A 119,282-nucleotide genomic window follows, 5' to 3' on the forward strand; every position below is an offset into this window, starting at 1 on the left:
TAAAACCAGTCACATAACTTTTGTTTAGCAAGGTATGGATAAATCAAGTCATTCCACCCTAACTGGATTATAGTATAAAAAATAATACATTTTATTTATTGTATACTTTTTAAAGAAGGGTGGGTCCCACCTTCTATCAGTGTAAAATTCTAAAGTACAGATATAGTTTGTATTTCAGTGATAGAAATTCTAGGCTTTTATCAAGTCATATTTTCTTGCTTCATCATGGGAATAATCAGGCAGGCAAACAATGCTAGCCTTCAAACAATCTTGTTTTTACAACTGGACTCTAGCTGAAAAAAATAACCAGGAATAATTTATAGAGGACAAATGTACTTAGTTAACTATTAAAATGCAAATTATACAAATTCAAAAGGGCTCCTTTTTTGTATATTTTAAACTGTCCTTTTTTTTAACCATGTACATTTGCAATTTGCAATATGTAATAAATTCAAATGCATAAAAAACTCTATTTACAAGGACACTATCATCCACAATCAGGATGTTTTGTTTGATTAATGCCATAGTATTTTTCTTGCTATATGGTAATGTTGTGGAAATACTAGACATGTAGCTAATAATCTATGAAAACATTTTATCGTGTTATTAATTAGAATGTTGGTTTTGGAAAGATAAGTTAATAAATTTTCATTCATTTTTTGGTAGCTAGCCTTAGACTCACTGTGTCTAGCTGTATTTTCTCCCCAAAACTAATTCTGGCAGAGCATTAAATCCAATATACTATACATATCATGAGAGTTGACTTGTCACAAATTATATCTAAAATTCCAACTAGTAAATATTGTTTCTCATCACCATTAAAATACAGGGAAAGGAAAAGTCTTGGTGGGTAGGGTATGAGTTATTGGGCCTTGTGTTGTTTGGTTTCCTGAAACTAATGCTCTGTCATTTTTTTAGCTGATCACAACACCCAAAGCTGACAACAACATGTATGCGCAACAGAGGGATGAATATTTGGAGAGCTTTTGCAAAATGGCGACTAGAAAAATTTCAGTTATCACCATCTTTGGCACAATGAACAACAGTCATATGAAGATCGATCATTTCCAGCTAGGTTGGTTTAATTTTATTACATAGAATGCTCAAGGAAATTAGCAACCATGAAATATATAAATATATGTATGCATTTAAAAGGACAGGGTGGGTGTGGAAAGTCACCTAGAATCACAAATGTGAGATGGACAGCTGTATAGATAGATAGATAGATAGACAGACAGACAGACAGACAGACAGACAGACAGACAGACTGACTGACTGACTGTCTGTCTGTCTGTCTGTCTGTCTGTCATGGTTCCGATAGATGAGACCAGTAAAAGCAGAACTCCAAGGCAAGAGGTTTCCTTAAATAACATATTTATTGCCTACAAAGTATCGGCACAGTCAGAAGTGAAACCAAGTCTGGAATTCCCTCCCAAGTGTTACAATGTTACAAAGTTGAACTTCCGACCCCAGTACTGTGTAATTACCCACGTTCCCCAATAGAATATTTTGGCTGACATTCTAACAGAAAGCTCAGCCCACTAAAAGTCAGGCAGCAATGACCTTGGGTTCCCACGGGACAATTTATTCTTTAGTCTAACCTTAAAACCACTCATTCCCCCTCCCAGTACTGTGGCACCAAAAACGAAGCAAAAATTGCTTCAGCCAAGATCGTTGCAGTGTTGACATAGACAGACAGACAGACCTCTGGTTGGGAAGAATATGAAAACCCTTTTTCAGATAATATGTATTTGTATTCCCTTTTTGTATGTATACAGGTAGCTCTAGTATTTCCTTTGGATATTTCTTTTCCTAAGCATCATATTCAGATTTATTGAGTATCTTTCTAATAGCTTACAAACTAGTAAAACAACTGAAAGTTCAAAAGTGTGATTAGATCACAAAATAGACTCAAAATCTTTTAACTCATAAAATATGTGATTAGCCACATATTTTATATCTAATTCTTTTATGTAATTGAAGTTTACTTAATTTTTACCTGTATGAAAGGCCAGACAACAGTGAAAGGGAGTAGGGGGCAATCATCCCATTTGTCCTGTCCTCAAAATTAAACTAACTTCTACTGGCGGTGCCTTCATTGTCCATTCACCAGCATGAATATTTAGGGCAAGAAAGCCTTTCTTCAAAGACTTCTACTAGGAGAAGTCAAATCCTGAAACTCCCTGGGCTTGTGAGACTGTTCACACACAAAGGGGAGTGCATGCTTATACTGCCAAGACTAGTATATCCTTATTTTATAGAGTCAAGTAAAACAGTTTCTGACAATTAATTGAAAAGGCAGGAGAAAGTCTGTCTCTAAACAAGCTTTGTGATTCTAAGAAAGGTTTGCCTTACCTTTTGTTAGTTTTCTTTTTTACTAAAGTAAAAGTAGATGAAATGTATTTTTCTGTACATCTTTCCTCTTGTCAATTAAAGTATTATGATCTCTGATATTATATACCTTCGGGCTACAAACATTTACATTTTAGAAAGTTCATGCTGTATAGACATAATAAAAATAAAAATATTCCATTGCTTTTTTTGTAATGTTGCAAAATTGTTAGTTGCTTCTGATGGGTTGATCAATTTAAAAATATCAGGATGGATCCAAAGAAGCCATTTTGTGAATTTGAAGAGCGTACACTGATATTCCATCAGAGGAAAGGAGAAGATTTTTTTTCTCTTTCCCCTCCTGTGGCTGTCCCTCCCAGTTATGTCCTGATGTGCTTTTGTGCTTCACTAATTTTGTTATCTTTTAGTCCAATAAAAGAGAATAAAGAACTGGACATATTTGGATGCTGGGCTTGTGTTGTAAAGATCAGCTGGCAACCCAGACAAGTTCAGACATTCATGGTCCATTGGCTAAATATAGAATCAAGAACTTTACAGGAGAGTGATGTACCCTCCATCATATAGGACACAGAGAAGTATCCCAACCTCTCTCTGGGCTACAGATAGCTTTAAAAACAAAGGCAGAACTCCTAGGAGAACCAAAGAAAAAGGTCTGGATTTGGGCAGGAAAAATGAATGCTCTAGAAGTGGCCTTCCTCAGCTTTTAATTAAAGTGACTTTTCCAGGAAAAAAAGTAATAAAAAGAACAACTGTTGCAAGGGTCTTTTATTTTTTATTAAACTTGATAGTTGTCTGGCTGGAAGGTAAGCTTGGATTCTTTTATTTCTTTTTTAATGTGTGACACTAAGCGTCCTTGGTTATTGAATGCTATTGAGCCATACTTCAGACTAAATGTGAGGTCGTTAACTTTATAGACAGCTCTTTTTAATCTATACTATGAAATTAAAACATCTCTTCTTTCTCAAAGGAAATTAAACTAATTGTAGCAAGTCAGCATGATCCAAAAGTCTGCCTTGCATGTTGACTGTATTTGTGTTCATTTCAGTAAAAGGGGGATTTTATATTGGATCTATTTTATACCTCCATCTTTTTATAAGGCTTGCTTAACTTTTGTGAAATTGGTCCATATCCCAAGGAAGTGTTGAAACCTCTAAGCTATGGTTAAGAGGATTCATTATAGACATTTTCCTTTGTACTTTTTCCATTGCCAATATGACAGATTGTTGTATACATACAAGATTGTAAGAGCTCTCATTGTCTCATCTTGGGGTTGTGGGAATATACTAGTTGAGGTATCCTATAGAAGATAGGCAATGGCATCAGTAACTGCCAAGGTATTATTTCAAAAGGCAACAGAGTGAAGCCAGCTTTTTTTCTGGCTAATTGAATAAACAATGAAGGGAAAAGCTGAGTCTATACATTACATAAACCATGTAACTTGGTTAGAAGTGGATTAACATTTTGTATGAATCATGACTGAGTGCAGTATGTGAACGTGGCCAATTGTGGCACGTAAACAAATTTTCATACACAAAACCAAAAGATTTGTATATGAGAACCTTTAATTTGTTTAGGTTAAAAAAACAACACAGCTTACAGCTACTGGTATTATGGCATGGAAATACATTCATTTTGTAGCATGTCTGTGTTTTTCTTTGAGAGTTAAAGACAGGAGAATAATATACTTGAATTATTTTCTATTTAGGAAACTGTTTAGGAATGAATGTAATTGAATAATGAGAACATTTTATTAGAATAATCTCTTGAAATCCCTTTCATGAGAACAAATTTTATTGCTATTTAAGAATGAACAAAACCACATACCATGACATGATTAATTTATAAAGGCATGAATACGGAAAGTGGTTTAAACAGATCTTGGAATTTAGCACATTTCCCCATGGATGTGGTGATCTCTCCGGTCTTCTGAAACTCCATTTCTGGGTAGATTTTTGGATTGCTCATTCTTGGTTTTTAAGTTGTGCTGCATATACAAAAATACTTAAAATGATTCACTGATATCTAAAGAGAATGAAAATTATGCCATTGGATGATACATCTCAGTTAATTTTAATGTTACATCACCAGAAAGCCAAACCTACTTTCTTGGGAGGGCATAACATGGCTAAAAGACATGCAGACCTTCTCCTTTATTGGTGGAGAGGAAGATCTGCCTAATTTGCACAACAGAGATAGTTTTAATATATATATTTTTAAAAAGTAAAGAGACAGAGACAGTCTGTATTCCACCATATTTATTTTTTTCTTTCCCTAGATAAGCTCATAGATTCTTTACCCTATGACTCATAAGTTGCTTTGTCTATATCAGACCATCTGCCTATTAGTAGTATCTAAGGAATAATCTTCTCATGTTTGACAAGAAGGTAGCAAGCGTTCACCATCATTGCTTGCATTAGTGGAAATTAATGTGATATCTGATAGGTATCTTTGAAGAAGAGAACAGAGACATTTGCTCATCCCCATTTCGTTCCTTTTTAAGATAATGAGAATCCTATGAAGGTGATAGAGGACGAAGACCTGGTGGATCAGAATCTCATCAATGAGCTGAGAAGAGAATATGGAATGACCTATGATGACTTCTTTATGGTGTTAACAGATTCTGATATGAAGGCCAAGGTAGGAAGAAGTATATTAGCAAAATTAATGAATAGACCAGATGTCCTGTGGATGGTTTGTATTACAATTACTATGATATTTGACTAGTGTGACCAACTAAGAATAGAGATGAGAAGGGCAGAAAGGAGAGTTGGTCATATGAGAGATATGATTCAGGGTACAAACATAAAAGAGGAAAGTGGAGTTGCAGAATTAATTTAAAAATTGGCTCATTTCATTTGAAAAGACTGTACTCGGCTGGATGTCTATGGAGATTCTCAGTCATCCAGGTCACAGTTATCCCAAAGGTGCTTTTTAAAAGGTCACTAGATGTTATTTTTCCTTGAAGACATTTCCCTTCTCATCCAAGAAGCTTCTTCAGTTCAGTTCAGAACTGAGGAAACCTCTTGGATGAAAAGCAAAATGTCTTCAAGGAAAAACAAAGTCTAGTGACCTTTTAAAAAGCACCTTTGGGTGTACCAGGCTGACCCAGGATATGCAATTCTTTTAAAAAATATATATTTTATTGATTTTTTAAAAAATAACAATCTTTAGTGCTTGGTAAACAACGTGTTGTCTGGGTTCATATATTTAACAACAATTAATAATGGTTTATTTCTATGATTTCATAATCAACATACTAACTAGAAATACCTTTCCTTGATCTTCTTCCAATAATATTCTCCTTTTACCAACATTGAGAAAATAAAGTTCTTAGTACTTTCAATACATACAAAGTTGAATATAGACATTTTTCTAGTATTTATACAAATAACAATAACATCAGTAAGTAGCATCTTTTCTAATCAACTTATTTTACAGCTGCATTTGCAAAAAATCATCTTATGTAAATCGCTATGGGTCCTGTTTTCAGAATTCTTATTTAAGCTTAATTTCTCCTCAGTATTCAAAACATTTCTTGTCAGTTATAATTTTCTCAAAATTGATTACATTTAAATATCCAAAACATTTCATACATTTAAATCATCCCAATATTTTTACATTTCCCATATCATAAAAAATACTATATTACTTATAAATCACATCTCTCTTACTATAAAAGCCATTCATATTCAAGATTTAACTATTCCTTTAACCATATGCAAACAAATGTTTAGTCATGTAGTACTCTATCTGGTAGGTCAAATCATCTTTCTTGAGTCTGGCTCTCGCCTTCTTCTTTTGCCAAGCAGCTTTCCAAGTCAGTGTGTTCAGCTTGCCAGGGGATTCTTCCTGTATTTTTAATAAGTGTTGTTAAGAATGGGAAAGACAAGTTGAGTGAGGCACTTCTGAGGGAGAGTTTCATCCATTTATATTTGTTAAGAAGCTTCTACTTTCCTTCTCCCTCGATTTCTCTTTTCATTTTTTGTCTCCCAAACTCTAGTGGTTCTCCTGACAGTTCTATAATCCATTTTATCAAACCTTCTTTCTTATCTTCAGGTGTGTTTTGAAGTCCTGAAAAATAAAATGTCTTTTCCATTTCCAATATTTTAGTAGAATCTTGCAGATTTTTCTTTGTCTGTGTTAAGCTGTGATTTTCTTCATCTGTAGCCTCCATCTTTGAGTCACTTTCCTCTGATTTTTGTTCTATTGTCTGATTTATTTGTTCATTCTTTGACATCATTTTCTGAGTTTTTTAAGTGTGAGCTTAAGTCAAGAATGTGCTCATTTATATCATCAAAATTATTTTTAATCTTATAATGATTTGAAACAATTGTCATTTGGATTAGTTGCAACGTAGCATGCATTTCCTCCTGGAAGATATTTGTCTTGTCTTGAAGTATTACTCCTGCAGATCTCTGATATACCAGACTGGGGATTTTAGAAAAGAATATTGAGTGTGGTTTCCTACCACTTTTAATTGTGTATGCAACCTCCATTTTCATCAAACCAACCAGTCTTAAGTTCCAAACACCATAGATTTATATAGTTCTTATGTTTATGAACAGTCCAAAATGTTCAACCACTTAAAAACAATACAATAATTTCCCCCCTGGAACAATAGCCAGAAAGTCAAAGTTTTTCTTTCCCTGCAAATGATTCTTGAAGTTAAATATCAAGCTTAGTGTTTATAATTCAAGAAGGTCAGCAGTTTTTATAACAATTGTATTTCTCATTCTACAATAGATAGCCCAGTGTATTTTCTTTCCTCTATTCCTAGCTGTTCTCTATTTAGCTAGAGTCACTGAGGATCAAAGGAACAAGTTGTGCTCTGTTTTGGGGCATCTTGCCAATTTCTGAGGCAGGGCAGCTATAATTCTATACTCTGATCCACCACTAGATGTCAGTAGCTGTTTATTTTCCAACTTTTAAAATGAAAAAAAATATTTTCTTATAATTTCATCAATATTCTTTCAAATGGAAAATCTTAACAATTTCCATAGTTTTCAGTTTTATCCAGATTATAGCTTTACATTAATCCATTTCAATGTATTTTTGTCCCCCATAAAAATTAAATTGCTGCTTCCATCTATGGAAGGGTGGAGTTATAATCCCCTTCCTTCTCACTTTTGGAGGACTTTTTGCTTCTTAGGGATCTTTTCCAGGAAATCAGTTTCCAAATAGAGAAGAGAAGATTGATATTCTCAGCTAGTTCCAAACACTCTGTTCACAGTTGTTCTTAGTTGGTGCTTTTGGACTTCAGATGCCAGTAGCTTGGGCTAGTCACTGGAGTGCAGCTAGCCTTTCTCCTGTCGAGTTGAAGGGCTTCCCCCAGATCAAACGGATTGACCTCTGTCTTTCCATGATCAATGGGGGGGGCTTCCTTCGTCACCTCTGCAGGCTGACCTTTGACCCATTTAGGGTCCCCAGGCAGGGCAAAACTGACCGGAGGGTGCGGAGCCCTGCAATCCCTTGGCAGAAGTCCAGGACATACAATTCTAAAGACCTTACGATGTCATTGAAGTTTTCACTATGTCGCCTTTAGCAAAACAAATATGGGTATGTGTATATACCTTTCCTTCCTGATGGAATTCAAGATGGCATGCAAAAAGCTCCCAGTTAAACTACATCTGACCAGTTTAGGAACAGCTAAATTTATTACTATATCAGCTTTTGGATCATGATAATATTAAACTGCTTGTATCCATAAGTCATGTGAGTTGGGAGATGCCAAGAGATTTGTTTTCAATTAAAGCTCTTCTTAATTCTTTGTTTTATAGCAATACTATGAAGTGCCTATTGCCATGAAGTCTGTATTACTAGACTATCTATGAAAGGTCAGCGCATAGTTTCTTTACCTTTTCGTCTTTGCCCTTCCGTAACAAACGTTTCTTTTATTCTTTGTTAGAGACCTTTTGAAAAACAGGTCCATAAAGGATTTCGATGGAGTGTCTAGAATAAAAGAAAATTATTATATTTTACTCCTTCTACAATCTTACGTTAACGGTAGTCGACTATAGTTTGAGTTTTTTTTCTTTTAAAAAAGCCTATATATTCAGAAATAAATACCTAATAAGAACATTACTTAAGCTGATTTCCTTCCAGCCCCAGTGAGTCATTTTGTGAATGAAAGCAAATATAGGATAATGTTGCAGGATCCAATCTGAGTCAGTCACCTGGACCAAAGATTTATTCTTCCAAGGTTTTGGACTCATGCTGGAGCGCATCCTCAGGGATCTTCTCACTTTCCAGAATGAGTCAGATTTTTGGAAATAAAAGTCTTCACCCCAAATGTGTTGACATAAGGTATATCAAGCTTGTATGATGTATTTTGCTTGTTAGAAGAATTCTGAAAGTCCTACAAAAGCTGAGCAATGCAGAATAACACTTCAGGAGGACGAACCTAAGGAGTAAATTTTGGGGTGTTTCAACGGGGATTTGTAGCAATGATCACTGATTTCAAATTGTTGGGTACAAACAGCTGATTAAAAATTTTGTCATCTTTTTAATATGTCTTATGTGCATTGCTTGTACATAAACAGCAGCAGGACTTCAATTGTCCAATCTTGCTAGCCTTTTTGATGCCAGCCAGTGACTATGGCTATCAACCCAGGTATTTGAGAACAAGTACAACTGTATTCCCAGCAGAACTAATTAACTGAAGAAAGTTGTTTTGGACTTTTGATAAATAAGACTTTGCTCATATTTCTGTGGGGAAGCTCTTTTATGGACAGTTATGGTTCTTTCCAAACTACCTTTTTATCCATAATCCTCCAGATCCTGCCAATTTTCATGTAGTCTTTTAATTTTTTTTCCAGGGGAATGAAGAGTCTGACTATAAATTAATAAAACAGAGCTGCAACCAATAGGAGAGTTTCTTAACAACATATCAAGGTCAGCTGAACCAAAAGTGTAGATTATTTTCCCTTCCCTTAAATAGACTTCATCCTCTACTAGATAGGAGTGGATAAACTATAGTTTCCAGATGTCTGGTGAGATTCTCAGCCATCCAGGTCTCAAAGGTGCTTTTTTTCTTCAAAAGGTAACTGGATTTGTTTTTTCCTTGAGGACAAAGAAGAAAACATTTAGCTTCTCATCTAAGAAGCTTCATCAGTTCGTCACCCCACATCATCAGGTGGGGTGATAAGGCTTCTTGGATGAGAAGAGAAACATCTTTTTCTTCAAGGAAGAAACAGTCCAGTTGCCTTTTGAAGAAAAAAAAGGACTTTTGAGACTGTAGTTTCCAGCTGTTGCTGAATAACTTCCAGTCTCCCTCAACATTGACCATTGTGGCTAAGGCTACAGATGTTGAATTAATATCTGGAGAGCTATTGATTGCTTTACAATGTCTGTCATAAATAGGCAGAAGCTACACAGAAAGCTGTAATGACTAATTGATGGATTCTACCCAGTAACATGGGGATTTTTTTTAGTATGTCCTCTTTTTCATTCCAGATTCCGTTGGAGAAGGAGACTGTTGGTAATATCCACTCCCAATGAAGAAGACTGGGCCTATTCACAGCAGCTTACAGCCCTGAATGGGCAAGCATGCAATTTTGGTAAGTAATAATTTTGGTAAATAATAAGAACCAATTTGATCTAGTAGTTAAGGCACCAGGCTAGAAACCAGGAGACTGTGAGTTCTAGTCCTGCCTTAGACATGAAAGCCGGATGGGTGACTTTGGGCCAGTCATTATTTCTCAGCCCAACTCATCTTAAAGGGTTGCTACTGTGGGGAAAATATGAGTAGGAAAGACTATTAATAAAAATAAATAAAGTTGGGATAATAATTGTCTCCTTTCTTTCTTTTTTTGTGGCTTTACATCTATGCCTGTTAAAAATAATTCCATTACAGTGAGGTTTCTTAAACTTCTGAATCATTTTAAGATTCTTCCAAATGGAGGGATCATAGTGCAATCAGTCAAAAGGCCATGTGGTCAATTTCATATTTTCTTCCTTTTTTGAAATAAGCCAATTGATAAATTACAATCCTCCTTTTTCTTAGGTCTTAGTGAACAATCATGATCAAATGATGGTTTCTTAAACGGCAATCCTGTCCTGGAACATATAAGAATTGATTACTGAGTAGGCATCTATAGGATTGCACTGTAAATGTTTAATATTAGATTCTTACAAATCTCCAAAATTAATCTTAGTGTCTGAATTATGAAGAGAAAAAAATGACTGATCATGAATATAGATTTTCCTACTATCCTTTCTCACAAAAGTTTAGTCAAATTATGGTATTCTTGTAAACTACTAAAATAGTACAATGGACTAGCTCCCCTTTGTATTTTTTGATAGTGATTTGAGCAATTCTGATACAGAGTTTCAAAAAAAAATAACGTATCAATATGAATTGTACTTACGGTATCTAGCTCTATTAGACTCCAGGATTGGGGAACTGCCTGAAGTAATTCTAGATATATTCAGTGGGCTATACACATGGGAAGTATAAAAATTATGATTATATAACTGAAGTAAAAATATTTTGCAAAATGTTGCATTTAATTCTATAATTAAATAGAATATAAACTGACAGCAAACAGCACTCCTTACTAATATTGATGATGTTACCTAGTTAGGGTAATGAAATGTCTGTAAGAAAACAAGCAAGAGCACCAAGGACCCCCTCAATTCTATAATTGTTGTATATTTTGCATTATAAAAATTATTGCCATCAAGATGTTATTCAGTAATTGATACCTTTCTTCTATAGGTCTGCGGCATATAATTATCCTTAAGTTATTAGGCATGGGAGAGGAGATTGGTGGAGTCCTAGAACTATATCCAATCAATGGTAAGAAATCCTTTTCAGATTTTGACTGTCCTAAATTTCCAAACACGAACATGATGTGTATTATTCTTTATACTGAACCATTATTTATTTTGTTTATATTTAGAAATAGTGAATTATTCTTGAGACTAGGCAGTACAATGTTATTAGTAACCTCATATAAGTACATTGTAGTGTCATCCTTCTCTAGCTCTTTGAGATGTGATATGCTGGAGCCCCAATTGGAGAACAGTGTTATTGCTGTTTGACTTTTTTTTTTCTATTACTTTTTGTAGATACATGTATTATTGTTTTATATAGTTTTCATTAGATTTTGTTGGATTTTTGTTTGTTTCCAAATCCAAACAGCAGGTAGTACTTCACTAAACCCATTTTGGAAAGCAGATTTAATTTCTTCCATACGCATCAAATCAACTTCTATCATGTCTTGTTACTATATCTATTATTGTGAACTCTGGAACTTTTCATAGTCCTATACCACATGCTCTTTAAATACTGTCAGCATCACCACTTCTACATGAGAACCATAGACAATCTTGCAGATCCATATGTTATGCTCCATTTCCCAAAGGGATATGGCTCCTGCCCACAAGAGGACAACCCAGAGAGTATTATATTCTCTGAGTCCACAGGCCAGAAGATAGTAAGATGCTGTCCCAGTCATAACATCATGCTCTGCCCGTGAAAATAAAGAGTTAAATGAATCTGAGTAACATGCTGTGCAGGGTGGTCATAACAATCAGAATTAACTTTTCATCTTTCTCTACCATTGCTCTAGGCATCTTTTCTGATGTTCAGCATTTTGGTAAATATGCTTTAAATTTAAGTTTATTCAACAGAGAGATGCTACTCAAACAATCATGTTGACTGCTTAGGTCACTTCCTATTGCCAGAGCTGCACTGGGCATTTAACTGGGGTGTTCTAACGACCCTTTTGGGACAACTTTAGTAAACTTAGACATCAAACGATTAAAACAAGAAGTCTCTTATACATAAACACGTAGGTCCTTGTCCAAGAGTTTGGAAAATTTAATGTTTCCTATAATCATTCTTTTTATATACCATAATCCTTTTAAACGTAAATTTTTTTGGATACCGTAATAACAAAATATGATAATTTACTTATCAATAGGGATTCTGTAGGAAATTAGACACACTAAAGAGAAATTTCTCCCATTGCACTGGACTTGCTACTGGAAAAATGTCTTAATGCAGCTTCAAAACACAAAAAAGGAGGGATTTTTCTCTTAGATATGATTATCAAAGATTCTTTCTAGCATCAAAAAGCATTTCTACTACAACTAATTTAATTCCAGGTCAATTTCAGCAATAGCAGTTATCTTAAATAGTAAAAATATATTCAATTAAATATGCTATGCTTTCAAGACCAACTTATCTGCTGATCTGAAAATGTTAACATTTCCCCCTAATTCTGACCTTTTCTAGGGAGCTCCAGTGTGGACAGAGAAGATGTCCCTGTTCATTTGGTGAAAGACATTCGCAATTATTTCCAGATCAGTCCTGAATATTTTTCCATGCTTTTGGTTGGCAAAGATGGGAATGTCAAATCTTGGTATCCTTCCCCAATGTGGTCCATGGTGATTGTATATGATTTAATTGACTCTATGCAACTTCGACGACAGGAGATGGCCATTCAGCAGTCACTAGGCATGCGATGCCCAGAAGATGAATATGCAGAGTATGGCTACCATGGTTATCACCAAGGTTATCAGGAAGGTTACCAAGATGATTATCATCATCATGGAAGTTACCACCATGGATACCCCTACAGAAAGTAGCAATTTAGCCTTCGACTGCTTGCATCCTACTAGTCATTCAAGTCACAAAAGGCCACATGCGGAAATTGCTTTATGATTGCGTGAACATTTTCTATTGCCTTAGTGTTCAGTCAAGGGAGCGTATAAAATTTGGCCTTCTCTGTAACACACATTTTCATGAACTGAAAGAGGTGAAATTAATTTCACTGATGCCTTATGAAATAAAGACTCCTTTATATTTTAGAGCTCTTCTAACTTGAGGTATTTCCTTGTGTTGTGTGTATATAGAATAAGAAACTCTTTCCTAATGGTGATTATTGTATGGTGGATAGGATATAACATATACAATGGACTTCAGTTTTTGTCAAACTGCATCCCCACTCCCTCAGGAAATATATATTTGAGAGCTGTGAAGCTTTATTGAAGAGGAAGAATAGTGAATTGTGTTGCAGAATACAATCTTCACACTGCAGTTTTTTAGGAGGGTTTATGATAGTTAAGAAAATGATTTCTAGAGGTGTTTTAAAAATGCTTTGACTAAAATAACTTTGTTCATAGTATGCGATCTCTATATGATTCTGTCAATTACCAATCTGAAGAGTTTCTAGAACTAACAATTTAAGAATAGTCTGATTTTGAGTGAAAATACAAGAGAACAAAGATTTCAGCTTTAGCAATAGCAGCAGCACTTAGACTTACCGTATATACCGCTTCATAATGCTTTTCCAGCACTCTCTAAGCACTTTACAAAATCTGGGTCCTCATTTTACCAACCTCAGAAGGATGGAATGCTGAGTTCAACCCTGAGCCCATCAGGATCGAACTATTTCAGCTTTTTAGCCAGCAATATATTACGCAAAGCCACAGGGCAGAACCTTAATGCAATAACCCCTCTTTATTTTGTCTAACATCTTTGGGCCAGTCACTCAGCCCAACCCATCTCATAGGGTTGTTCTTATATGGAAAATAGGAGGAGGAAGTTGTGTTAGATATGTTTGCCGCCTTGAGTTATTTGTAAAAATAATAAAGGCGTGATAGAAATATCTATACTTTGTATGTATCAATTCAAACTGCAGATGGAAACAAGTATAACATTCCTCTATACAGGTACAATATACTCTTAATTAGATAAAAATCTTAGCATGTCAGAAAAACCTTTTCTTAATATATCATAGCAATTGCTGCAACTTACATGAGGCCTAAAAGCCAGCAGTAAAACAACAATACTGTCCCAATTCCTATGCAGAAAAGAAGAAAAGGAAATAATTTCTCTGGTTTTGGAATTCAAGAGATTCTCAATCTATAGTATCCTATACTTTTGAGGAAACCTCAAAAGCAGCTTCACAAACATCACCACCACCATTACCAATACCAATCTGAATGGATCACCAGAGAACATTTGTGTAAATTGCCAAAGAAGGCATATTGAGCTAAACCTAAATAGTGAGATGGGTTTTAATTGATGTTCATATATAATCTGTAAGACAGGATGTAATCCATATGTGATCTCAAAATTTCACTAAACTTGATTAAAGTTAACTTGCAAAACATGCTAGGGAGATTTATCAAATGTTTTGTGAGGATTTTTTCCAGAAATGTGTTTTATATCTTTAAGTGCAATGTAATCTAAAATGAGTGATTTCACAACTTCCTGAAAACATCATGTTAGGAATAACTGTAATGTTAAAATAAGTAAGACCAAACCAATCAAAAGACACAACTGAAAACAATGTTGTTCAACATTAGCTTTAAATTTGACAGTCTTGGTTTTTATTTATTTTTGTTTCGTTATTAGATATTTGAAAAAAAGCTACATACCACTAATGAAAAAAACTTTCAGAATTTTCTTTTAAGAAATTTCTTGTTAAATTCCACATAAGCCAAACAAAGCATATTTCTTTCTCAAACACAGACAAAACACATATTTAGTGGACAAATATATGTTCCCTATATGAGTCTGCCAGGCCACATGAATGCAAAAGGACAATCTTTTGAAGAAGACGTGCTAACAGATGGATATTTAACCTTTTCCAGTATAGGAAAATTATTAAAGTACTCCATATTCAATCCAAAGCCATGTAGGCCCTTGCAAAAACAAAATAAAAAACTTATATACCGTATATATATTAGGTCAGGAATGCTTAATCAGCTACTTCTAGGGTATCAAAGGTCTTGAACATACCTAGTTTGGGCAACAGTTTGATGTACCTTAAAAGACTCTTAATTTGTTCATTACTGAAAGCATAATTATGTGTGATTACCAACTTTTAAAAATATGTATTTGAATATTGGTTTTCTAACTGTTCTGAAAAGTCCATATTGGTCACTAAAATATTAATTTTTATGTTTCTAATTCTATTGGTATGCATACAACCAACATCCATTTACCTAGCTTTTTCTGGTCTGGAAAACAATTGAAACTCAACTCCCCCTCCCAAATTTTAATTTATTCCAGGCACAAGTTAGGCAAAGTTCATCTTGCAACTGTATTTAAACAACTGCTGTTAAAGAATATGCATTCTGTTATGTTAGAACTACTTCTTCAGAAACTATCAAGGCTTCCAAAAAATAAAAGCACAATGGATACTTGCGTCAACGAAGATGGTAAAAGAAATCCTTACTTCAAACAGTATTTCTGAATAAATGCTACAAACATGAAATAAAGCAGGGTCAAAAGGATGCTTCATTATACCAGGTACCAGTGTGGTAGCAACATTACAGAAAAATATAAATTAACTTATATAAGCAAATAAGAGAACCACCTTCTATCAACACAATAACCCTGATTGGAATATTTGCCTAGCATTTTCATACATTCCTCTTCCAATAATTTTGCAATATTAACTCTTGCCCCTGCAGGCATTTTTACAAATGAATCTTAAACTTGAAGTATAAAACTGAACTGAAACTTCACATCATAATTTAAGCATTATTTTACACAATATAATTTAGAAATTTCTATGTCACAGTTGCTAAATGTCTTGAATCGTACTATTTTCTTTATACATTTCCATTCCAAAACTGAATCACCAGTGCTAGAAAAACATATACTTCTTTATCATATCCACAGAAAAATTTGCATGCATTGTTACAGCTTTAAATATACGTCAGCACAAACTCTTATGTTGCACTGCATTTTATGCCTGTATTTCTTTTGTCTTTTATGGAATTTAACACAAACATTAATGTGTACAAAAGACTGAACCAAGACAACCCAAGGATTGGGAAGCACTCCAATTTGCTGGTTCCAAGCTGAAAGCTAAGGAAATATTTATAGGGTAGGTAACATTTCTTTAAGGGATTAACATTCCTTAAAGTACATAACCTAGATATGAAAGATGGCCTATATTTAAAATTTCTATTAAAGATTAGAAATACTGGATTACAAATTTTCCTGAAATGAAAGATGGCCTATATTTAAAATTTCTATTAAAGATTAGAAATACTGGATTATAAATTTTCCTGGCTGACATGCCTTAAAAGATTCTTCTTCAAACATTTGACTTCCAGATATTGTTGGATTGCAATTCACCATCAAGGATAGTCGCTGGATAAATTAGTCAGAAAAGATGGAATATCTGTATAGCACCAATCTGAGATAGTTGCACATCAATTATTCACCAGGGAAAGTAACAATTCACTTGAAACGCATAGCTTGTGAACATGATCATATGGCATGTAAAAGGTTAAGTGCAGCGTTATCCAGTATTACATGGTTTATACTAGGGGTAGAAACCTTTATCACTCAACCCCAGATGTTAAGAGTGCAATTCATTCCTTTAGCTCATAGGTGTCAAACTTGCCACGTCACGTGACGCGTCACAACATATTGCCGGAAGTGGGGTGGGCACGGCCTCCATATGATGCAACTGGCCCACGGGCCAGCAGTTTGACACCCCTGCTTTAGCTACACCAGCTAAGAATGAACAAATATTTGGAATACCATAACTTTCTGGATCCCGTTTTGCATTATCCTGGAAGGATGATCCTGTTGGTATATTTTGAAAGAAGTAATCTTAAATTTTATGCTTAAATAAATAATTCATCTATTTTCATGCAGCAAAACTAAAAATAGTAGCCAAATTGTATGGAAATATGCAAAATGGCTAGAAAGCCATGTTATTAATTTCCTATTCATTTAAGGGATCCATCAGCGGGATAACTCATCTGATTTGTGATGATAAAGGCATTCAGAAGAAATGCTCAAATATTGGTTTTCATATTCAAATGATATCCTAATTACTGTAATTATGAGGCTCAAGCATACGCAGATTTTAACACTGGGTATCACAGGGATAGTCATATAAAAATAAATGGTTTATATGATACTCCAGGCATACAACACATGATGGCAACAATATTTTCCAAAGCTTAAAGGATAAAGCACATCTTACACATAAAAAAATGTTACCATGTAATCTCTGTATTTGTGGTATACAATAATATTTTGAGGACTGTGCTTCTGGATTTCCATAAAGTGATAGCTTTCATAATTCCATCAATAAATTCTTCTCTCACATCATCTTTGAACTGAGATATCTTGGTTAGCATTAGCACTCCAGTCTCTTTATTTTAAGGTGAAAAAAAATCAACTGTCTCAAAATACATGGTTCAAAATGATGCTTTCCTTCTGCATCCAAATCTTCTGAATTCCAATTGCTGCAAAAATAAATCTTCATTTTAGAAGATTAAATACACAGAAACATGAGCAGTTCTGCTGGATCACATAAAAACTCAATTTACTCCAGTATCTTATTTTCAACAATGACCAACTAGTTGCCTATGGGAAGTCTACTAGAAGAAAAGGACAGTGATTGCCCCTCAATAATTCCCAGCAATTAATATATTGATAGCATTCTAGTAAATGTGCTTTATGACTGATTATGTGAATAGTAATTTGTAAATAGGCAAACCCTCCTGCCATTTGGCAAAAATATCTAGATCTCAAAATTCTAATCGCATTTAATACTCAAAGGCGTATGGTTTTCAACACCATTAGTAGTGCATAGTCATGAGGACTAGGAGAAATTACAACCTTCACTGATTTTTCTAATCCCACCTTAATATCCTGTTTGGTTAGTAGTTAAAATATCATCTAGCAGAACTTGACTTTAAAAAAAATATCCCACTTTAGTGAAAACATTTAAGAGATTTCCACCATTTCCACTGTGAAAAAGTTTCCTCTCCTCACATGCTATGCTGGGAAAGAGCCTTACAACTAGAGTTGGAACAGAAATATGCCTGATTATCTTACTCATAGGAGATATTTTGTGAATTTGCAAAGCCCTCCTCCCATTATCTACTTGGCATGAATGTCCAGGCGATCTCCCCCAAATTTTAGTTGTGACCACCATTTGCTATAAGGCCTCCTCATCTGAATCATGATCACTGCCTGGTTTGGTGAGTCTCTCAAGTTCTTCTCCATCCTATAGAAAATAAAGGGAAGATAGTGAAAAATTAATAAACAAGTTCATAAAATGAATAGATTATGTCATTTGTCTAATGTTTACCATAATTTGAAGTAAAGCTACTTTTGGTATTGGCTATATAGCAATTGCGGTAGTAGAACTTCACTAGTCCTTGTCCTATAATAGTGTTTCTTTCATTGAAACTGGATTACAATTTAAGTTACCTTTGTTAATTATATCACAGAGATAGAAGCTATAACTTTTATTGACCAGAAGCTCTACCATGCTTTATACAACAAGCTGAAGATAACAATCCCAAAGTGGACAGAGCCAGGATCCTAACTGGGAGAGTTCTTAAGTATGAAATGGATGCTTTCTCCCTCCAAATTACCCCTAGATAGTTCTGCCAATTCTAGTATAGGATCTGCGGCTTTCAAAAAAGTTGTTGGTAAGCCATACAAGACCCATGGGCTGCAATTTTTACAGTATATCCTTGTCATACAACCATTCCATAACTAACAAATACAATTTAGTGGACACTGAGGCCAGATCCTACAATATATACGATCTGCACAATATTAAATCCTTCCTAATCAGTCACTTTGAGATGCATTGTCAAGACTGCCTATTCCTCTTTCATAACAATTGTTATGTATTTTATATGCCATGCAAAATATTTGCCCATGTAGAAAGAGTAGGAATTTGACCTTGTCAAATGTTCGTTAAATACATTTATTAAATCTGTATTACATAATTTTTGCAATGGCACCTGGCAAAATTTGGAAAAAAGGGAACCAAATAAGTCCAATTCTGTACTGTATCTTTTCAAGAGAAGCCCTAAAAAAGTTAGTAAAAAGTGTGTTGCTTTTTTTTTTTAGGCTTAATGTAGTTACAAATTCACATGAAAATTATATGTATTTACTTTCACAGATACATACACATTAATATATTACCTTTTGCATACAATCTACATATTTATTCAAATGATGCTTGAAGCATACCCAGGAACACATTGTAAGTGCACCTCGTTTGTCAATTGTGCCCTCTGGTGTTCAATCTTCAAAAAAAATCACTTTAATTCAATAGAAAGCTAAGCAAATAGCCACAAATGCATTTTTTAAAAAGAATTTTATACATTCAAAGCTATTCTAAAAATACACTTTAATGTTCATACGGAATGTATCTGAAAAATACAAACTATTCTTTTAAGATGTCCCCAAAAAAACCACACTATACTATTGTAAACTTCTTGGGACACTAGGATTCTAAGTTGAAAACCTGAAACAAAATGGAATGTCTCAAAATGCTCTTTTTGATTTATGATGTCAAATATTTCTGGAATCTAGAGAGCTGCACATCCCAAATATAGTGTGATGTGATTAGGGAACACAAATATATTTCGGAAATGCAAAGGAAAAAAATGGCTCATAGTGGGATACCACATAAGACTAAGCAGCTTCCAGCAAGGGCACAACTACCATTCTAGTTTTCTGAATGAACCACATCCTTTATTACAAAGAGCAATAGCTCCTTGTGGGTCAGCACACAGAAGTACTTCTCTGCTGTCCTCCCCCTCCCACAACAGAGGCATTTTCTACTACATTCTGAGAGCGCTGGAATGGCTTCACCAGGACTGCCCAACAACATGTTTCAACATAGCATGACTTTCCTTTATAGTTTGTTGTTAAGTGTGTCCAGTTATATGTATAGATTTCTCCAACAGGGCCATAACTAACTTAACTGGATGCATTCATAACAAATTGTAAATGTTAGTATATCATTTGGACACACTCGGTTAAGCAAACAATTATAAGGAAAACAGAAGCCCACATTTATAGGTAATCCTCACTTAATCACTACAGATGGGTCCGGCTAGTCCATTGCTAAGTGACACAGTTATTAAGTGAAACATCACATGACCACAGCCAATTTACATCAGCTCCACTGCAGTCATTGAATGAATCACCTGCAGCCATTAAGTGTGATGTCGTGTAAACTCAACTTGAGAGTTATTGCCAGCTTCTTCATTGGCTTTGCTTGTTGAAAGCCAGCTGTGAAGGTCGCAAATGGCAATTGTGTGACTACAGGACTCTGCAACCACTGTAAAAGTGCCCCAGTTGTCAAATGCTAGAATCATGTTTATATGACAGTTGGGGCGCTGCGACCATTGTTAAGTTCAAAAATAGTCAAACTATTTTGTTCAGCATTGTTATAAGTTTGAGCGGTCACTCGACAGGCAGTCATAACCAAGGACTCCCTTCTAGCAGCATAATGCTATTTTGACAATGATGGCAAACATTGATATTCACATCACAATCAGAGGTGTGCACTGAAATCAATTGGCCCAAAGAATATCTAGAAAGGTAACCTTTCAAACCTTACCCCACTAGAGCGCTCCCATGCACCTCCATTATGTTTGCCCCTCTCCCACTGAACAGTGTGTTCGGTACAACGAGGGCTGCTGGAGTGATAGATAAATATAGACAAAAGAACTACAGGTGCTTCCAAGAAGAACTCCATGGAAGGCTTAAAGTCAAATACAAAAACTGACACTGTGGTGATGATCACAGTTGTAACTTGTGCAGTCAAAACATGAAACATGTTGTCTCGGAACTTCAGAATGAAGGCCACGGAGAGCCCAAGGAAGGCAGTGACAAAAATAAGGGCCACCGAGAATACGTTGTGACCATAGAAAAAACCACAATACTCTATCTGGCGCCTGTTTTCAGGGCGCAGGCTTAGCATCAGTGCATTGAACATAGCTCCAAAGAGGTACAGTTTGGTATTCTGCACAAAGATGTTTTCACTGAATTGGCCTCCTTCTTTCAGTATTTTTTCATTGTAGATGTTGGCTAAGGCTGAAATAAAACATTGTACTAGTATGAGCAGATGTCCCAGTCCAAGACGAACTGTTTTCATGGGTCCTGCAGTAGTTGTGACATTCCAGCTAAAGCCAGGAAAGGACCATCTAAGAGTGCAGTTCTCTTTCCCCCAACATTCTTCTTCTGACTTGGTATACTGCAGGCAACTGTTTGAATGGCTGAGAAAAATGTCATGATGAAATCCATGCACAGCCAAGCTATGCTTATTGCTTCCTGTCCCTGCAGTCAGAGCTACAATCGATAGGAACAGAATCAGCAAAGAAGCCCATTGCACCCAGGAGACCTGTCGCCTGCATGGAGAAGAAAAAATAAAGTAAGTTGATTCAAAGAAGCGCAAATAATAGGTAAGGGGTGTAAAAAAGAGTTAACTACTTTAGTAAGGCAGCAGTGTGACTTCTGTCCTAGTATCATACCAGGAAAAATTCTTTGGACAATAATGCTGAAATTCAAATGCTTACAATACCTCTCATACCTAACAGGATGATTCACTCTGCACACTGAATTATTTTGTATCTACTGAAGCTGTGCCCATGTTCCAGACAACTCTGGACAGCTACTGTTCTTTTAACAATATCCTACACTATGAAAGTAAATATTAGTAGATTATGTCTGACTTTGAAAACAACCATTGGGGGGGAGCAAGTACAAGTATGACCCAGTTTGATAAGATTAACATATATTTAGGACTGCCTTCTGAGTCATTAACAAAAAAAAAACATAGAAAGTATACCAAATTCAATAGCTATGTATTCATTATCAAATAAATGACAATAGTAGTAATATTATAATCATTTTGGATGTGCTTTTAATTTTCATTACCTTTAGAGCCTTGTTTAAAATTGCTTCAGAAGAGAACTTTGAGGAAACAAAGAAATGATAAAAGATAACATGTTTCCATAATTACTCACTTCAGCACTATTCTGAACAGAAGAGCTGTTGTTATAATAACAAAATTTGAGAACAGAACAGCTATGGCCTAGAAGAAGAAAAGATATTATGTTACAAATCAAATGCAGCCTAGAAATAGGATACCTATTAGAGCAAGGCTTTTCAACCTTTTCACCCATTGTACCACTTTTAGGATATGGCAATATCCGAGTACCACCAGTCGCCTAGCAAGGTGTCAAAAAATTGACCAAAAAAAAAGGAAAAAAGTGATAAAGTACAGGTAGTCCTCGATTTACAACAGTTCACTTAGTGACTGTTCGAAGTTACAATGGCACTGAAAAAAGTGCCCCCCAAGCCACAGCCGAGCAAGATACCTGCCTGCCCACCCGGACGCGCTCTTCCTCCTGTCCGAGGTTTTCATTGTTGTGAGCATTTCTGTTGAGGATTGGCAGTGGGGGTGGGGGGGGTGTTTGGTTTTTATTCCCCCCATCTACTTGGTGGTTGCAGCAAGTTTTGGTCACTTCACATGACCCTGGGACACTGTGACCGTCATAAATATGAATCAGTTGCCAAGCATCTGAATGTAAATCACAAGACCCTGGAGATGCTGCAGCATTCCAGCTGATCGGCGCTTCTGGGCTCAGCAGAAGCACCAGGATCAGTGCCGAGCTCCAGCTGGAGCCTGGCGCTAATCCTGGTGCTTCCACTGAGCCCTGACATCCCTGCAGCTCCAGCCGTCTCTCGCTCAGGCTTGTGCGGTGCTGCCACCGGTTCAGCTCATTCCCCTCCCCTGCTACCACTTTTCTAGGATGGTTGCGTACCACCTGCCAGGTGCCAATGTACCATAGGTGGTACCCGTACCATTGGTTGAAAAGCCCTGTATTAGAGTACAACCACCTTAAAATGTGTTGGTTGTGGAACCAAATTTTATTGAGCTAAATAGCACTTGTTAAAAAAATGAATTGGCTTTCTAGAAAAGTCCTGAAAGCAACCATTCCTACATTTCACGGAAACAAGCAGAAAAACAAAGCCTTAACACTTATTCCCCAAATTATTGATTCCGATTTGAGGTAGGGCAGGAAAAGCATGAGATCCTGGCCTAACAATGGCACAGTCCTGGCCTAACAACTGCAACCAGGTCTACTGGAACTTCCATCACTAAACAATGCAGTCATGTGATGGTTAATCTAACAATCACTTCACTTAGCAATGGAAATTCCAGTCCTAATGATCATAACCCAAGGACTACCTGTTCTCATTCTAAACCAATGTTCAATGGATTCTGGTAAGCTAAGGTTTTTATACCCTGGCTCTAATTAAAAAGTTTACTTTAATTTCCTTGTCTTTACTTATAGTTATGCTTCTTACGCAAACTTATGTTCAAACAATGAAAACACCCTTTACGATACAGAGTTCTTGTCTGAAAGATTTATGAAACATAAATGACAAAACATAAGAATTGAATACAGTCATTTGGCCAATTAAATTTGTGTTCTGCTTATATTATAGCACATACCAAACATAACATCTCTAAAATATCAACTCAAGTACTGAAATACTATTCAGGGAGGAAGCAATCTTATCTATAATCTCCGAAAATGACTGAAATTTGATATAAGCACTTAAGATGATAAAAATATATTCTCTTTTCATTAGAACATATAGAGACCATTCTACATTTCTGAAGTGATACTTACTGGTTCAAGATAGGACAACACATAGAAGACAATCAAATTATCTAAAAAATAAAGAAAAGCTGGAATTGACCACTTTATGTAGCTATACAATTGCCTCCAAGAGCTGCAGCCAAATCCACTATGGGAATATCCTCCTAAAAAAGAAAAAGAAGTAACAAGAAAAATTATTCAATGCATTTAATTATCAATACATATCTACACTGTCCTCAGCACATATGATTATTGATTTCAAAAAGAACATATCACTAAAGACAGACTCCTTAAAAAATCCATAATTGGAAGCTTCCTTATTAAATACAGATATGAAACTTTACCAGGCTTTCTTAAAGATTTTGAATGATATTCAAATTGAAATTTTGATCTCTGATCTCTATCATTTTCTTTTTTCTCTGTAAATTAAACATATTTACATATAATTTGTTTGTTAAATCATCCTGTGTGGTAAAATGGAAGGCTGTTTTAAACACTCTCTATTCCAATTACCTTTTTAAAAAATTCTTTAAATTATTTTTCTTGATAATTTGAATATTTAATTATCTTAATATTTTATATAATACTTTAAAAATCAACAACTATGAATAAATACATTAAGCACCAAAATAAATTTATATTCACATACCTATACCAGACATTTTTAAGCAACAATGTAATTTAGTATTTGAAATTCTATAAAGGTTATCTCAACCATCTGCAGAATTTGGGATTTATATTACTTCTGTTAAGTAAATTCATTAATGTGATTCTGTTATAATAAAATACAATACAATATTCAAAATATCCTTTTTAATTTCTCCAACTTAATTATTGTTCCTATTCTTCATTTCATTTTTCCAGGGATAATTCATGTTATATTTTACCCCCCCCCACTTCTATTTTTTGTTGATTTCCAGCCTCCTCCAAGAAAATATCCTTCCTAGAAATTACATGTATTTTATCCTTCAAATATAGATTATTATTATTATTATTATTATTATTATTATTATTATTATTATTATTATTCCAATTTGTATCCCGCCCTTCTCCCGAAGGATGGAGTTGTAATGCTGAGGTCTTTTTAAATTTTTATTTCATTACCTTGCTAAATTTATTGATCGATATCACTGAATTCCCCCAACACAATGAGCTCAATGATAAATAAAATCAAACCCTCGTAAGGAAATCACAATTTAACCAGAGATATTGTAGGGCAGTGGTGGCGAACCTATGCCACGGGTGCCAGAGGCAGCACTCAGAGCCCTCTCTGTGGGCACACGGGTCGTTGCCCCAGCCTCGCCTCCCCCCGCGACCCCCTCCTCTCCAGCAGCCCCCCTGAAGGAGACTCGCCCTCGAGCGTGACCCACATGAAGCAGCGCAGCTAAGGACATGGCAGCCAGGCAGCATAGACAAGACTCTGCCCTCACACCCCATCATGCAGTTGATGCTGCAGGGCGTGGGCAGAGGGTGTGGCCGCCATAGCGCTGCTTGGATGCCTGGGCAATCTGCGGTGGGCCCTGGAGGCGGTGAGTGGTCCTGTGGGCAGGCGGGGTGGGGGAATGGAGTGGGGCGGGGCCAGTTTTTGGGCACTCGGTCTCTAAAAGGTTCGCCATCACTGGTATAGAAGATAGTTACTACTTTTTATATAGCCAAATCTCTGAATTTGTGCAGTTTTGCAAAATATAAATCATTTTTAAATCCTGCAAGAACTCTTTTCTATAGACGAGGAGATAAAGACAAATATTACAATAATTACAGTTAATTGCTAAGATGTCTCAGACTTTACAGATTTTTTTTTGAAGTTCAAGAGAAGTATTTGCCTGATTTCAATTTTCAGTACAATAACACTAACAATGGTATGGGATCTCTGTTGATGTAAAGACACATAATATGACTGAAAGACACATAATGTGACTTAAAGGCACATGACTAAAGACACATGATATGACTGAAATATGAGTATATGACATATAGTCCTCAGTTAACTATGGTATTTGGGACTGGACTTTCCATCATTAAATGATGGAGTCATAAGCGTAACATCATGTGACTGTGCCATTTAGCAACAGCACTTCCAGCTGCTGTCATTAAGCAAATCCCACCATCATTAAATGCAATTTCATATGGTTGCCATTTGCAAATTCCTACTAACTTCCTGCTTGTTGGAAGCTAGCAGTGAAGATTGCAATATGGTAATTGTGAGCCAGTCGTCAACTGTCCAGATTGCAATCACATGACTGTGAGAACGTTGTAATGGCAGGAACCTTGTCGACTGGTTGTACGTACTCATTCAATGAGGATCACCTGTACATTAACACATACTAAGCAACAAGAGAAGATATAACCATTCCTAAATATCATAACAATTTAGCTCTAACGGCTTACCTCTTCTGATTACCCAGAGAGCCATTATCAAACAAAGTACAAGCTTAACTAATTCTGAGCACACATTCACAGTTGCAGGAAGATAATCATACTTATTATCTGAAAAATATTTAGAGAAATCACATGAATACTGCATACATTGACTTTAAATAAAGTAAAAATACTACAACAGGCAGCCAATGCAGAAATGTACATTCAACAAGATGTATTTGAGAAAACCTCCACTTCTATTTCCAGATAATAATTTTTCATACAAAAGAATTAAAATATATTTTCTTCTTTTGAAAAATAGTTGATATTTTTAATATTTAATATTAAACATATTTTAATATTTCTGTTAGAAGAAACTTCCTAACAGTGAGGACACTTAACCAGTAGAACAGTTTACCTTTAGAAGTTGTGGGTGCTTCATCACTGGAGGTTTTTAAGAAAAGATTAGATAGCCACCTGTCTTAAATGGTATAGGGTCTCCCACTTGAGCAGGGGGTTGGACTAGAAGGCTCCAAGGTCCCTTCCAGCTCTATTCTGATTGATTGGTAAATAAGGGGTTTCAGGGAGTGAGATTCAAAGTTGGGGCTTCTTTGTACTATAAATTAGTGTTCTGATCCTAACTGTGTAGTATGCTTTTTCACTTTTGACCAGATCGTTAACAGAAAGTGCTGTATTTGATGTCACAAAAGAGTTTCTGACTATATGAAAGATGTATTCTTTTCTAAAACGGCTCTGGGAACCAAACTCATATTGAAAAGCAATTCTGAAAAGCAATCAAGGCTCTACAAAACCTAATTATTTTAACTTCATGCCAACAAATTCTGGTAGTATCTATACAGAAATAAATATTCCAACATACCTTCATTGGCAGAGTATTTCATCAAAAGAATACGACTTGAACCCAGTGTAACAAAGGTACCTCCTAGGAGCAGTGTATAAACAGCTGACTTGGACCATCGAGCAGACTGACTGCAACATTTGGAATCCATGCTGTTGCTATGTTGTCAGTGCCCTATGAACCACAAAGCAAAACACTGTATCAGGTATGTCCATTAAAATAACATTTATTACTTTTAGACTACTCAGAAAGCTGTTTAGTGCTTGATTCTTCACAAACTGCATAAATGCAAGTTTTGTAATGCACATTTTTCTGAGGCATTGAACATAAATTTAGTGACCTTTATGTTAACCTTGTTTTTAGTATTTTAATAAACCCTTTAAATATAGTACTAGCAACATAAAATTAATAAAAATGTTCCCTGATCTTGGAAACTAATCAAAGAGAGAAGCAACCTAGAACTAAGGAGAAATTTCCTGACAGTTAGAACAATTAATCAGTGGAACAACCGGCCTCCAGAAGTTGTGAATGCTCCAACACTGGAAGTTTTAAAGAAGAGATTGGACAGCCATTTGTCTGAAATGGTATAGGGTTTCCTGCCTGAGCAGGGGGTTGGACTAGATGACTTCCAAGGTCCCTTCCAACATTATATTATATCATCATCATGCATCTTATATTTAACCTATACTGAATAAAGCATTTCAACTGAAGCAACTGACCACATCACAATACTCTCCTGAACTTTATTATTAATTGTAGGTATTACCTTCCACCATAGTGGAATAGAAATATTAGTAAAAAGAAAAAGAAAATTAAGTATTAGTTTCACCATTCATCATATTTAAATATGCTATAATAATCTCAGGGAAAAAAATCCTTTTTCAGTTACATCTCTTTGTTTGTTTCATTCTAAAGTAAATGATACAACTGCTCAACTATTCATTGTTTGGAGAAACTAACTTTTCTATCAGGATTTTGAGACAGAGCTCAGAAATCTTATTTATACCTTAAATAACTTGAATGACAATAACAGGTCTTGTTCTGCTTTTGGGGAGGAGTTTATCAATGCAATAGGCAGAAGGAATAACTTCAACCAAGACAAGAGTCAGGTAAAAGAAAAGTTAAGTCCATGCCAGATCTGCAATCTAAGTAAGTGTTTTAGACAAGACCCTTTTTAGTTCTCACAAAGATAAAGGGACAGAGGGAGGGGAGACATGCATTCAGACTTGCAAAATTCTGTTATTACAACCTCATAAAAAATACAGATAGTCCTCGACTTACGACCACAATTCAGCCCAAAAGTTCTGATGCTAAGCTAGACATTTGTTAAATGAGTTTTGCCCCATTTTATTTTATGACCTGTCTTGCCACAATTGTTAAGTGAATCACAGCAGTTGTTAAGTTAGTAACATGGATGTTATGTGAATGTGGCTTCCCCATTGACTTTGCTTGTCAGAAGGTTGCAAAAAGTGATCACATGACCCTAGGACACTGCAACTGTCATAAATATGAGTCAGTTGCCAAACAGCTGAATTTTCATCACCTGACCATGGAGATGCTGCAATGGTCATAAGTATGAAAAATGCTCATAAGTCACTTTTTTCAGTGCTGTTGTAACTTTGAACGGTCACTAAATGAACTGGTTGTAAGTCAAGAACTTCCTATAGTATTAGCATGTTTGACTTTGGTGACAACATGCATGCCTTTTTTCATTCTATAAGTTATTTTAAATGACAGTGCAAAAAAAAGCATAAGCTTCCATTTTTGCTTCCATGTAAGCACAGGATCTCTAAGAAATGAGAATTGCAAGCCATACTGTTCAATTAATACACGTTTCACTTGTATGTGTTGCCAAGCATATAATGAAGGGAGGTCAAGCTCAAAAGGCAATTTCTCAACATCTTTATAACAACTGTTAAAAATCAACTGAAATAAAGTATTAATCTCTTCTTTAACACAGGGGTTCCAATATAATTACTTCTGCACTATTTTCAAATTTATGCTATACCACTGCATCAATTTTTAATCTGATTTTGGATGAAAATATAACTGCTCACTATTTAATAACCAAATAATCTAGCAGTTTTCAAAGGAGGAAATAAAGATCCCAGTTTAGTATACCTGGACCCTAAAACCTACCCAGATTTCAAAAGTATTACATGCTTGCTCTTCAAGTGAGTCCAAACAGGAAAGTAACTGTAACAGAAAATAGTCCAATGATATAAGATGAAAATCTTTTAGGTTAAACAACCTTCATATCCAATCCTAAAGTCGTAGATCAGATTGGAAGCCAAAATAAAAACATAAAGATCAGCTGCGAATAATTTACAGAACATGAAAGAACAAAAATCAAAGAATGTAAGGAACAAAACAAGCCAATATTGTCTTGGCTTGACGTCAGAAAAATTGAAGCAGCTTTGGAAATCTGTGCACAGCCCAGAGATGTTTGGTGTCAAAATTTGATAAATAAAATCAAACCCTCGTAAGGAAGTCACAATTTAACCAGAGATATTTGTAGGGCAGTGGTGACGAACCTATGGCACGGGTGCCAGAGGCGGCACTCGGAGCCCTCTCTGTGGGCACGCACGCCGTCGCCCCAGTCCTAGGCCTTCAGCTGGGTTTTATAAAACCTTTTCGCTTTAGACCTCCGCCGCCGTGTACAAAAAAAAAAGGTTCAATCAATCAGTCAATTTCAACTTCTCGTGGGGGAAAAAAAAGATCTTGCAAAGTTGGAATTGATTGATTGAACTTTTTAGTCCCACCCAGTCTGCTGTTACCACCGCAGCCATGCCCACCCAATGGGCCACACCCACCCAATGGGCCACACCCACCTAATGGGCCACACGCACCCGACAATGCATAAGTGGGTTTTGGGTTGCAGTTGGGCACTCGGTCTTTAAAAGGTTCGCCATCACTGTTGTAGGGGCTTTAGCCTGCCATATAAATCTCTTTGTTAACTCATCTGTGTGAAACATCTAATAGGAATTAACACTGGAATTTGTCTTTTCCTTCCTTTCTTCCTTCTTTCCTTCCTTCCTTCCCTCTTTCTCCGATTTTTATCCCACCTTTATCACTCCACAAGTCAATCAAGGCACTGAAAATACGCAACACTCCTTCTACCTCCTATTAAGGAGCGTTGTGTGGCTCACGTTCAAGACCTCAGTGCTGCTGTGTGACAGGGCAAACTCCTATCATTCTCTCCAGCTTCTGCCAACCTAGCAGTTCGAAAGCGAGTAATTGCTAGTAAATAGGTACCACTTTGGTGGGCACATTGAGATATGAAAGAAACCCCCAACAGCGCATTGCCTGGGCATAGGCGATGTCAACAGCTAATCCTTTCAACCTGAAGGGCCTCAGTGCTTCTAACATGAATGCACGCAAGCCTCTTATTTTCCTCAAAACAACAACTCTGAGAGGTGGATTGGGTTGAGAGTGACTGACACAGACAGACAGAGTCAGACAAGCAGATAGCCAAGGGAGAGGGACAGTTAAGAAATATGAAATATAAAATCTTGATGTAATATTCCTTTTAATAACATTAACCTTACCCCAAGCATTAAATGGAAAATCTAGCTACTTTGTTAAGGCTATGTGAAAATTCACCTTTACATTTGGAAATATTAAATTCAACATATTGTAATATACTTCAAGAAAAATGCAAACCGAAATATTTTAATATTGGTTTAATACGTGTGAACCAAGCCTTAGCCACTGTAAAACATCCTGCACCAATTCTTCGCCTTCCAGATGTACAGCTGTCTACCCCAACTGGAAGAGCAACAAAGATGATCAGGGGACTGGAGGCTAAAGCATATAAGGAACGGCTGCAGGAATTGGGTATGTCTAGTTTAATGAAGAGAAGGACGAGGGGGGACATGATAGCAGTGTTCCAATATCTCAGGGGCTGCCACAAAGAAGAGGGAGTCAAGCTATTTTCCAAAGCGCCTGGAGGCAGGACAAGAAGCAACGGGTGGAAACTGATCAAGGAGAGAAGCAACCTAGAACTAAGGAGAAACTTCCTGACAGTGAGAACAATTAACCAGTGGAACAACCTGCCTCCAGAAGCGGTGAATGCTCCAACACTGGAAGTTTTTAAGAAGAGAATGGACAGCCATTTGTCCGAAATGGTATAGGGTTTCCTGCCTGAGCAGGGGGTTGGACTAGATGACCTTCAAGGTCCCTTCCAACTTTACTATTATTATTATTATTATTATTATTATTATTATTATTATTATTATTATTATTATTATTATTATTATTATTATTATTATTATTANTAATTTTTAATGATTTTAAAGTTTCAGGGGATTTTTAAGGATAATTTTAATTGATCGGCCTGTTTAAATATTTCTTTTTAATTCGGCTTTTAATTATTGTATTTGTATTGTAGTTTTTATGAGGCTGTTAGCCGCCCTGAGTCCCATGAGGAGAAGGGCGGGGTATAAATTAAATTATAAATAAATAAATAAATAAATTTTGATGTATGTTTGAATTATTTTCTTTTTTGGTTATGGAGGCTTTTATCTTATGATTAAATTTTTAGCAGCTTAGAGCTTTTAGGATGCAAATGAAATACATAAATTTGCATTTGATTAGCAAAGAGATATTACATATAAAGCACGGGTGTCAAACTCGCTGTGTCACGTGACACGTCACATGACGTATCGCAACTTTTTTTCGCATTGCCAGAGCTGGGGTAGGCATGGCCTCCGCATGATGCAACCGGCCCACGGGCTGGCAGTTTGACACCCCTGATATAAAGATAAGTCAAGATAATAGCCATTTGTCCATACAGTCAAAAAGAATAAGTCTATGTTGGTGGCACTGGATGAATGGATGGATGGATGATAAAAATGTTTGGTGCAAACATAGAACGCTTCAAGTCACTGCACTCAGGGCTGTGGAGTCGGTAGATAAATGTTCCGACTCCGACTCCTCAGTTTTTTGTACTTCCGACTCCGACTCCGACTCCCCGACTCCGACTCCTCTGTATTAATATGCAAATGTATTTTATACATTCCATGCACATGAAAAGCATGCTTCTTCACGGTCACTTAACGTGTTCGTTTTACGGTTACGTGAGGCACTGCATGCATTGGTCTTTATTCTTACAGTAGAGAAGTCATTAATTATAACTTTTTGTGAATTGGGACATTTAAACTTGCTTTTTTTTTTAATTCCAATCTAAATTTAGTAGGAGTCGGAGTCGGTGCATTGTTTGCCGACTCCAACTCCAGGTACCCAAAATTTCCTCCGACTCCTCGACTCCGACTCCGACTCCACAGCCCTGACTGCACTTCAAAAAAGGTATTGTCATGCTGAAGAAAGTTGGATTTAAAAAAAAGAGGAAGACAATTAACAGAATGGGGTAGCTTATCCCAAGAAAAAATGTAGGAGCAACATTTTAATTTGGTCAAGGGTGTGACACAGCAGGACATGATGTTCTCCCTCATATATAGTTCCAGAATCCAAGGCCCCTCCAGTGTGGTTAAATGATGGGCTATTCTAGACACAAATAAGAAAATACTTCTTCAACCCACTTAATTCCCAGCATTTGCTAATACATATAGAGGCATGCAGGCCATTCCTCAATGGGATGGGAAGAGAAATTGGTTTTGAATTTTTTTTCAAAGGACAGAAGAATTTGATTGAATTTGTGATGAGTGGGGAGTGATGCTCTTCCATTTATTTAGTAAAGATGTGGGAATCTGTATGTGTCTATGTCAGTGATGGCGAACCTTTTAGAGACTGAGTGCCCAAACTGCAACCCAAAACCCACTTATGCATCCTCGAGTGCCAGGTGGGTGTGGCCAATTGGGTGGGCGTGGCCCATTGGGTGGGCATGGCTGTGGTGGTAACGGCAGACTGGGTGGGACTAAAAAGTTCAATCAATCAATTCCAACTTTGCAAGATCGTTTTTTTTCCCCCGCAAGAAGTTAAAATTGATTGATTGAACCTTTTTTTTTTTTTTTTTTTTTGCACATGGCTGCGGAGGCCTTAAACAAAAAGGTTTTATAAAACCCAGCTAAAGGCCTAGGACTGGGGCGATGGCGCGTGTGCCCATAGAGAGGGCTCTGAGTGCCGCCTCTGGCACCCGTGCCATAGGTTCGCCACCACTGGTCTATGTGGTGCATACAAATCCTTGTCTTTTATTATACAGTCTCTCCAATAGCCTGCAGCCTACCATGACACCCTCTGTTAACACCAAAGGGAGACATCCTGAAGAAATTCCTCCCATTGTTTTGTTTTCAAAACCGGAAAAATGTGGGCAGCCACAGAGTGAAGCATTATATGCATTACAAAATGTATTCTGTTTTGTTTTCGCTCTTTTTGTTTCTTCCTTTTTATTGTTGTAAGCCGCCTAGAGCAGCCCTATGGTGAGATAGGTGGCAAATTTAACAAATAAAAATAAATCGGTACAAATTTTCAAGTTCTCTGAAGTACAAAAACAGGATTACCTGGTGCAGGAAAGAACTTTTTTAAGCATTTGCAGGACAGATTTCAATACAGCGTTAAGTTTACGTTGTAGTAACCACTGTCACCTTGGACATCTTTTAATAGGAAATTGAACAAATTCATGGACTATAACCAGGGCTTTTTTTCTCGGAGAAAAGGTGGCCGAACTCAAACCTGGCCACGCCCTCATCAAACCCTAGGACCGCCCCTTTAGAGAACAGGAATGCAAGTAAAATTTGGGAGGGGCTATTTCCGGTGTGGGAGGGGCTATTTCCGGTGCGGCCGGCCCGGAAAAAGGTGCCGGAACGCGGTTCCGCCGCGTTCCGGCTGAANAAGCCCTCAGCCAAAGGCTCCGTTACCTGACAGTTGCGGCTTCTCTCCCGGCATCGCCCCAGCCTTAGTCTACCTGTCACTCAGGCACGCACGCGCAGAGTTGAGAAGGCGAGCCGGCACTTCCCAGCCGCCTCCTTTGTTCCCATGATGCACCGGGCGGAGAAGCATGCGCAATGACTCGGATGAAAACGGCCTCCATAGAGCTAAGAAACGTCTCACCTACGTAAATACTTTCGCAAAGTCACAAGGAGTGCCGTAGAGAGCTGTTCCGATATCCGTTTAAGCGTTCGCTTACAGCAGTGTTTCTCAACCTTGACCATTTTAAGGCAGGTGGACTTCAACTCCCAGAATTCCACCGCCAGCAATGCTGGCGGTGGAATTCTGGGAGTTGAAGTCCACCTGCCTTAAAACGGTCAAGGTTGAGAAACACTGGCTTACAGTTTTACAAACGGAACCCGTGGAACGATCTAGAATTACGACTCTGGGGACGTAAGAGGCACCAAGCCAAGTAAACAAAGTACAAATGTTGTAGATCTACGGATGACGCGATTCAGCCACGAACTCCACTCTCTATTTCCACGCAGGCGCAGCTTCTGCGATTGACGCCGGGCAGAAAGGAAGGGCGGGGCGGGACCCTAAAAAGTCATGTGTCAAGAGAATTCACGTGACTCCCTGCTTTCCCCCCCCCATTGAAAGTAGTGGGCGGGGAGCGCTCGGTAGCTCTCAGCTCCCGGAAGGAAAGGCTGAAGAAGGGAAGAGCGACGGCGCAGTTGAATTTGCGGGTCGGCTGTCGGTGACAGGCGCTTTTCCCTCTGTCCCCCTTAACAGAGCGAGGCACCATGCAGAGCGTCATCAACACGGTGAAGGGAAAGGCGCTGGAGGTGGCCGAATATCTCACGCCGGTGTTAAAGGTGAGGCCCCGCCCACCGAGCACAAAATGGGGAGGGGAGGAGCTACAGGCAGGGACAATTTTTTTTATTACCTGGTCGCCCTCTTCGACTTGGACTAACGATCCCATAATCCCTGGGCCGATTGTGGGAATTGTAGTCCGATAGACTTGGACGGCAGTAGTTGTGAAGATTTTTGCAAAGTGGGGGGAAAAAGGAATGGTCGCTTCACTGTTCCCCAAACTTTTGGTCTCTAACGCAGGGGTAGTCAACCTTGGCTCTTTTATGACTCGTGGACTTCAACTCCCAGAATTCCTGAGCCAGCTAAGCTGGCTCAGGAATTCTGGGAGTTGAAGTCCACGAGTCATAAAAGAGCCAAGGTTGACTAGCCCTGCTCTAACGTATCGTCCCTTTGCAGGCTGGAAAGGGGTCAGAAATATAATGTGTAGGTCTGAAGAATGCTAGGTTTTGGAAAGACGTTTCTTCAGTCCGCAGGGAGAGCTCTCAAACTTTTTAACTTAAGGCTGAATCTGTGATCTTGATGGACGGCAGTTTTCAGAATTTAAGGCAATTAAAAATATGAAATTAAAAAAAATATATGGGAATTCTAATTTAGCCACTTTGGAGGAACATGAGTTTCCCAACTAGACTTAAGAGTCCAGGAGCCGGTGGCCTTTGGCCCAAGAGAACTAGTTCCTTCTGTCTTGAGTATTTCTCTCACTCTTGGGAGACCATTTTGCCCAATTATCCTTTATAACAGTGGCAAGAGTCTTGCTACTTTTCCAAACTGAACAGGTGTCCAAAGATCAGTGATAAGGCAGTAGTTACATCTTATGAAAAAGAAAAGTGAGTCTGATAGGCAAATGCATAGGCAAAGCAAAATTAAAATTGCCATTTTCTGCTGAAAAATAAAGGATCTGAAAATTCTTTGGTTCAGAGGATTGCTGGCATTGCAGGATTTTGTCACAACATACCATAGTGGAGAAAGATGCATATTTCTGGAGTGAGCATATGGCATGAATGTGTGATGAGTATGTGCAATGTTATCTACTGGTTCTTGTATCAAACTCCTTATTAACATAATTTATGCTTTCATCTTATGTTTGTTAAATGTGGACTAAAATTTAAAAAATGTTTTGATTCTTGTACAGTGGGCAGATAAGTGGAGAGAAAAAAAAGGCTTATTAAGGTAGCAAGGTACAATATTTCAATATTTTAACAATAAAGATATAGAAAAAAACAAAGTAAAGTGGAACTTAAAGGTGAAAATATTTCCAGCCAAATTCAATCTGCCTGGCATTTGTGTCTCAGAAGAAATCTTTAATGCCCCCGCCCCCCATACACACTATTAGTGTGAAAAGCAGGCTGTCTTTATTTTGGTGGCTATACTCACACTGTGGAAGTTTCTTGCTGGTATCAGGAATGACCCCCCCACATTCCTGATATTCTGAAATAGTTAAAAATGGAATTGTTTCAGTGGAGGGGGCTAAAATGACTGAGAAAACATAATTGTAAAGTGGACAGCTCTGTATTGTATTTTTTTTTAGGATTGATCTTAACTTTTAGTGTAGGCGTTTTATTGTACTGCTGTATATTGTTAACTCCTATTATTTTGGTTGCCTCAGGTTGCTTTTAACTTTCTCACAAACTTTATTAGGTTTTTTTTCCCCTACAAACTTTGCAGCTCTCAATAGAATTCCTGAAATATTTCATTTTTATCACTTGCTCTAAAACATGATTGGGGATTTGGTGCCCTCCAGAAGTTAATGAACTAAAATTCCTGTGGTCCTGGCCTAAAGATGGCCAACAGTGAGAAATGTTGAAAGTCGTAGTTCAGTAACAAATGATTGTCCCCAGATTTTTCTTCTTTGCTCTATCAAATGTATCTCTAGAATCTTCTACCACACTATTATAACATTTGAAAAATAAAGAAGTCTTTTGTGATATGAAATAGTTCTTTTGGGTAATAGAAAATAAAAAAATAAAATACTTTCCAACAGGGCTCTTTAAAAACCAGTATTTTCTAAATGTTAATTATCTTTTATTTTTGCCTATCTATGTACCCTGTGATTAAAATCAAATGTCACTTTCTTGGCATGATGCATTTTCAGAGATTCATTATGTATATAACACAAGAGAGCAGATATTTTTGCCTTGAAAGTTCAAATATGGTGATTCTGACACTTTATGAAACGTCTAATCTCCTCTTGAACCAAAATTTCAAGAAATACAGATAGTTAGCACAAACAGTATTAAAGCCTGGAAAGTGTTTTATTTTTATTTTTTTTATCTAAAAGTAGTTTCCTCTCATTGTGAAAAAACTTAAATTGTCATATCTATTTTTCATTAATATAAATGTTATATGAGCAATAAAAGCAGTGATTGCAAAGTGAAGACTGCTGCAAAGTTAAACTAGGAAATATTTGACCAAATAGAATGAGTACAGGTTAAAAGCATTATCATTTTCTTTTCATTATCTTAAGGCATTTGATTTTAAATGTTTACAGACATTTTTTTTCTTTAGGAATCAAAGTTTAAAGAAACTGGAGTTATCACTCCTGAGGAGGTATGTATATAATGATTTACTTATTTGTTGAAGTAAATATTGAAAAACGATAAAATGAAATTCCTATGGCAGGTTTTTTTTACTTCTTATTAAAGCTGTCTAGAATCATAGCATGTTACTATAAGATCTAAGGTTTACAGCTAATGTTGTAATGTAGGCCTGTTGCTGGAATAACATCCCATTGAACGTACTTGGAATTGTTTATGTTTTACATTATTTAGTGGTTTATGTGGGCCTACAATATAACCTGTGTAGATTAAGTCCAGAAAAGACAGTAGGCTAACACTATATGTGTGTGTGTGTATGTTATGTATGTATGTATGTATATGTATATGAAATATATCAACATTTGCTGTTTTGTTTTGGCAGTTCATAGCAGCTGGAGACCATTTAGTTCACCACTGTCCTACTTGGCAATGGTAGGTAAAATTCTGCAGAATCTGCCTCTTAAGAGCATTTAGGTATGTTTATTGTATGAAGATGCGTGTGTTTCTTACAATAAGTTGTGAGTTAACAGAAAGGGAGAATCATCTAAATTCAAATATATTTCCTCCTTTGGTAGAATTAAATTTGACTTTTGGTTTCTTACCTGTGTAGTTACCAATGTTTTTATAGGTTTATGTTATTTAGTATTATAAAAGTGATAAGACAAAAAGGCCACATAGTTACAACTATTCTGACTCCAAATTAATAATGCTTTAGTTTCCTTTCATGCATACTCCAGATTTAGTTGTCATTTAATAACATTTTGAAAATATTGATGTAATGTAGAAATTTGAACTGAGATTCATAACTATTAAACTACAATTATCTGTTAGTTAGACTCTAGGCTTATAGTCATTTTCCTCTCCCAAGGCAAATAGCAAACTATTTTTTAAAACTGTTTCTATGTTTATATCAACTTCAGCAAAAACATAGTGGTTCTGAACAAGAAATAATTTGCTGTTTTGTTGCTATTATTATTGTTTGTGTTTGCATTTTAAGGGGTACTGGAGAAGAATTAAAAGTCAAGGCTTACCTCCCAACAGATAAGCAGTTTTTGGTTACTAAAAATGGTATGTCTGGGTTTGTGCTTTTATATCCAGGTTTCTCATCAAATATTTCTTATAACTGTATATTAGTATATTTTGAACATGTATAGGCAGTACTTATGGTGTAGGTGGATGGATTAGATGAAATAGAGGTATAATATTGCTCTCAAGGCAGACTATTCAATTAAATCACTTTTTTTTATACTCACAAACTCTTCTGACATTAATTAACTGACCACATCTGAAGAAGATCCATATAATCTATTTCCGTGGTGGCGACCCTATGGCACGCGTGCCCCAGTCCTAGGCCTTCAGCTGGGTTTTATAAAACCTTTTCATGTTAGGCCGCCACCGCCGTGTGCAAAAAAAAAAAGGTTCAATCAATCAATTTCAACTTCTCGCGGGGAAAAAAAGATCTCGCAAAGTTGGAATTGATTGATTGAACTTTTTAGTCCCACCTAGTCTGGCGTTACCACTGCAGCCATGCCCACCCAATTGACCACGCCCACCAAATTGGCCACGCCCATGCAATTGGCCACTTCCACCCAGCACCCGACTATACATAAGTGGGTTTTGGGTTGCAGTTTGGGCACTCGGTCATCACCGATCTATTTCATCTAGGATGCTATGAAGTTTGTCTGCCACCACTGTCTCACCAAATAGCCTAAGAAGGAAAGATTGGAAACTTAATGATACAGTTAGTCCTCAACTTATAACAGTTCATTTAGTGACTGTTCAAAGTTACAGTGGCACTGAAAAAAGAGACTTATGTCTGTTTTTCACAGTTGCGACCTTTGAAGCATCTCTATGATCATGTGATCAAAATTCAGATGCTTGGTAACTGACTCATATTTATGACGGTTGCAGTATCCCGGGGTCATGTCATCATCTTTTGCAACCTTCTGACAAGCAAAGTCAATGGGGAAGCCAGATTCACTTAAAAGCCAGGTTGCTAACTTATCAACTGCAGTGATTCAATCAACAACTGTGGCAAAAAAAGGTTGTGAAATAGGACAAAACTCACTTAAAAACTGCCTTGCTCAACAACAGAAATTTTGGGCTCAATTGTGGTTGTAAGTGGAAGACTTTCTGTACTTGCCTAGTATTCAGGGTCAGCCTTTTCAGAAGGCGGTCCACTGCTGTTGTTAAGTGGCATAGTCCCATAATGTTTGGTGACCATTTCACTTAGTGACAGAAATTCCAGTCCAATTAGGATTGTAACCCAGGAACTGCCTGTATCAACCTACATGAAATACATTTATCAACAATGGATGCCGTTCTACTTAAAGCACAGTTCTAAAATGTTGTAGCATTTTATTTCCTATTATTCTGTGAATGAACACAGAATTAACACTTTTTATACAGTGCCGTGCTACAAGCGATGTAAACAGATGGAATATTCAGATGAGCTGGAAGCTATTATAGAAGAGGATGATGGAGATGGAGGATGGGTGGATACATTTCACAATGCAGGTAATTTAGTTTTTTTTAATACACTTCTCTTATATGTTGAGCTTATATTGACATTGTGACCACCACTCTCAATGAAGTTTAAAGTGTATAGGTGTGCAATTACAGAAAGCATTTTCATTTTGGCATTCTTCACTGAATTCTTAAATATATTAACCTTGAAAATTCAGTCAAGTTTGCTATCAGTATAATTGGTTTGTAAAGTGATAAGTTTTTATGGAATTACAAATTAGCGTTGGGTTTATCCATATTCCTGACTCTATTAATGTTTCCAACAGGTATTACAGGAGTAACAGAAGCCATTAAGGAGATCACAGTGGAAAATAAGGTATTATCTGATTTACTTAACAGATTCAGAGAAGCTTTCATATAGCATACTTATTGAAATAACTCTTCTTCATAAAAAGGCAACCCTTCTTCATAATGCAAAAATTATTTAAATAAGTTACTGAATTCGTGATTTTTTGCAGATGACTAGTTATAAAATAAGAATCATACACAAAACATATTTTTATCTTTGTTCTTTGATACTAGAGTAAATTGATGGGGTTTATTTCAGGATTATATTTTCTCTTTTATACATACATATACAGTACGTGTATAATTAACATTTTTAAAGAAGATGAAAGAAATTAAAAAGTGAAAATTATGAGAAAAAGTTAAAGATAGAACAGAAAAAAGTATAAAGCAGTAGCTTCCAATATTCTTTATAGCAATTATAAGTACAAATATATTTTGACCCCTCTCTCTATAAGGTTACATCATATTGCTCTTCTTTCTATAATCTATCCAATCATCAAAACCATAAGTCACAAGTTGACTTTTTTATTTTTATCCACAAAGTGCATAAGAGGCTTTAAGTCAGCAATAAATATAGAGAATGTCTTTTCTCTAATCAAAGAAGTCAATTTATCCATTTCAGCAAAACCTGTCAAATTTACCAACTATTCCTCCAAATTGGGTAGTGCCAAATCTTGGAATCTCTGCATATTGTAATCTCACTATTATTATACTAAAATAATCTTCCATAGCTTTTTTCTATTTATCTATTAATCCTAAAAGGAAAATTCTGGTTTTAATTGAATATTGATATTTAAAGCCCTCTATTTCAAAATATGTATTTGGATCCATTTTTTTTACCTTTTTGTCCACCAAGCATGATAAAATGTCTCTTCATGTTCACATTTCCAATATACATTTGAAATGTTTTTATACATTCTAGACAATTTTTCTGGTATCATGTACCAACAATACATTGTTTTACAAAAATTATCTTTGAGATCATAATACAATGTAAATTTCAGCTTTTTTAACCACATATTTTCCCATTGATCCCTATGCATATTATAATCAAAATTCTTAGTCCAATTTGTCATACATTCTTTATCTTCTGTTTCAAATTTCAACAAGAGTTTATACATTTTAGCAATTACATGTTCATCATCTGTACACAATTGTGTTTAAAATTCTAGCTACTTTGCTCCATACTGTTAAGACTTTTCATCCATTTTAAATCTGAGATAACTACATGGGAGAACCATTGGCAACTATATCCTTCTGCTGTGAATAATTCTCTTGATTTGATTTTAAATTCCCTTTGATAATTTTCTAATAGGAATTGATACGTCAACTATTTATCTGCCATTTCTCTTCTATAATACGCTTCTTAAATGGATACCATAAAGGTGTTTTCAGACACAACCTGGGATTATATCTGTTTCATATACTCAATATGGCACATCTAATAAAATGATTTTAAAAATCTACATTAAGTTTAACTTTATCAGGGTTGTATTTTCTCACTGATAGCATAACTTGAATTCACCAAATGGACGTTCTGGCCTGTGAGTCTGTTGATAATTGAAAGTGCTCTGCTTTTTTTCTTCATGCCCTTTAAGGACAATACAAAGTTATCAGAACGCTTAGTTTCTTGTGAAGATGATGATGATGATGAAGGAGAAGCAGCTGATATGGAAGGTACATTTAATATATCTGAAGGTGGACATATTGCATCATATTAAATAAATGAAAACCAAACTTTGTTTTGCTATTGTTGCTTTCTTTCAATATTGTATAATGGGGCATGTTTTAATCCATTTCGCTCATCACTTTGTTTTTAAGAGCCATATCTTCTTTTTAAATATCCAAGCCAGAAAATTGGGGAAGAGAGAGAGAACTTAAACAATCTGGAAGTAAACAAGTTGATGACATACTCATCAATGAGACAAATTAGGTGAGGAGAAGCCAGAACATTTCTAGACAGGATAAAGTTGTTGGCAAATAAGAATATATATATACTGCCATTAATGCAAGTCTGTCTGTATAATGTGGAACAATGTTTTTCTTTTTTTAAAGAATGAGACTAATCAAGAGACATGGCAAGAACAATCATTTACTATTTTTTTTTGTTCTGAAACTCTCATAAGAAACAATGTAAAAGTCCTCAGTTCCCTACCTTTCTCACCTGTGGTCTCAGGCATTGTTGTGATTGTGTCTTTTTCTCTCTGGCTCTTTTCTGGTCTCTTCCTAGTTTTTGACCAAGAATGTTCCAGTTTAGCAGCTGGGAGTAAACAAATTACAATGTTCTTGATATGCATTGTATCTCTCATACATGTAGCTATAAGGATATTTATTTAACTACAAGGGATTTGTTCTTAAACATTGCTCCCTGTCCTGGGATAAGTTAACAAAAATACTAATGTGATATTTTTATGTTGTCCTTTCAGAATATGAGGAGAGTGGACTGTTGGAGACAGATGATGTAAGTGTGATCTGTTTATTTAGTAATGCTTCTTTGGAGTTCATCAGAGTATTCCTTAAAGTGATATTAGGGTTAAATAGAAAAAACTTAATATGATATTTCAGCAGCACCGTTTAACAGCAGCAGACACTGAATTTGAATCATTGTTTTTTGAAATCTTCAACAGGCAACATTAGACACAAGAAAAATAGTGGAAGCTGCCAAGACTAAAGCTGATGTTGGAGGCGGAGAAGAAGCAATTCTACAAACGAGGACTTATGATCTTTATATCACATATGACAAATACTACCAAACACCCAGGCTTTGGTTATTTGGCTATGATGAGGTAATTCCCCCCTTTATTTGAAAATGAAGGTATCCAGTAGTGAAACAAATTCACAATTGGTTATAGATAGCCCTCAACTTACAACCGACCTGAAAAAGGGAGCGTATGATCTGAATTTGAAGTAACAATAGTCAGGCCTCCTTTGTGGTTACATGACCAAACTTTGGGCATTCGGCAACACGGCTGCATTTACGGTCATTTGCAGTGTCCTGTGGTCACATGACCATGTTTTGCTGAAAACCAGCACTTCTGGCCTTTGGTAAAATCACACCCATGGTGAACCATTGATTTACTTAATGACCATAGCATTTGCTTAATTAACCGTGGCGTTATCTTAATGACAGCCACAAAGAAAATTAAAACCCATTTGGCCATGTGACTGACTCATTTTACCATTTACAACGTACGACTGTAATGGTAGGTTCCATTATGGTGGTATATGGAGGACTACCTGTATAATAATGGCCCTTGGGTAAAAAGACAAAGGATTATCAATATCCAAGTATGGAAAAAGTAGTATTTCTTTCTCCCTGATTCTTACTACCTGGGAAATAAAACTGTTTTTCTCCTTTTTTCAGAATAGCCTCAATGACACAGCTTATGCATATGCTCCCCAGTATATTACTTCAATTACATTACTGGAATAACAGCTATGCTCAGTTATACATTCATATATATGGGAATGGAAGTTGCAGTTGCAATAAGCACTATATTCCTATTTAGCTCATTCATGTGTTAGGGAGAGGTTGGGAATGCTGGCACGCAAGGACTTGTATATCTTCTGCTGCAATGGATGAAGCAGAGAGTGAATTTGAGCTATACCTCTTTTTCTTTTTAGCAACGGCAGCCTTTAAATGTAGACAGTATGTATGAAGATATTAGTCAAGATCATGTCAAAAAGACCGTAACAATTGAAAATCACCCCCATCTTCCTCCGCCTCCAATGTGTTCGGTTCATCCATGCAGGTATTTTTTTTTTAATTCTTGCTTTTAAAGAAATAGCTAAAATAATCCAAAATACTCATTTTCTGGGCTGGTATCTTTTTTATGTTTGATTATCTGTTAGCAACAGAAGCTGTTTCTCAACTTTACAGATAGCCCCCACTTAATTGCCAGTCGCTTAACAACTGTTTAAAGTTATGGCAGCCCCCCCCCCCAAAAAAAAGTTACTTAGGACCTGTCCTCAAAGTTATGACTGCTGCATATACACATTTTCTTGGTCACATAATCACACTTCAGGTGCCTGTCAACCAGCCTATGATTTATGAGCGTTTGCAACACTCTGTAGCTTTGTGTTATTTTGTGCGGGTTTTGGGGGGAAAAAAGTCCATTCAGGGGAATGGATTTACTTAAAAAGATCATATGATTTGCTTACTCACCATGTGATTCACTTGCTTGCAGTGACCCGCTTTATGACTATTGTAAAAACAGTTGTAAAATTGAGTTAGGCTAAGTAGTGACCCGCTTAATGACCACAACAATTTATGATGGAAATTCTGGACTCTGTTGTGATGGAAAATAACTTTATGCAGACAGCATGTTTGAACCTGAGATCCTCCAGATTTTATATGACAGTTAACCATACTAAATAACTGTAAGTTCATTATCTGTTATATAGGATCAGTGCATAGAGCTATTGCATCAGTGCATTCTCAGGGGAAAGAAATGAAAAATGGCTTGTATCTGCATAAAAATACCTAAGTATTGCAACATTGGTCTAGTTTTGGAATTTATATTTTAAAAATAAGGACTAAAAGAGGAAGATAATTTTCTTGCTTCTTCATTTTCTTTCATTTTAGAAACCAACCAAAAGCATAGTAGAATTAATTAAAAACAAGTAATACATTCAGATATTGCTCTCATAATTTGGAATTTGTCTCGGCACCTTTGCTATTTAGAACTAAATGCTAGATAAATATGCTTTATTCTTATCTGCTGTGGCTTTTTATTTTGCAGTCTAGGAGATCTGTATTGATTTTTTTTTTTTAGAATTGACCTATAGGCAACTACCGCCCAAGATAAATTTCTTAGAAATAGAAGCAAAGGCCATGTGAAAATATCATAGATGTATTGTGCTCAATATAGCAAAAAAGGAGCTGAGGTAAATTAGTAATAACACCAGAAAGAAAGTATAAAGAGCTTGCTCAGTATTGCCTTAGTCTATATTTTGTACAAGTCCTTTTCTCCTTTTGCTTCAGAGAGTATTAATCTAAAAAGTGTGGCAATTGTTTCCGTTGTATGCTTCCTGTCAATTCTTCTTGGATCTCAGTGAAGTGATGCAATCTGCAGGATTTGAAATCAAAGCTTGTACTTTGAAATTCCAGCAGTTTGGATCCTTGCTATATAATTCCTTTAGATTTTTTTTCATTAATTCAGGAAAATCCTGGGTTCATTGAAGTGCAGAGTAGAATTGTGTAATTTTTCAGCTTTACTGTTATCATTAATATTATTGATTGCAGCATGTCAGTCTGGTTATATTAGTTTTGTTGTTTCTGTTTAGCTGATCTTTTGTGTTTCCTGTTTCAAGAAATACATGACAGGGTTTTCTGAGAAGCAGTTTGAGGAAACAATTTTTAAAAAGGCAATTGCTTTGTTCAGTCTTACAGTCTGAAAAATATATAGGAGGGGAAGAAAAAGGGCAGGAAGGGGAGCAAGGTCAGACACCAAATCTTGAAATTAAAAATCAATTCTTAAACAATAACTGCTCTCTCCATTATGCACACTGAAGTTGTTTGTTTATTCATGTCAGAAGCATCAAATTAAAATAAGGCATACTATATGGTTTGATTCCCCCATGCATCTCCTTCTATGGCAATCTGATGAAGGTTTGCTGCAACTGGCAATGAAAAGAGCAACTTGATGGAATTGGTATAACTGAAATAATGCTTTTTGAAAATTACTGAATGGAACGTGTTTTCACTTTCTCTCACTTTCACTTTCTCAGGCATGCAGAAGTGATGAAGAAAATAATCGAAACGGTGGCAGAAGGTGGGGGTGAACTTGGTGTTCATATGTATCCTTTTTACAATCAAACTTTTTTCCATCAAAGAGGATAAAGGACTCAGTAACAATGCCATTTATTTTTTATTTAGCCAGATAAAGCACAAGGCATGAATTTCTAAGTTTTCCTTTTCTATTTATCTACTGCTGTCTTTTATCTTTATTTATTTCTATCCCACCTTTATTATTTCAAATAATTCAAGGTGGTGAACATATCCAACACACCTTCCTCCTCCTATTTACCCTACAACAACCCTGTGAGGTGAGTTGGGCTGGGAGTGAGTGACTGGCCCAAAGTTACCCAACCGGCTTTCATGGCTAAGGTGGGACTTGAACTCTTCTCAATAACTACTTTTTTCAAGTTTTAGATACATTATTTCATTCAAAAGGCTGGAAATAAGTCAAAGTAGAGATAACATTAGAAAAAGTGGATTGGTTTTTTTACATACTTTTAGTTATATGATGGGAAAAAAACACTTGTATCTTTTGACATTAATGCATGCTTTTTTTTAAAGCAGCATTAGCAAAAACAATGGAGGGTCTGGGATAGAAGACTCAAAAGAACATTTATGATGATCAGCAAATTCCTGCTGGCTTCAGTAGTAGCAATGACTGTAACAAAAACTAATTGTTAAGTAAAGTCATCTGTAGACTAAGAGGTGATTCATAAGGTATTAGTCATTAAACCATTATATCAGAGTGAATTCTAGGAAAGATCCAGATAAGGAGAGATAAACTGGTGTTTGATTTTGGAAGAAGGAAAGGATCTTTTTAGCATTATTCTCTTGGATTTCAAAGGAGAGAATGTGAAACTAATATTATACTAGGTTTATTTTCCTTAATTAAATTTCAGGTACCTTCTGATTTTTTTGAAATTTGTACAAGCGGTCATTCCAACAATAGAATATGATTATACAAGACACTTTACAATGTAATTACTGGAAATAACATTTATGGTAAATATTGGCTCTAATTTTTAAAAAGAATAACCCAACGTGACTGACTTGTTGATCCACCATTGTGTGCAATTTCTGTAATGTGTCACTCATCAAAATAAAATTCCTCTATTAGCCTTACTTTTTAATAAAGATCTTTATGTGTAAAAACAATAAATCACTTTTTTTCATTCCTGTGCTTATAGAATTGTGCTTTTCTTTTACATAATGCAAAGAATAATAAAAACATAATTGTATCAGTTGTAATATATTTCTATAAAATATTCATTATTACATAATTAAAATAACTATGTCAGCAACTACAGCTGATAATTAAAAACCCTTTAGTTTATGCTTAATTTAAGTTTATAATCAAGTAGTTTTAATCTATGCACATTTTTATACAATTTATACAAAGTCCCAATGTTCTTCTCTGAAGGAGATAGGTGGTTCAAATGTATGAAAAATAAATAAAAAATAACAAATATTTTCTTTTCTTTTTTCTAGTTTATGCAGTTAAACTAGAAGCATTTTGAAAATATTAATTTAATATCAATATGTTTTTTGTTGTAAAAATGGGGAAGGCAGGAATTAGATCTCTATATGATCTCTGTATGATTGCATCAGGAGTCAAAAACTGCCAATTGTTTTAATGAGAGTAGCAGCTAATGACTCCTTTTCCCATTCTCCATTTCCTAGGAAACGCATTAATTAAGAATATATAGGGACTTTATTAGTCCTTACATCAAAACTTCTGATTTCAGGGTTGCATTCAACTCCTTTTAGTGAATCTTTTTGTTCTAGTATATTTAGGAGCAAAAATACCATTTGGAAATTTGAAGTCTATTAGGTAACTACATTTTAATCCAATGAAATGTAATTAATTGGATTAATTTAGTAAACAAAATTTTAATGAGCTTTGAACTTTATGCAAGCATGGCCAAACAGGGTACACTAGGATCTAACATTCTTATAGTTCTTATTAGCCTGAATGGATGGAACAATGGAAGTCTAAATACATAGGATCCAGGATATACTGTAGTAGATGAGTGAAAGTATTTTTAAAGAACAGTACAAACTTAGAAACCAATCATTTCACTATAAAAACATTAACCTCTATCGTGACAGGCCAACAGGCTAAAACTGCAGTTCCATTTTCTGGAGTTTTGCTTTGTTTCTTTCTTGCCTTATAGACTGTTAAAATGAATAAAAATAAAAATGATATAGATATTAGTATTGTGAGCAGAATAATACAATGGCCCAAACCAGTTGCACATCTAAATATTCTGGATAATAACGTGTTCCAATGGTAATCAAGAAATGTTGAACTACAATTCTCATCCTCTTAGACAGCAGTGCTATACTGGCAAAGGAATGAGGGAAGTTGTCGGCTAAGACATCTAAAAAGTATTAAATGAAGGACAGCTAGCCTTTTCTCATATGTTGGGATTTAGTTCTTGAATTCCAGTGGTGTGAAAGATAATGGAAAACGTGGAAATGAGATTGTGCCCCAGATGAAAACAACCTTCGTGATTTCCATTATTTTTTCTTTGTTCAGTAAATATGTTATTGTAACAGTACAAATTAATATGTCTTCTATTTTCAAAAACTACCAAAACCCTTGCCAATTACAATTACCTCCAATTTCTAGGAGGTCTAGTCTTTTGATAATATTCGTGTACGGAAATTACAGAAGTTACTGGTTTTGTACACATTATTTGAGCCAGGTTATTGTGTTGGCTTTCTCTATTTGTATACTTCCCAAAGATCTGGATTATTTGCTACTGGTAAACATTAACTTTTCTGTTTGTTAAAATGGGGGTGGGGGAGAGAAAATAAAAGTTCAAATTTTCTTTGCATAGAACATGTCGTGCCCAAGGACATGGCTTGAACTGGTTTCTGAACACCTTAGAAAGCATCACATAATTGTCCTTTTCTATGAGGAGGTTCACTATTCAATCAAGTAAATTTGATGATTACATTGATAGAATATATATTCATATATCCAGAAACACATACCATATGTAACCAAAGTTAGAGAAGCCATAATTTTCAACTCTGGTAATAAATGAATGGTTATAACATTGAAATATCTTACAGTTAATAAATAAGTCACAGATTATTTATTTATCAAATTTAGAGACTACTCATCTCACAGAGCAACTCTGGGCAGTGTACAGTATAAACATAAAAACCATATAAAAACTATTTCGGTAAAAGGAGGCAGTTATAACATGGTAGGAATAATTAAAATTAGGATTAAGTTTAAAAAGTGGGGTGAGGGCCTTCAAAGTACCTAATCCCAAGGTTGCTTGCTCCTCTGCAAGTCCTGTGCATTAGCAGAACCAGGTCTTCAAATTCGTCTGAAAGGCCAGGAGAGTGGAAGCCCATCTCACTTCTGGGGTAGGGGGTGGGGGGTGGGGGGAGTAGGATATTCTAAAGGGCAGGGGTGTTAGCAGAGAAGACTCTTTTTGAGGATTCCGCCAGTTGAAATTCTTTAACTGATAAGAGTCGGCAACATACGTTCTCTGCCTGATCAGGTGGGACAGGTTGATGTAATGGGAGAGAAAATGGTTCTATAGGTAACCTGCCTCCATGGCATGTATGTTTTAAAGGTCAAAACCAACAAATTATATGAAGATATGTTGTCTCTGAATTTAGCAGGTTAATTGAAAGATGGCTCTAAGTTCTTCCTTAAATCAATTTCACAAAACTATAGTATTTTTAGCAGTTGCTCAGGACATTTTGCAAATAGGAGATAAAGCGTCAGGTATGCTACCTTTACAAAATAAAGGCAGGATATTATTAAGGAGAGAAGGAGGAGGAGGAGGGTAAGATAAAAATATAATTGCTGCAATAAAATATATTTTAGGCTTCTGGTGTCATCACCTCCCATCTCCAAATTAGCAGAAACAGCCAGATCTTTCCTTTATTGAGTCCTCATGTTTTTGAATAGTATGCTGTTCTGGCCTTTTAGGTTCTCAGATATTCATCCTCACAAGCTTTAGCCTTTGCCTTTGCCCCTACTCCTAATCCCTTTCTATCTACATGTGAACAGTACAAACAGGTCACCTGCTTTGCCCTAACATTGTTCAGCCTGTCTCAGCAGAGGAGTCAAGAAACCAAACAAATTCAGAAGTTGCTTATCTCAGTTGTGGGAGGAGGAAAAAAACAACGTCACTGAAGCCACTGTCCCTTGCAACACCAGCCACACAATAGATTTCTGTGGGGAAGTGGCAAGTTGCTGCAGGCAGAGCTGACTTTTGTGTGTCTTTCAGCGCATTAGCATCGATGAGAAGATACAGTGCGAGCCCTGTCCCCAAATGTCTTCTACTGATGTTCCTGGGCTGGATGGGGCTGAAGTATTATCAAGTGAATGCAGCTCAGCTTAGAGAGTACCGTATAGCTGCTCAGCTGGAAGACTGGGATTACAACCTTCAACCTGAGGAGTTATCCAGGTAACAACAAACTGGGGGCAGACTAAGGGAAGTAATGGGGAACATATTAAGATTTGTTTAATGAGCAGTGTAGTGTGGGGCATAGGGAATGCAACCTGTGTGGTTGGAAAGCCAAGTTTATTCTACTATAGTGCTTATTTAGTAATCCATGGTTAAGGAAATAAAGTATGTTGTGAATACAGCCAGTAAATAAAGAAGAGGTAATGGAATAGACGGCTTTGGATTAATTTCAAGATGAGATATGCGATGACTTTCACAGTGCTTTAACTAAGAGGCATTACTTAGCATTTTCCTTTATAATTCATATTTTCCTGTTCAATACAATGGGTATATTATATTAAACAGAGCATTCAAGCTCACGGTCCTAATGCTTACCTTCATCTGGAGTTGTTAAAATGTAGCTAGGCTTGGCTGGTCCTTGTTTTTATAGTGACAGTTTGGTTCTATGATTTCCAATGTATGTTTTTTATTATCCTTGTGTACCACTTTGTATATGTAATTCAACAGCTATAGAAGGGAAACATTTTAAATTAACAATGATAAGCACAGTTCAGGAAAAGCTTTACCATTTGATTTAGGAGATACATTTTGGTTTGCTTTATCCTTCTTTTTATAACCATTGCCAAATGTTTTCATTTGCTTAACAGCCTCTCTACTCTTTGCCCTTTAATCTCTGCATGCTTTGCAATAACTACTTATCCGATACTCCCACCACTTATTTAGTCTACTATAGTTTTCTCACTGGCCTTCTATCCTCTCAGCTTTGTTAATGTTATGCTGCATGTTAAATTTCAATAGTCCAGGCCTTATGTTAAAGTTATGAGTACCTTTTTCTCATTCCTACTATCTTCACAAACAGCTCCATTCCATTTTTGCTCAGCAGTTGTTCTGTCCTATCTAGCCCTTTCTCTTCTCTTTTATAGCTATATGTCTTATGGACTGATCCAAAAATTCTTGTATACCTTGATACAGTTTCCAGGTGTGATAGAGTCTCTACAATATTTCTGGTCTCAAACACCTGTAATTAATGAGTTTGCATCAATCAGTGGGTTGACTTCTATATATAGTTATTAATAGGACATTCCATCAGCTAGTTTCATTAAAGTATAAAGTGTTGCCACAATGCAGACTAGTGTTTAGAAGTAATGTGTAAGTGGATGGCTTACTGTAGATTAATTTCAAGGTATTGTTGAAGATCCAGATATTTACATGGCCTGATACATACAGGATTTCCTTTCTCCCCAGATATTTCCTCTTGTCAGTGAAAAACTTCATTATTTCTTGTTCCTTCATTTCATTGGATCAAGGGCATTATAAAGACATTGTTAATGTATGGGAATGTGCTTAACTTGCATAGTGAATTTTCAGCCAGAGTTGGAATATATTATTTTACTAAATTATTTTGTATGGTTTCAGATTATCAGAGTCAGATCTTGCATTTCAAAAAATTGTCTATAGAGAATATGAAGTAGATTTCAAACAAGAAAAGCCAAGAGATGAGCTCTCAGGTAAAGGCAATATTTTCAGACTATATTCAATGTATAATGTTCCTATGATTACAAACGCAAATGAACTGCAATTGTAAGCCATCCCAAGTTTATTTAATTATCCAATGCCCAGAGGTCTTGATTTATAATAGGGTAACATCTCAATATATGCAGGAAATCTCAATATATAGATTCTTGAAGACCACCATCCCCAAACAAGTCTTATTTTTCTCATTCCACCTGTCAGTCAGCAGGAAATAATAGCCACCAGCACTTGAGATAAATGCAAAAGACAACCAATAGATAAGAACACAAGAAAGAAAGTTAAAAAGTGACCGTTCCACCTCTTCCTCACAAATATACTTCATTACATTTCAGATATGACTTTTCATGAACTCACGTTCTAAAGACAAATAATAAAGGCATTCACTTATTGTATTTTATAATATGGGTAATCTACAGTTAGAGTCACAGTCAGAGAATAATGGAAACTTAATAATCGACATCCCAACCAAGGACTTATCAATTATTAAGGTAGCATCTAAGAATATGGGCAGTTCCAAGCAGGGTTTTTTATGTTTGTAAAATTAGAATGTTCAAATCTGATAAATTCAAATTTATCAGATGTCAAGGAAGCCTTTAGGTATTGATCCAAGGGCTCCAATCACAACTGACATAATAATGGATTTCTTTTTCGATAAGAATTCAATTTCGATCTGCAAGTCTTGATATTTTGTAATTTTTTCCAGCTATTTTCTCTCAATTCTAGCATTACCTGGAATAGCAACATTAAAAGATTTTCTTCTTTTCAATAACTGCTATATTAGGCACACTATGTACAAGATGCCTATCTGTTTGGATTTCAAAGTCCCAAAAGATCTTAACCTACCCCTTTTCCAAACCCTTCTCAACTTGATTGTCCCAGTACTTTTTACTACATTTAGATCCAAGCCTCTGGCAACATTTCCAATGGATAATTCTGGCAATGCTGATATTCAGTTTGTGAAATTTTGCTGCAGCCACTGGTCAATTGTTTCATCCTTTGTACAACAAAGTTGACATTTGCAATTGTTTGTTACATATTGATTTTTCACTTTCATACAATTAGTAGTCAAAGCTATTCTTGAGCCAGTAAAGTAAAGCCTTCAGTTTCTTTACACTCCTGATATGAACCATCATACCTCTCAGCAATACAGCTGACAAAGCTGAAATAGAAGGACTGACAGAGTTTGAAGTATCATTCTATGTCCATAATTCTATAATGTTGGATGGGAACCCTACCCTGCTTGTGAGTAATGTAGTGGCTGCAACATTGATTTAGCTGGGATTTCAAAAGCTTACTATGATCTAGTAACTAATGTCTTCTGGACAAATCTCTTGTGCCTTCAGTTTTGATATCTGTATTGTCTGAGCAAGTATGTTTAATTTATTTATGAAATTGGTCACACATTCTTTAATACAGATAATTCTCGACTTACAATCACAATTGAGTCCAAAATTTATGTTGTTAAGTGAGACATTTGTTATGTGAGTTTTGCCCAACTTAATGATCTTTCTAGCCACACTTGTTAAGTGAATTATTGCAGTTGTTAAGTTAGCAACACGGTTGTTAAGTGAACCTAGCTTTCCCATTGACTTTGCTTGTCAGATGGTCGCAAAAGCTGTGCACCTGACCCTGGGACACTGCAACCGTCATAAACATGAATCAGTTGCCAAGCATCCAAATTTTGATCACATGACCATGGGGATGCTGCAATGGTTGTAAGTGTGAAAAATGGTCACAAATCACTTTTTTCAGTGCCGTTGTAACTTTGAATGGTCACTAAACAAACTGTTGTAAGTCGAAGACTATCTGTGTAGCTAAAGCAGAGGACAAATATAGCAAGTTAAAGTCTTGTGCCTACTCATCCAGCCACGTTCTCTGTGATATGGCTGCTCAATTTCCCCATTCATGCATATAGGCCAATGTGCATCTTTCAGGTGAAATGATAAGCCACTATCTCTTTGCCTGAATATAATTTGTCAAGTGGATTATTTTGGAATTTAAATGTCATAATGAGCTGCTTGGAGGGAGATAAGGATAAGGATGGATAGAGAATAAAATAAACAAATCCCTGCTCAGAAGAAAATATTAAGGTATTTTTAACTATTAAAAGATAAGCTAATTCATTTTATAGGGAGGCTTCTCTGCCTTCACCTTCTGTACTTGTGCTGCAGTTTACGTTCATCCAGAAGAAAAAGAAAACCAATATTTTTTTCAAATACCATTTTTATATTTAATTATTCTCTTTAAAATCATTTATTAATGTGCTTTGAGCAGGGCTCCTAGGGCCAACACTACGTGGCGAAGTGGGAGACATCCTCATCATTTATTTCAAGAATTTTGCTACTCAGCTTGTGAACATTCACCCGCAGAGTGCTGTGTACAACAAATGGTCAGAAGGTAAACACTGCCATAATATTATCTGAATATCCTGATTATTTTTATCTTTGGTAGATTTAAAATAATGGAGCTAAATTCTAAACATGGGTAGGAATGTGCCTGTGGGCAACAGCTGGCAAAGACTGAAGCAGAGACCTAAATAATGGCCTCTGTAGCCATTATTAAATAAGAACAAGAGAAAGAGGCATAGAATTTGATTACTTTATAGATGGTTTGAAGTCTGGATTCAGGCCTAGTCCTTGACTTACAACCCCATTTTCTGTTGCTAAGTGAGACGGTTGTTAAGTGAATTTTGCCCCATTTTACGATCTTTCTTGCCACAGTTGTTAAGTGAATCTCTGCAGTTGTTAAGTTAGTGATATGGTTGTTAAGTGAATTTGGCTTCCCCAGTGACTTTGTTTGTCAGAAGGTTGCAAAAAGTGATCACGTGATCCTGGGACATGTAACCATCATGAATATGAACCAGTTGCCAAGCATCCAAATTTTGATTATGTGACCATGCTGCAACGGTTGTGTCAAAAATGTTCGTAATTTTTTCAAGTGATACTGTAACTGCAGCTGTGGGCTACGCTGTCTCTTATCTGACCATTCCCTAGGCAGCATCTCTTTGCCCAGTCTACAAGGTCACTTCCATTTTCAGTCAGTTTTGCCTCATTTATAAAACTTTAGGTTTGTTCCCCCATCACAGACACAAAATCAAACAAAAATGTTCAACATGCACTGTAAACATGGAAGGGGATGCCAACAATTTATTTCATTTTTATATAAAGTGATTCAGGACACCAAGGAATTATATTTTTGCACAGTCTCATTGATCAGCTGAAGGAGGGTCACTAAATCAGCCCAGAATATTTTATGTCTCTTTTGGGTTTGCAGGAGTGAGGATAATCCTAAGGCTCGACTATTAAATATTAATGTTAAATATTTTTAAATATTTAATATTTATATTAATTATAAATATAATTAATATAAATATACTGGGGTTGAAGAGTAGAAGTGGAGTCAAATGGAAAACCTCCTGACTGAAATATGTGATAAAAGGAGATCTTAATCCATATTTGCAATACCATTATACAATAAAGGTCCCAATTTGCAACCAGATCTGTAATATAATTAGCAAGCGTGTGTGCATGCCCACTCACATGCATATGCACATATATTTATTTTGCAATGGCATTGTTGATAATGAATCATGATAACCTCTTTCCTTTGTCATTGAAGGGTCTTCATATTCTGATGGGACATCAGATATGGAAAGACTGGATGATGCTGTGCCTCCAGGCCAGTCGTTCAAATATGTATGGAATATCACTGCAGAAATTGGGCCAAAAGAAGCTGATCCTCCCTGTCTCACTTATGCCTACTACTCACATGTAAACATGGTGCGAGACTTTAATTCTGGTCTCATTGGTGCTTTGCTGATATGTAAAGAAGGTAATAAAATGTGTTAAAGAAGCTGCAGCCTGTTCAAGTGTTAATCATTGCTGGAATTAATCTGTAATATGATATCTTTCTGTTCATTTTTGTATTTCTATTTGTTTAATGTTTATGCTTCAGAGGGGTTTTTTTTGACAAAGTTCAAAGCAGAATTATAAAGGCTATTACATAATTGGAAATTCTGCTACTTAGCTTTCAAAAGCTTATGTTGTATCCAAGAAGGTCTCTGTAATTAGGCAGGAAGAACCATATAAATGCATGGAAACAATGCTGACATGGAGCTTAGTACCACCTTCAGAATTAAATGTGCAGCTCACTTCACACAGATAATAAGAATTTACACCCTAATAAAGCTATTTAATCTTGAAGATGCTACCAGACTGTGTATCTGCTATCAAAGGTGGATAGAAACTATTTCTGTGCTGCTGCAAAGGAGATATTGGTTCTGACAATACAGTATACAGATTGTCTTTTTCAGCCCCCAAAATATGTATTTTATATTAAATTGTATAGACTTCTTCTCTATTAGTAAACCTATGTTACTACTTCAAAATCTGTGCTTGACTGAAGTCTCCGGGGCCCATCTAAAATGGGGTCCCCAACCCCTAGGCCATGGACCCGGCCATGGCATGCCAGAGACCGGGCCATGCAAACAAGCAAAACCCCATCTGCAGGATGCAGGCAGCACAAGAAACTATGCCCCCTTTGGTCTGTGTAAAATCTCTCTCCATGACACTGGTTCCTGGTGCCCAAAATGTTGGGGGCCACTGATCTAAGATATTGTGTTCCTTGGACCAGAAGTGAGATTCACACATGCAATAGTCACAAAGGTTCGACACCTTAAAGCAGGCATGTCAGACTCGCGACGTCATGTGACATCGCGTGACGTATCGGAGCTTTTTCTCCATTGCCGGCAATGGGGTGGGCGCGGTTTTGGGATGACGCATCCGGCCCGCGGGCCGGCAGTTTGACACCCCTGCCTTAAAGGGTTTTACTTTATCAGGCAGACACTGGTTCCTGCCTTTACATTTTTCTATCTTGGTGGCCATGAAGCAGATAAACAATTCATATTCATGCTATTAAGGCTAGCTTTTCCGTATTTGAGACTTGACATCTGCAACAGACAATACAGTTTGCCCCCTAGTTCAGTTGTGGTTTTACTTTTGTGATTTTACAATGAGGAAATGATCAGCTGATAATATGAATTTTTGAAATGAAATAATTAACCAAGTTAATAGAAATAGTAAATTCAATGTTCACCTTTCAGGTGTGATGATTTGTTATTTGTTTAAAGCACAAGACAGTTTGCTGAATTTTGATAGTATAGTCTTGGAGGTTCTGGGACCAGAAATAAGAGGTGAGGGGCTCCATGGTCTGCCAGCCAAGGTTGCCCACTTCTATAATAGGTAATCTTGTCATAGGTAATCTCTGTAATCTTCCACTTATCCTTAATCTGTGTTGATCCTCAATTCCCTTAGGTGGCATAGTGAAAGGTTTTAGAATAGAATAGAGCTGGAAGGGACCATGGAGGTCTTCAATTTAAAATAGATTTGCTATTCAAGAAGTTATTGTAGTATTTGATAATTTATTCCATCTTGCCAATGTCCTATTCTTTTCTTTTTAGGAAGCCTGAATGCAGATGGTACACAGAAACTATTCAACAGAGAATATGTGCTGATGTTTGCTGTGTTTGATGAAAGTAAGAACTGGTACAAAAAGTCCTCCCTCCAATACACAATTAATGGGTATGCTAATGGAACCTTGCCTGGTATGTCTTCTTCCATATTATTGATTAGAATGAAATTACAATCATTTCTATGAAAATTACAACAGCTGTTCTTTTCTTCCAGATGTTCAGGCTTGTGCTTATGATTATATTAGCTGGCATTTGATAGGAATGAGTTCCAGTCCTGAGATCTTCTCTGTCCACTTCAATGGACAAACCTTGGAACAAAACCATTACAAAGTGTCAACCATCAACCTTGTTGGAGGTGCCTCAGTAACAGCCAACATGTCAGTAAGCAGGACAGGAAAATGGCTAATATCTTCTCTGGTTGCAAAGCATCAACAAGGCAAGGTTATCTTTATTAGCAGGCAAGCCGTACGGTTACAATTAAAAGTTCATTTTCTTGTATATAACTCATACAAAATTATCATTTCCCAGAGACAGTACCAGGAATGTGAGGTGCAATTTGCAAAATGATTCCAGAACAACAGGAACAATAACATGTTCTATATGACAGCTGCCATACATCAGTCCTACATGTCTAGAATCTGTAACTCCAGCATTTCAAAGCTATCGTTGTGGACTATATTGGTTTATTTTTGCTCTAGGATTATGCTAGAAGGAGAAAAATGAATAAATATAGGAAGACTAATCACATTCATTATATCTGATTATTTTTTTCATCTTAGGTTTACCTATCTCTTTTTCCTGGCTCCATCCAGTTTTCTGAAACCAGTTTCCAACTCTAAATTGTTAGACTACCTGCTCTCTTTTAAGACTTCAGATAGGTTATTAGGTATACTGATTGTATATATATATATGATCTAGAAATGCCTATTTATTATGATCATTTTGGTTGTACAAAAGAACATGTTAAGAAACTGAATGATGTCTTTCTTTCTTTCTTTCTTTCTTTCTTTCTTTCTTTCTTTCTTTCTTTCTTTCTTTCTTTCTTTCTTTCTTCAGGTTTAAGGCTACCCACTGTTCAAAAGACTTAGGGTGGCTAGTAGAACATGACAGCACAAAATAAAATATCAATAAAACACCATAGGAAGCATACTAGCCCAGATTCTGTCCTTCAGGCATTCCTAGTCATTCGAATCTTGCGGGGGACATGTTCCATAGGGAGATGCGGCACCAGAGAAGACATGCTTGACATATTCACTATTAACTTATGACCTCTAGTTGTAGATGAGTTGAGGTGAAGGGAGCTGGAGTACAGCACATTAGAATGAACAGATTAAGAATGTCTGCTTTATCTTCTACTTTTCTCCCCCATATCTCAAGAATAAATTATACCTATACCTATTATATCACAAGGCCTGATTTATATGCAGTTGCTTTTTGCTAAAGGATACTTTTTTTTGTGAGCATACATCAGGTCACTGAAAGGGTCTCTAACACAAAATTAAACTGTCAAAAGTAGTTTGGAACATAATTCTGTAATTCCACATATACTAACTTGTTTAAATGTGTAAGAATCATACATTTCTTTTTGTGGGTTTAAGAGAAAGACATTATTGTTGCTTCATGGAAGCAAACATTTTTAATATAAAGTGGGCAATATTTATTTTTCATCTGAACAGTCTGAAAGCAACATGAAGAGCAAGTAGATATGCATATACCATAACCATTAATATGTTTTATTATCCTTGTCCCATTTACTTATTAATTTAGCTGGAATGCATGGTTATCTAAATATCAAAGACTGTGGAAATCCAGATACTTTAACAAGAAGGTTATCCTATAAGGAACAGAGGATGATTAAAAACTGGGACTATTTCATTGCTGCAGAAGAAATCACCTGGGATTATGCTCCAGAAATTCCTAGCAGTGTTGACAGGTAACTTGACTGAATGTGGTCAAGAGGATGAAATGATGCCATAAAAATTCATAGGATTTATCACAAACCAAGGACTTATAGGCCATTTCAGTTAAGTGAAACACATTCTCATCGTGTTAAATTGTAAAGCATGAACCTCTCTCTTGCTTCTTAATTCCATAAAATAAACAAATGTTTATTGTTCTATTGTATGTAGAAGTCATTTCATATTACATTTTTAGTTAATCTCTTTATTTTCATACAATTATGCAGGGAAAACAAAGTGGCAGAATGAAAGAATGAAAAATTCATAGTACAAGTTCATTCACAGTACTGTCATAGTTCCATTCTCTTTCCAATAAGTCATCATCTCATTCACTTCTTAAGATTAGGAATTAAAATTTCTTTGTCACAAAAATCTTCCAAAAGATCCTTGAGATTTTCAAGATATTGTATTGTAACAGAAAGAATCTCTTGCTACGATTTCAGTTTTTAAATACAGTTTTTAAAACTTTGTGCAATGGGAAGGGAACAATTCTGAAAAGAAAAAAGATATTTGAGGAAGATTAAAGCATTCTATTTTGTAGCACTTTTTCATTTTTGTTCTGAAACTAATTGCCCTGTCCTGGATTAACTATCCAGTGTGTCAAATGTCTATGGAGATTCTCAGTGCTTTTTCAGGAGGCAAATGGACTTTCTTGTTTTTCTTTGAAGATGTTTTGCTTCTCATCCAAGAAGCTTCTTCAGCTCTGACTGGATGGTGGGGAGTGGAAGGATTTATATTGCTTGCAGCTGTCTGTCACTATAAATAAGAGAAGTGTCTGACCACAGTCAGGAATGAAAGTGCTATCATCCAACAGCATTTAGAGGGTCTAAGGTCCATCATCTGATTCTACATTTATTTGGACATCCATGTATACAACTTTTCTTTGGTTTTTTACTACATTGTACACATGCTAGTTATTTATCATGTACTGTAGATTTGTAAAAACTGACTTACCCACTCATGCACGTTTCTGGTGGGATTTTTTTTGTTTTTTGTTTTTGATGTTTCTATATAAGAAATCTTACTAAGGTCTATTCTTTTTCTTTTTTTCAATTCTAAAGGAGATATAAAGCTCAGTATCTGGATAATTTTTCAAATTTTATTGGCAAGAAATACAAAAAGGCTGTTTTCAGGCAATATAAAGACAGCAGCTTCAGTAAACCGACTTATACCACTTGGCCCAAAGAACGTGGAATTCTGGGCCCTGTTATCAGAGCTGAAGTCAGAGACACAATAAGTGTAAGTACTGATGAGCAAGTAGAAGGTAAATAGATTACAATCCCATTTTATTTCATTTGCACCAAGTAATAGGATTAGCTTTAAATATATTTTGCTTATCCAAAATACATATATAATCTTAACTGATATCAAGACTAAGCTAGTCACATTCAACTGCCAATGAAAAGTACAGAGACTTGGTAATGAATAAATGTTCATATTGATTTCTATGAAAGTTAGATTTAATTTCTGTAATTTAAACCATGTGTCTCTTGTGGAGTTTACATTGGCAGAATACTTTCTCTGTAAAAGCCTTTAGTTTATCTGCGTTCATCAGTAGCCACATATGTATTTATCTTGCATATGTTATTCATGTCTTATTCTTGGTAATAGTAAATTCAAGTGAATGAGTTTCAGTATCTTCACCTAAAACGAAGTACAGGTGATCCTCGCTTAGTGACCACTTATTAGAAATTGTTTGAAGTTATGATACTGCTGAATGAGTGGGACTTATGGCCATCCTTGTAGTGCAATATCGCCACAGTTCACAATATCACATTTAATGACTGTGTGGGATTCCTAATCAACGGCAACCGGAATTACTTTGTAAGTCATCATGGTCGTGTGACATTGTTCTTTACAACTTTGTTGCTTAGCAACAGAATTGCCAGTCTTAATGACCATCATTAAGTGAGGACCAGCTATAAGAGCACTCTGGTCACTCTGAGAGCCAGTTTGGCCTAATGGTGAATGCACCAGGCTAGAAAGTGGGAGACTGAGTTCTAGACCTGCCATAGCCATAAAAGCCAGCTGGGTGACCTTGGGTCAGTCACTCTCTCTCAGCCCAACTTACCTCACAGGGTTGTTGTTATGGGGGAAATAGGAGGAGGAAGGTGTGTTAGATATGTTTGCCGCCTTGAGTTATTTGCAAAAATAGCAAAGGCAAGAAATAATAAATAAATAAATAAACAAACAAATAAATAATAAATCTTCAGTAGACATTTTGCACATATTTTACACTAGTGATATTTGGTATCGTCTGTGAGAAAGTAAAGCCTGGATACTTATAATGTCACAAGGATGGTTGAATAGTGCTATAACCGTATAAAATAAATAACAACTGTTTACATTAAAAGAAAACAATGACATATTTCAACATAATCTTATAAAATCTACAAAGCTTCAGGACTAATGAGATATTAATGGCTAAGGGGAGAGGAAAGGGGCCAAAAATTAAAAGTTGGGCAGGTCATTTAGGTTATCAGTTACACCTATGATTTATAATAGTTGCATTACAAAGATATTATTTACAAAGATATTATTATTATATAGTAAGTGACTCTTCATAAGTCAAGGATGTGCACCGTATTTTGAGCCAAGGCCCAAGATGTTATGGACTTCACTCTAAGAAACGGGCAGATAACTGGACTCAAAATTTAAGTTAATTGAATAAAATGAATATGAATAATTCCATTGTTTAAAAAAATATATTTTCTTTTTATCATGAATTACAAATTCCTGCCAACTTAAGGAAGGGCTGTAAGAACAGCATAAAACCTTTAGCAGGCATTGGGGAGCTTTGGCTTGTACACATACCTGTTTTAGGCACTGGTAAATACACTGCAATTGTTCTTTTTATATAAAAAATAAAGTCAATTCTCTTGTTTAGAGAATTTCCAGTATCATTTTAATTCTGTATCACTTTTCCCTAAACTGAAGCTCTTCAGGAGAAGCATATTCTGTATTCACATATAATATTGTCTATCCAATCATAATTATTCAGACAAAACACTGATTGTGGAAGAAAATGTCATAAATAAAATCTACAATTGTTGATGCTTTAACTGAATTTGAATTATATATTGACATATATTTTTGCAATGTAATTGACCATTACAAGCATCTTTGTATTTATAGTGAAAACAGGAAGTGCTTTACACTTCATTTTGTGGCAATTTTACTTTATTTTCCTGCAAGTAAGCATACAGAAACCCTAAGATCAGAGTTTTCTACTAGCATTCTTTTGAAATGGAAGTGGTTGTATGTACATATGTATATGTATATGTATGGGTGTGTATATGTATATGACACATATCTGTATCTGTATCTGTATCTGTATGCTTTTTATTTTAAAAACCCATAAGTAGAACAAAGTATTATCCTAATAGTCATTTTTCTTGGTTACACTCCACCCACTGGCTTTGCTATTTGATACCAACCACAAATATAGGAGCTCCTCTCTCTGGATATAAAATAAATAGCTTGGAAGAAGAACTGTGACATCATCAGGGATTTTCTTTGAAACCATAAGTTTCATTCATGTTTAACATGGCGCAACTTGACTGAGCAGGGGGTTGGACTAGATGACCTCCAAGGTCCCTTCCAACTTTATTATTATTATTATTATTATTATTATTATTATTATTATTATTATTATTATTATTATTATCATCATCATCATCATCATCATCATCATCATCATGTTGGGTTATATACTTTTAATTATTCATAGAGATTTTTTGTGGTATTTAATAGGTCTGTACTCATGTCCGAAACAATTTAGAAGAACTTGTGTAAGTGCAGTACCTGTCTATTATTCATTAAAGCAGCACAACTTTTTAGGAGCTTTAAGAGTCCTATTAACTTTTTTTAAAGCTTGTGTGAAAGTCTGAAAGAAAATCACTTTGTTTAATAGATACCAGGTAGATATTCCATTCACAAGAGAGCCAAAGTGTTTTGCCAAATAATTTTTGAAACTCTGTCAGTGTGTTCTATTGTTATGCTGTATGCTTTTACTAGATTTTATTTATTGTTTTATTTAAAAATGGGAATGTATATAAAAATGATGGTGATGCTAGCTAAATTCTTGTATAAAAACTAGCAGTATTGTGATGCTAAACATATGCTGGATTTCTGTTTTAAACAGATTGTATTCAAAAATTTGGCCACTCGACCTTACAGTATTTATGTGCATGGAGTTTCCGTTTCAAAAGATGCAGAAGGAGCTATTTATCCTTCAGATTCCAAAGGTTGGTTAGGAATTATTTCTACCTTCCTTCTCTGCTGTCTTCTGATTACTTGTGTGTCTTCCCATTAGGTTCAGCATAAGTCTGGTGTTTTTGTTGTCTCCATTTTAAATAATAAAAAGAAAATGGAAATCTATTTTAAGAGCTTTTCAATTAATTATAAGTTATATACCAAGAATCAGAAAGAGATGTAGGCTCATTCTGGTGAGTAGCCCAATACCTGCTCAAAGCAGGAATCGTTGTTCAACTAACTGGCAGATAGCTGCCTACACTCCACATGAATACATCCAATGAAGTATATTTTGTAGCTGGTTCTAATTTTGAACTGCTTTTACTGGCATAGTGTTGGAATGGAATGAGTACTAAGCCTCCAACTAGAGATTTGCAGGTTCCTAACCCATCTTTTACATTATCTTTTTTGCCTTTATATTTTAGAGAATATAACTCAGGGCAAAGCTGTTCAACCAGGAGAAGTCTACACATATAAATGGACTGTGCTTGATATAGATGAACCCACAGCAAAGGATTCTCAGTGCATTACTAACTTATATCATAGTGCTGTGGATATGACAAGAGATATTGCCTCAGGACTGATTGGGCCACTTCTGGTTTGTAAACGCAAGGCGCTCGACAGCAAGGGGGTACAGGTATTGTCAACTACTTCAAGTTGAGGGAGTAGAATGATTGACACAGCTTAGATTCAGAGGCAGCATGGCTCTACAGTTACCATTTACTGGGGAATCACAGGCGTTGGGATTGCTTCTGTCTTCCTTTTCAATGTGGGCTTTCAATATGAATTGTCAGGCTTCTAGACCATGACTTTGTAGTAAATTTTTAAATTTAAAAGATAAAAGATGGCAAGTGTAAATGGGATATCCCTCTCCCTCACCAAAAGCCTGGGTGAAGAGCTAGGACTTTATGGCCCTTCTAAATAACAGCAGAATAAGGGGCCATTTGCTTCTTAGGGGGAACCTCATTCAAGGGGGCAGGCACTACTATAGAGAAGGTGTGGTTTCAAGGTCTTCATAAAATACATTACTTAATTGTAATCAAAGGAACCTTATCACCAAGAGATAATTGCTTATATAGGCTTTTACATTATTGGTCACACTTTGAATTTTCCTCCAACAGCACTACAGGGGTCTCTTCTAGTGCTTCCTCCCCTATAGCTGCTTGTTAAACCAAGGTGCACTCCAGGATCAGCACACCAGAGGAAGCCATATAAGAGTGATATGATCCAAGGCTCCAGCCACCTGCCCATTCCATGCAGCCATACTCAGAAAAAGCCCCAAGCTTTCTCTGAAACCCCACCGGATCTATAAATCCCCATGGGTGGGCTGATTGACTGGGCCATGACTCCCTGGAACTAGGGATCAATCTGTCATGACAATGGACTGACGTTGATGTCCTCCATTGCCAGATCACATCTCAACTGCTCTGAGAGAGAAAAACAAATCTAACATGTGGCCGCTAATACGGTTGGGCTATTGATAATTTGAGACAAGTCCATAGTTGACATAGAGGCCATGAATTCCTGAGCTTCCCTGGATTCAGTGTCACTAAATGGCATGTTGGAGTTGACATGTACCAATAGTCTTGAGGACCCTATTGCCATCTCAGCAATGGAATCCAATAGCTGATGCAGCAATGCTATGGGCAAGAGGGAAAGCAATACACCAGCAGCACTCCCAACTGTTCACTTAAACCCAAATCAGATTTCATATAATCTGTTACTTCAAATGCAATCTGAACAATCTGCCTTGGACAAAGAAAGCCTTGCATATAATATGATCCGGCATTATAAAGACACGGATAATAATACCCAGACTATCTCTGTATACAAATAATTATTTTATTTATCTGTTTTTAAACAATCTTTTGTTGGTCATTCCAGCTTTATTTCATTTGAATGTTATAAATTATATTGTTATACTGCTGCTTTTTAAAACAAGGAAATGCATGTCAAGTGGCGTATCATTCTGTCAGTTGAACTAGATCTATTTTCTACCTATCACTGTGCAGAAAAAAGCTGATGTGGAACAGCATGCCGCCTTTGCAGTGTTTGATGAAAACAAGAGCTGGTACTTGGAAGACAATATCAAGGAATACTGCAGCAATTCCTCCACTGTTAAGAGAGATGACCCCAAATTTTACAAGTCCAATGTTATGTACAGTGAGTAGTAACCTAAGTCATTATTTTGTTCTGTGCTAACTCAACATCATTAAAATTAAATGAATAATAAAAGTAAAAATAAATATGGAAAACATACTATTTTTACAATTCTAATTTTATGTCTTTAATTCTAAGGACATTTATCTTGGAACAGGTTCTCTTTAACTATTGAAACTCATTTTTTGAGTAGCTGTTCTTAAGATTGCACTCCTAATTGCATTTTTTATTTTATTTTAGCACTCAATGGCTATGCATCAGATAGAACAGATCCTTTGGGGTTTCGTCAGTCTGAAATTGTTGAATGGCACCTCATCAGTGTAGGTACAATGGATGAGATTATTCCAGTACATCTTTCTGGTCACACCTTCTTATTCAAGGAAAAACATCAAGATATTTTGAATCTTTTCCCCATGAGTGGTGAATCAGCTACTGTAACCATGGACAATCTAGGTATATAACAATAGCTTTGTGTTTGATTATTTGTTTTCAGACTGTATAGCTAGTTCTATAATTGAGCTATCAGAATAGCTTCCAATATTATTAAAAACATTATAAAATTCATAGTATAGAAAAGCACAAATTCCATTAAATAGCATAAAAACACTGAAGAGAATTAAAATAAAACTAGTGTGGATTAAAACAAATAAGCATTGTCAATTTATATTTAAATCCTCCCCAGGGGTCTTTCTGATTATGAGTGTGCAAAAATCCAATTTATGTGACAGACTATTCATTTGTTATTATATTCTCTCAATTCCCTCTGATTTTACTTTCTAGAATTTCTTTTCTTTTTAGCTTTGTCTATGTATTTATACCATGTAAATTCTTCTCAGTTCCATTTTATGGGAGCTTACAAATATCTATTGACAAAAACATTTAGTCTAATAATTTGAAGAAAAAACATTTTAAAAACCATGACCACAACATTTCCAAAGTGCTGAAAGACTTGAGTTTATGATATGTTTCAAGCCTTCTCCTAAACTCTTACAAGGGGAGAGGAGGCAAGGGGGCGACCTCAGAGTATATGATCTACTATGGAGAAGGTAGAATTAGTTATTTATATGAAATATATTTGTGGCACACAAGATGATCAATTGAGCATGCAGTAGACAATATGGTAATTTGGGCCTGAGCCTTGTATATGCTACTATAGTAGCACTTTGAATTAAACCTGAGAAATGGTCAGTTGCCAGTGCAAGTGTTTCAAAATGGTGCTCTGTGTCATTTATCTCCTGTATTGCTGAATTCCAGGCCAGTGGAGTTTCCAAACCCCCTCCAAAGAATTTATTTCATAATCCAACCTTGTGGTTATCAGTGCATGTATCAATGATGCCAGATCATTCTCCATGAATGACGTGCCTGGTTTATCAGCTGAAACATACAACTTACTATGTGTACTCTGGTTTTACATTATCACGATTCAGGAATAATGTCCAAGTTGTGAATATGAACCTTAAGATTCAGAATCTGAATCTGTCCAGATCACATATGACAGCAAAGTTCCAAAGTCTAGCTCCTGGAATCAACAACAGCTTCATGTTCAATTTTAGTCTCAGTCTGTTCTTAGTAAGTCCTTTATAGCCAAGAGATGCACAGAGTTGTAAAGACATCCAACTTTGAGCTTGAAGAAAAGGAGAAGGGCAGCTAGGTTATTCTGTATAATAATAAGTAGTTCCATACTGATATAATGTCTAACTATAGAGTTTATATCTTTCCTCAAAATGAAACAATAGTAAAGCTTAAAAGGAAAAGAAAAATCAGGGCTATATGCAGTTCTGAAGCCTCAGCTTGCCCACTCCTGTCTTTAAGGGAGTAATGGGTATCATATGTTTGTGATTGTTGTGTTTATAGCTCTATTTTTTTTTGTATGTGTTATATTGCCATAGTATGTTAGAAAGCCCTTCCTAGCCTAGTATCCTCCAGTTATTCTGGATGTCTCTCACAATTCCTAGTGCAGCGGCTCCCAACCTTTTCTACACCCTGCACCCCTAGAATGCTTCTGATATATTCTCGCACCCCTTACAAAAGTTTGAAATAACAGCAACGAATTATGCATATACACTATAATTTTGAAAACCCAAGTTTTTGCACCCCCTGGAATATTGTCTTGCACCCCCAAGCGGTGCGAGCACCTCCAGTTAGGAACCCCTGTCCTAGTCAATTTGGATTTACCATACTAATTTAGTCTATATACTAACATTGTTAATGGACTGCAGAACTAACATCAGTAATTAAGTATAAGCAAACTATGAAACACAATAAATCTATCTATTATGAATTATTTTGCATTTGTAGGTACCTGGCTTCTGTCATCATGGGGTTCCCGTGAGATGAGCAATGGCATGAGACTGAGATTTCTGGATGCCAATTACGATGATGGAGATGAAAAGGAGGAAGAGGATGATGATGATATTCTTGCCAACGTTGTCAGTTTTGGCTCTTCAGAAGTACCAGTAATAGAAAAGAAAGAAAAGGACCAAAGAAGTGTAGTATCAGACACAGAAACAGATGACATAGCAAAAGAATATGGATTTTTCGATGGAGAAGATAGTCAAGAAGAATCAAGCAAGGAACAGGAGGAGGATTATGAAGAACAACTAATGATAGCTTCCATGCTTGGCCTTCGATCATTTAATGGGTCAGTTGCTGAAGAAGAAGAATTGAATCTCACAGCTCTAGCTATACAAGAAGATGCCTATACTTCTGGTGATGTATCTGGTGATGTATCTCATCTAGTGTCAACAAAGAGCTGTGATACTCTGCATGATAATGAAGAACTGAGAACTCAAAATAATTCTTGTGTAACTGCATCTGAGACAATCTATGCTAATTATACATCTTCAGCAGGAGAAATTTTAATTTCAAATATCACTGCAGTGATTGGCATCTTGCTATCTAAGAAAAGCCAAAATGAAGAGAATATTACTCAGATTTCAGATAGCTACAAACAAATGCTTGCTGCTGAATATTTAAAAACAGATAGAGAACTCCAGAGCAAAGATATAGAAGATTTAATGTCCCTTGAAATAATCTCTTCCATGAAGGAGCAAAAAGAAAATACATTTGAAAAAGATATTTGGGATAAAAAGAGAGAAAGACAAGTTTTGACAGAGGCAACTTTGCATGCTCTTAAAGAGATGTATGCTCTACTCTTTCATGTACAACAAAAAAGAAATATTTCTGCTTTCAACATTACAAGTGAGGACACAAAATTTCTTTCTAGTACAGAAAATGATTCTACCTTAGATAACTCAAAAGCCAATTACTTTTCATATGATTATGATTATAAAGAAGGAGAAATAGTAGCAGCAAATGTTGAGTTTGCCAAAGTTATAACAAATATAACTTCAGCTGATAAAGAAACAGTGGAAAACAATAGATCTAAGTCAAATCTTGTTTCAGTACCTTCTATAATGCCACAGTCTGAAAATTTGACTTCAGATGCCACATTAGATAATTTTGTTTCTACAACAATTTCAAAGATTACAAAAATTCACAAAAGTTCATATCACCAGAGAAAGAAATGCCTCCCTAAAAACACAGACATGGAATGGAATGTTGTCCACAAGAAAGAAAGTGACAATATCACTAATGATGCTGACAATAAATTCCACAACAGCAGCAGAAATGCCTCATTTTATCAAGAAAATGCCATGTTCCCTGGCAAAAGAAAAGAGAAAACATATAACTATAACGGTCAAGTTGAATTGGGCCAACCAGGAATTAATAATAAATATGAAGCTCAGAAAGATGAGAACTGCTCTGTCAATATATCTCGACCTTTTTTAAAAGTCCAACGGAAGAAAAAAAAGCCAAATGTTTTAACTCCAAGGACTTCCAAGCCTCTAGTCCTACCTGGAAATCTCAACAGCTCTCAACTTTCCAATAAACCCAACCACACAAATTTGCTAAATGAGGCCAAATTAACACAAAAACACGATAAGCCAATTGTTACAATAGGTCTTCCAGTGGAAGATGGTGACTATCAGGAATATGATATAGCTAATATAGACAATGATGAGAGTAGCAGTGGTTCATTTGAATATGAGTTAATGTATTATGATAATCCATATACCACAGATTCTAGACTTGACAGTAATAGTGCACGTAATCCTGATGACATAGCTGGACGCTACCTACGTACTATCAACCGAGGAAATATAAGGAAGTACTACATTGCAGCAGAAGAAGTGTTGTGGGACTACTCACCCTTCAGAAAAAGGTTTGACTGAATTATTTATTTTTAATTATTGTTCAATTTCATATTGCCGGTTTAACAATGACATACTAAAATGTTAAAGAATCTCTAAGCCATGAACAAGCTGTAATTGTTATAAAGAAATGCTATTAAAACTTGAGCCAGGTATGAAGAACTGGACTGTTCAGATGTTACCACAGAAAGATAACAAATATAGAATTATGGACTCTAACCTGGAATAATGATTTCCAAGATTCTTTTCAATATCATTCACGCCAAAGCCTTTCCAAAATCTTATGTTTTTGGTGTCATCTAAATCCAGCACAACTCATTTTAATTTATAAAACAAAATGTAATTAAGGTTTGTTGTAGATTGAAAATTCTATTTTCTATAAACTCGAAACAGTTTTACTGAACTACTTGTTTAAAAATTGATGAGTATTATGATCATAGGGTATATGTTTTAACTGAAGTTTTTGGATAGCGTATCATGAAAATATACCCTGTTTTAGTATTTGTGTTTTGGTATTGTTTTTTTGGAATTTGGAATTGAGTTAGAAATTAACTGCTCAGCAGCCAAACACAAATGGCATGGGAACACAGTAGAGCTAATTCTGAAGAAGCCCCAAACCCCGATATGTAAAAACCACAACAGTGTTTTATGAATCCAGGCACTATAATTTATAAACTATTGTATGATCCCAGCCAAAAAGAAAACAGAATAATCTGAACTGGAAAGCAGGAAAAGATAAATATGTTTAAAGGAAAGAAAACATTAAGAAAAAGATATATTTTCATATGCAAGTTTCATTAGATTTGTTAAAAAAAATAAGAAGTTGCAAAGAGGTAGCCATAAGCTTTATTATATCCAATTTCTCCAGTGGTTTTGTGCTCAGACCGAAGTACAGATACAAGCTACATTAAGGAGAAAACAAAAAAGGCAGTATAGCAGCAGCATGGCAGTGGCTGTCCTTGGCAAAGTCAGGAATGGAATGGAAATAACAAATGACCAGACTCAAATTATCCTACTTCAAACACATTACACAAAGACTTAGTTCTTGGGAGAAGACACTAATGCTGGGAAAGATGAAAAAAAAAGTTAAAATGATTACAAGGTAGATGGACTGTTATATTGGTGGTTGGTGTACTTCTCATGGAGAAAATCTATGTGGTCATGAGAGTCAACCACCAATTCAATGACATAATTGATAATTAATCAGTCAGCTAGGGGACCTCCAAATAGGAGTGCAGATCTGATAAGAGATTATGACACCGCCTATCAGTGAGGTAATATCATAATCTGGAGCTTCTGGAAGCAGAAAAATAAGATTTTCTCCATGAGTGTGGAATATTACATTATACTTGATGCCATTACCCAGAACTTGGTTCCATTTCCTTGTGTCTGAAGGAAAACTGTGCGCTGATTGTAGGAGAGTCATGGTTTACTCATTTATCAGCTCCTGTTCTTTTGCCAGAGTAATGATTGGTTGGACTGAAAACCAGGTGGGAATAATAGTGAAGCAAATTTCAGATAAAAATTAGGGGAACCTTTCAATTAGTTGTTTAATAACAAATAGATTACTTCAAGAGATAAGATTTTTGTTTTGCTTTGGAATTATTTCAGCTGGTTAAATAACTAAGAGTTCTATTAAGAGTTAAATTAGGCTGGACAACTTTTTGACATGATGTCATACTGACAAGATCCTTGTAAATTGGCAGGACGTTAATTTCTATTATCTTCAAAATCACCTTGGGCCCTAACAGTCTAATATATTTTCAGATAGCACTAGGTAGGAAGATAATGCACCTATCAAACACAGTGGGAAAAAGTTTTCATGTAAGCATGGTACAACTGTTCTCTAAATAAAAGTCAGTCAATTGTGTAAATCTGTTTTTAGTTCATAGAAGAATGAGATATTAATCATTTTGTGTAAGTTTAATAAAGGTGTTTATTAATTTCTAGCATTAAGAAAAAGAAAACAACTAAATATCAATTCAATATTTTTTTGATATTAAACATTCACAAATAAGAGGAACAGGCTATTGTCTCTAGCTAGGATTCTTGTTTATGTTTATCAAAGAGGAGCCCTCTTTGTTAGTCAAAGAACTAAATTTGAAACTGAAGAATCTGCAGAAGCATGGAGGTTACTATTCAAACAGAAATAGAGAACAACACACACAGGCATGCCCAAACCACGGATCCTGCTACTAAACCTAAAGAAGCTCTGTACATGTGACAGTAACTCCTAAATTCCTTACCCATTACTGAATAATATAATGATTTATTTATCAAATTTGTATAGCTCACACAAAGTGACTCTGAGTGGCATATAACAATCAAATAAAAGAACGGATAAAAAGAACATATACAAAATAAAAATCCACATTAAAAGATAAATATTATAAAAATAAACATACAAACCCAGGCAAAGAGAAGATATGAACAGTCAGTTCAACAATGAAGCCATCTGAGCATGTCACTGGTGACAATGAACCTGATAATAATGGTTTGCAATTGGCTGGGTTCATACAACTCATAATAATTCATAACCTGTGATTTATAAATTATAATGGCTGGGTTCAGATAATACATTAAGACAAAATATAATAATACTAATAAAATGCCAAATCCAGTCTAAACATCTGACTGATAGTGTGATGAACCATAATATTAATAAGAAATGGACAAAAATGCAAAATTCAATCTAAACATCTGGCTGACTATGCGACCAACAACAACAATAATAATAAACATCTGCCCATTCCACACCCTAGGGAAGTAGGTGGACAAAAATGCCAGATCCAATCTAGACCTCTAGCTGACCAACTATAGTGTGTTAAATTTAGATTTTTCTAAACCATATTATGACAATACAATGAATGTCATAATTCAAATAATAGCTTTGATATGTTTTTTTTCATTATTATTCTGCCATTTTTCTTTCTACAGCTACAAGTACTTAATATATAGTTAATGCAAATTTTTAAAAATTCAGTTTTTTTCCTCCCCAAATCTTCCATATCCTTAGTACAGTGAGAAATCGCGTAACCAGGACCACATTCAAAAAAGCTATTTTCCGAAGTTATCTTGATGATACTTTCCAGACACCTAGAACTGGAGGAGAATATGAAGAACAACTTGGTCTACTGGGTCCTCTCATTAGGGCTGAGATGGATGATGTAATTCAAGTAAGTCTATGTTCACAATATTTTAATAAAAGAGTACTTTGGATTTTTAACAACATTAAACATGAAAAATGTTTGAACTACAATAAACGGAATCAATTTCAGATTAATAATAATAATAATGATAAAGTTGGAAGGGACCTTGGAGGTCATCTAGTCCAACCCCCTGCTCAGGCAGGAAACCCTATACCATTTTGGACAAATGGCTGTCCAGTTTCTTCTTAAAAACTTCCAGTGTTGGAGCATTCACCGCTTCTGGAGGCAGGCTATTCCATTGATTAATTGTTCTAACTGTCAGGAAGTTTCTCCTTAGTTCTAGGTTGCTTCTCTCCTTGGTTAGTTTCCATCCGTTGTTCCTTGTCCTGCCTTCAGGCGCTTTGGAAAATAGCTTGACTCCCTCTTCTTTGTGGCAACCCCTGAGATATTGGAATACTGCTATCATGTCCCCCCTCGTCCTTCTCTTTGTTAAACTAGACATACCCAATTCCAGCAACCGTTCCTTATATGTTTTAGCCTCCAGTCCCCTAATCATCTTTGTTGCTCTTCTCTGTACTCTTTCTAGAGTCTCAACATCTTTTTTACATTGTGGTGACCAAAACTGGATGCAGTATTCCAAGTGTGACCTTACCAAGGCATTGTAAAGTGGTATTAATACTTCACGTGATCTTGATTCTAAAAAGCCGGTTCCAAATTTTTGTGTCTTACAACTATATGTTAAGTAATTAAATTATTTATACAAAGGATGTAACACACATTTACCATGGACAGTACTGGAATCAAATCAATGCTTTTCACATTATCTGGGATGAGCACCAACAGAAATTGGGCCAACTAGCGTACGGGAAACAAATTTTGAAATGTAAGAAGCTGGGGGTCTGAGCTTCTTTTCTCTTTTTCACAGATCTATTCTGTTACAGGAATTCTGAGCTTTCCTCAGAGACTCCTTTTTCTTTGAAGTGCTTTGAACTTTGAAACTTGGACACCAGTTTGAGTCAGGATATATCAGAAGTCCTTCGGGACCCCTTCCTCCTCCCTTCGTAAACGACCTCACGTTGTCTGTGCAATCTCGTCACAAAGAGTTGGAACTGTTAAAATTCCGTACACCTGAAGTTGAGGGTCTTAAGGTGTCGGTCGTAACGACCGACACCTTAAGACCCTCAACTTCAGGTGTAGCCTTAAAATTGTCAAGGTTGAGAAACACTGTGTTAGATGTAAAAAGGAAGAACTGTCAGAACAGGCCTTTAACTCTAGGAGGCTTGCAAAGGTGTATCAGCATATTTTTATACAATCTGGATGTATCTATCTAGCAAAATAGAAAATAATAAATTAAACGTACTCTAATTTATTTTATGCGTATGAGATTTACAACAATATTTAAATATTGTTTGTTTGAATGTTTAAATATTTAAGATATTGTATTCTCTTTCTCTCTCCTTTCTCCCAAGTTATGTCATAAACTTTCAATATTTTTTGTACTTTTGCAAATCCTGCATTCCCTGAGCCTACAGAAGTTCAACACTCAGGAAATTCAATTCACTTCTATTGTGTATGGTGATACAGAAGTACAATATAATATCAGATATTTTCAGTACTGTCTGAATAATATTCTGAGTCAATCTTGTACAGTCCTTGGTTAACAACAGTAATTGAGACTGGAATTTCTGTTGCTAAGAGATTTGGTCATAAAATGTGATATCATATGACTCTACTTCTTAGTGAATGCAGTTCTGACAGTTCTGGCAGTCCATGGTTGTGTCATTGGGCAAATCCTATACTGTCATTAAGAGCATGTGGTCACCACTTGCAACCTTGTTTCAGTTTCCTCACTGACTTTGCTTGTCAGAAGCTGGCAGTGAAGGTTGCAAATGGCAATTACATGAACATCCCTGTGATGTTGTAATTGCGAGCCAATTGCCAAATACCTGAATTATAATCATGTTATTGTGGGGATGCTGTAATGGTTGCTATTACAAGGATTACCATTTCAGTTTGAATGCTGGCTGAATAAGTGGTCCTTAAATGAGAACTACCTGTATAGAATAGTTTTGTATATACCAGTGGTTCTCAACCTTTTTAATGCCACGACCCCCAACCGGTCGTAAGTTGAGGACTAAACTGGTCGTAAGTCGAGGACTAAACTGGTCGTAAGTCAAGGACTAAACCGATCGTAAGTCGAGGACTACCCAACCGGTCATAAGTCAAGGACTTTCCCTGCCCGGGAGCACCAGTGTACGTACCAAGGCGGGGGACGCGGCCGGCTCCGCATCGACCGTTCGCCGTCTCTGCCTCGTCCGGCTGGTGGTCGACCGGGTCGAGTTCCCTCCATTCCGTGGGCGGCCTTTTCCCTTTTTTTACCGTCTGTCGGAACGAACCACTGGGGGCACTTTACCAGCTAGCTGGGGTTTACCCCAGCGCTGGGTATCCAAGAGAACCGCTGGTATATACTGTATATAGAGATCCAGTGAAACTAATAACATGTGTATGCAATATATGAGATACATAAACTGTTTTGGGGTCACACATGGATTTATGTGGCAGGATCCAAAGAAAAAAATAAATTGGATTTAATATACTGCTCAAAAAAATAAAGGGAACATTTTACCATGGAACTGAAGGGGTTTGAGTTCCCTTTATTTTTGTGAGCAGTATATATTGATGTAGGCTTTCCTAGTCGGTATCTATTTGATAGTGTTGCGCTTCAGAGTTTAGTGACTATAATGTAGACAACAGATTTCCTGATATTTCGCCAACAAATGTAATTGGCATCTTCAAAGGCAAGGTGGTCTGCTATGTAGATCATAGACAATTGAGCAGGAACTTATTGGGCTCCTGATTTTATAGCCAGGTGTCCAGATTTCTAATTGCTGTTCAGCTGAGATGGTTTTCAACTGTGCAAGTTGGTAAGGGTTAGTCTTTGATCGATTGTTTATGCCTGATACTAATTGGTTGCTTTGTGTTGTTGGTTGCTGATTGGACGTTTGTTTATCCTGATTGGTCATTTTGAGCATATACAGAATAAGCAAAAAATAATAAAAATAAAATTAAATAAAAAAGAAATGTAAGTATACTGTATAATCACATTTGATAAAATAACTTATTTGCAGCTTCGGTGTATGCCATGGTCCTTTGAAATACCCTACAATCTCTGGACGAGGCTACAAAACTGCAAATGTTTGAAACTTTCTGGACATAGTTTTTTTTTAACCTCCCTATTAATCTTTGACTGTTCAACTCTCTAGATTCAGTTCAGAAATAAGGCCTCTAGACCATACTCACTTCATGCTCATGGCCTTCTTTATGAGAAATCTTCTGAAGGCAGAAGCTATGATGACCAGTCTCCTGAGTTTTTCAAAAAGGATGATGCAATCATGCCAAACGGCACATACACGTATGTCTGGCATGTCACCAAACGGTCAGGACCAACAGACAAAAACCAAATATGTAAATCATGGGCCTATTACTCTGGTGTATATCCGGTAAGATAAATGTCATAGAATATTTTTAAAAAGAAAACCTAACAATCATATAATGCCTTTATTTAACCTTAAAGAAGTATATATGCTTATCTATCTTCTAGCATATGCATTTTGCTTCTTAGTTTTATCTTAGATTTGCAATTCCTTTCATGAAAAAGAACGATTTCTGTTTATTTTTTCAGCATTGATTATAGGGCCATGTATTGAGGTTTTGTATATGTTTCCCTAGATTTTGACCATTTTTTTGTAGGCCAAATAGTTTTGAAACCTCTAATGAAGGAGAAATGGAATCAAATTTCATCACCATTTAGTAGCTATATTAATAACATTTTCCCAATCAGATAATCTCTTAGTACATATATTGTTTTTTATAGAAATATTGATTGAATATTCATGTTTATTTTTCTTTAAGATTAAATATACATATGCTTGTTTGTATTGTCAAATAATTATTTTTCATATTGGGTTTGTGTTAATTATTTTTACCTTTAATTAGATGCTATTACTAAATGTTCATTTTAGTAATATCATTTTGTGTTTCTTTTTTAACTTGAAAAATAAATCATATTAAAATATACTTTGCAGGAAAAAGATATTCACTCTGGTTTGATTGGACCTATTTTGATCTGCCAGAAAGGCACAATTGACAAGTACAACAGGCCAATAGACATAAGGGAATTTGTCCTGCTTTTTATGGTCTTTGATGAGGAGAGAAGCTGGTATTTTGAAAAATCTGACAAAAGGACGCGTGCAGAGAAACTTGTAGGAATCCAATCTCGCCACACATTTCCTGGTAGAAATATTTTCATTTCTCTTGTATAAGATTTCCAGTTGCAATAAATCATTTTCATGCTAATGACAACATAATAGGATTGTCTACTCATGTTATCTTTATGTATATAGCAATAGAACTAGCACTTAGACTTATATACCGCTTCATAGTGCTTTACAGCACTCTCTAAGCAGTTTATAGGGTCACCATATTGCCCCCAACAATCTGGGTCCTTATTTTACTGACCTTAGAAGGATGAAAGGATGAATCAACCTTGAGCCGATCAGGATCGAACTCCTGGCAGTGTAATGCAGAATTCGCCTGCAATACTGCATTCTAACCACTGTGCCATCACGGCTCTTAAGAATATAAGAATTACATTTATATTTTTTTCTATTTTCCTTATCCTAATAATAGCACAGACCTGTATTTATCCATTATTAAAACAATCAACTCAATTGTTAACTGATTGCTTGTGTTAATATTAAATCTATTAGATTTTGCTTTCTCTTCTAGTCTTTGTATCCTAAATAAAACAACTTTAAAACTACATTAAGTATACAGATCAGATTCTTTTCCATTTCTTAGATTCTATCATTACCCTTGTTCTCTTTTTAAATAAAATTACAGAGATGCTATTTGAAGAGAAGCACAAAAAAATACATCTTTGATTCCTAAAGATGACTTTGGCACACTCCCTCTCTCTTAGCTCACCCTATCCTACTGGGTAGATATGGAGGGTAGGGACAGAAGGGATTGCTATGAATGGTGCCTTGAACTCCTATAGCATAGCATTTGTGTCAGAAGTACCGAAGCACTTACGGGTTGAAAGGATTAGCCGGTGACATCACCGTTGCCTGCGGTATGCCTGCTTGGGGGCTCCCTTCCTGTTCCCGGCAGGAGCTAAAGTGAAAGACAGGAGCTCAACTATGCCCCACGACAACATTTGGGTCTTGAAGCTGGGCTAGCCATGTGAGCCACCGTGCTCCATTAACTCCTATACAAAAGGTGGAATCCAACTAATAATGATAAAGCTCCCAAATATTAAGAGTTCTGTGACTGAGATTTTCAGTAAAAGTTTTTTATTAACACAACTATATTAGCATAGCATTTTTATTTTATAGATAGTTATATCAAAGCACAGCATAAGATCTATTTTACTCTGATAACAACTGTTGAGGTATGTTGGGCTGCCAGAATGACTGGCTCAAAGCTTGCATAGTGGTGTGAGTGAATGTACTAGAATCTGGGTCTTCCTCCTTTTAATCCAGAATCTGTAGCACAAACATCTGTGGAGCTATTCAAGTCTAAATTGGTTTCTCAGTTATTTCTCTTCCTTTCTATGGCTGTGTCACAATTCTCAAATAACAGAATAACAGTTGGAAGAGACCTTCTAGGTCTTCTAGTCAGTCAAAATCAAGATTTTCACAACTGTTTGTTCAAGAAGAAGCTTTGTATAATTTCCTTTAATAAAATACATATTTAAACTATATATCTACTTCAACTGGAATATCCAAATTTGGCTATATCATAATCTTTAGAAGCTTAGAAGATGGCTACATGTAACTGCAAAAATGCAAGATAAATTTGGCATACATCTTTCTGGTATTACAGTGCCTAACTTTATTTATTTTGTTTTAGTCTGTCTTATTTTGAATGGTCTTTTTTATATTTTATTAAGACCAATATTTGCTGGTTATTTGTGAACGAAGCAGTTAAAAAATAAATATCTTTTTCCATCTCTCCTTGCACTACTATATTTAAAAGCAGTTGTAATCTTAATGAGAACTAGGAGAAAAAAGAGAAGTTTTCCCCCAAATCCTCACAATGCTATTGAGTTTCCATATTAAACATTTTTAATCTGATGCCTGCTATATTAAACTGAACTGCAATGCTTTTTGTTTAATCTGGTCATATTTTTATTTTTTAGCAATCAATGGAATCTCCTACCAGTTGCAAGGCTTGAAGATGTACAAAGATGAAAATGTCCACTGGCATTTGCTGAACATGGGTGGACCCAAAGACATCCATGTTGTTCATTTTCATGGTCAGACATTCACTGAAGAGGGAAGGGAAGATAATCAACTTGGGGTCCTTCCTCTTCTTCCTGGTAAATAAATTCAGATACATACACCTGTTTCTTGCTGAAATGACTTGAAACATTTCTAACTACTTGCACTGAATATAGATATAAAGCATTCATTAAAATATGTTAGCCATACAGGAGGTAAGAATATTATGTATAACTTCTTGAGTTGAACAAAATAAATATGGGAAATAAATGTAACAACAGTGTGGAATGCACAATGCATTTCAAGTTGTAACTGATCTTAAGGGAAATAGGATATTGTTTAAATATAATAGCATCAGTTATATAACACTGTTACTCTTCATTTAAGTATTCTCTTAAAGAAGCATTATACAGCCTGCAGTATATTGGAATGTTAATAGCATTAACACAAATGTTTAAACTTCTGAAATAGTGAAATGTGCAAAATAACAGCACCTTACCTTTTGTAAGATACATTTTCTTTATGATGTACATAGTGGCCATTACTCAATGTATGCATTATTAAAATTGTATGCAATGAAATTTGTTCATTGTAAATTTACAATGAATTTTGATTCCAGTAGCTTCAGAGATATGCTAAGACATTCAATTTTCCATCTAGATAATCTGAGAGAATTATGGCTAGCAATACAAAACTTCTCACGTACAAGGGCAATTTGGAAATAAAAATCCGTTTGAGGTGTGAGAAATAGGTAGGGATAGCGACGTCCGTCCTATGGCGCCATGCGCAGTAGGCAATAAGGAGTGGAAGGAGAAGGTTGTGTTGCAGTTGACTTGTCCACTAGATCAATTGAAAATGAACTCTGCCATAAAAAAATCCCACCAAATGTGAAGATGCCAAAGGAATACTACTAGTGAAGTTCATGGAGCGTGGTTTGACCATCAGTTCAGAAGTCTACTGTGAAACATTACAAAAACTCAGACGAGCCATCCATAACAAGCACCGGGGCATGCTGACTTCCGGTGTGGTGTTGGTTCACGATAATGCCCGCCCACACACTGCTAAATGCACCCAAAAACTTTTGAAGCAGTTCCATTGGGACGTTTTTGATCACTTGCCCCTAAAGCCCAGATTTGGCACCAAGCGACTACTACTAAGGAATTTCAAACCTTGTAAGACCTTATGATAAGTGCCTCAATATGAATGGTGATTATGTCAAAAAGTAATGTTGTAGTTTTCTAATGTGTATAATAAAAGTTCCGTATCTGCGAGAGTCTGTCATTGATAACCAAACAGAGGTTTATTTCTGAATTGCCCTCGTATATGGGAAATAATAATCATAAAAACATTCACAGAATACTTGAGCTCTGACCAGGTTTGATGGCTGCCTATGGGACAATATATTCATGTGAATAGGAGGGAGAGAGGCTTGTTTGCTTGCTTATGCTGTAAAATAAACCTTTTATAAATAGATAAACTAATAAATTAGGATTTAGGACTGTATAGAGCTCCAGTTCTCATTCTTACAAGATCTCCAGTCCAATGTTGAAAGACTGAAAATATTTAAGGGATAAGTGCTGTAAAACTCTTACTGTAACACAGATGTTTCCCAAATTCAATGACTTTCTTCTTCTATCAACCAATGGTTTGTTCCATAACTTTTGTTCCATTAACTTTAAGTATAAATCTGTTTGCCATCTAATTTCTGGTTATGTTTAACATGCTATTCTACTCAGCATATTACCACATGACTCAAATTCTAGGAATTTAAACCTATTTTAAAAATTAACATGTTTCCTTTCTGCTTTCAAGGTTCATTCACCACGATCAAAATGAAACCATCCAAAATTGGCACATGGCTTTTAGAAACAGAAGTTGGTGAATATCAGGAAAGAGGAATGCAGGCTCTCTTTACTGTCATTGATAAAGGTAACGGAGCTTAACCATACTAATTCTACAAGGCACATATCTTCACTACAAGTTTGTGACACACAAAAAGTGGTGGGGATCAATTCTGAGATCCCAGGATTTTTTGTTTGCATAGATAGCATGTAGATTACATCAGTGGCACATTCCCTATTTAGCAGGCATTGGAAATATTTTCAGGATTTGAGAGAAGGCACGCGTCATATTTTAAAATCATTACTACATAATCTGCTTGTCTTTGCCTCTTCCTAGCTGGGCATACCTAAGATAGGTACAACAGCATAGCAACCATATCTTTTTCTCCTGTTGGGTTTAATAAATAGTACTCTGTTTAATGCCAGAATTTAGGAAAAGCTAATAAAACACCTCCATGCTGTCTCTTTCTCCCTCTGCAGATTGTAAATTACCAATGGGTCTGGCAAGTGGGATAATACAAGATTCACAAATCAGTGCTTCAGGTCATGTTGGTAGGTTGTCATGTCAAAAATCTTGTTATTTGGAAATCCTATATCTATAAGTTCATCTACTATATTGTGTGGCTCTAATGAACTTCATTAAATTATACGTGAGGCATGTTTTCATTTTATTTTTATGGTGCTAAAAATAATTGTCTCGTAATAACAAGAGGGCAGGGAAAAGAACACTAATTATTAATATGTACTGGGCCCTCAATATCTAGCATACAGTATGCAATATATTTTTGGGAACATTTTCAGATTTTTTTCTTTCTGCTTCTTGGTTCCAGTTCTTTTATAATAGTCACTTGATAATCGATAATTTCCAATATTTTTTTCTGTCTTTTCCATATTTCTGTACAGGATATTGGGAACCTAACCTAGCAAGACTGAATAATGCTGGAAAATATAATGCTTGGAGCATCGTAAAGAAGGAAAATGAGCATCCATGGATCCAAGTATGAATTAAGATACATAAGGGGGAAAACCCTAACTAAGATGACTTAAGCTTATTGCATGCATGGGCTGAGGAATCTCAGGCTTCTCTCAGCATTAGAAATAGAAGCTCAAGAGAGCAGGCATCCAAGAATACTAAACTCAGACAAGAAGTTTAGTAAAAAGGAATGAGGCTAACTACAGAATTCTGGACATGGCTAGATATCAAATACAAGCCCAAATTATAGTGAAATCAATCTTTGTATTCTTGCCCTTTTACTTCCACCTATGTAATGGGTCTGAATTTTCTCTCTTCTGGGCAGGAGGAATGGTTTCCACCTGTTCCTAATGTTAACAGTTGTGGTAACTAATTTTTGACATCTGCTCTTAACTGTATCAGAACTAACTTTCATAGGAACACAGATTAAAAAATATTGTGGTTTAGAAATAAGGGACACGGCCTCTATCTTCCTTACTGGCTAATATCAAGTCAAAAATAGTTCTGTTCTTTGTGATTCCTCTTCTCTGAAAGAAACAACTATCTGGAAGGTAAGAACTGTCTTCCAACAAATACCAGGATAATTAAATTCCTTTTATCATTTCTATTTAAATATCTGCAATTTGTTTTTTTTTTAAAGATCATGCATAACTTTTAAATTGGGTTCATAATATTAAGCACCAACCACAGCCTTATTTTTTTGTTCCTTCACTCATTTTGATCCAGAGGCTCTCAACAATATTGTGAAGATCACTCTTGGATTTTTAAACTGATAATGGATATAGATAAAAAGATGGGTACAAAAAGGCAGAAAAACTAATTTCCATCCATCGCATTCATAAGGTTAGAAAAGACACAAGCATCTAAAAGACATCTTGCATTAGAGTTGAAAATTAAGTTCTTGCTTAATGATTGCCCTACCTAGTGACTTTCTCAGTTACAATGGCAATGAAAAAGTAATTTTACAACTAGTCCTTGGCTGATGACCAGTGCAGTGTCCCCATCGTCACATGATTGACCTTCAGGTGTTTCTTAAGTGGTGGGGGTTTCTGAGTGTCACAGTGTCCTGGAATTACGTGAATGCTTTTTGTGCACTTCATAACTGGCTTCCGACAAATAGAGTCAATAGAGAAGCTGGCAATAAAATTGCAAGTTGTAGTCACACGATGTCTTGCTTAATGGGCAAATTAAATTGATGTCATATGGCCATTGTAATTATGGGATTTTTGCTTAGCAACCATGATGCTTAGCAATGGAGTTTTAGGCCTAATTGTGGTTGCTAAGCGAGGACTATGAGCAGGTGCCATGACATAGTGAATGTAGAACAGAGACTGATATCACTGCTCAAAAGACCAGCTCCTATTTTTTAGTTTTAAATGATTACAGAAAGAGAAAGATTCAGGTTTAGGCTGTGTAAGATATATCATCTCAGTGTTTAAAGAACTGATTAGAACCTATATTGGACTCTTTTCTTACTGTAAAAGTGACACATTCCTCTAATTTTAACCTGATTTTTAGTATTATTAAATTTTTAAATGCAATTTTAATATGATTTTAGAGATACTAAATTTACTCTCATTTAAGGAATTTAATTCTAGGGAAGTTAATTTTTATCCTATTCACTCAGGCATGGAATTAATAAGCCAAGCTAAAAGCAAGTAAATGCTTTTCTGTGTATAGAAACAAGATGCAGTTTTTGAAATGGCTGATCTCTGTTTTGTTCTGTAATGATCCTTTTTTTTACAATGAACCTATTGTCACTGATACCACAGTTTATTGCAATACCACAATGTGATTTGGTTGTGGAAATTATCTTGGAATGCACTGTTATTCTTGAGACATTAAGAATATTAACATTTTAATATTAAAATGTTACTTTTGTCACCTTAGATTAGGGGAGATTGTGAATTAAATATACAGGATAAGGAATATTTGAAAATTGATTTCCCACTTGGGAAAGCAGATGAGTTTGAAAGCAAAATCTTTGATATATACTTAATTTCATTACATTCATCTCTATAGCCCTGACCATAATCAGTTAGTCATTTACTTATTTAGTCTATTGGTCTATTCCAGGGGTGACAAACTGCCAGCCCGCGGGCCAGATGCGTCATCCGGAAGCCGCGCCCACCTCATTGCCAGCAATGGCAAAACTGTTCCGATACGTTGCGCAACGTCATGTGACGTCGCGAGTTTGACATGTCTGGTCTAGTCTATTTCCTTGTTAGCTCTGCAAATACTTATCAGAGCTATAAAATAATATAAGAGTGTTATATTTTAATTTGCATAAATAATACATATATTATTTTGATTTTCTTTGTGAAAGGAAACATGACTGCTACAAAGATATTCAGGTTCTGCATATTATTTCATATACACAATCAGTTTTATATGTGGTTCCTACATTGTGCTAAACTATAATTTGCTAGGTTCATACATGCTCAGTGGTGGGATTCAGCCGGTTCACACCACTTCGGCAGAACCGGTAGCTAATTTTTTGATGCCCAGGCCCAGAATGGACTTCCGGAAGCAGCATCAACATAGAGAACCAGTTGTTCACATATCTGAATCCCACCACTGAACATGCTATTTTAAAAATGAGATTGCAATGGTTTAGCAATTAAAAGAATACAAAATTTGACACACTATGGCTTAGTGTCATATATGAATCCAGTTTCATATCACTATATGTCAAATCAAGAGCATTCTGGTTGGTCTGCTTTTAGGTTGAGAATGATAGTAATCTTAGACAACGGATGGCAAAGACTACAGGGCAGATTAGTATAGACCATACTATTTGTGTTCTATGCTGTACATTGGCTTAAATTAGAGAGGATGTTCTTCTACCATCAAAGATGAACTAGATTTCAACCTTCAGTTTGTTAAATTGATAGAAAAGTGATAAAATTCCATTTATGTGAGACAGATTTCTTGAACCAATCCTGTATTTCCATCCAGTATAGTACAGAATACCTTTTAACTGAAGAAATGAAACTGAGGTACTGTACTATAGATTCATAATTTTTGTTGTTATTGTATAGGTAGACCTACAAAGACAAGTTGTCATCACAGGTGTTCAGACCCAAGGAGCCATGCAACTACTGAAAAATTTGTATACTGTGGAATATTTTGTTACCTACAGTAAAGATGGGCGAAAGTGGATTGCTTTTAAAGGAAAACATCCCAAAACACAAATGGTTTGCACGTTTCTTCTATCTGAAATCCTAATTCTTCTTTTCTGCTTGAAAATATGTAGAAGTAATGCTAAGAGTTTTTACCCTTTCAAATTTTAATATATGAAAAAGAATAGTATTAAAATTATATATTCTCTATACATCTCTTAAACTAATACAAACATGTTTTATTTACTATCTTGTCCTTTTTTCACTTGTTTTCTTTTTAAGGAAGTAGGTTTCTAAATCCAGATTAATTTTGCATGAGAAACAGAGATGCAAAAACTGGAAAATATTTAATTGGTGGGTGGGTAAGAATGTAAATTGTGGAAAGGTAATTTCTTCTCTTCCTTCTTTTAACTTGTAAATAATAAAAGAAATTATTAAAAGGGAATTGTAGCTGGGAACAACAGATGTGATTTAATGTAGTGTAATATTTTTATGGGCAAATATATAAAGAATGATTGTGGTGACATTAGAGGTGTGTTTAGTGTGGACAAGAAAACCTGTGTACTTTGTTTACAGATGATGTATCATTGCTATTTTAAACACCAAATTATTTGTGGTGAACACTAGGCAGATTACATGTTACAATGAGGAATATGAATCTGAAAATATTATACATATGCATATCAAAGACTGAAATACATTGTGTTTGACAGGAAAAATGGAGAGAACAGTTGTAAGCTATAAACAAACACCAAGAAAATAAAGCAAATAAATATAACAGAACTCTTGCAATATGAAACTTTCTGATCCTCAATTCTCACTGAAATAATTCAGTGCTTGTTTTGATGTGCAACCTCACTGAAAACCAATAATTGATTAAAACTGAGTAAGCTCAAATGCATTTTAATTTTCCAGATGCAAATATTTAAAAATAATTTATATTTTTAAAAGATGAGACATAATTTATGGAATTTGGACTTCTTTTTCCTCAGCTTTTTGAGGGTAATTCAGATGGTACCCAAGTAAAAGACAACCACATTGATCCTCCTATTATTGCCAGATATATTAGGCTGCATCCAACCAAGTTCTACAATAGACCTACTTTCCGCATTGAACTGTTGGGTTGTGAAGTTGAAGGTAAGACATGAAGAGACGTTTGGCACATACTATCAAATGAGGAGAAACATTGAAAGTGCGAGAGAAATGAGATTTTATACAAACAATGAATATTTTTTTGGGGGGGAGATTAAATTACTTGATCAAACTATCTGTAGAAATATAATTCCAAGCCTGCTGGTATTTTTTCCTGAATATGATAGCAATAGAAAAATCTAACAAGGATATGTATTTACAACAGGGTGCTCTATGCCATTGGGAATGGAAAGTGGGGCTATCCAGAATTCAGAGATTACAGCCTCTTCTTATAAGAAGACGTGGTGGAGTTCATGGGAACCATCCCTTGCACGACTCAATCTGAAAGGGCGAACAAATGCTTGGCAACCAAAGGTAAAAACAAAAGCTACAAACTAAGTTACCTGATTTTTTTTCTTGGTTGAATTTTTTTAATTTTACTTTTCCATTAAATTAAATGCTTAAGGTAGTTTCCATCTAATAATTGGTGGTATCAATCAAAGAGAAGAGAGAACAGAGAGCACAGCTGATATGATTGGTATATTTTGAATGATGCTGAATTGTTATTTACGTAGAATTAATATTTCTTTCCACACTTTTATTTCTCCTTAGTGAAGTCACTTCACAAATTATATGGCAGCAGTTTCAGAGTTGTATGTCAGTTAATATTGTCTCTCTGATTGATATTCTTGTATAATATAGGAGTCTTTAAATGATTGCTTATTGTATTCATGAAATCATGGAATCATATAATCATAAGGCTGGAAGGGACCTTGGAGATCTTCTGATCGACCTTCTGCTCAGGGCAGTTCTTATTCTATTCCAGACAAATAGTTGTCCAATCTTTTCTTGAAAACCTCCAGCGATGGAGCTCCCACAACTCCAGGAGACTATTTGTTCCATTGACAATTGTTGATTGGGAAAAAATTATATTGCAAGAATTAATACATGAAGCATCCTTGAAGAAATTTGTGTTCTGAGCATTAAATGTGTTCTATTTTTATAAGAAAGAAAAGTAAAACAGAGGGAGGAGAGATTCCATTAATTCTATAGTAGTTAAAGTCCTATATAATTGGAGATCATTTTTGGATTTGTGTTGTTTAAATTTAGGGTAGGTAGGCTTCATGTGTTCTCTTGGATTTTTAATAGCATTTAATTTACATGTTAATGAGTTCAGATTTCCTGTGCATTTCCATATGACTCAATTAGTGCAGGTTGTAGATAATTAGAGTTCAACTGCTAAGAGTAGCATGATAAGGTCAACCTTATTAATCCTTTAGGTAAACAACAAAGATCAGTGGCTACAAATTGATTTGCAACAGCTTACAAAAATAACCAGCATAATAATTCAAGGAGCTACATCAATGTCTACAGAAATGTATGTGAAAACATTTTCCATCCATTATACTGATGGCAATTCAACATGGAAGCCTTATTTGGATGTTTGCACTTCCATGGAAAAGGTACCAATTACTTATCTTACTGATGAATTTGATTACCTAAATTATACCTTCCAACCTTATTTTATTACCATATGTATGATACTATGTTGGGAATATATAAGGCTGAAAAATCTTAATTTCCCTTTTCATAGATTTTAATCTAATCTTTGGGAGTTAGTGACTCTGTACTATCTAATTTGGTTTTGTTACAGCTCCTACAGTTTGCCAGAGTACATTGTTAAATTGCTGAACAATGATTTGTAATTAGGTGGGCATCAGAGGTCCCTTTATTAATTCAGAGGAAACCAAAGGGTACAGATGGAGCAGCAGTTGATAATAGTGGGACAGATTAGCAGATCATTTTGCCGATTAGTTCCCTGAAAAGATCACTGCTCAAAAGCCAGAATAATAATTGAGTCTTATTACAGGTGAATTATAGTTCATGTCTCCTGTGGGACATAGCCCTAGTATTCTTACTGTAAAAACTACAAGCCAATGCTGGAATGCTTCATAAAGGGTAGTTCCTAAACATTCTCAAAATCAGTTTGATTTCTCTTGCTTTTCAGGCATGGTTAAATTCTACCATAATTTTTTTTTAATCTCATATTTTTCAGTAAAGGAGAAAATTATGGCAATGTACATCAACCCAAAAATCTAACGAAACCTTTCCCTTCCCTAGAGGGCCTGGAAAGACTGTAATCATCATGTCCCCTATTTTTCCCTATGGCTGAAAATTTCCTGGAATTCCAGCAAATATGAGATTTCTCCAATTAAAAGCACTTGGAGCGTGCCATCAGTCAGGACAATACATGCATCTCAATTTGAATGAGTTTGACAAAGCACATTGGTAGTCAATAACAGCATTGATTTCAAATAATGAAACAATAGTTGAAATCATAAGGCAACCTGATAGGTTTATCTAAATTTTGCAAGCCCAAAAATTGAGATAAATTGAGACAGAAAATCATTTTCCTGGTGACATTCTGTGGGAATTTTGAGGATTTATATTTGAAATGTTCATTCATTTGCATATGATGCTAATTCATTCTTTTGTTTTATATTAAGGTGTTCACAGGAAATATTAACAGTAATGGACAAGTCAAACACTTTTTCAAACCACCTATATTGTCCACGTTCATTCGTATCATCCCAAAAACATGGAATCAATATATTGCACTCCGGATAGAACTGTTTGGTTGTGATGTGTTTTAAGGCTTGCGCAGAAGACTATCAAATCAAGCAACTTCAGTGTTTCAGGTTTTCTTATACTAACTCTGTTTTTAAAAGGAAACAAAACAAAAGCATAATAAAACAGTATTACCATAATAAAGCTATCCTTTTCAAAAGGTTTTCAGCCACAACTTTCAAATAGCTTTGAAAATATGAATCAAAATAACACAACTGAAGTGACTTTACAATGGATAATTCTACTGCCACTTTAATCCTGAACGTACATCCTAACACAATAAAATCTTATTTTTTGCCAGTTTCATGTTGCTTGTGTCTTCCTGTTCTCAAATAGAAAACATTTCATTTCAATTTTTTTGTTGCACTTTCTTTTGAGGGCATATAATGAAAATATTACATTAATTAAATTTCAGTGATTAAGAGCTTCTAGCTCAACTTGGCTGTTCTAGAAAGTTAAACCAGGTTGACCTTGGTTAGTACATAGATGATCATCTGAAACATCTACGCCAATGAGATGGATTGGGAAATTGAAGGCAATGGCATTTAATGGTCCACTTAATGTTGCTAGGAAAAATATGGATGCAGCTGTGTAAATCATCAGAAGTTGAAACTGAAAAATATGAATGTAGCTATGTAAATCATCAGGAGCTGAAAGGCAACTTTTAATGAAGACAGACAACAGTAACTGTTAGATCAGAGGTATAAATGCTGATATCAATGGTGCTTTTCAACAGTCTCTATGAATAATCTTAGGTCTGGAGAAGGAGTCAAAGTGACTAATATAATCAATTAAAATGATTTATTTCAATTATCTAATATTTACCAAAAATGAACCAATTCCAATGAATCAAGGATAAACATATCCAAACCCAATATATATAATATATACCCAATAATTCCTCAACAAACACATCTGGTTATTTTTGCTAATTTCCATATTTTAACATTTCTCCAGTTTCTGTAGAGTTTATGACTTTTTAACATTCTCACAATGTTTACTACCTTTTCATCATTTTTTCTTGAGCACTAATTCCAAACTTTCACCTCCATTTCAATAGAGATTATATTTAGTACTCCTTTCAGCATTCCTTTAGTTTCTTTGCAAATAATTTCATTATATTTATTGTCATTTCCATTCACATTCTATCATATATTTTAGCCCTTTCATTCATGGACAACTGGAAGCTTCTGCTGCTTTCATGAAAGTAGTAGTTGGAGCCAGTTTAGTGTAATGGTTAAGGTGCTGGCCTAGAAACCAGGAGACTTGAGTTCCAGTCCCACCTCAGGCATGAAAGCCAACTGGGTGACTTTGAGTCTCTCTCAATCCAACCAATGTCACAGGGTTGTTGTCATGGAGAAAATATAAGAATTATGTGTTTGCCTCCTTGAGTTACTTATAAAGTAATAAAGGCAGCATAAAAATCTAATAAATAAAGTGATGTTATAATAATGAATATAAAAGGGAGTGAGGCATGTGTTGTGATGAGGCAGTATTTCATTACTGACGCATTTGACCACACCGGTTATGCTGCTTTCTTTATAGTTAATCCTACACCTTAACTTCCATACATGTATTCACCAACTATATCCGGAAATCAGACCACCTCCATTCAGATCTATTACAATTTTTCCTTTTCCTTTAGTTTCATAGACACATACCATATCTATCTACTGTATATTTAAAAAGTTCATTCATTGATTCATAATTCATTCATTCACTCATGATCTGTAAAATGTATTCCTCTTACATTCCAAGTTAAAGTCCTCCATACATTATCTCACCAGACTGCCTTGCTTTTTCCCTGGGAAAGTCAAATTTAGACTTAAGCGTTTGATCTCACACACTTCCTATCACCTATGGAGTACAGACTGACGTATCTCAACTGAGCCCACCGTGGCTTCCTTCCTTTCAATCGTTGATTCCATCTATCTGCCCAACACCAGACTTACACTTGTGAGAACAGGAGAAGAAAGCATGGCAGAGAACTAAAGACTGCGGAAAGCTAGAAGTAATCGCAATAAACGCTCCTAAAACAGCGGTTGAGCACGCTTTTAGATACTGGTTTGGTTGTCTAACTGGTAATAACCCCCCCCCCCCCCGGTGATATATTCCCTGCCCAGGAAACATTCTTCTCCACTAGTTCCACTGATGCCAGAGCCCTAAATGCAATCCTCCTAAAGCAGTGTTTCTCAACCTTGACAATTTTAAGGCATGTGGACTTCAACTCCCAGAATTCCACAGCCAGCATTTCAACCTTGACAATTTTAAGGCATGTGGACTTCAACTCCCAGAATTCCACAGCCAGCATTTCAACCTTGACAATTTTAAGGCCTGTGGACTTCAACTCCCAGAATTCCACAGCCAGCATTGCTGGCTGTGGAATTCTGGGAGTTGAAGTCCACAGGCCTTAAAATTGTCAAGGTTGAGAAACACTGTCCTAAAGCAACGGGCCATACAGCTTCAGCTACGAAACTACTCCAGCTTTTCCGCAAAACGTGCCGGTTAAAATGAAAAAAAAAAAAAAAAAGGCACCAAGAGGGAAGCCGACAACCTATCAAAACAAAGCCAACGGCGGTGTGGCCTGAATCTAGCAAGCCAATTGGTCGCTCTACAATCGACCAGCAACCTCTCCGCCCCATTGACTTGGGCTTGCTTCTTTCCCTTCCACCCAATCGCGGATGCAAACGAAAGCGAGGAGGCAACGTTGTTTTACTGCGCAGGGCCAAGGTGCCTTTGGCCGGGTGGGTTGCCGGTCGGGGTTTCTGGCCGTCCGGCGACCTCGGGGCGATTGCCGGTCGGAAGCTGCCGCTGAAAGCGGGACTTTGAGTCGCCCCGTTGTGGGGGCTCGTCCGATGGAAACGCCGGGTGTCTTGGACGGACTCCAGTCCCGGTGGTTCCCTGGCGGCGCGAGGCGGACCCCGCGGCGTTTTGGTTGGGTATTTCCTACGACTGTGCTGTGCGGCTACGGTTTCTTTGCCAACTTGCGACCGTCGGAACCTTTTCTCACGCCTTATTTGTTGGGACCGGACAAGAATCTCACCGAGACCCAGGTGAGAGATCTGCTCTAATTCTAATTTGAAAGTGCTTTTTCAACAGGCAACTGGACTTTTGTTTTTTTCCTGGAGGACGTCTCTTTTTGTCATCCAAGAAGCTTCTTCCGCTCTGACTGAATGGGGGAGGATGGAAGAATGGAGGGCACAGGTAAACCTTCACCTGGCCTCATCGACTCTCGGAAAGGATGCTAATGGGCGTGTTGAAGGAGAAGTCTTCATCGGGGTTCAGTCCGAGCCGGGGATAAACAACATGACGACTGCTTTAGAAAGAAGGTTGCAGTTTATTGAAGAGGAGAGCCAGACAGAAAGATAGCTCTGGAACAGGGGTTCTCAACCTTGGCCACTTTAAGACTTGTGGACTTCAACTCCCAGAATTCCTCAGCCAGCAAAGCTGGCTGAGGAATTCTGGGAGTTGAAGTCCACAAGTCTTAAAGTAGCCAAGGTTGAGAACCCCTGCTCTGGAAGAAAAAAGAGAAGAGCACATGTAGGGAGTGGGTTTTTATACCCTCTGGGGCTCTTGAGGTTGTTTCCTGTTCATTTGAGGCTTTGTATTTCCTGTGTCATGTACTTTGACCTGAGTGTGAGTGTGCCCCTTTGGCATCTGTGGGTTAATCCTATTATGTCCTGTCTTAAGAGTTTGGGCGGGGTATGTAGATTTTAGGTGTCTTTGTCTTCCTAAGCTTCTAGCTGGAGGGCTACAACCTTCCTGAATGGATTATTACATTTGCATTTCTACAGAGCTGGTTTCTGCTTGGGGGAGAGAGACATGGGGCTATTAAGAAAACTGGGCATGCTTTTCTGCCTCTTTAGGATCCTTTGAGGAAATAATATAATATTCTGCCCTTTTAATATTTCCTTCTCTGGGGGGACTGACTTCCTGCAAGTGGATGACTGCAAGGAATATAAATCCGTCTTCCACCATTCAGTCGGAACTGAAGAAGCTTCTTGGATGAAAAGCACAACATTCTCAAGGAAAAACAAAGTCTAGTTGTCTTTTGAAAAAGCACTTTTTGGGACAATCGTGACCTGGATGACTGAGAATCTCCATAGACACTTCTGTAATTGGGTTTTCTGGATTTCTTATTCTGTAGGAATAGATTTGTTACTTGTGGTTTTGACATTCCTTTATAGGGAAAGTGGTGTACAACATATACAGGGAACCTTTATCGAATGTTTATTTTACGTTTGGCAGTTGTGTAGCCCACAATTTATGGTTTAAAGATTCATGCTCGTCTTTTGGGGTTGAGTGAAGTGCTTCAACTTGTAAAATCAGAATTGCCTGCTATGTGAAATTGTGGGAAAGAGGAAAATAGCATAATGGGCTGGAGAGGAATGTGGCACAGGATAAATAGCAACAATTATATCTGGGATCTTTGTCTATAGAGCTCTGTCCTCTGATTGGAAGGGGCAGAGTTATTCTTTTCCAATCAGCTTCATTTTCAATGATCAGGTAGTACCATAACCTCTCAACTGTAATTTAAATTAATTTAGATTGAATGTAAGTTTTATTCAGCTCTGATGTCTTGACCCTGGCTCCACCTATTTTTTGGGAAAACACTTCCATCATGGCCTACTTGGCTTTAGCCACAAAGAAATACAAAGAAATTACTTCTGATTTTCTTTTCAACAATTATAAAGATAAGTTTAAATTGACCTCTTACTCTGAGGTTCCAACATTACTTTCATTTTTTCTAATCATCCAAACCCCATATATCATAATTTTATTTTTTTCTGTCTCACACAAGAAGTCAAAAAGGGGTTTCCAATCAGCATTAAAATTAATCAGTGTCTTTTCTCTAATCAGAGCTGGCAGTTTTGCCATCTGAGCACATTCCATCATCTTCGCAATCCATTCTTCCATTGTGGATATTGTCAAATATTTTCACTACAGTGCATATAAACAAATGTCTGGCTGCTGTTATTTATATATAAAAATAAAGTTTAGTGAGGGTTTTTCCCCCCATGCTTTCGTCTATCAGAGCATACTTTTGTCAAAAGAAACACCTCTGGCTTCAGTTATATATTAATGTTTAAAATATTTCTGAATTACTAATATATTTTTTAGTTTTCCGTGTGTCCATCAAACATGATTAAAAAGTTTCATTCACATTTCCAACATAAATTTGAAATTCCTTCATACATTTTGGACAACTATTCTAGTCACAAATACAAATGATACATCATTTTATAAAAGTTGTATTTAAGATGTGTGAATTTCAGTCCTTTCATTCACCTATTCTCCCATTGTACCATTTGTATATTATAACCAACATTTCTATTCTGTTTGGTCATATATTCTTTCACTTGTTTTTTCATTTCAAATTTTAATAAAAGTTTATATATGTTAGCAATTATATGTTCATCATTTACAGTGTATATGTAATTCTGTTTTAAATTTATTCTTAATTCAAAACCAATATATGTATATATATATATATATAATGAGAATTTTCCATTTTATAAAGATAATATCTTTTTTTTTGTAGGTCTTCAATGAAATTTATCCAGTATGGACATACTCTTATTTAGTGCTGCTGTTCCCAGTCTTCTTGGCCACAGATTATCTCAGATACAAGCCTGTCATCCTTCTGCAAGGACTAAGCCTTATAGTAACATGGTTTATGCTTCTGTACTCCCAAGGAATTCTAGCTGTTCAGTTCCTAGAATTCTTTTATGGATTAGTGACTGCAACAGAAATTGCTTATTACTCTTACATTTATAGTGTTGTGGACTTGAACTTGTACCAGAAAGTCACAAGCTACTGTCGAAGTGCTGCCCTTGTGGGCTATACCGTGGGCTCTGTCTGTGGACAAGTCCTAGTATCTGTTGTAGGCTGGTCCTTGTTCAGTTTGAATGTGGTGTCACTTACTTCTGTATCTGTTGCCTTTGCAATAGCTTGGTCTCTGCCTATGCCCCAGAAAAGCTTTTTTTTCCACCATCATTCAAGCCTCCAGGCCAGTAAAATGAAGGTTCTAAGTTATAAAAATGGAACAATTATCCAACATGATCCTGCCTTAAAGAAGGTTCCCGGGTTGGAAGATGTGGAATTGAAGATTCCATTAAATATAGAAGAGTGTCCTGCAGATGAGCAGGTAAGTACTACTGCTTTAGCATTGGGTATGTAGAAAAATACAGTCTGCCATTGAGCACTTGTTTTCAATTGGATTAATTGGATCAATAGCCTGTTCTCCTTTGATGCTTCTGCTTGATCATTTCAAATTCTGATGATAGTTTAATCATAGTTGTGTTGGTGAGATCCTATTGCCTGCCAAAATAAAGACATTTCAGAATATAGACAAACCAAATATGCCAATATGCACAAATAATCTATTTGGGGGAAAAGGCAATTTTTGAACAAAAAATGTGATCCATTTACCTTGGAAGACAGGTTCCTAGCAATATAATAATAGATTCTTCCAAGAAGAGTTAAGAAAACTATGGCTAGTCTTAACCCAGTGCAATCTAGACATCATTTAATGAAAATCTAATAATGTTAAGGATTAATTGGGATGGAAAAAGGGTCATATTGCCATTTACATAAGCTTAGCTGGCATGGTTAGAACAGGTAGAAAGGCTTTTCATTTTGCTACTTGTCTGATTCAGAACAAAACTCCTCTAACCACATTACACATAGTCCTTGGGTTAGAATAGCTGTTGGGACCAGAAATTTTGTCACTAAACAATGCAGCCATAAAGCATAAAGCATGGTGTCCTGTGACCATGCCACTTAGCAATGGCAGTTTGAGGACCTCACAGATCGTTAAGCAAGGACCTCATGTGATTGTGGCTTTCAACTTCTTTCTGGCTTCCCCGCTGACTGCTTGTGGAATGCTAGCAGGGAAGATCACAAATTGCAGTCACATGACTGCAGAATGCTGCAATGGTCAGAAATTTGAGCAGGTTGCCAAGTGTCCGGATTATGATCATATGAGACCATAGGGCTGCTGCAATAGCCAGAACTTCAAGGACTGGTCATGTACCACTTATTTAGCATCACAAGTTCAAATGGTCACTGACTGAATGCTTGTTAAATGAAGACCACTGTACTGAAAGATTTTGTGAAAAATACTCTACATATCTCACTTTGCTCTACACAATATCGAGTGTGAAAAGAACACTTGAATTTTTTATGTTGATTGTAATCATGGCGATCCTTTGAGAGAGCCTATGGTTTTTCGTTTATAGAAAGTAATTAAGGTACTGAGAAGTACCATTCACATAGCAACAAGGTCATTAATGTGGGAGAGATCAGTGATATGAATACCAAACTTTGTTGTTCAAAACTATCATATTTAGAGTGCCACTAACTTTCTTATCCAACTATATTGTAAATGTTTGCCCACACCGAGCTGAAACAAAGGTATTATTTGCACATGCTAAGTAGTCAAAGCTAAAATAGATGGCCTATTACTTCTGCAACAGTTGGTGATAGTTTTCTTGTTCACCATTTCCATTATTATCAAGCATAGCTTAGCTGTCACATGTTATTCAGACTTTTTATGGATTTTTTCAACAGATTATTAAACCTGTCCATTTGTTTCATTTGTTTTTAAGATGGTAAAAGGAAAGATAGCTTTTGTAGAACCACACAAAATAATGTTTGAACTTGCTTAGATTTTTATGAAATGAAGATAGTTAGTTGTACTGTATGCTTCTGAATTGGGAGCCTGTCTGACGCTGAAAGAAAAAAAATATCTTTACGCATGGAGTGAATACCAACTTCAGAATATATCCTCCAGCGTAACATCAAATGATTGCATAAATGTTACTGTACTCATAGTTTAATTTAGTAAAAAGGTCCCAGACAATGGAAAGACATATAGGAAGAGGGAAGCAATGTATCAGCCCTTTTACAATTTAAAACCTGTGTAGGATTATTGATTGGCAGAATTGGTAAGAATCTTCCCACATTCAGTGGAATACAAAGCTATATTAAGTGTTACTTCCTATTACCGTATTTCATTCAGTAATAGAAATAAACAAAAAAAAAGAGTTAATAGCATACTTCAGTAAGCAGAACTATGGCCAGAGGGTGATTTGCTCTGTGGAAAAGCATTCACAAATGAAAAGTATCCATGTTTGCCACATAGGAATGATCGTTGTATAGAGAACTATACAAAGCTCCAGCACTTTCTCTGTACTTATTTATTTATTTATTTATAATTTAATTTGTATCCCGCCCTTCTCCTCACCGGACTCAGGGCGGCTAACAGCCTTATAAAACCACAGTACAATAAATATCCATATTAAAACCAAATTAAAAGAAAATATTCGAAAAGGCCAATCGTTAAAATTACCCTTAAAATTACTTAAGGAGAAATGAGAACACTCTGTGATATTTGTTATGATTTCTCCCAGAATATATGAATAATATTCTTAGAGTTTATCTGGATCTGTACTATTCCAGTTGTACCATGATAGATATAAAGGACAATTCTGGTATATTTTATTTTGAATTTTTTAATTTAATCTCAACAGGAGCAAAAGGTGAACATCATGAAGGGAATCAAAGAACTCTGGCAGGACCTCTTACAGTGTTACTCTTCCTGGCCTCTGCTGTGCTGGTCTGTATGGTGGGCCCTGTCAACATGTGGCTATTTCCAAGTGATCAATTATGCTCAAGGCATGTGGGAAATTGTGCTGCCTTCTCAGACCTCTGAGATCTATAATGGTGCTGTGGAAGCAGTTTCCACGTTGTTGGGTAAGCTGTTTCTTAACTTGGCTTTCTTCTGATCAATGAAGCATATTAATTCCATTTTGGAATTGTCAGAACTAATATTTACTAATTTGTATAAAGAGCATTTTGTCTAAGAGCACTCTACTACTGTTGCTGTTAACTGAATTCATGTGATATTGTTTTTATTAGCAATTTAGTCGTAATAGTTTTGAACTATTATGTGGAGATGATAGTATTTATAGAGCCTTCTGGAGAAGATATCCACCTATATATACTTAAAGCAGTTTGGTCATATTCATGTGTATACATTTTCAGTGTAATGGCAACTGAAACAGTATAGTTATGGCTAAACAATCTTTATTATGCAATATTTTGAGTAACAATTTTACCAGCTAGATTAGGAAGTATCTTACATAAACCAAATCCACATGCATTATTCTCACTTCTGATGCCCATCATCATAAACTGTTTTGGATTCTGGCTTGTTATAAGGGACCAGTAAATTGCTTTAGAAAACAAGTATAAAGCAGAAGTTGCATTTCAACTCCACACTGAAATTACATACAGGTAGTCCTTGATGTTCAGAATAAAGACAGCCCCCCTCACCCCCAAATTTACTTACAATCTGATTTTGAAGTTCTGATGCCGCCCTCCCCCATCCTGTGACAATATTTTGGGTACTCAGCAAATAGCCGTTTGCAGCACCTCATGGTCATATAATCATGATATACAATGGTTTTGCAGCATTTACTTCCAGTAGTGAACAATAGGCTTGCTTAATAGCTGATGTATTTACTTAATGACCACCACAAAAATCATAAAATTGGGTTCAAGCACAACGTATGACTATAATTGGCCATAACCCAAGGACTACCTGTAATTGACTCACCCTCTAAATCACAACAAATCCTAGTTTCCTTATTTCTGCTAATGTAAACTTAAGTAGCAAACACTTAACAAAGCTATTACTGACTTTATTTTCTGATTTTGATCTCTCGAAGATTCCCTTGAAAAGTATTCAAAATATATAGTATACTGGACATAATTATTCTTGCATTCTAACTTGTTTGAATTTTACATTTATAGGTGCTGTGGCTGTATTTGCTGTGGGACACATAAAAATATCTTTTCTTACTTGGGGTGAAATAATCTTAGCTATGTTCTCCTTCTTCATTGCTGCAGCTGTGTATATCATGGACACTGTTCGTAACATTTGGGTGTGCTATGCCTCCTACATGGCATTTCGAATTGTCTATATGCTACTCATTACAATTGCAACGTAAGTACTCGCTTCCATATTTTACCAGTTTATAAATTTTAAATCTTGCCATTGCTCATTTATCATACACATATGATGAGACTACAAATCCCAGAAATTCTAAATAATCTAATGAGAGTGCTGCCCCAGTACATATGGAATGTACCATGTTAAGGGATGTTGTCATAAGGATTTCAGAATAGATTCATTGTGTTTTTCTGAAAACTTCAGTTCTGCCACAATAAAGCTATAAAATAGCCAAATAGCTAGAATAGATTTGAACTGTGTTTTCAACGTGGTGATTTACAACATAAGAAAAATCAGTGAATTTGTTTAGTTAAAATGGGGCTGTAAGTTGGGGATGTCAGGAAATGTATCTATTATCTTATAAATTTGTTGTAAATTTGCTGCCTGTGAGAACCACATTTCTGGAACCTCTAAGCTGAGCAGATGTTGGACTCGTACACTAAACTTACACGGGAGCAGATGAGGAACCTTTTTAAATGTCAAGATAAATATGGGGAGTGCTGCATATCTGAAGGCTGAAACTGAATATCAGTTTGTGAAAAAGAAATTATTTGTGGGTGTATATAGTACTTTTTATAATCTAAAAGTTATTGATTGATTGTGATAGACCCAACTGACCTTCTGATCCTCAGACTTCCAGAGAAGACCTTTCTTCATTCCAGAAAGGCATTTAATACTATAATGATTGCTGCATTGCTTGACTTTATTCTCATCCACAGCTATTTGGTTCTTTTGAGCTCTGTTCGGGTTTAACTGAACCTTCCTCTTACTCATTACACATCCTAGCTCTTTTCTTCCAGTATGTATGACTTTTATATAATTCTGAAAGCCATTGTTTCCTTTAAGTTTGTGGCTTTTAATATTCCTGTACCTCATCAGTTCTCCCCAAATTGAATTTCTGCTGTGGTTATTATTCTCTTTATAGCTTTTATCTAGAGGACACTAAATTACTGAAAGAAGTTCAATTGCTTTGAATTTCCCTTTGATAGTAGGAAGAGAAATGTTATTTTAGTTTGTGGATTAATGAATTAAGTTCCTATATAACAGAATAGGGACAACCAATGCCATTTGTGGCAACCTATCTTACTCCCCAAACTTGATCTACTTGTCTTAAAAATGCTCTATGTACAGTAGGAAGAAATAGGAGCGTTTTCTTTTTTTTTGCATAAAGCAGAAAAATGTGCTCCTTATATCCTGCTTCACTTCCCCTGTGTCTACAGCCCGGGGAAATAGGATACAGCTTCAGTACAAGGAATGGTGCTTTGGGGAAGGGGCTATCCATTTTCTAAACCCCAATACCTTATATCAGCTGAGCCTTCTGGGAATAGAAGATACAGAGATAAGGCATAAGAGGAAATAAAACAGCAGTTTCCTACCTCATATGTTCTCTTTGAGGTTCAGAAAGATCTGTGTGTGAAATGAATGGAACTCATAATAAAAAATTTATATAACCAATGTAGTTACATTTTGATGATCACCTGCAGGTGATAAATGAAATGTGTTGTTTCTTTAAATTCATTCTTCTTTTCTTTTTGTGAAGGTTCCAGATTGCTACAAATCTAAGTGTAGAACGCTATGCCCTTGTATTTGGGGTTAACACTTTTATTGCACTGGCATTGCAGACAGTACTCACATTGATAGTTGTTGATGCAAAAGGTCTTGGCCTTGATATAGTTACACAGGTAAGATTCATTCATTTTGATTGGGTGGGAAGAGAATAGACGGCTTTCCATAACCTGTTACCTTGCAGAGGAGTTAGACTTCAGTTCTCATAAGCTCCAGGCAGCAAATATTCTCCAGTATCCACATGACTCCAGAAGCAGTGAATGCTCCAACACTGGAAGTTTTTAAGAAGGGACTGGACAGCCATTTGTCTGAAATGGTATAGGGTTTCCTGCCTGAGCAGGGGGTTGGACTAGATGACCTCCAAGGTCCCTTCCAACTTTTTATTATTATTATTATTATTATTATTATTATTATTATTATTATTATTATTATTATTATTATTATTATTATTATTATTATAATAAAAAGGCTATCTTCAAGTATATTGAAAATGTGAGAGGCCCGATAAGTTGCTTTTCGAGGGTAAAAAGTACATTGCCCCCTATATATTGGGATATAATTTTTTTTACATTCTTAATACAGATCAGAATTTCTATTTTTAGACATATTGAACTGCCAGGATGTTCAACAGATGCAATAATGCCAATTATAATTTATGTTTAGTTTAAAGTTGAATTGCCACATGGCTTTGACTTCCTTTTTAACATTCCTGGAAATACACTAATAAAATATAGAGGAGGTAAACAGAATACAATCTAATTTGCTTTCTGTCATCACAAATTGTGACCCATGTAGCTCATGTCTATACATGAGAAGGAACAGATTTCAGCTCAGCCCTGACAAGACTGAGTGGCTATGGCTGTTTGGGCATCCAAGGTCAGCGACATTTTCTGCACTTTCTCATTTGAGACTGGTGCACAACTTGGGAGTCGTCTTTGAGTTACAGCTACTGTTTAAGTGGCAGCTAAGACCAGGAGGTCCTTTGCATATTGTGCAGCAGTTTGCCCGTTACTTGACCAGAAGTCCTTTCAGACAGGTATGCCCTAATCACCTCATGATTGGACTATTGCAGTGCCTCTATATGGACTGCCCTTGAAGATCATCAGAAACTGTAGCTGGTCTAAAATGTATTGGTATCAGCAGTAACAGGTGTTAATGTATGCCCAGTTGTCATTGCTGCTATGAGCTGCGTAGGCTGCCACTTAGCTTCTAGGTGCAACTCAAAGTACTGGTCATCACCTATACAGTCCTTCATAACATAGGATCTGGTTATCTACTGGATTAACTATCTCTAATAATTTCTGTCCACTTGGAATGGGTACATTCCAGAGTAAATGTTACGATCTTGGAGTGAGGAGGTGTGCCTTTTCTGTTACATCCCCTATCCTCTGGAATAGCATTCCTTCAGACATATGTAAGGCACCCCTTCTCTTAGAGTTCTGAAAGCATTTATGACCTGGCTGTATTCCCAGATCTGGGGTTAGCAAAGCCCCTAACGGTACTAATATCTTTTCCTCTTGGCTGCTATGCTCTGTTATTACATTTTTAATTGTTTTGGGATGTTGTAAGCTGCCCAGAGTCTTCTGGAATGGAATGGCTATAATAAATCTAATAATTAATGATCCTTGAGACAGAAGATCTAAAAGGTGCTTTTCCAGGTGTGTTTAAAATATTCACAGCAAATTAAGTTATTTTTAATCTGTCTCATGATTGTACCTTCTATGAGAGAAGTCAGTGAACATTAACTTCTGCTTTTACTAAACTTTCTTTTGTTTTTTGTAGTTCATGATCTATGCTGGTTATTTTGCTGTCATAGCAGTATTGTTCCTGATAAGTGGCACATATAGTATTATCAAGAATTTCTGGACAAAGGAAAGGAGAAGAAATGATGCTGTTGCAGATGACACTTAAAATACAAAGTATGAGCTAATTTGATACCTGGTGGGGTAAACCTATTTTTAAATATAATGGTTCATATTTATGCAACTATTGTTACTTTAAAACCACTATCTGTATTGTATTTGACTCTATTTGTACTATATTAGTAGCATATGCTCAAAGTAGAATATATTTATCTTATATAAGTAAGAATGCTGGATTTAACAACATAGTGTCAACGTGCCTTTTGTGGACCAAGTCTACATGGGGAGAATTTTTTTCTATTTTTTTTCTGTTGCCAGACCATAAAACTGTAAATGGAAAGTGATGATTTTGTTAAAACATAGCCTAGCTATGCTTTCAGTGTTCTTTATATGTTGACTTCTAGAAGCCTAGAACTGTGAGGCACTTGATAGAACTGCAATCAGCAACATCCTTTCAAACTAATTGGCCATGGCAGGATACTGCTCAGGTTTAGTAGTTGCACATTCTGCTAGACCTTTCTATATATACAATCAAAATATTTTTAACTCTAGAATGATTTTGGTAAATTTAAAGGTTTTAGTTCTCTCTTGCTGCTTTCCCTGATTTGCTGACTTCATGGTCAACTGTATATCTTGATTCATTGATACTATAAGGTAATGATAAACAGAAGCAGAAAACCTCCTGGGATTCAAAAATAGTTTGTCATTTGGATAATTTTATTGGTCATATTAGGCTTTTCAGCTTCTCCAAAGAAACTCTTAAATTTATGTATTTACGCTGTTGCTAGTAGACTTTCACAATGTCTAAGTAAAAGAAATGGCAGCTATATCATTCTGCATTATCTGTTCAAGTAATATAAATTATCTTGATTGCTGTTTCTGCCAGTAATAATTGTATTTTTTTTAAGTGTGGAACAAATGGATACAACAATACCAGATAGGACATCATTACTCTGATTGTTTTTGGTGTTTTCTAATAAACCCATAATTTGGATTTATTAAAATCCTCGGGGGTGATTTCTGGAGCCTTCTGGAGTTACTGTATTTTCCGGCGTATAAGACGACTTTCTAAACCCTGAAAATCTTCTCAAAAGTCGGGGGTCGTCTTATACGCTCAGTCTTATACGCTGGAAAATACGGGTATTCTATTTTATTCCTTTACACATGTGGTTTGGCATATTACTCATCAAGTTTTCTCTCCCCCCCCTCGCTCAAACTCTATATTTTAACTGGAAAAGTTGGGGGTCGTCCTGTACGCCCAGTCGTCTTATACGCTAGAAAATACGGTACCTAAGTAGACTGTAGATATTTTATAATCAGTAAGAAACTGCAGAAGAACACCGGCAGTTCTATTTATCCTTTAAATTTAGAGAAGAAAGATTTCATATGTATTTTTTGGTTTTTTATGTTGAGTTACCTGTTTTTTTTATTCCCTTCTTGCCCAGTTACATTGTTTATATTTCATGTAAATGGATAGCAAATCATAAAATTGAATAAATCCATAAACAGCAGTATTTACTTCGGGGTGTTGGAGTAATTGCTAAAAATACTAACCCTGGCCACATGATGAAAAAGCTACATGTGAAAAGTTACATTTTGTTCATTGGTGGTCAGTATATACTCACCTAGGAAATTATTCAGCAACTGTTTGGAGTTATGACAGCACTGAGCAAATGGTGTTTATTACAAATTCTCAAAGTTCTGGCCACCCCAGCACCCCATAATTGTGTTTGCACTTAGAATAGTTGCAGCATCCCACATTCATGTGATCGCTATTTGTAGCTTTCCTTGATGCCTTCCCACAACAAAGTTAATGAGCAGGGAAGGTTGCAAGATGCTTTTATAAATTGCTCACCCTCCTACATCTTTTTTTCTGGAGAAGCCTAAGTACCCTCTTTTATCTGACAGCAGCCACTCAGTCCTACCACTCTTGCACACTGATCAGCAGCCACCCCTGGTCCCTCTATGCCAGTGGTTCTCAACCTGTGGGTCGGGACCCCATTTGGGGTCGATCGACCATTTCACGGGGGTCGCCAAGCAAGGCTGTCCGCCATTTTTTTTGTCTGCCATTTTTTCCCCCCTTTTCCGGTGGGTGCCTTACCTCCCTTGGGCTGGGCCAGCTGGTGGTCGGCCTGCTCCGTCTCTGCCACTTGCCAGCTACGCCTCGGCCAGCGCAGGGGGCGGAACCACGCATGCGCGGCGCTCCCGGGCAGGGAAAGTCCTTGACTTACGACCGGTTGGGTAGTCCTCTACTTACGACCGGTTTAGTCCTCGACTTACGACCGGTTTAGTCCTCGACTTACGACCGGCTGGGGTCACGGCATTAAAAAGGTTGAGAACCACTGCTCTATGCTCATGTAGCATCCACTTACCTCCCCCCTCCCCCAGCTTGCTTATGAGGTGCCTGGGACTTGCAATTTCCTGCTGGCTTCCCTGTGGACTTTGCTTATTGGAAGCTGGTAGGAAATCATGAGGAAATCTTTGCTTAACGGTCCACAATCCTCAGTTAATTACAGCAACACGTTGAGGTTGCTGTTGTTAAGTGATGTGGTCATACAATGTTGCACTTTATAACTGCCTTGCTTAGCAAGGGAAATTCTGGTCCCAATTACCATCATTAAGCAAGGACTACCTGTATTTATAGTTGTATCTCATGTGAATGATTTTCAGTAAGGAAGTGTTTTCCTACCAAATAATTTTAATATGTGTGAAGAAGTCCATATTTATAAACCTGTTTAAAGTGGGACTGTTCAGGTGGCACCAACTAATTGACCTAGACTGATCTTAAAAAGCTGGTCCAGTATTGGATAGGAGGTACTGAAAAATCCTCAACCGTAGCCTAGGCTGGGAATCTGAAAATATCCCAAAAGGCAGCAACAAGGTACTGTATTTCTACATTATTGCTAAAAAATTCAAGGACTTGTCTATAGAATCAGAAACTGAGCTCAGTTCAATGGAGTCTTTTATCTTTTTTTCTGCCAAACTTGTAATATTTTCTCATTCAATGCTATTTTTGCCCTATTAGATTTTATTGTAATACTTGGGAGTATTACAGTTCCCAAAGTATGAATATAAAAACTGGCAAACTGAAAAATTCAGAAGAACGCCAATTACCCATTCTTGGTTAAAGCCACAATGTCACACAACACTCATTGTTATAACACTGCATTGTAATTTTTTTTGTGACAGTTTCTACTTTGGAAGTTAATCTTATGAAAACGTCCAAGAAACTTTCTTGACTCACAAAGAGAACATCTTCCCTTCAACTATTCATATAACCAACATACATAATTTTAATTATAATTTAAAATATAATTAAAATTGTATGTACTTCAGCCCTTCGTGTTTCTCTTGATAAGTAAAGGTTGATATAGTAACTGTGAAACTTCATTTATGTAAAGGATATTGGTAGTGGATGAATTATGACACTTTCCTTGTTTGAGAATAGCTGTGTGAACGCACAAACACACACATGGGGAAAATTATGCCATATTAATAACTAATATTAATACAGTCCGCTCTTTTTGAGGATATATGTTTTTTGCATTAATATAATCACATTACGGTACAGTGTTTTAAAGAGAAGTTTCCTTCTCAAAGTAAAAATAGCAGGAAAGTTAAATAAAAATATCTTGATAGGAAAAAATATTTTAATCAAACTGTAAAACTATTTTAAACAAATAAAGATATTTGATAATTTAAAAGTTTGTCTTTCATCATTTTTGCAACAATAATTCTAATATATATCATTTAAAACAGGGGTCCCTAACCCCTGGTCCGTGGGCTAGTACTGGGCCGCGGCATGCCAGAAATTGGGCCACGCAAACAATTGAAGACCCATCCACAGGATGCAGGAAATACGCAAAACCACACCCCGTCTGGTCCATGAAAAAACTTCTCCACAGAACTGGTCCCTGGTTCCCCAAAGGTTGGGGGCCACTGATTTAAAAATCATCGACATCCTCTTATACTCCTATAGAATTGTGCAGTGTTTTCCAAAATTTGTATCTTGATTCTTTATCATGCATTACTGTAGTACCGGCCCATGGATTCTAGCTTTCGTATGCAACTATAACCTTGATTACATATAATATATAATATATACTTTCTGATACGTACTTTAGCATTTTACTTCCTAGCATATATAAATCAGTTCCACTCCAAAAGATCAGAACAATTTTATTTATATCTCTTCTCTTAAGATTTAAATGATCAGCCTGCACCAATACAAGTACAGGCCACTGACTATTTCTAAAGGCAGGCATGCACAACAGCATTGCATTCTCTACGTTTCCCAGTCCACCAAAAAGGCAATTTCTGCTATGCATTCACAGTTTTTTCCCCTTATGTTGCTTATGTGCAGCATGTACTTCATTTCATTATACAAGTAGACAAATATCACCATTCCAATAGGCTACTATCCATGCTGGCAGAAATGCCCCCCTCCAGTCATTAATAAAGAAGGGAATCTACCAATTGGAAGCTGTGGCAAACGGAGTTCAGACAACATGAGACCTTGATTGACCACAGTGAGGAAGGGGTTAAAAATCTGGAAAGGGATTTATTAAGTTGGTTTTATTTCCAATCAGTTTAAGAACAGGAGATCAGCAATTTAAACATATGTGAAATGTAGAGCAGAAAAGCTCTAAATTTCGCAGATGCTTAAACTGCTGATCTCCGGTTCTTAAACTGATTGGAAATAAAACCAACTTAATAAATCCCTTTCCAGATTTTTAACCCCTTCCTCCTTTAGAGCTTTAGAAAAGCTCTAAATTTCACATGTGGACTTATTACCTTCCTTCCTTCCCTCATTTACCCTCATAGTCCAAATTGAAATTTTCTTGATACTATGATTGTCATCAGGCAGCTGTCTGTATGGTCAACTGAGGTTTTGACACAATATGTTTTAGTAAGACAAGAGGTTGGATCAGGTTACCAGTCTTAGCTACAAATGTACCAAATGCAGCCATCCCCACTAGATGTCAAGATAGTAACAATCAATTCTGGAACATTTTGGCCAGTGTGGCATAAGTAGAACCAAACATCTTCATGCTATTATATGCCAACCAGGATCTCTAATCTAGCAAGACCTTGCAAGTCGATATACAGTACCGTTGCCTGTAACCCACCAACTAAAACAGTGGTTCTCAACCTGTGGGTCGGGACCCCATTTGGGGTCGATCGACCATTTCACGGGGGTTGCCAAGCAAGGCTGTCCGCCATTTTTTTTGTCCGCCATTTTTTCCCCTTTTCCGGTGGGTGCCTTACCTGCCTTGGGCTGGGCCAGCTGGTGGTCGGCCTGCTCCGTCTCTGCCGCTTGCCAGCTACGCCTCGGCCGGCGCAGGGGGCGGAACCACGCATGCGCGGTGCTCCCGGGCAGGGAAAGTCCTCGACTTATGACCAGTTGGGTAGTCCTCGACTTACAACCGGTTTAGTCCTCGACTTACGACCGGTTTAGTCCTCGACTTACGACCGGTTGGGGTCACGGCATTAAAAAGGTTGAGAACCACTGAACTAAAAGATGTATGTAGTATATTAACACAGCCCGACACGCGCACTTGAGAGGAACGTGCACTCAGGACTCCTCAGACAAATAAAATGTTATTTTCTCAAGTTACAACCCAATCTGCACCATTGGCCACCCCCTCCGTTAGTTTGTTAGCCGTTACTCCGCACAAATGCAAATTTAAACCACGTACGCCCAGTAACACATTTCACAGATAATTCTCCACCATTGCAAGCGCTTTTCCCGCCTACGCGCCTCTTCAACTCTTTCCGTAGCGCAGGGGTAGGCAACCTTGGCTCTTTTATGACTCGTGGACTTCAACTCCCAGAATTCCTGAGCCAGCACGGCTGGCTCAGGAATTCTGGGAGTTGAAGTCCACGAGTCATAAAAGAGCCAAGGTTGCCTACCACTGCCGTAGCGGCACAAGGGTTCGGCTGAATCTGTTATTTGTTCTATATCGGGAGATCGTCCTGCCCCCGGTTTCCATGGAGACGGGAAGCGTGGCGCGCGGCAGAAGTGCCCCGTTTGATCCTTTACAGCCGCCGTCCTCTGCTCGGTGAGTGGTGGGGGAGACCTCGGAGACATGGCAGGACGCCGGTGGGTGCAGCAGTTACCATGACGACGCCATGGCGGGCGGGTCACTGCTCAGCGCCGTCCACAGGTGGAGATGAGAGGGGAAGGCGCGACCGGGTTTGGAGAGCCGGCGCTTAGAGAGTGGAAAGGGCCTTGAGGTTATGACGGGCGGGCTCTTCCATGGCAAGCAAAGCCCCGAGCTTCGAACGAAGCAAACCCTTCGCTTCCGACTTTTCAATGGCCGAGCCAACTTTAGCCGCATCGCAAGGGACTCGTCTTTTTCTCTCACCCTGGATTCAACAGACTTATATGCAAAAACAAAGCCTCCCACCGTTAAGGCGGTAATCACACCCAGCGACAAAGCCCTCAAGACTGTCGAACTTGCAACAGAACCCCCCTTCGAGCCTGCCCTTGTTTCGGCGAGGATCAAAGCGGAGGTGGCGATTGCCATGGCGACAGGTTGAAAGACTTGGCTTACTTTTTAGTCTCCTCCCCTTCAGACGCTTAACGAGCCTGGCCGGCATCAAGCCATAATCTGCAAATTATGCCCGCCCCCCCCCGCCAAATCTCTCTGTTCGGGACTATACGACTGGATTCCAGAATTGGTTGGGTTTGAAAGGAAAGGTTTTATCGTTTGCCTCAACGTACGTGGCAAGCCTACAGTGGGAAAAGGTCAACCTCTTCTCCAAAGCACCTGAGGGCAGGACCAGACATAAGGATGGAAACCTATCATGGAGAGATCCAACCTAGAACTAAGGAAAAATGACCTGAGAGTGAGAACAATTAACCAATTTATTAAGGCACCGCTTGCCTTAATAAAAGACAAGTTGCAGTTCGATCAGATTAACACATGAGTCAGTTACTGCTACTGCAGTATGTACTGCTACAGTACATGTACTGCTACTGCAGTACATGTACATGTACTGCTACTGCAGTAGCTACATGTACATATACATGTACTGCTACTACATGTACTGTACATGTACTGCTACTACATGTACTGTACATGTACATGTACATGTACTGCTACTACATGTACTGTACATGTACATGTACATGTACTGCTACTACATGTACTGTACATGTACTGCTACTACATGTACTGTACATGTACTGCTACTACATGTACTGTACATGTACATGTACATGTACTGCTACTACATGTACTGTACATGTACATGTACATGTACTGCTACTACATGTACTGTACATGTACTGCTACTACATGTACTGTACATGTACTGCTACTACATGTACTGTACATGTACTGCTACTACATGTACTGTACATGTACATGTACTGCTACTACATGTACTGTACATGTACATGTACATGTACTGCTACTACATGTACTGTACATGTACTGCTACTACATGTACTGTACATGTACTGCTACTACATGTACTGTACATGTACTGCTACTACATGTACTGTACATGTACTGCTACTACATGTACTGTACATGTACATGTACATGTACTGCTACTACATGTACTGTACATGTACATGTACATGTACTGCTACTACATGTACTGTACATGTACTGCTACTACATGTACTGTACATGTACTGCTAGTACATGTACTGTACATGTACTGCTACTACATGTACTGTACATGTACTGCTACTACATGTACTGTACATGTACTGCTACTACATGTACTGTACATGTACTGCTACTACATGTATGTATGTTTTTTAATATGTGAGCCGCCCTGAGTCCCGTTGGGAGAAGGGCGGGATATAAATCAAATAAAATAAATAATAAATAAATAAATAAATAAATAAATAAATGTACTGTACATGTACTGCTACTACATGTACTGTACATGTACTGCTACTACATGTACTGTACATGTACATGTACTGCTACTACATGTACTGTACATGTACATGTACATGTACTGCTACTACATGTACTGTACATGTACTGCTACTACATGTACTGTACATGTACATGTACATGTACTGCTACTACATGTACATGTACATGTACTGCTACTACATGTACTGTAGCTACTGCTACTGCATGCAAGAACATCTTTTAATTGTGAATTAAGTTATCCATATTAATAACTAGTTATATCTCTCACCTTTCCTTAACAAGTGCTGTATGTATGTGTTATATGTGTGTGTGAGATATGCATTTCTAAAGACTATACACAATGCATTTGACTAAGTGGACTACATGGGGAAATTAATGTGATAAAATATTAGTATTTAAGGAACAGAAGACTCTTTGATCACAATAATTGTGTATAAAGTGAGGATAGTAGAAGAAAAAGTGGGTAGTGAGGATCAAAGAAGAAATTACTAGAAGGTTCTCAGAAGAGCGGTAAAGTATAACTAAAGGAGAATTGAGTATTTGTCCATATAATCAACAAGACTAAAATTTGACTTGATGCCTTCTATCTAATTTTTGTACAGGTGGTCCTTTTTTAGCGATTGCTTAGTTTAGCAACTGCCTTGTTTAGCAACTGTTTGCAGTTATGAAGCTGATGAAAGAGTAACTTTATGACCAATCCTTAGATTTATGACCTTTGTAGGCCTGTAAAGCAAAGCAAAGCAAAGCAAAGCTGAAGTAAGATCATAAGCATGGTTGTGGTGTCACTTGTCATAGTTGCTGGTCCTAATTGTGGTTGCTAAATGAGAACTACTCTAAAATAGCCCATGTGAGCTTAATGCCTTTTCTAACATTTTATTTAGAGAAACAGAAAACCTGGATTATAATATACTGGATCTATCAGTTCTGCCTTCCCATGTTATTATTTTAGTTGATCAGAATGATGGACATCTCATTTCATTATACTATCTTAAAGAGTTCTGTAAAATCTAAGTACAATAGAAATAAACCTGTACTTTTTAACAAGATTACAATCCTGCTTATACAGGTAGTCCTCTACCTATACCAGGGGTTCCCAATCGGGGGAGCTCGCACCCCCCTGGGGTTGCGAGATGATATTCCAGGGGTGCGGAAACTTGGGTTTTCAAAATTGTAGTGTATATGCATAATTCATTGCCGTTATTTCGAACTTTTGTAAGGGATACGAAAATAGATCAGAAGCGTTCTAGGGCTGCAGGGTATAGAAAAGGTTGGGAGCTGCTGACCTATACGGACAGTTTGAAATTAACAACAATCCTGAAAAAGTGACTTATGACTGTTTTCACACTTATGACCATTGTAGTATCCCCATGCTCACATGATCAAAATTCAGATGCTTGACCACTGAGTCATATTTATGAGTGTCCTGGGGTCATGTGATCACCTCTTGCTACATTCTGACAAGCAAAATCAATGGGAAAGCCAGATTCATTTAACAACCATGTTACTAACTTAACAACTGCAGTGATTCACTTAACAACTATGGCAAGAAAAGTTGTAAAATAGGGCAAAACCCATTTAATTAACTGTCTTGCTTAGTAACAGAAAATTTGGGCTCAATTGCAGTCATAAGTCCTCCTGATGGACATAAATGAAACCTTAACAACAACTTGAATAGGGATAGGAAATTAAAAGACAATGGAATTGTATTTGAACATCTTATTGTACAATCACAAAACTTTATTAATCCTCGTTCATGAAACGAATCATTGTAAAATAACGACAATAAACTCATTGTAGTATTTAACTATATACGATAAACATTAAAATACAATTCCAATTTTATAGTTTTATTTTAAGAAACATCCACAATGAGTGACAAAAAAGAAACCAGTGAATCTACAGACACGGGAGATACCACAGAAGGTGGTGACTATGAGGATGATTTTGAGAAAGACCTTGAGTGGCTAATTAATGAAGAAGAAAAAGAAATTTCTGATGATATACAGGTATTAAGAAAATATAATTGTATACCAGTATACATAGAATAAAGATATCCAATACAGATTGATTAGAAGAGTTGCTGAACGCAGGATGGAATTTAAATGGTTTATGATTAAATGCCAAATGGCAGTCAGCTATTCTGTGGCTTGATTCACCATCATGTTAATAACGTGTTTGCTTACTTTTGGGTCACTAGGTTTTATGAGTCTAACGACTGTAATTTGTAAACTATTACAATTTAGTTGAGTGGAACACAATCTGAAGCCCCAAGGATTGTGAAGTCCCTCCAAAGCTTTTGTGAGTCTACCAAAATTGTGACTAAATTATGTAACAGGTATTGTGATAAAAGGGAAATTATTAAATGCATAACTGAAAAAGATTGTTAACTATGTTTGATTTCCATTAAATATAAATTAAATAAATTTAGGAATTTGATGTGCAGACTTCTGTGCAAAACTTTAGAGCAGTCCTTAGATCAGAAAATTATATATTCCCAGGTTAGCATAGTGTAAGAATAAATTGTCATCCAATAAATCATGCTCAAACAAATTGTGCTTTAAATAGTACATGAACCATGACTGTGCATATTGCCTCCTACATTTTGTATAAATAGATATTACATTTTTTTTCATAGAATCATGATGACAATGAAGAGGATTTTGAAACTAACACTGACAAAGACTTAGAGGATAGAAAAAATCCTTCACAAGATTCTCTTGAGCCTGAAGAAATACTGAAGGATGAGGAACGAAATTCTTCACAGGAACCTCCTGAGCCTGAGGAAGCCCTAAATGATGCATCACAAAATGAAATACATTCTATATTTGAACTTGATCCTAAGGCATTGGAACCAGCATCTGATACAGATAGCGAAAGCTCCGGTCAGGAATCAAGGCTAGAAGACAAGGAGGAAGATGATGAAGATATAAAGCGTTATATCTTAGAAAAAATTGAAGAAGCTAACAAACTTCTGTTGAGTCAGGAGCCTTTAGATGAAACAAAAGAAAGAAAACTAAAATTCAATGATAGTATAGTAGAACTAGAAGTACCATCTCTGATACATACAGAAGCAGATAAAAATGATCCTTACAGAGAACAAAACATTGCAGGTAGGCTGTCTCAGTTGCGCATTTCTAACGAAATAGGACAGGAAGATATATCTCTGTCCATCAATGGTAGTATGGATGATGAGCACAAGGATGGCAAGATCCTAGTAGAAAGAGATGGGAAGTTTGAACTCTTGAGTATCCGTGACATTGAAAGTCAAGGCTTATTTCCTCCTCTGAGTATTTCTTTCAGTGACATTGAAACTCAGCATGTTTCTCCTAAAAGTTCGTATGCTAGTGCTTTTGGTGCAAAAGACGAGTCCTTCTTGCAAACACCTATAACATCTTGTTCTCCTTCCAAAGAACGATATTTTTTTTTCCCTCAACCACCACCTATTCGACCAAGCTCTGCCATCAATATTACGAGGAATATAGAAAGGGGAAGGAGCCCACGCAGGGTCCAGTCAGCAAAAGTGAGCCTTGATATAAGAAGTTCTACATTCTGTTTATCACCCAGGCAAAAAGAGCTACAAAAACAAATAGAGCAAAGAAGAGAGAAAATAAGAAGAGAGGTGAGAATATTAATGATGTGGTTACTTTTACAAATCTATGATTAGGATATGGAAGCAAACAATACCCTTGATTTGTTCCTCTTGCAAATAATATTCAGAGTACAGGTTTTATATATGGGCATTGTTTAGCTGTCATCTTTTATGCAGTCATTTGTGTTTGAAAACTTCTAACAGGAGTGACTTGAAAATGAACTTTAAAATAAATCCTGTTGGTTCATATCTTAAACTTAGCATGCTCTGTTTCATCTTTTAAAACATTGCTAATACTATTCCATTTGTAAGGCTGTGTCCAGAGGTCAGTTTCCCTTGCTGGCTTTGTTCTTATTATGCAATGGTAGTTTATTTAGTGTACCTCAATTTCTTAAGTTTTCACAATATACCGAACCATAAATTAACAACATGAACTCGATTAAAAAAACCACATACATTAACGTTTGATTTATGATTCAGGGTATTGTATGAACACGTATTGTATGAACTGTTTGCAGTTCTAAAAGCAGAAATGGTTTGATGGAGGAGGGAAGCCATAATCATCAAATAACATGAGGCTTCACTGCAGTTGAGAATCTTACTAATTTTGAAAACCTATTGTGTTTACCATTATAATAGTATCTTTGGCTAAAAACAAAAACAAAAATTTGGATTACCTTGGCTCTAATCAACATTTCTTTGTCTTCTGATCCTGTAAAAAAATCTCAGAATGAGAAATCATGTGATTTTGGGTAGTTCTGCTCCTGCTTACAATCTTTGGGCCAGTCTTCCTTTATTTTCAGTGTCTCCCAAGCTTTCAAAAGACCTTGAGATAGGGGATATATTGTGGAAGAACAGCTGAAAATCATGTTCTTTTTTTTCTAGTCTGTATCTAGTCTGTGATGGAAAATTATTTAACTAACTAACTTTTACGATTTCCATTCTGGAAATTCATAATTCTTTATGTTCTGAATTTTTTTCCTAAAATTGTCATTATTTGTTAATGTTTTAATCCAAGGAAGAAAACCAAAAAAAGATGTTCGAAGATGAAAAAAAGAAAGAAAATGATAGAGTCTTCCAGGCTTGGCTGCAAAGGAAAAAAGATCAAATGCTGCAGGAGAAAAGAGTTCAGCGTGCCAAAGAAATAGAGAACTTAAACAGCAGGGTAGGATGAAGTTTCCATTATTCTTCTGTGGTTGGTTCAGTTTTAAAAGTTTAAACCAAGTTTTCTTGATGAGGATGGATAGAATTCAGCCTTTTATTTCCAGATGCAACTATTTGTATGTCAAGGACAAATCTCACTTACTTACAGATAATATAATGATCAGCTATTTAGAAGCCAAATTAGTGTGGTATTAAACATTACTGAAATTCTTTTTGTTGCAATGTGTTGTTTGTGTGAATATTTCCCCAACATCAAATATATCCTAACAATAATTGCAAAATTTCAATTTCTAGATGCATAGTCCTTGCTTATGTCAGAAAATGTCTAGAGTTTGCCACTTTGTTATAAAAAGTATGGAATGTTAATTTTGTAAATTAATAAAATGGTTTATGCTAATATTTTGAAAATACAATTGGGTAATATAAATTGAGTTATATTTAAAAGTTTGTGAATCATTCTGAATTTTCAATATTTCTGCATAAATATGTGATGGAATATGCACATGGACAATCAGTGGCTAGGAGTTATTGCAACACAGAGCTATCCTAGGAAGGAGGCAGTAAGTCTCATCAGAGAGAGAGAGAGAGAGGCCCAGATTAAGAGACTGTGCAGTCTCCAGCTGTATGGAGGAAGGAAGCTTCTGGATAGTTTCACCCTAGAACCTCTTAGGATGTATCTAGTAAGTTAGAAGGTTATAGTTTTAGTTAGGCAAGATTCTATTTGTTAAGTATAAGCAGATAAGGGATTGGACTCATTGGGATTTTGCTGTCTCTTTGGGTTTGGGCCTAACAAAGTATGTCCTAAAATGAGATCTGTTCACACAAGTCCTGAAACTAGATGAAGAGAACCCAATAAATGAATATGTCAAAAACATACTTTTTCATTGATTTCTTGAAGAAAATAATCAAAAGCTAGATATATGTGTGTGTGGCCGCATTGTACAAACCTTTAGGATTATTAGTTCACTTGAAGGGAAAAATGGAGCCGGGTTTTTCAATCAATGGATTGCTAATCAGGTATAAATGTGGGAAGTACTGTCTTATTAAAGAACAGAATGGCGGATATTCAATATCAAAGCCTGATCTTCACAATATAGATATGTGGAAATATGTCATGGCTTGAACAAAGGTGATTTCTTAGGACTTCCCAAAAACAGTTGTTGATGCTCCCAAGCTGGAAAAGGTTACAAAACTATTTCCAAAATGTGTGGACTCCAATAGTCCACTGCCAGGCAGATTGTGTATAAATGGAGGCAATTCAACACTATTGTTACTATCCCCAGGAATAGTTCACCAATCATGATCACACTAGGAATAAGGAGTGTAATAGTCCAGGAGGTCTCAAAAAACCTGAGGTAATATCTAAGAAAGTAAAGGCCTCACTTGCATTGACAAATGTCAGTGTTCCTGAGACCATCATCATGAGAATACTGAATAACGATTTACATGGCAGAATTGCAAGGAGAAAGCCATTACTTTCAGTTAGTGTAAGACCATGTTCGGTCTTATCCAATCTGTGAAACGTACTGGCAATAGTCTCATGATTGGACCTACTTTGCTGCCTTTGGGCCAGGACAATTGATAGAACTATGAATTCTGAATTGTATCAGTAAACTCTTTAGGAAATTGTTAGGATATCTATGAACTGAAGCTCAAGAGAAATGGGTCATGCAGCAAGGCAGTGAACCAAAACACCAGTTGTATAACCCAAGAATTAAAATCAAAGAGCCAGTTTGGTCTAGTGCAGGGGTAGGCAACCTCGGCTCTTTTATGACTCGTGGACTTCAACTCCCAGAATTCCTGAGCCAGCTATGCTGGCTCAGGAATTCTGGGAGTTGAAGTCCAGGAGTCATAAAAGAGCCGAGGTTGCCTACCCCTGGTCTAGTGGTTAAGGCACCAGGGTAGAAAGTGAAAGACAGTGAGTTTGAGTCCCACCTTTAGGCATGAAAACCAGCTGGGTGACCCTGGGCCAGTCACACTCTCAGCAAAACCCACTTCATGTTGTTGTGGGGAAAATAGGAGAGATTGTTATGTATGTACTTCACTTCAGTTATTTATTTGTATTCCACATTTATTATTTTTAAAAATAATAAATTCTAAATTAATTAGAATTCAAGTCCACAAACATAGGCAACATACCTTCCTCCTATGTTCCCCTCAACAACCCTGTGAGGTGAGTTGGGCTTAGAAAGTGAATGGTCCAAGGTCACCCAGCCAGCGTTCATAGCTAAGGTGGGACTAGAACTCAAGTTTCCCTCTTTCTAACATGGTCTCTTAACCACTAAACCAAACTGACTCCTATTATTCATAAAAATAATAAAATAAAAATAAAATACTAATTACAAGAATTAAGATGCTTCTGAACACATGCAGATGACTGGTTTTGTATCCAGTGTATCACTGTTACTGAATATGGAATAATAATTAAGATGGAATTGTTAGTATGAATTATTTTCAGGTTGTGTTTATGATGTAATCTCTTCCCTTTTCCACTTTTCTGATATTATTCTGGAAGGCAGATATGCATCTACAAATCATAACCAGTTCATGAATACTTTTTCTTTTGATTTTAATAGATTACAATGTCTCATGCCTTCAGCTTAGGACAAATTAGTTTCATGACTCTAAGAATCAGTATAGATTTTCTGAATTTTTTTAAAAAAATATTTTTTATTTTTAAATAGGAGAATAGAAATCCAGATGACGCTTTCAAGTTGTGGCTTAAAAGAAAACAGCAGGAACAAATTAAAGAAAAACAGATACAAACCCTGAAAGAGCAAGAAGAGGGTATGTTCTTCCTTCCAAGAACAGTTGAAAATGACAAAGCTTATAAACAGTAAGCATTTTTGTTTTTCATTTTAGGAACCAATATAACATTGTTATTTTAATAAGATCTGGATGTTTTTTCTCCAGGAAGCAGATGAATTTTGGTCCGTTGTCTTCTCTCGTTTTCTCCTGTAAATGTGTATTTTTCTCACTACATTTTGGATCAATTTAGAGAATATATTCGCACAATATGAAATAATACTGCAGTTTGAAAACTTGGATCAATTTAGAAACCATGTTTTTAATACAGTATTATATGTTATGAAGATGTTATGTAACTATAGATTAGTCACTTTTTTCTTTTTGCCTTACAATACTAAATGTTCAAATACGTTGTTTATCAAGTTGATCTGCTTTAAACTGAATGTAGTGATTAAGTGAGGGGTTTGATTCAACACCAAATAACTTTAGATCATAGCCAGTAACAACAGAAATGAAATTTGGTTATTGCTTGATGAGAATAGTTTCAGATTCAACATTTAATCTTTTACCAAAACGCTTGGGCTTATATTTCTCTGTAAGCTACAGCGTGATAATATGCTATGTTAATGAGTAATAAGTTCACTGTCATCAAAAGATTCAAATACTTACTGGTCTCAATATTATGAACTATAGTCCAAATCACAGGTAATTGTCTAATAAGACTTTTAGATGTATTCTGTCCCAGAATGTATCTTTTTAGGGATAGGTTATCTGCTTGTACTACACAAACAGCAAAAATGAAGTGTCGGTTAATATTCAGTTTTAAACATGATTTCATTTCTATGTAGATGGCTAAGGAGGAAGAGACGTGAGAAGCGAGAAGAGCAACTAATTGCTAGAGAACGATCAAAACAGTTTAGGCAAGAAGCCAGAAGAGCAAAGCAAATAGAAAATATTATCCATTCAATTTCTGAACCAAAGTCCCTTCGCTTTACAGATTAATACTGCTGAGATTTAGAGGCCCTGGATGCCTCGTGTGTTCCAGAATATCTTGCATAGCTTTGAGATTGCCTGTTGGAAGTGGTTTCTCTTCTGGAATATTTTGAAGTCCTTCAATAATGGCTTAATTTTCTCTTAGTAATTTTTCCCCATCTTAAACTTGGAATAATTATCTATTTGTGAATAGATTGGGATTGCCTTCTCAGTTCTATAAAACTTACATATAATAAATACTCCTACTGCAAGTATGGTGTATTTTTTTCACATCTGGCATTTGGTTAGAAACCCTACACCATCAATCACAGCTGATGCCAAAATAATAGAACACATTATTTATGTATGTATCAAAGTTTACTGTTCATTCAGGCAGCTGAGCTATTTTAAAGTTCCACTTAATAAAATTTCTATTTTTCTGTTTTATGGGCTTATTACACATTCAGCAGTAGTTATTAAGGACATGCAAATATCTCCCATTTTTCAGAAACACTTTCTACTTATTTTGAAGTA

At 36.2% G+C, this 119,282-nt stretch overlaps 6 protein-coding genes across 9 annotated transcripts in view; 5 read left to right on the forward strand and 1 right to left on the reverse strand.

Moving 5' to 3' along the window:
* The window catches only part of CCDC80 (coiled-coil domain containing 80), a 24,740-nt gene extending 11,165 nt beyond the window's left edge, over positions 1 to 13,575 (forward strand). The window contains 8 exon segments of the mRNA XM_015815887.1: positions 919 to 1,075; positions 4,853 to 4,989; positions 8,130 to 8,162; positions 8,286 to 8,299; positions 9,515 to 9,588; positions 9,762 to 9,908; positions 11,069 to 11,149; positions 12,593 to 13,575. Of these exon segments, the coding sequence (XP_015671373.1) occupies positions 919 to 1,075; positions 4,853 to 4,989; positions 8,130 to 8,162; positions 8,286 to 8,299; positions 9,515 to 9,588; positions 9,762 to 9,908; positions 11,069 to 11,149; positions 12,593 to 12,945 (996 nt within the window). The 3' untranslated portion in view covers positions 12,946 to 13,575.
* A 4,632-nt stretch (positions 13,576 to 18,207) lies between these two features.
* SLC35A5 (solute carrier family 35 member A5) lies at positions 18,208 to 33,851 on the reverse strand. Its single transcript, XM_015815899.1, has 7 exons — positions 33,802 to 33,851; positions 27,008 to 27,160; positions 26,158 to 26,256; positions 23,800 to 23,933; positions 22,123 to 22,190; positions 20,715 to 21,504; positions 18,208 to 18,350 (listed from the first exon to the last, which is right to left on the reverse strand). Exons 2-7 carry the CDS (start codon positions 27,135 to 27,137, stop codon positions 18,282 to 18,284), a joined length of 1,290 nt encoding a protein of 429 aa, XP_015671385.1. The 5' UTR covers positions 27,138 to 27,160; positions 33,802 to 33,851; the 3' UTR covers positions 18,208 to 18,281.
* A 616-nt stretch (positions 33,852 to 34,467) lies between these two features.
* ATG3 (autophagy related 3) lies at positions 34,468 to 46,926 on the forward strand. The gene is made up of 12 exons (XM_015815910.1): positions 34,468 to 34,686; positions 37,187 to 37,228; positions 37,598 to 37,647; positions 38,213 to 38,283; positions 39,625 to 39,732; positions 40,008 to 40,057; positions 41,628 to 41,706; positions 42,456 to 42,490; positions 42,657 to 42,815; positions 43,654 to 43,781; positions 45,760 to 45,828; positions 46,669 to 46,926. The coding sequence occupies exons 1-12, from the start codon at positions 34,615 to 34,617 to the stop codon at positions 46,748 to 46,750; spliced, it is 945 nt and encodes a 314-aa protein (XP_015671396.1). The 5' UTR covers positions 34,468 to 34,614; the 3' UTR covers positions 46,751 to 46,926.
* Positions 46,927 to 50,032: 3,106 nt separating this feature from the next.
* F5 (coagulation factor V) lies at positions 50,033 to 89,212 on the forward strand. Its single transcript, XM_029284135.1, has 25 exons — positions 50,033 to 50,208; positions 51,625 to 51,716; positions 54,016 to 54,138; positions 55,360 to 55,572; positions 57,200 to 57,343; positions 57,426 to 57,647; positions 58,979 to 59,144; positions 60,231 to 60,408; positions 63,314 to 63,416; positions 63,849 to 64,060; positions 65,436 to 65,586; positions 65,824 to 66,036; positions 67,882 to 69,808; positions 72,814 to 72,973; positions 76,210 to 76,446; positions 77,032 to 77,239; positions 79,149 to 79,328; positions 81,043 to 81,159; positions 81,552 to 81,623; positions 81,975 to 82,069; positions 85,086 to 85,241; positions 86,159 to 86,303; positions 86,524 to 86,672; positions 87,578 to 87,760; positions 88,805 to 89,212. Exons 1-25 carry the CDS (start codon positions 50,042 to 50,044, stop codon positions 88,949 to 88,951), a joined length of 5,760 nt encoding a protein of 1,919 aa, XP_029139968.1. The 5' UTR covers positions 50,033 to 50,041; the 3' UTR covers positions 88,952 to 89,212.
* A 2,462-nt stretch (positions 89,213 to 91,674) lies between these two features.
* On the forward strand, positions 91,675 to 106,060 carry SLC19A2 (solute carrier family 19 member 2). 2 transcript variants are annotated; one of them, XM_015815933.1, is made up of 7 exons: positions 91,725 to 91,978; positions 94,468 to 95,073; positions 97,460 to 97,682; positions 98,745 to 98,937; positions 100,484 to 100,625; positions 102,292 to 102,428; positions 105,561 to 106,060. In XM_015815933.1, exons 1-6 carry the CDS (start codon positions 91,781 to 91,783, stop codon positions 102,418 to 102,420), a joined length of 1,491 nt encoding a protein of 496 aa, XP_015671419.1. In that variant the 5' UTR covers positions 91,725 to 91,780; the 3' UTR covers positions 102,421 to 102,428; positions 105,561 to 106,060. The 2 variants fall into 2 exon arrangements, with proteins under 2 accessions (XP_015671426.1, XP_015671419.1); XM_015815940.1 differs by lacking the exon at positions 105,561 to 106,060 and having other exon boundaries at positions 91,675 to 91,978; positions 102,292 to 102,470.
* Positions 106,061 to 108,378: 2,318 nt separating this feature from the next.
* CCDC181 (coiled-coil domain containing 181) lies at positions 108,379 to 119,265 on the forward strand. Of its 3 annotated transcripts, none has more exons than XM_015815960.1 (6): positions 108,379 to 108,538; positions 112,121 to 112,281; positions 112,911 to 113,894; positions 114,883 to 115,029; positions 117,713 to 117,864; positions 118,625 to 119,265. In XM_015815960.1, the coding sequence occupies exons 2-6, from the start codon at positions 112,144 to 112,146 to the stop codon at positions 118,776 to 118,778; spliced, it is 1,575 nt and encodes a 524-aa protein (XP_015671446.1). In that variant the 5' UTR covers positions 108,379 to 108,538; positions 112,121 to 112,143; the 3' UTR covers positions 118,779 to 119,265. The 3 variants fall into 3 exon arrangements, with proteins under 3 accessions (XP_015671446.1, XP_015671437.1, XP_015671454.1); XM_015815951.1 differs by having other exon boundaries at positions 108,379 to 108,474; XM_015815968.1 differs by having other exon boundaries at positions 108,379 to 108,433.
* Positions 119,266 to 119,282: the final 17 nt, after the last annotated feature.

The sequence above is a fragment of the Protobothrops mucrosquamatus genome, unplaced genomic scaffold (genome assembly GCF_001527695.2).
Source record: "Protobothrops mucrosquamatus isolate PMUCROS unplaced genomic scaffold, P.Mucros_1.0 scaffold_107, whole genome shotgun sequence".
NCBI lineage: Eukaryota > Metazoa > Chordata > Lepidosauria > Squamata > Viperidae > Protobothrops > Protobothrops mucrosquamatus.

Coding starts and splice junctions, on each gene's coding strand:
- SLC35A5 (XM_015815899.1), bottom strand. CDS start 27,137: ATGGATTCCAAATGTTGCAGTCAGTCTGCTCGATGGTCCAAGTCAGCT. Junction 22,191..23,799: donor TGTTGTCCTATCTTGAACCA/GTAAGTATCACT, acceptor TTCTTCTTCTAG/GCCATAGCTGTTCTGTTCTC. Junction 18,351..20,714: donor CATGGGAGCGCTCTAGTGGG/GTAAGGTTTGAA, acceptor TATTTTCTATAG/GATGGAGAAGAACTTGAGAG.
- ATG3 (XM_015815910.1), top strand. CDS start 34,615: ATGCAGAGCGTCATCAACACGGTGAAGGGAAAGGCGCTGGAGGTGGCC. Junction 39,733..40,007: donor GGATACATTTCACAATGCAG/GTAATTTAGTTT, acceptor TGTTTCCAACAG/GTATTACAGGAGTAACAGAA. Junction 40,058..41,627: donor AGATCACAGTGGAAAATAAG/GTATTATCTGAT, acceptor ATGCCCTTTAAG/GACAATACAAAGTTATCAGA.
- F5 (XM_029284135.1), top strand. CDS start 50,042: ATGAGAAGATACAGTGCGAGCCCTGTCCCCAAATGTCTTCTACTGATG. Junction 54,139..55,359: donor GTACAACAAATGGTCAGAAG/GTAAACACTGCC, acceptor TTGTCATTGAAG/GGTCTTCATATTCTGATGGG. Junction 63,417..63,848: donor TTATCCTTCAGATTCCAAAG/GTTGGTTAGGAA, acceptor TTTATATTTTAG/AGAATATAACTCAGGGCAAA.
- SLC19A2 (XM_015815940.1), top strand. CDS start 91,781: ATGGAAACGCCGGGTGTCTTGGACGGACTCCAGTCCCGGTGGTTCCCT. Junction 97,683..98,744: donor AGCAGTTTCCACGTTGTTGG/GTAAGCTGTTTC, acceptor TTACATTTATAG/GTGCTGTGGCTGTATTTGCT. Junction 100,626..102,291: donor GCCTTGATATAGTTACACAG/GTAAGATTCATT, acceptor TGTTTTTTGTAG/TTCATGATCTATGCTGGTTA.
- CCDC181 (XM_015815960.1), top strand. CDS start 112,144: ATGAGTGACAAAAAAGAAACCAGTGAATCTACAGACACGGGAGATACC. Junction 113,895..114,882: donor GAGAGAAAATAAGAAGAGAG/GTGAGAATATTA, acceptor TTTTAATCCAAG/GAAGAAAACCAAAAAAAGAT. Junction 117,865..118,624: donor AATGACAAAGCTTATAAACA/GTAAGCATTTTT, acceptor ATTTCTATGTAG/ATGGCTAAGGAGGAAGAGAC.